General features: G+C 35.7%; 5 protein-coding genes and 1 long non-coding RNA gene across 7 annotated transcripts; 3 read left to right on the top strand and 3 right to left on the bottom strand.

Moving 5' to 3' along the window:
• Positions 1 to 236: 236 nt before the first annotated feature.
• Positions 237 to 40,071, top strand: LOC105381483 (putative glutathione-specific gamma-glutamylcyclotransferase 2). The gene is made up of 3 exons (XM_038106794.2): positions 237 to 736; positions 3,148 to 3,183; positions 38,410 to 40,071. The coding sequence occupies exons 1-3, from the start codon at positions 503 to 505 to the stop codon at positions 38,935 to 38,937; spliced, it is 798 nt and encodes a 265-aa protein (XP_037962722.2). The 5' UTR covers positions 237 to 502; the 3' UTR covers positions 38,938 to 40,071.
• LOC119693380 lies at positions 17,140 to 17,912 on the bottom strand. Its single transcript, XM_048621990.1, has 2 exons — positions 17,697 to 17,912; positions 17,140 to 17,606 (listed from the first exon to the last, which is right to left on the bottom strand). Exons 1-2 carry the CDS (start codon positions 17,706 to 17,708, stop codon positions 17,217 to 17,219), a joined length of 402 nt encoding a protein of 133 aa, XP_048477947.1. The 5' UTR covers positions 17,709 to 17,912; the 3' UTR covers positions 17,140 to 17,216.
• Positions 27,268 to 29,018, bottom strand: LOC119693812. Its single transcript, XM_038118448.2, has 3 exons — positions 28,566 to 29,018; positions 28,264 to 28,389; positions 27,268 to 27,683 (listed from the first exon to the last, which is right to left on the bottom strand). Coding segments are annotated over exons 1-3 (498 nt in total). The 5' UTR covers positions 28,568 to 29,018; the 3' UTR covers positions 27,268 to 27,313.
• LOC125488718 lies at positions 34,042 to 36,120 on the top strand. Its single transcript, XR_007266436.1, has 3 exons — positions 34,042 to 34,200; positions 34,614 to 34,729; positions 35,537 to 36,120. It is a non-coding gene; the product is annotated as an uncharacterized LOC125488718 (long non-coding RNA).
• Positions 40,072 to 43,053: 2,982 nt separating the features above from the next.
• LOC105381484 (fibroblast growth factor receptor homolog 1) lies at positions 43,054 to 98,320 on the bottom strand. Of its 2 annotated transcripts, none has more exons than XM_048622042.1 (15): positions 98,104 to 98,320; positions 67,521 to 67,660; positions 51,731 to 51,890; positions 50,568 to 50,710; positions 49,982 to 50,311; positions 49,644 to 49,835; positions 49,361 to 49,563; positions 48,039 to 48,174; positions 47,496 to 47,752; positions 46,869 to 47,109; positions 46,288 to 46,477; positions 45,765 to 45,876; positions 45,320 to 45,513; positions 43,532 to 43,669; positions 43,054 to 43,324 (listed from the first exon to the last, which is right to left on the bottom strand). In XM_048622042.1, exons 2-15 carry the CDS (start codon positions 67,615 to 67,617, stop codon positions 43,114 to 43,116), a joined length of 2,604 nt encoding a protein of 867 aa, XP_048477999.1. In that variant the 5' UTR covers positions 67,618 to 67,660; positions 98,104 to 98,320; the 3' UTR covers positions 43,054 to 43,113. The 2 variants fall into 2 exon arrangements, with proteins under 2 accessions (XP_048477999.1, XP_048478000.1); XM_048622043.1 differs by lacking the exon at positions 49,361 to 49,563 and adding an exon at positions 48,871 to 49,055.
• Positions 98,321 to 106,464: 8,144 nt separating this feature from the next.
• LOC119690860 (odorant receptor Or2-like) lies at positions 106,465 to 108,923 on the top strand. Its single transcript, XM_048622145.1, has 4 exons — positions 106,465 to 107,433; positions 107,610 to 107,708; positions 108,270 to 108,425; positions 108,858 to 108,923. Exons 1-4 carry the CDS (start codon positions 106,552 to 106,554, stop codon positions 108,903 to 108,905), a joined length of 1,185 nt encoding a protein of 394 aa, XP_048478102.1. The 5' UTR covers positions 106,465 to 106,551; the 3' UTR covers positions 108,906 to 108,923.
• Positions 108,924 to 112,615: the final 3,692 nt, after the last annotated feature.

The raw sequence follows: 112,615 nt of genomic DNA, 5'->3' as shown, positions 1-112,615 counted from the left end.
AAGACGAACCAAGAATTAGTAAAATCAATATAGGTACAGTATTTCACAAATAAGTAAAAAATCTTGACAGCTATCACTGATAATGTGATAATACTTAAGGTAAGGTAATAATCAATGAAATGCTGCAACGAAAAGGTACCGCGCAACTCGCCAGTCGGCCATCTTTGAAATGGAATGGAACGTGACTCACTGACATTTGGGGTGACCACACCGCGCCTCGAGGCGAAAATATCCGATACGTCAACTCAAACTCAGTAGTGAAACAAGTGCCGCGATGGGAGGTGTTACATCATTTCACATTTTCCACTCCTAGTGTTTAGTTTACCATTTCACTCGCGTAATGAAATTAAGCCCACCACAATGAGACACAGATAGAATAAATAAGTGTGCGTTTTAGAATTTGTGACCTCGTTCCTTTCGCCACACTTTCTTTTGTTTCACCTTCGAGATCTGCAGTTCGCGAGGTTTCGCGAGAAAGGTCGTCAAAAAGCCGGTTGCGAAAATGGAAAATTCGTCAGGAACCAGTCGAATGTGTGAAAGACAGGAAGAGTCATCGCTCAAAATGGATGGAAGAGAACAGAGAGCGGCACAGAAAGATGCCTTTTGGGTGTTCGGGTATGGATCTCTGTGCTGGAACCCAGGCTTTCAATACAAACAGTGTGTTACCGGATACGTAAAAGGATTTTCAAGAAGATTTTGGCAAGGGAACACCACTCATCGCGGGACCGATAGTAAAGTAAGTATTTCTAAATGTGTTCTTCCTTATTTAACTGTCACATTTAGATTTTTATTCATATTTTTACATTTTTACTTAATTTTGTTAATATTTTCAACTTTCTTTACATCGTTTTTCTTATGCTTATGCCTACTTACCTATATTTTATGAAATTTTTTGAAGAATCTAACTATCAAAACACTGCACAAACAATGAATCGATCTGAAACGCAAGAACGCAGTAGCAAAAGCGATGCGAATGTTTTATCTTAGACATCTATGAAGTTATAATAATACCTTCCAAAACTTAATTTGGTAAGTAGATACCAACCAAAGAACTAATTTGAAATCGGCAAGTTTCAACTATTAGTCTTGCATTTGGCAACATCGTTGCACATTTTTCGGCTAATCGCAATACTTACTACGGTTCAATAATTGCGATGTTTCTCAAATTCGTCTTTGCCTTTCTAATTATTTTGCGAATGGCATTTTTTATTGAAATGTCGTTGTTAGTCGCAGTCAACTTATGGACATATGCATTCTTTCAAGGCAGGTTCAGTGGCAATCATGAATTATATTATTATTGGCTTCAAAGTCAATTTTGCAATGATCACTCGTCCGAAAAAGCGCGGTAGTCAATTGGCATCCTGAAGTTCTTTGCACCTAACCTAACCAAATTTGAAAATATTCCAAATGTATATAAGTAGGTACCTACCTACAAAATTTAAATAAGTATAATAATTAAATATTATTATTTTAGTGCGTCAGTTACCCTACATTTGGGTGGGGTAACTGACTTTATCACGAGACTAGCAAATCCGATAAATTAGGTTGCCAAAAATAATAAAAGTGTCACAAGGGTTTATAATATTAGTTATTACAGATATCGTATTTTGTTATACTACACCAAAAGATTACTGTGACGTTATTGGCAAATATACACACGATACACTATGTCACTTGACACTCTGCTCAACTGAAAATAAACAAACGAGGAAGTGCAAAATTGATAAAAGTTTCGTTCACCCAAATAGAATGTAACACACGTATACATAATGTATCTATAGCATATCGCACTACGTAGGTAAATGTTTATTTTTGAAGTTATTTGTGTGAGCAGATTATAAAATGTAGAGGTACACGCACTGTCCACGTGACAAAATGACGTACTCTCCTGTCTAGTAAAGTAAGAAAAGATAGATTTTGGCAACCATGTCATTTTGCAGATTTTGAACGCCAAGTTGAGACAATCGAAAACGTATTTAAATATTTTTCTTCTCAAAGGTGCATTTAGAATATTTTGTGTATGACGCATGCATCTCTAGTAAAGTAAGAAAAGATAGATTTTGGCAACCATGTAATTTTGATGTTGATGGCCAAAATTGAGACAATCAAATTTAAATACTTTTCTTCTCAAAGGTGCATTTAGAATATTTTGTGTATGACGCAGGCATCTCTAGTAAAGTAATCAAAGATAGATTTTGGCAAGCATGTAATTTTGATTTTGATGGCCAAAATTGAGACAATCAAATTTAAATATTTTTCTCCTCAAAGGTGCATTTAGAATATTTTGTGTATGACGCAGGCATCTCTAGTAAAGTAATCAAAGATAGATTTTGGCAAGCATGTAATTTTGATTTTGATGGCCAAAATTGAGACAATCAAATTTAAATATTTTTCTCCTCAAAGGTGCATTTAGAATATTTTGTGTATGACGCAGGCATCTGGTTGAATCTCCTCCTTTTATTGTTTAGTTAATTTGTGAGATAAGAGCTTTGTAACATAGTCTTTTTGTTGACCGTTGACCGTTGACCGTCATTTTCACCCTAACCAGACATTACAAAGTTGCTATATTATATCCCATTCCACGACTTCGCTGAATTTATAATAATACTTGACGAGTTATCCTTTAGTCATACAATTGAATAGCGCCATCCAATGAACGCGCTAGTGATTCAACCAAAAAGGAGATTCAACCAGATGCCTGCGACATATACATGTGCTGCATATTAGCTGCGGGCTCTAAATCAGCTGCCAAAACGATGTGACAAATTCTGACGAAAAAATACAAAATCTAGGTTGGAACTGTCAAATGTATTCAGCACTTACCCGATTTTTGTTGCCAGTGGATTAGAGATCAATGGTTGTCTTGCCTCATGATTTCAAAATTAATGTTCTATAGTGACTTTATTTTCATGAAGTTAATAAGTAATTAAGTAGGTACCTACTGTATTATAAAAATAACTTACCTTTGTTCCGATACGTAATTGAATTGAAATGGTCAACGAAAAGGACTAAGTATGTTTTGATAGTACCTAGCTAAAATTACAATAATAATTTTTTTTAATGTTTTGAACAATATAATTATCTAAATAAATACAAAGCTTTAAGTAATTTAAGAACCATTTCACAATGTGCATTTCTTTGTTGCAGCCTGGCCGAGTCGCAACACTCGTCGAAGACAAAGAAGTAAGTGTACTGTAAAGTGTATCATCAAATTCATCAACAAAGATAAATATCTTTATAAATAGAAATCCCCCTCTGTCAATCTGGTAAGGAAGGCAATCGTTAAATTTTCGTTTGAATATAGGCTTGTATATGGTATCAACAACATCATTTTACTTATTTTACTACTATACAGCATTGAAAGTAACTTTATATCAACCTAGCTAAGTAATTCAAATTGAATTTGATATTTTGGAAACATAAAAAATAGCATGGACAATGGACATGCCATGTTTAAGTTCGTCGTAACAGACGGAACTTAATTATAGTTATGTAATGATTCTTCTCCCTTCCTACTGCTACTGCCAAACTACCATTATCTTCAACTGAATACAATGCATATTCCAAAAATGTTCATACACTCACGAGCAGTGTAAAAGTTTCAGTGACGTATGGATTGGACAGGTGGGACTTTTTCATTGCTCGTTTGTCATTTTTGACTGTCATGAATTTTCTCCGTCGGTTCCAAGTCGGTTCCTTTCAGTTCATTAATTTCAATTTTAAAAAGTACATTTCAATGATTGACTTGAAATTCCAATTGCGTACAATCCAATTAGATCCATTTTAACTGCACAATCGACTTACCGCTACTCCTATTGATTGGGGTTAATAATGCAACAAGGTATCAGTTAGACAAACCTTAATGAGTGTTCAATGTCTTAATGTTTCTAGTAAAGAAGCATTATAAGTGATCATCTTCAGGCAGTCTTAAGTATATGTCTGAATCTTATGATTTGTATATGCGAAATAACAGGACCCCTACTCGGTATAAGGATCCATTCCATTCAATATCATACATACCTACACTGATACGACAACTACGTATTACATAAATTTAACCTAGTACCTAAATATGCAAATACACAAAATTACTCTTCTATACATAAGTAAATCCGTCCACCAACCCGCACTTGGCCAGCGTGGTGGACTAGGCCTACACCCTTCCTTCATTAGAAAGAGACCCTTGCCCCAGCAGGACGAAATGGGTCGTGATGATGACATAAGTAAATAAATATGTGGGGACATCTCACACACGGCTATCCGACCCCAAGCTAGGCAGAACCTGTGTTATGGGTGTCGGACAGCTGATATACAAATACATAGATAGATAGGTACAACATACTAAATATGCCAACATCCAAGACCCGAGTACAAATATCTGTATTTAAACAAATATCTGCCCCAACCGGGAATCGAACCCGGGACCTCCGGCATAGCAGTCAGAGTCACACACTACACCATTCAGCCGGCATACATAAATGACTCATTATTATTGCAAGTTATACCAGCTTCCTGTCCACCTACCCGCATTTCCTTCATTAGAAGAAGATCCGTGCCCCAGCAGTGGGAATCGTGATGATACCAGCTTCCATACATTTTATTTTTGCATATTTTTGCTTCTTTCACCGTATCAATTATTATTGATAGAATTTCTCAGCCAAGTTTTTAGAATCACACACGGAATTTGTGAACCCCGCCAAATGTGTGCGTCAATAATTAGTCTATTGCTATTGTACGTTTACAGAGAGAATGCAACAATTGGGAGCACGTGTAAAACGATGCCATACTCGTAATATACCTAGGTACTATTACATAGTGGTATATCGTATAAGTATTTATAATACGTTTAGTCTCGTGAGAATCTATTGTCCCGCATGTATAACATGTATAGGTATCATTGTCTACGCACAATACTTTGTTGTTTAGCGTTGGCAAAACAAATTTCTTCTTCTTCATTAGATTAATGTGATATTCGTGTGTTCAATTGTATCAAACAGTAATATCTTGCATCCGTACAAGATATACATGTGGGATGAAAATAAAACCGCCGGATGCACTTAAAACAACTTAATTTAATTTATTAAAACCCAAGATGAAAAAACAGTCTTTCGTGCTACACGTCATATTTGCAAGAGACATTCATAAAAGGAAACACCATAGTCAACACTTCTATTATTTCTAATACTCTATGTTCCTACTCCTACAACCCGGCCATCCTGCAGATAGTCTGCCCTCAGACTATTACAATGATCGAAAATTAAACAACATAAAAACCTTTACTAACTACATTCTTAACACAATATAACAACTCTATAATGTAAACTTCAGAACAAACAAATGTACATAGCATTACAACACCGAAACTAACTCAAACAACAACTTACCTAACTTCTTTGAAAATGAAAATGTGCCCCAGACTAAAATACAACTTCAATAAAAATATACTCATTCTTCGTCATTCATTCATCATCATCATCATTACAAATATTAAAACATATAAATCACGTAAACCTTCTTCATTATTTTATGCAATGGCTACGTACGTACTCAGCGTAGTACATGGTAATCTTTACACATTTCATCTTTCATAATTCTTTGAGTGAAATCAAAACTGTCGTGTAGCCTCTTCGCGACTTCTTGCTCCATATCTCTCAGCACCATTATTCTCTTCTTGTCTCCTTTGTAAGGTCCATTGAAGGTAACATTCTTTATCCAATCATCATATTTCTCCTTCACCAAACTAGGAAACTCGCCTGAAAAATGCTCCTTTTTAACTACCTTTTCAACTTTTTCTTCCACCTTTGTCTCACATACCTCTTCAACTTTATGTTCAACAATATTTTCCTCCTTAATACTCTCCAGCTCTATTGGTACCTCTTTGCTACTTTTCTCCTTTTTATTCTGTATAACTTGCTTATTATTTCCATTATTTACAACTTCCGTCTGACGTTGACATTTCTCGTATACGTTCTTTATCGCTGTCACTTCTGTTTCCTGCGAATAATCATTATTCCGTTTGTTGGCCTCGTCCATCCTGACTTCGCACTCGAACATGCTCGAGTGCTGTTTTACCGACACCACCGACTTGTCTCCGCATCCGCTGCTCTGTTGCTGTTCAAGGTCCTGCTTTACCGACACGTCGTCTATCGGTCGTTCGCCTCCTGTGCAGCTGTAACACCATCTAGCCTGGCTTTCTCTTCTCGTTCGTGCACTCATCTCCATCTTTCTTTTCATATACTCGTAAATTTTCAGCTTTTCCTTCAGGTCCGGATATGTGGTGACACCATACAGCATGACTTTGTGTATCACACAGTCTTCGATACCATCCACTATATATTGTATTGCCACGTAGTCTTCAAATCCACCGCGCTTCCCCAGCTCCTTCATCACCAGCATGTACTCATAACAGCTCTCGTCGCGCTTCTTCTTGCGGTTAGTCATGAGCTCGTGGATCACCTTCGGGTTGACATCGTAGGGAAACTCCTCCAGCAGAGCCCGCTGCAGTTCGTCGAAAGTCTTAAAAACTTTTTCACTCCGGAGCCACAGACCTGCCACACCAGTCAGAGCACGTCGCGCCATCAGCAACTTTTGTGAAGGTGACCAGCCGAACACCTCCGCATTGTCGTTGATCTCCTCCACCCACCTTGCCGCCGGGTACGCCGGGTCCGCTCCCGAGAACGTCGGGATTGTCGCCGCCGTCATCATCATTTCGTCTTTAAAATATTTTTTTCACCTTCACCGTCTTAAAATATACCACCTTATATTTGTTCACCTTTACATTGTTTCTCCTTTAATAATTTAGAATTTTCTCCGAATTTTCACCATAATGTTCCTTCTAGTACGCCGCCATCTTTGCTGTGTGGGAATCGCCACCAACACGCTACCCTATTTACACCTTATTTACAACATCTTCAGCACCTTTGGCTTATTTCCATCCCGGACGAGCCCCCAAAAGTTGTGGGATGAAAATAAAACCGCCGGATGCACTTAAAACAACTTAATTTAATTTATTAAAACCCAAGATGAAAAAACAGTCTTTCGTGCTACACGTCATATTTGCAAGAGACATTCATAAAAGGAAACACCATAGTCAACACTTCTATTATTTCTAATACTCTATGTTCCTACTCCTACATACATATAAAAGTTGACCGTTTCCTTTCGACGTGTCATAAGTTCAAAATACATGCGTGAGTTTCATATTTTAAAACATAAGTAAATTTCTTACATTTTAAAATTCATTGAGCTAGTTAGGTACATGCACTAGCGTAGTAGGTGCGAACCGTTTCACATCACTTTAAATAATTATTTATAAAGGCAAGAAAGTGTTGAAATTCTATAGAATGGATATTTTCCATTACGTTTGTTTGATATACGAACAAGCCGCCATCCATCTATTGTCAACTTGTTTATTATTTCTTGTACTTACCGAAATATTCATAACACTTTTGTGTGAGTTTATTAGAAAGGGTTGCATGAATTTTTTCGTGGCGCAAGTCGATATCTTTTGTAATGTGAACCTATTGGCTAATGTACTTGTATGTGAATGGTAAACAAGCCATATCTATGGCACAGTAGTATCACGAGCAGACAAGCTGTCTAGTACCTAGGTTTGTTATTAGAAAAAGATAGGGAAGGACTTTACTATTCTATAATATCTTTAGATATATTTACGATAGCTTATAGTGCAGATTGTTTCACATAAGAATTTACCAAATTATATGTAATAATAATGAAAAAAAAATTATTGCTAAGATATTCTTGAGTAATTTGCTCTTCAGTGAAAATCAGGCGATATAATTATATGTATATTATGTGAAACGCACTGTATGGATGGATAGTATTCAATAAATCGTAACATCGCAGAAATAAGGCGTCGATAGAACAAAGCGTCAGAGAATGGAGATGCTTATGTATAGTTTTCGAACAAACGTAATTGGATGGATAATTTTTTACATTCTCCTAAATTAATCCATTTAAAAAACACTACCTACAAGTCAAAAAAGGTCTAGACACTAGAAAAAGTCTAGAAAATAACTTTATAACAAACTATTTAATAAGCATTCATCAAATTGAATACAATCGTCGATTGACAATCGATGTCTGTCACTTTATAAAAGCTATTGTGTAGAACAAGTATCTTCTCTGTTCCTCGCTTGCACTGTACTGTTTAATGTACGACACGTGGATACACACACGAGTAGTATAATAATATTATTATTAGAAGATTGTAATTGAATTAAGTATATACGGTTACTCCGCTTTTCAATAAATAAATATGAAAGTAGGTAGGTATTTACTTACATTTTTTAAAATGTGTTTTTATGTTTGAGAACTTTTTTTTTATTTGGATTTTTGTTGTTTCTACATTTTTGAAGTTCTTATGAAATTTTCAAGTGTTCACACTTATAAATCCACATCTCATGCTTCATAATTTCATTCCTAACATCATAATATACCTACAATACTAGTCGGAAGATAATCTAATAATTTACATAAGCTGTTGAGAAAAGTGAAATAACCTTTCCAATAGTCCAGCGATAATGTTTCATGACTTGCAGTCACGCAAGTTGATCATGCAAAATAAATTGTAATCAAAACCATACCAACCTGCCCAATGCAGTAGTCTGAGAAGTTGATATTTTTATATTTAAAGTCTTTTTATAATATAATAATTTATTTATTTCAGACAATTTGTCCATATAAAAACACACATTTACAAAACTTAAATTCTAATATCTACTTAACACTACTTAATAACTAAAACAGATTTTGTTCTTATGACTAGTTGCCAGACAAGTGGACTGTCATTTCTTTCTGCTATAGCACTTAGGATACTGTTACCGCTCCCCCGCACTCTGCCCAAAAGAGAGGCCGACTTCTTGCGCCAGATTGCATTGAAGCCGTCTGTGCGCGCTTTTTTTTTTTTAATCTTAGATATTAAATAATCAGATACTGAACGGTTCATCAACAGTCGATTCTCATTCTCCCGCGATTAAGTAAAATATATTTATCGATCGCCAATAGATCTATTGGCGGAACTTTGACTACTTATAAAGCTATGATTGGATAGTCGCAGTAAGTTTTGTTTTCGTTATCATTTAATAATTTCATGTTCGTCTTTTTCTGTATTGACGTATTTAACCAAACAATAAATATTTACACTTCGGCTTTGTTTTTGTTAATTTAGATAAGTGTTTTATTAAGTATGACTGTGTATTTTACTTATTTTGTTAGATAGTGAAATTAATTTGTAAAAGGTTCGGCAATGGAAAAGTCAGAAAACCTTTAACATAATGAAAGATAAATTTGTAAATTATACTTAGGTTTTTCATTTAAACTTCTACATTCTAGGTACTAGATATAGGTAATGGGAGGTAAATTCTAATAATTAGCATGAAGAAGGCGTGAAACGTTGAAGTTTTGGGAAAAACGCTTTCAAGCGGAAGTTATGATTTTATAAGCCAATTTTTTCCTTGTTCAAAGTAATTTAGTGCCATACGACTGGAACTTATTTATTGCTCGTTGATTGTTTTACCATCCCATTACACGTGTGGACATTTGCCCCAAACCTGTCAATGTATTTGTATTACAATGTACAATGTATTATTATTACCTTACCACGGTACCTATCTGTACCGACGCTGCCGACCTTTGATCTCATTTTACATGATATGTATACAATTTCTAGATAAACAGGTTAGTTGCTTCTAGATCATAATAATTCAGATATTATGAATTAGTAATAGTAGATGTTAACTTTATAACAATGCCTACATGCGACGACGTACAGTCAAACTAAAAAGTCCTGACATCAAAGAGTGCGATTTTGCTAAGACTTTTTATGATCATCAGTTATTTACTTACTTTTACATACATTATAAAAATAAAATACCGATTGATTATGGATTTTTAACGGATTTTTCCCTTAATAAATATAACGATGATACGATCTTAAACAATTAGTTAGGATCCACTTCCGTTTTCACGACTTCATAATTGGATTGTATACTATGCTAGACATTTCTCTAGATGCAATAAAATGATTATGCATAAATCATTAAGTCTCAGCTTAGATAAATGTGGCTTTAAGTAAACCGTGTTATCGTGAGATAGGTAACTTTATTACTTATCATCAGTAGTGAATTATTGGGAAGTCTATCCCACTCTGCGATCGCACCAACAGCCGCGCTTCGCGCGTTGTTGGTGCTCTCTCGAGTGGGATAGCCTTCCCAATAATTCGTATTCGATATTCATATTAGATGGTATTTCTTATGATTATTATTTGTAGATAACATAAAAAGTTGAGTTTTTAATTTTTTGCCGCACTTCATCAATGACTATGTAAGTGGTAACACACTGTCATTTAATAAACATGAAATTCATTAAACAACCAAATTCACTAGAGCTCAGTAAAATTAATGTTGATTCAAACAAAGTAACTCACCGACATGGGATACTTTTACCCAATACTATCCGTTGCATTATTTGCGGACCATCTAACTGTGGAAAAACAAACTTAGTGATAGGCTTACTTTTACATCCAGATGGATTATACTTTAGTAACGTATACCTGTACTCAAAAACAATTTTCCAACCAAAATACATATTTTTAGAAAAGGTAATGAATCTAGTATCCGGTCTCTCCTATTTTAAATATCACGACAATGACGAAGTTTTAAGTCCTATTAACGCCGCTCAAAATTCTGTCATCATTTTTGATGATGTAGCATGCGAAAATCAGAATAATATTCGAGATTATTTTGCTATGGGAAGACATAAAAATATAGACTGTTTTTATTTAAACCAAACCTACACCAAAGTCCCAAAACAATTAATTCGTGACAATGCCAATCTTTTAATTTTATTTAAGCAAGATGACGTAAACCTCCGACATGTATATGATGAACATGTTAACACTGATATGACCTGGCCACAGTTTCGTGAAATGTGTTCCAGAGTTTGGAAAAATGAATTTAGCTACTTAGTCATAAATAAAGACTGTCAGAAAAACAAAGGTTGCTATAGAATGAAATTTGATACATTTATAAACGTCGATGGTTGAAATGAATATATAAACCTTCTCAACAATATACTCAGCACTTTTCCATTTGCTTTTCGACTAGAAAGTTGTACTGTTTGCGAAAATGAACGACGAAAAAAATATAAAACAGCAAATAATCAAATCTGCTGAGGCTGTTAAAAAGAAAGTTCAACAAATGAAAAACAACAAATTAGATTCTGAAATAGCGCTGCAATCTATGTTCAAACCAGTAACTGACCCATTAAAGCAGCTAGCCAGAAAAAACTCTAGTGCAAGAGAATATGATGGAGGTTATCAAGATAGTGAGGAAGAAGACAATACCATGCCAGAAATTACTCTTTCTAGGAAAAGAAAATTATCGGTACCCACTAAAATATCAGACGATACACTGCAAAATTCATTAAGTGATATAAATTTTGATCAATCTGTAAGTGATTCAGAGTTTGAACAAAACTCAAAGAATAACACGAGTGATTTATTTTTTGAAACTTCCGATGGTGTTTCGACTCCTACTCCTCAGGATATATCATCATGGTCTTTATCATCAGAAGTGTTTAAAGATATTCCATACGGAATCAGGATAGAAAATGTGTAGCTGGACATTCATTTAATAGAACAAGAGGGCTATCTGAATTACTCTATCAAAGAAAACCTGATTTAAGAGTAGTCACTGAAGATGACAAACAAATTTACAAGTCCATGTTATTGCTCACGAATGCACATAAAAGAAAATATGATTTAAATCAACCAATTAACAGCAATAGGGGTTTTAAGTATTTAGAAATTATAAAACCATTATTAAGTTCACCTTCAGACAAATCTAACAGCAGCACCGCGAAAGGGAAGGGATTACCATTATTTAAAGAAGTTGGTAAAAGTGTAGATTACATTTTTTGGAATGATCCAAATGACTTAGTGAAAACATTAAAATTGTTAATAGCTTCCAGAGATGCTGGTAACACTGGATTAGATGATGAAATATTATCAGTTATGAAAGAATTAAGAACATGTGTAGATATTGAGTAAATAAATACTTGTGCAAATTAAGTTAAGTTTTATTATAACTATAACCTCCACCTTAGTTACATGATGAATATCGATAAGTTTGGTCACCACGTTCATAAAAGAATGCGTGTTCAAGACTCTTTAGAATTTACACCATTAACTAAAACACTTAGTCAAAACGAAGTAGGTGATTACGATTTAAAAAAAAGAAGATTAAAAGGATTGAAAATGCCAATTGAGGGTGATGAAGCTGTTAGTAAAGAGTACCTCGACCAAAGCTACAACCTTTATTGCAAAAAAGAAGACTTTCTTGCAGAACTCACAAGTATAAAAGCTGAATTAAGTCTTCTTCAGGAACAGTTGCATCGCAAGTGCTCTAAAGTAGACGTGAGTAATATGATCAAAGATCATATAGTAGATTTGAGAGATCATCTCACCATCCAACATGAGTAAAAAAGGTGTGGTTAATGAAATTCATAAAGCTGCAAGACGAAATTTCCCACGTCGGTCAGTTATCCTAAAAGGAATAGATGATTTATGGCAAGCAGATTTGATTGATGTAAAAAAATACTACAAAAACAACAAAGGTTTTAAATTCATATTGGTTGTTATTGACGCCTTTTCTAAGTATACATGGGTAGTAGCATTGAAGAGTAAAACAAAGCGTGAGGTGGTTTTAGCTTTTGATAGAGTTTTAAAGGAAGGACGAACTCCTGCAAATTTGCAAACTGATATGGGTTTGGAGTTTTACAATGACATCTTTCGACAGCTTATGCAAAAGAGAGGAATTAATCATTATTCCACATACTCTTCAAAAAAAGCATCAATAGTGGAAAGAGTTATAAGAACTTTAAAAGGCAAGATGTTTAAACATTTCAGTTTTGTTGGTAACTATAAATGGATAGGAAGCGTAATAAATGATATAGTATATAATTATAATCATACTATTCATACCACAACAAAGTATAAACCATCTGAGATAAATAAGTTGAATGAATCAATCGTAGCTAAGAATATAAAAAATCGTCATAAGGCTATATCAGTTAAAAAAAATAAGTATCATATAGGTGACGTTGTCCGTATAAGCAAGTATAAAGGAGAGTTTCAAAAAGGCTATACACCGAACTGGTCCACCGAATTGTTTACGGTTATGAAAGTAATAAAATCTGAACCTACTACATATTACGTACGAGATCAACATGGAATTCCGATAAAAGGTTGTTTTTATGAATACGAACTTCAAAAAACTAAGTATCCTAATATTTATTTAGTTGAAAAGGTAATTAAAACGTCTGGAAATAAGGTTTGTGTTAAATGGCTTGGTCTAAGCTCAAAAGAAAACAGTTGGATTGATAAAAGCAATGTTATTAAAGATTGAAGTACATATATTATACTGTTTTGTTCAATTTATTTTCATTAGTCACCCAGTAATGAAAGGGAAAGGACTCCTTAACTCATTGATAAATAATTTGCCAGTAGAGTTACACTTACCAGGCTATCAATACTGTGGCCCAGGTACACGCTTACAAGAACGTTTAAGAAGAGGTGATAAAGGCATTAATCGTTTGGACAACGCATGCATGCAACACGATATAGCTTACGCAAACTATTCTAATTTACGAGATCGACATAAAGCAGATTTGAAGTTAAAAAATATGGCAAAACAAAGATTGAAATCAAAAGACGTTAGTACAGGTGAAAAAGTCGCATCTTGGTTGGTAAATAAAATTATGAAAGCTAAACTTAGAACTGGCGCTGGGGTTCAATCATTTAAATCATCTGTTAACAAATTAAAATCAGTGCTAAGGAAAATAAAACCAAAAAATAACAAACATGCCATAGAGTTAGCATATTTGGCTGCAAAAAAAATATTTCACAAAAATAACCGTGTGAAATTACCTAGAATTATTCCCATTCCTAAAACAGGAGGGATACTTCCTTTAATTCCATTTTTTGCGGGACTATCGGCATTGGGATCATTAGCCGGTGGTGTAGGCGGAATAGCTAAAGCTGTAAATGATTATAAGTCAGCGCAAAAAAATCTGGCGGAATCTGAACGTCACAATAAGACGATGGAATCAATCGCTTTGGGGAAAGGTTTATACATAAAACCCTACAAAAAGGGCAAAGGACTATGTGTAAAATCGCCAAAAAACTAGTTTCGCGGCTACCCAGACGTGCTCTAAGTAATATTGATATATTAAAACACACTCGCGATATACCTTATTTTCGCGGCGTTTATATGAGAGATACTCTGCCAAGTAAGCCTAAGAAAATTGAGTGTGCTATTGTAAATTTAGATCTTTCAGTGAATGATGGAACTCACTGGGTAGCCTATGTCAAAGTTAATAATTATACGAACTATTTTGATAGTTATGGTTTAAAACCGCCTAAAGAAATATTAACATATTTAACAAAAAAAAATAATGTATTCTACAATTATCAAAATTGTCAAGGAAGTAATCTTTATAATTGTGGTCACTTATGCATTAAATTTCTGAAAAAAATCTGGAAACCGTTTATAACAAGCGATTGATTATATATTTCCTCATTATCACAATGTCGTTCACACTATCAATTACTGGTTGTAAATCCGCTTTGTCTACAAATTATTCGCCAGCTTTGCAACTTGGTGGTGAATATGAATGCGGACTAGTATTTTTTTCAACATTCAATTCGATACCTAACGTAGGTAAAAATAACAATAAATTTTATTATGGTGATAATGAAATGGTAGAAATCCCTGAAGGATCTTACGAACTGCTAGATATTTACGATTTCTTGAAATCACATTTAACTGATTGCACATTTAAGTTAATGTGCAACAATAATACTTTAAGTACAAATATATTTTGTTCGAAAGACATTCATTTTGAAAAAGCTGGTTCAATTGCGAGGACATTGGGTTTTAGAAATGAAATACTTAAAGCCAATATATTACATGACTCCGTCTTTCCAGTAAGCATTCTTTCTACAACCATCGTTCGCATCGAATGTGACATTGTGAGCGGATCGTATATAAACGGAAAACCCAGTCACATTATTTACGAATTTGCTCCTAGTGTACCGCCAGGATACCGAATAATAGAAATTCCAAAAAATTTAATATATTTTCCGGTAAATCAAGACAGCGTTAGTGAAATTAACATAAGAATTTTAGACACAAAAAACAATTTGATTAATTTACGAGAAGAAGAATTACAACTCTATTTGCATTTAAGAAAAAAATGATCGATTTCATCAATAAAAGGTTTGAACCCCTATATAACATACGCAGTACATTACGCGCAGACCATCAGCCACCACCTATAAAAAGGAGAAAGCTTACACAGGAAAACAAACAATTTCTGAAATCCATCAAACTCTTAAAATGAATATTTTAAATATAACAGATCCCATTACCCATGACAACAGTATTGAAAGCTATGAAGTTCATTCGTATAAACCATACATAAACAGTTTTAACCTTAATGATGAGATTCGCATTCCTATTAATCAACAAGATCTGTACGTTTTGCCGACAGCGAGTACACTATACATAGAAGGGTCTATCACAGTGTCTCGTCCTGTTGGTGATAAAAGAGAGAAAGTTAGCAGTGTTGAACTTGTTAACAATGCTATACTGTTTCTTTTTCAAGATATTCGATATGAACTCAACGGTGTTGAGATAGACAGAATAAAAAATGCAGGAATAACAACTACTATAAAATCTTTGTTGTCAATGAATGAAAATGAATCTAAAATGTCACGGTTGTGGGGGTGGGAAATTGAGGGCTCTAAAATTACTTCAGGATCTTTTTCCGTGTCTATACCATTAAATAAAATTTTTGGCTTCGCTGAGGATTACAAAAAAATTATTATGAATTGTAAGCATGAGTTGGTACTTCTGCGTAGTAACACGAACCTTAACGCAATAAAATTAAGTACTAATGAAGTATTAGACGATATAACCATAAATAAATTAGTGTGGAGAATGCCACATATAAAAGTATCAGATCGCGAGAGGATTCACTTATTGAGATATTTAGAGAAAGACAAAGCTATTAGTATAGCATTTAGAAATTGGGATCTTTATGAATATCCTCTATTACCAAGAAGTACCAAACATACGTGGTCAATAAAAACTACATCTCAAATGGAAAAACCGCGGTTTGTTATTATAGGCTTACAAACAAATCGAAAAAGCAATGCTAAGTCGGATATGTCGCAATTCGATCATTGTCATTTACGCGATGTTAAAGTGTTCTTAAATTCTACCTATTTTCCATATGAAAATCTTGATATAAAATTTGGAGAAGACCGATATCTATTAATATACGAGCAGTACGTGAAATTTCAACAGTCATATTTTGGACATCAGTTAGGGCCGTTGTTAAGTTTAAAACAATTTAAAGAAAAGGCACCCTTGTTCGTTGTTGACTGTTGTCGTCAAAACGAAACATTAAAAACCGGACCGGTGGATGTACGTGTTGAGATAGAGAGTGATGTAGAAATACCCGATCAAACAACAGCTTATTGTCTTATTTTAAATGATTGTATAATCGAGTATAAACCACTTTCTAATATTGTAAAAAAACTAATATGAGTACTGATTTATTATTATTGGATTTGCAAGGATTTCGTGACTATAAAAATAGATTTATTATCAAAGAATTAGCATATGCTACAAAAGAATATACTCAGGTCTATTTAGTAAAGCCTCCTTATCCATTTTCAAAATTAAGTGATGATGAAAAGAAACAAGTAAAATGGTTGGAGAGAAATAGGGGAATTTACTGGCGACAAGGGTACATAGATTATAATGAATTTAGCAGGTTAATAAAACCAATTTTAGACAAAGCAAATGTATTTGTTAAAGGTTCTGAGAAATGTAAGTGGTTAAGAGAGTTGTCACCTGATTGTAAAGTTCTAGATATCGGAGAAAGGGGGTGCCCTAATTTAAAATCATTATTTGATAGTTATCAAGGTAATGACAAAATTTGTTGTTTTAACCATCAAAAATATTGTGCTTTAAAAACAGTTATTTGTTTAAGGAAATGGTATTATAATGATTATTAATATTATGTTAAAAGAAAATAAAATCCAGATTTTTATTAAAGTCTTTTATTTATTTTAATCTACCTACATCTAAACAAAAATACAGTTTATATACTAAACCTAAACTAACTTAAGAGCTACACATAGTCTTTGTAATTTTTTTCACTAGGTTTTCCGTCATGTCTATTATCTCATCTACCGGATGCGTCACAACGTACTGTGCTTTTAGCACTACACACTCACTGTCACTAGTACTGCTGTTCAGATCCACAACCTCAATTCTCACGAGCCGATGTCCTGGTCGCGGTGATTTGCTCATCACGTAAGAGGTTGTGGTGTCATCCTCCGCCCGCCGTTTTCTGGACTGTCTGGCCGCAACACTTTTCTTTTTAGCGATGGTTCTCTCTGGGCTTGGCGGCCGCACCTCTTCAACATCGCTGTCGAACCATACTTGTCCGCACTGCAGGTGGTCGAACGAATGCGGCGTACCTAACCCGTATGGGCTAGATTCATTCAGGATCTGGAAAGAAAGAAAAAATATTAAATAATTGTCCACCATAACTCTCGAGCACTTTACATTCAAATATTCGAAAAGAAATAGATAACTTACCGATTGTGACATTTTGCAGAGTTTTGTTTGAGAATGGTCCGAGTCTTAACAGTGAGGTGCTCGTGCGCAGCGCTGGTAGTAGAGTGAAAGAAACATAATGAAAATGCAACATCGAAAATTTAAAAACATCATGCTATCTTTTTCACACTTACCCAAAAGGTTGCGCTGCACTTTACGCAGTAGCCACGTGTTGTGAAACATAATGAAAATGCAACATCGACAATTTGAAGACATCATGCTATCTTTTTCACACTTACACAAATGTTTGCGCTGCACTTTACGCAGTAGCTACGTGTTGTGAAACGTAATGAAAATGCAACATCGACAATTTGAAAACATCATGCTATCTTTTTCACACTTACGCAAATGTTTGCGCTGCACTTTACGCAGTAGCCACGTGTTGTGAAACATAATGAAAATGCAACATCGGCAATTTGAAAACATCATGCTATCTTTTTCACACTTACACAAATGTTTGCGATGCACTTTATGTAGGTCGATGCAGTAACCACGTGTTGTGTAGACTTGGCTTTTCTATGAATATTTCAAGCAATAATACTTACTTTTTAGGTGTGATTTATAAATAAAACAAAAGATCCCGTTATAATACGCCGTGAGCGCTTACTCGAGTAGGACGTATACACTTGCTGCGGAGCTTGTTCAGTGGTTGTCAACCTTTTTTCTCAAGTCTCCAAAATGCGGTGCGCTGACTGTGATCACGATTTCACGGATGGAGCTCAATGTGGAGCTTGCAAGAAGCATTATGACTTCAAGTGTGCCGGCGTTGCAGAATCCAGCTATCGTAAGATGAAGAGGCTTTCCTGGCGATGCATAGCATGCAGTCGCGGCCACTCTTCGCCTACGGTGCAGAGGGTGCAACCGTCGCTCGAGGACATAATGGATAAGCTGAACAAGTTGACCGATCAGCTCGCCCCCTTGTCGGCCCTGATTGAGGACATGAAGTGCGTCAAGCAGGAGATTCAAGAGGTGAAATCTTCTTGTTCGTTCATGAGCTCTCAATTAGATGACTTCGTGAATAAATTGAAGCTCATTGATGGCCGCGTTAAAGACCTGGAAGCAACTAAGGTGGAGCTTGCAACTACCAAAGAGCAGCTCCTATCAATCCAGCGTAGTCTCCTAGCAAAGGACCAGTGGTCTAGAGCCAATAACGTCGAGATCAAGGGAGTACCTATGAAGAAGACCGAGAATCTCTTCAAGCTGGTTGAAGCCATTAGTACCCACGTGAATTACGATTTCCCGAAGTCGCAAATTAACTACGTGTCCCGGCTCCCGACTTACAACTCGAAGGAGAAGTCCATTCTCGTCAGCTTCGTGAACCGGTACGTCAAAGAGGACTTCGTGGCCGCCGCGCGAGGTATGAAATCTATCCTGGCTAGTGATATTGGTTTCAATGACTCGAACAATCGTATTTTTGTGAACGACCACCTTTCGTCTGAGCAAAAGAAACTATTGAACGATACAAAAACGGCTGCTAAAAATAAACAGTATCTGTATGTTTGGGTAAAGTTTGGCAAAATCCATGTCAGAAAAAATGACACCTCACATGTTTTTGTAGTCAATTCCGCAAGCGATTTAAACAAGATTGTATAATTTGTTTACCAATACGCTATTCGCTTAAGTTATCTTTATCGCTTATCTTTCAAATTGATTCTCTGCTTGTATGTAAAAGGTTTGTCGCCCCTGCTCTCATTGTGCTATTTTTTGCTATGATTTGTTTTCGCTATCGCCTCGCCCGCTTTTGCTACCTGCCCCGGTGTCCGACCGGTTATAGTCCAGCCTGCTCGCGCTCATCTGCAGTCCGCTATGAATTCCATCGCTCTCGCTCTCTCACTACCGTGCTACTGTACTTGTTAGCGTTCACTTGGTTATATTATTCTGGTTTAATATTCGTTCCGTCTATGAGTTACTATAAAGTAACCCGCATAAACATTAATTTATATAAATGTGGACTAATCTGCAAAATGTATTTACTTTTATTGATATGCCATATGTGTGAAAATGTGAATTGGATGGATTGTTGTTGTTATTGTTCCTTTTATCTCGCTAATATCCCTGCGATACTAATTATATTATGCAGTATTTATTTTGTTTTTGTAGCATTTCTAATAAATGGCTTCTTGTAATTTGAATGCTTATTACCAGAATGTAAGAGGGCTTCGGTTAAAGACAAATGAGTTTAAACGAAAAGTGCAATTAAACAACTTTGAATTATTTTTTATTACGGAGACATGGCTACTAGATAGCATTATGGATAGTGAGCTATTTGACGATAGGTATGTGGTTTGGAGGCGCGACCGATGCTACGAGGTGACTAATCAGCGGTTGGGAGGTGGTGTGTTGATTGCGTCACATAAAAGTCTAAATGTAAGGCCGCGTCCCGAATGGCACTCGAGTGCTGAGGACATATGGATCACCATTAAATTGAAGTCAATGCAGGTGCCACTTCATGTTTGCGTTATCTATTTATGTAAACAAAAAAATGGCAATTCTTTTTCTGACCAACTATCAAACTTTTGTATAAAACTTAATAATATTATAATGTCTAATCCTTTTGATAAATTTTTAATTGTAGGTGATTTTAATATGAGCAATATACAATGGATACCAAGTCAAAATTTACCCTATTTTTTGCCGTATAACGTAAGTTCTAATGATGAATCGACTTTGATTGACGAGATGAATGTTTGTAATCTTTTTCAGTATAATAATACAATGAACAATTTTAATAGAATTCTAGACTTAGTATTTTGTAACGATACCGTATCGGTCACTAATATGACCAGCCCTTTAGTGCCGTTAGACCCTCACCATAATGCTATATTAATCTCTATTGAATTTGCAGTATATGAAGCATTAAAAGCAGCACCTCGTACTAAATTTTTCTATCATAAAGCCGACTTTGTTTCAATTAATAATGAATTAGCGGGTATTGAATGGTCGAATGAATTTTGTAATAAATCACTTGATGAGTCAGTAAACGCATTTTATGAAATCCTTTACAAGCTTAGAAACACATATGTACCTAATAAATGTATCAGTTCGGACTCTTTCCCGCCGTGGTATTCACCAGCTTTAAGAAAAATTATTAAGGAACGCTATAAACACTTGAGAAAGTTTAAAATATACGGTAACAAGGCTGACCAGCTTTCAGCTTCAGTACTTAAATCTAGAGCTAAATCGATTGAGTCTATATGCTATGACAAGTACATTACCAAAGTAGAAGACTCTATCAAGTCTAATCCTAAGATGTTTTGGTCATTCTTTAAGAACAAGTGCAAGTCCAATACTCTACCAAGCCTCATGACTTTAGGCACGATTACCGCCTCATCGGGTAAGCAGATTTGTGACTTATTTGCTGAGTTCTTTAACTCTACTTTCTTGGACCCTGTCACGGACCAATCAGTTAATGATAAACCAAGCTTCAATCTTCCACTCGATGCCAATCTTTCTTGTATAGAGATTAATGAAGAATTGGTGAAAGTACATCTGCGAAAGCTCGACGTTTCTAAATCTGCTGGTCCTGACTTTATACCACCGTTAACGCTACGCAACTGCACTGACACGATAGCTCAACCTCTCTCACTATTATTCAAAAGATCCGTATCTGAAGGCGCAATTCCATTAACCTGGAAAAAAGCCTTCATTACTCCGGTACACAAAAAAGGCTCCAAATCAGAAGTTACCCATTATCGTCCGATATCTAAGTTGTGTATTATCGCTAAGGTGTTTGAAAAAATTATTTACGATCAAGTTTACAACTCAGTAAAGAACTCTTTCAACTCCTCCCAACATGGTTTTTTGAAGAAGCGAAGTACGGTGTCAAACCTCATATTGTTCAACGACTGTGTCACTAACAACATGGAAGAAGGATTTGAAACTGATGTCATTTACACCGATTACAGTAAGGCGTTTGATCGAATTGATCACTCTATTCTGATTATGAAGCTTGAAAGTGCCGGCATACGAGGAGACCTTCTACGGTGGTTCAGGTCTTATATCAGCAATAGGTCGCAGGCGGTTGTTACTAGTAACTACATCTCCAGCTGGACAAAGGTCCCTAGTGGTGTTCCGCAGGGGTCACTGCTAGGTCCCTTACTCTTTGTTATTTTCATCTCAGACATTGATGAGTGCTTCCCTAACTCTCAAGTCGTTAGTTTTGCTGATGACATGAAAATATTCAAAAAAATTACGTCTGAGGTAGACTGCGCTCTCTTGCAGGATGATCTCAACCGGCTATCTTCTTATTGTGCTATAAACAGACTTGACCTCAATGCAGCTAAATGTTACTGTGTTACTTTCTCCCGTAAACTACAAAAAAACAACTTTAGTTATAAATTGAAAGAGCATCAAATAACAAGAACTGTAACTATTAAAGATCTGGGTATAATACAGGACGATAAGCTGCATTACGATAAGCATGTCGAAACCATCGTGAGTAAGGCAAACAAAGTTCTTGGGTTTATACTTAGAGCATCAAAAGACTTCAAAAGTGCAAAGGTCCTAAAAATACTATATTGCACTTATGTTCGTAGTAATCTAGAATATGCGTCACAAGTATGGAACCCCATGTACAATGTCCATATTGAAAGACTTGAAAAAGTCCAAAGAAAGTTTATGCGGCATCTCAACTTTCGTAACTTTTGTAATGTGAGCGATTATGAAGAGTCCTGCAGAAAGCACCATCTACTCCCCCTGACCGAGCGTCGTGCTATATCGGATACAGTTTATCTAATTAAGATCGCGAGAGGTGAGATTGACTGTCCTAATCTGCTTAGTAAGCTTTTATTTTATTATTGTAATCGTCCAGTAAGACATACGCATACATTCCATACCAATGCGGTTACTACTAACTATAGAGCAAACTCATTTCTCCTGCGATCCTGTAGGAAATTCAATAAGCTGGAGCGCGAAGTAGATCTGGATCTATTCTTCACAAGCATTCCAAAGGTGAGGCAGGCGATTAGCAGACAATTTTTTGGTGCAAGCGATAAACCATAATTAAGTTTTGTTTTTTGTATTTTGTAAACCAGTAGATTACTTTACTATATAGTAGGTGACTATATTATAGTAGTATGTACTATGTTTCTCGTAAATAGTGTGTTTTACTAAGTAAGCGCTTATCACTTTTTTTTTTCTTGTTCTGTATTCCATCAGTGGTCTCTTTTAAATGGCTTATTGATTCTATAATTATAATACTTTACTGTGTAATGAATAGCTGTTAGTGACCCGACAATTATAAAATAAAATAAATAAAATAAAATAATGTTATTTTATTTAAGATAACATTAAAACTTAGCTTATAATCTATTTAAACAGGGTACAACTTATATCAGGGTACAGGGTACAGGGTACAATCAAAAGTATTGCAGTGCAATCAATAAAAGTATTGAAATAATAAAAGTCAAATATAAACATAATATACAAAGTAGAATAGATAAGTAAACTTTAACTCTGTCTTCATCCCTCAGCCATTTAAAATTAAAAACATGTGTCTAACCTAACTTAACAAAGCTAATTAATTCAACAGATTATGTAAATTACTTGTTATTAGTATGTAATATTATCAACTAAAATATATATTTGCTACCCCAAGCTGTCGTACTAATTTTATCACCACGTATCATTTTTTTATCATCGTTGTGTGATAGAGCCACCTTATTTATGCTTCTCGTAAACAATTGGTGACGGATTGATCTAAACAAAATGTTTCTTCTGCGGATGACGTTATTTTCGAGAAGTACAGATTTATAGTCTAAATGAGTTAAATCCCTCATTACACTTGATTTTACACCTTTCGCTTTTTTTATAACCCTATCCTGAGTTTTAATACAGTACATTTTAGATCTCAGACCCACAAATTCTGTTATTATTCGTCCACCCATTTCATCCTTGAACAGACCTGGCACCTTTTTGTTGATCAAAGGTAGACCGTATTCATTCTGAATGTTGTAATTGCTTGTATCAAAATATTTGATGAAATGAGTTTTCAAATCTTGATAAAAATCATTACTTTTTATGGCATAAATAAAACTATCAGTGTCTGTGTAGCACATTTTAACCCTATCTTGGTAATATGGCTTTACAATATTATAATGAAAGTTGTACATGTGTGTTTTAGATAGCTCAAGTACTGTAAACCCAATATATATCGGTTTATCATAAACAATTTTCTTTGGTTTCATTTGAATGGCTACTAAATTCTCACTAAAAATGGAAACGCTATGGAAACGAGGGTTCGCAATAAGTCTATTGGCTTGCAATTTTTTTTTTGTTTTGTTATTTGTATCATTCCATTGCTTCACCAAATGCACAGTGACCCTAGATTCGTTATTTTCTAATGTTTTTCCGAATACTGAGTTATTCAAAAGTTTAAAGAAATCTTGTTCAAACACCGATTTAGCTTCTTGTCGAAGTTTTGTGTTGAGCTCAATATATGATTTGAGATATGGACTTTGTTTAAATGTGATAACGCGATGAATTTTTTGAAGAAGTAAACCATGGTCTAAGCATGTTTTCAAATGTCTGTAGTGAATCACATAATTGTATTTATCGTATAAATTAGGAATTAACTTTTTAGTTTTACCTCCGGGTGGGATGCATTTTTCGGGACAAAATGGTAAATCATCATGTTCACCATGCAAGTGATGAGGATAAGCCAAATCTACTTCAAGTATGTAACCATAATCCGCATCGTCGTCCACTAACGAAACGTCAAGTTTATCTATTTCACATTGGTTGAGGAATCTGAAATTGGATTCAGGCAAACTTTGACACATGCTGTGTCCATATAAATTATTGCAATCTATATAAACGATGTGTGAATCTTGTTGTGAAGGGTCATAATCTAGCACGAATTTATGGTTTGCCTTCACATATCTATGGGAACACATAACTATTCCTCCTCTTATACCACTTTGAATCATTCGAATCATAGATAGATCATTCAAGAGTTCGAGTTTAACGCCTGTATGGATCATCATTGCATCAAATGACAATTGAGGTGCGGTGATGAAATGTGCGGGATCTAACTGATAATGCTGTTTACATGTTTTACGAAATTTTTCAAAAATATCAGACAAAATTAACACATCGGTTTTGAGATATAAATCCGTGTAGTCACCCATGGTTTGAATTCGGAACTGATTCCAAACTGATTGGGCGTGTTCATAATCTTCAGTTGAAATGTCTTCATTGGTTAAGACATTATAAAAGTTTGACTTTGAAGGTAGACTATCTTCTAAATAAGTCTCCCAACTAGTCATGTAATTGTATGGGTATACACCCTTTCGCGTCAAAAGACAAAAATCTTTTTCTGCTGGAAAATGTTTTTTAAGGCAGTGAAAATCGTCTTGCGTCAATGTTTTAGCCAACTTTCCCAAGCTAGTTCCCAAAAATTTTAGTGAATCTGCAAATCGCAGACGAATATGATCTCCATCACCAACAGGTAAAAACTTTGTGAATGAAATATAGTTTTCTTTAGTTTTTGGTATTAGTTGTATCTTTCCAGGGATTTCACCAAGTTCCTTGATAAAAAGATGACAATCATAACCAGACAAGTTATGAAAAAAAATCGGAACGAATTTACTTAATTTGTACTGTAAATTACAATGAGCATGAGCTGCCCCGCGGTACTGAGCAGAGATATGACAGTGATCCCTAACTTTGTCATTCCAAAGCAAGTGTTTACAAATGTGACAACGCGTTGCGTTTTGAAAATTTTCGCTGTCCGCCTCTGTGAAAATCATTGGTTTAGTGGTATTTAACATTTCATTAATTTTTGTACAATGATTTTGTAATGATTGAACGAATTTGGAAACACAGTCCTCACCACGGTATGAAACAAATAGGTTTTGAGTTTCATCAATAGTGCAAATTATGTTGTATGCAAAAGCAATCGGTATATGATGGTGTAAATCAGTTGTAGTAGCAGTATTTGGGTTAGGATCACAACCGTGCACTGGCTGCAACATTGTTTCAAAGTCTGCATATATGACATAGGGCACATCTTGTTTTTTTTCATAATTTTTAAATTGGACAAATGAGCCTTTTTCTGGTAAAAAATAGGTCGGCTCACCGCAAACATGATTGTTCAACTCTTCTTGTGATCGGAAAAATGTGAAGCATACATCGCAAAAGAATATATTTCCGTGGTGCTTGGTAATTTGGCTTCTCACAAGGTGAGATAGATTTTTAATCAAACAGTAATGAGATGAATTTTCGTTTTCGATTAGCAATAAATTAATGTGATTAATACCATCAGATTCAGATCGGTATAATGGTCCCTCAATTTTGTTGTCTTTTAAACCATAGACAAATATCGCAATATTAGGATTATTTTTCTCAAAAGTTGAGATGTCTGCGAAACTAATTGGAAAGTTCATGTTTTTGGTGTTCAACACATTCTGAAAGTGTGGATACGATGATACGCGCTCAGGATGAGTCTTTGTTGGATTCAAAGCCGCCATAACACACCAGAGAAAACAGTACTCATCATTGTTTCGAATATTTAAGCATGCTTTTTTGTTCTTAATTAATTTAGGCAGAGCTATGTATTTGGACCCGCTTAGTGCTTCATATTTATTAATGTTTATATCAATGTGACAGTTGTTCAAAAATGACCAACCAGAATCCCTTTGCTGAAACGATTCCATTTTCTTAATCAAAATATTTTCAATTTCGGAGAAATATTTATTAAAATCGTAATTAAAATGAAGAGGAATATTTTGGGTAGCAAAAGATTTTATATCTTGATTATCATTACTCATCATTATAAAATTTGCATAAAATTCAAAGTTTACTTTGATACAAGTATGTTTTTGAAGTGATTGATCTAAAAGCGATTTTACTTTATTTTTTATGTTCATGAAAAATAAAGACGTAGAATAAAGCTCCTCACCCTCGGGCACAACTATTCTGTAAGTGACAATTCTACTTTGAAAAGCGGAATGAATTATATGTACACCATCATTTGTATCAATAACTAACTCGTTGGTCTTATGTAAATTACTTCGCAAATGTCCAATCCACTTTCTCTTTTCAACGTTTACTTTACATACTGTGCAATATGGCATTTTGTAATCTGTTGAATTAACTAACTAAAAATATAATCTAGCTAACAGGGACGTAACGAGAGGTTTGAGGTAAGAGGGTCTAGTACGGGTTTGTTAGAAACTATAAAAGTTTACGTTTTCTCGCATACAAAGTGACGGCTCTAGAGGAAACTATCATGCAACTTTTGTCAAATAATGTATGCAGATGACAGAAGAAAAAGTAAACTTTTATAGTTTTAAAAAATTGCAAATCCTGTACTAGACGTACAGTATAAGGTTAAAAATGCAAGTACTGAATCTAAAAGCAACTTTCATAGGAACTATCTATTTAAAAAATTGAACTAAAATAAGACCATTAGACCTTACCTTACCTTACCTTACCTTGCCTTACCTTTATAGTTATACCTTATACCTTTACCTACTCCTACTCTAATTTTACTTTTACCTTTACCAATTTAATAATTCAGCTATATTAAACAAAACAATAATAATAACGGGAATAACTAGCAAAAAATATATTTTATTAGATGTAGATTATTAAAAAGGTTATGCTTCTTTAAATTTAATATTATCCGGGTTATAAAACGACGGCGTGCTGTCGCTGAAGAGGTTGCTCGCCTCCTTCACAAATCGATGCAGCAACTTCCACTGCGGCGACCCGTCTTCCACGTAGGTGTTGAGCCGCAGCAAGGCCTTGGTCCAGCGGGTGTCCTTCGGCGCGTCCTCAGCGTCACGCCGCGCGTAAACTTTCACCTCCACGTAAAAGTCGCCCGACGTGTTTGCTACACGTCGCTGGTTCCCGTTGCCCACGCGGTTTACGACGAAGGATGGCAGCGTCTTGTTCTGCGCCAACACTTCGTCCTCGTCGTTGCACAACCCGAAAATATCAATCGTGTGCAGTTTCTTCTTCTGCGCTCTGTGAAATAAAAAATATCAAGATTAATTTGGTAATCCACTAGATAAATAAATAAGGTTGTCTTACACGAAAAACAACACTATACACAGGTCTTTGCATCTATTACACATGGTGTATACACCATACATACTTGATGTCTAGATAGGTGAAGTAAACAATGCGACGCTGAACTGGCTAGGACACAAGTTTTAGATGATGCGAGCTTGCCCACCACCTACAACCCATCAACTTAGTTGCTCTAATTCATCAGAAATACAAAGTCAATACGTGTGAACAGTGAGCAACAACAATATAAATTTAATTAATATCCCACACACAGGCATCCGACCTCAAATTATGCAGACCCAGTAAGATGTCAGTCAGCTGCTATACTTACACAAAAATACTTAGATAGAGAAACAACAACCAGACCCAAGACAAACACAAATGCTCATGTTCATCAAACACGAATGTTTGTCTGGACGGGATTCGAACCCTCGCCCTCGTGCTCCGTAAGCAGGTTCACTAACTGCATGGTATACAACACAACAACACTGTACTGAACTCTATTAATGTAAAGAGATTTAATTATTATAATTACCTTGGTGCGCTGCTTGAACTGGTCGATGCGGCGCTGGACTTCCTTTTGCTCGTCTGTTTCTTCTTTGCAGCAGCAACTGCAGCCTCGACGTGCGCGCCGACAACGGATTCGCACTCGGAGTCAGACCTGAAAAGCAAATGACAATTATATTAGATATGTAAAAAATATTGTCAGCGATGGAGAGCAGATGAACTGAAATGAGGTTTATTTAGAATATTACATTTTCTAATTACATTAAAATGTAGGAAACTGTTATAAAAATGGAAAGAGATAAATGAACATAGTAAAAAATACTTACTTACATTATTTTTATGAGAGAAGTCGGTATTCAATCAGACTTCAGCGGCAGAGCAGACGACGGTGGTCGACAGCGGCAGGCGGGGCAGCGAGGGCAACAGCAGGGCAGGGGGGGCGGCGGCAGGGCAGGCGGGCGGCGACAGGGCGGGCGGGGCGGCGAGCGGCGGCGATGACGGAAGGCAGCGGCGGAGCAGGGGTATCGGTACCACAAAGCTCAACTGAAGATTCTTGGAGTCACGAAAATAATGAACGATGACAGCCGCCACCCACTATTTTATACAATCAAAAACTAAAACGTATGCAAAAAAAATGTCGCGCGAAATTGAACTTAATTCAATTGTGGTTTTTGCCGCACGGGAGGGACGGCTTTTAATAATAATTGCTAACGAGCATGTTTCCATACCTAGGTATTTTCCATTTTACACGTGTGAACTCATTTTTTATTTAGTATCTAATATTTTTAGTACTTACACCCTCTGTAAATTTTATTTAACAAAGGTATACATTGTACATAAGTTCCAAATAACTCATTGGTACATGGCCCAGGCATCAAACTCGAACTCTATCGTGAGAAGCGGGTGCGTTATAGGTTGAGCTACCAACCCTCTTATCATATGAATGCATTGGGTTTACATACATACATAATTATGGTCACGACTGTAAACCCCGAAGGGGTAGTTTATGTTTCTGCATTGAGTTTAAAACGCAGAAACTAATAAATAATAAATTAATTCTGATCATAGACTTAATTTTTATTAAACTATTTTTTCACTAAAAAAAACACACACACACACACATCCCGTACAAGTCCACTGCTGAAAATTGGCATCCTCCAATACTGGAGGGTTTTTGTTATAATCTCCACGCTTGACAGGTGGGTACAAAAAACAGAAACATTAAGACCCGAGTGCAAATATCTGTGTTTAAACAAATATCTGCCCCGGCGGACGATCGAATCCGGGACCTTTGGTGGTAGTCAGAGTAATTTGACTTAGACCATGTTTCACAATGTCTGGTTAGTGCCTACCTGTCACTCTCTTTTATAATTTTTTTGACACTGACACCATGTATTTTATCCCACAGATAGTCACTAACCAGACATTGTGAAACAGGCCCTTAGATAAATAAATATAAAAAATAAAGACCCAGTTATTTCACGCAATACTTAGGTACCTACTTTTCTATGGTGGATGAGCACTCATCATAGAAAATCTAGTTTTGTGGAAGTCAGATAGTTTTTATCCTTTCACTGACCTTATTACTAAACTTCGCCAAATAATTATTTATTTATTTTTTCTCATAGCTTCAGAAGGGCTAGCACAGGGCGCAATTTTAAGACCTGACATAAGTTTTGCATCGCGCTCACTCACATCGCGCAGCCTCAAGGGCGAGCGCGACGGAGAACTTTTGTCGCGTCTTAAATACCCCATACTAGTCCTTCTGATATGTGTTTTAGAATGGAACAAGGTATCGATTCATGAGAACTGAATACCAAAACGAAAGTCATGAAGGGGTTGAGAGAATATTGAAGATTAACCGAAACCAAAATCTTGAGTCTTTAGTGTTAAAATTAAAATTTCATACAAATCTATAGCTCAAATTAAACTGGGTGGTTATGTTAAGATTCAAATTACATTACTTTAGTTTTATAATTTTCTAAAACGATGGCAAGTCACTCAGTTATCTACTGGCGGCATTATGTGACATCCGATACCTGCGTTGATACTAGGTACCGACTTATGGGAAAGAAATCAAATACTTACACAATGAAAAAGTTCCACAAAGATCTATTTTTTTTATTTATAATATGTATCTATCTACAGGGTGTTGCAACAGGGTATACTAACCCGAAACCTACGTGTGCCGCATGGCACGGCGCGGCATGGCATACTTACCTACCCTTTTTGCAACACCCAGTATATTGGCATTTTTCGGCACATCCAAAACCTGAGAACAAATACCTACTTATCTATGATTAAACAAATACGGAGACCGAACCCACGACCCTCAACACAACAGTCAGTTCCTAACCACTGTGCCATCCGACTTAATGTAATTATTTGTATTTTTAAGACGTTGTATTTTTTATGAATGTCGTTAAGAACACTTATTCATATGCATACAGATATACCTCAAACAACATAAGTATTAAAATTCACACTTAACATCCAACACCGAGATCAAACGCATATTGGTTATAAACAAATATCTGCTCCTTCTGAGATTCTAGCCAAGAATTCTCAACACTCTGACCAACTAGATTCATGTGTAGAGTCAGTCATAGACTGTGTGTGTTGTGTACATACCTACTGAAATTCCATTGCGATTGTGAATTAAATAATATAATATATGTAGTGTGCATGTAATGCAGGTAGGTACTTATCTAAAAATAACTAATCCTCATAATCAAAACGTTGGAAAGTGTACCCCACTCTGTATTAATAGTTAAGCCGTGCTAAGTTCTTTAAATTAAAAACGCATTGCGAAGTCTGTCACATTCCACATTTGCACCGTGTCGCCGCCGCCGTCTGATAATGAATTACCGGGAAGGCATGAAATAGCGAGCGACGACGACGCGCAAACTTTTTATGTTATCTTAAAAAATCTGGAACGCGTCTTGAATACATATATAATCGTAATAATAATCATAAGAAATACCATCTAATTCTAATATGAATATCGAATACGAATTATTGGGAAGGCTATCCCACTCGAGAGAGCACCAACAACGCGCGAAGCGCGGCTGTTGGTGCGATCGCAGAGTGGGATAGACTTCCCAATAATTCACTACTATCATCATTATTAAAAGAAATAATATACATGTAAAAATTTATTTATTTGCATAAAACATGTTTTACAGTGGTTTTATCTGCAAATTCTGCACTAGGCGAACCTGTATCTCGGAATTTATACAACGTTGAACATAACAAAATAACACAAATAAAATTTCTTAGAATAATTGATGAGATTAATAGGTATTAATTAGCCGACCGTTGTATATTGTCTGTCTGTCTATTGTGTTATCATCCTGTGTTATGGTTTTGTGTATTGTAATATTGATTGATAACCTTCAGCCTAGGTTTTTGATAACGGTATCATTATACACTACGTTATAAAGTTATAATATTATAATTGATATAACATAGGTGACTATATAACATTATATAGATACCATAATATAGGTACATAAGCTCAAGACTATAATCCCCGAAGGGGTAGCCAGAGGACTCGCAAGGGAGCGAATTTTTGGCCGTACATTTGTAGGCACTCACATGAAAGGTCGAGCCGTATCAACGTTTTACATTAGTATCTTAAGATTATTAAGTATACAAACCTGTCCCGTCTCGAAATAAAATTAGTTACAAATCAAATAGTAAAATATCATAAATATCTTCACATGAATCATTGATCTTTTCATGTGAATTATTTTTATTCGCATTCCAAATGTCTTGACCCAGTTCAATGCCAGTATATCAACAACATTACTACGCATACGATCAACGAATTTACGCACAAAGCGGTATCTCAGAACATTCTTAATTTAGTTATCAAGAATGCCGGCCGGCGAAATTGGCCAATGAGGTAGAATCCAAACCCAAACGGGCCTCTTTAGTTCAGGAAACTACTAGTAGATGGCGTTTTCAAATAGTTTGCCGTGGCAAAGTTTGTTTTGGATGCTATAGGTAGATGTTTAACGTCCCTCGAGCTATAATCCTCCAAAATTTAAACTCAATAGAAACTATTTCTGATGATGCCAAAAATTAGTCATGAAATAGTCATAAATAGTCGTGTTTTCCAAAAAAATAGTCGTATCATACTTTCGGAGTTAGAGCTATACTTTATGGAGGATTATAGCTGGAGGTCTCCAGCTATAATCCTCCAGCCTCTGCAGAACAAACGGTAAGGCCTATCGACTTGGTTAAGGTCTCAAAAAATAGTCGTGAAATAGTCGTAATGACATGCCAAATTTCAGAAATAGTCGTCCAAAGATAGCAGAGATATAAAGGTACTTTGCTGCAGCCCTGGTGGAGGATTATAGCTGGAGGTTTTGAAAATATCGAATATCTTTGGAACTACTATGACTATCGGTTTGAATTATGTCTCAAAAAATAGTCGTGAAATAGTCGCTTCTATTTATTATAATTTTAAGCTTGATAAAAGCTGTTAAATAATGATATCAAATTCTTCATACAAATCAAAGTGGACGAGAATGCCAAAGCGAGCCAGTACACAAAAATAATAGCACCGTAGCATTGAAGTACTCATGTCGAATTTATGTATAAATCATTTATTTCGTCATACTTTGCATCAATAGTATCTAAACGAATCTTTGGTATGACATTTTATTGCTTTTGCTCTTAGCATTTACCTTACTGTGTACAGAGAAAACGTATGCCTATACACGCACACATTTATCTCTGTTATCTTGACAAACGATAGCGATGACGACTACGGCGATGTAGTACCTAGGTCAGTTATTGTCATTCCTTACTATGCCGTAATCAGACAAATATTGCTATCCTTGTCTCCTTTCTAACCGACATGCATCGCACGCATAGAACGCGTGAGCGACTGCGTCACCGGTAACATCTTGACAAGCTATAGCAAACCGGTATTTATTACGTCCCTTATGGGTTCTACCTTTTTTGGCATAAGATTTATTTGCCTAATCTCGTATTGCATAGTAACGTTTGGTCAATGTCTCGTTACGCCGAAAATCGTATGGCATAAATCTCGTTTAGTAAAAAGTTATTTCGCATAACATTGTTTAGCCTAATAATGGTATGGCCAAATCTTGAATAGCCTAATAATGCTATGGCATAGGTTTATTAGGTTTATACAAAGTAATAATATTCGTTTGGCTTTAACTTTGACGGAGCGTCTCCCTACATAGCGCAAACTGGTGCCTTGTATTGTTGCCGCTGTTTGGAAAACGCTCCGCTCCGCTTCGCTGCGCTCCGCTTTGGTTTTGATGAACATGTGCACCTAACACGCTCCTCCTCGTTTTGCTCGTCGTCGCACCTATTTTTAGGTTTCGATCTCATGGGGTTTGTTATAATTATATTGGTCGTTAACTTTCGATTTTTTGATCATACAATATCGTGATTTTCGGGATGTAGGAGAAAAATACCACAATTTGTACATTTACTACATACTTAATATATTATTTATTAAGATAAAATTAAGAGAAACAAGATTATACCAAGGTATAGACGAACATAAATTTGAGCAAACGAAACTTAGGTGTTTAAAGATTGTGCCTAAAGAGTTTTAGACGAAACGAGCCTTATGCCACATAAGTCTTGGCAAAGTGATGGTTCGGCCAAAAAGGTTTAGACCATACGAGTTATGCGAAATGAGTTTTGGTCAATAAAGATTATGCGAGATGAGCGGAACCCCCCTTATGTGACCGCCGCCGCGCGCCGCCACCGGTGAAGTTGGGGTTAGTATTTTGCATGTTTTGTTTGATAATTTGTTTACAGTTTAGTGCAAACTATGGTCACGATCAGTGTTATTGTTGGTTGTTAAAATATTGTGAGTGCTCTATATGCAAATGAATATTCAAGATGTTATATTCTAAAAGATATTAGTGGATGCAGATAAGAGTGTTTAGAGAGTGCTATGTTTGAATATTTGCAAGTAAGTATCCTTTTTAATACTCAATATCAAAGCAAGCCATCCCATTTTGTTATGCTCAGCTTATTTATTAACATGATTTTTTATTGAAGTATCGTAGCTAAATTATTTTTGAATATCTATGCTTAATATGTATGGGGATTGTTATTCAATTAGCAATTTTACACTATGAGCTAGTAAATTGTGCATACATGCAATCAAGGCATTCATGTACTTACATATCTTAGTTGATACGAAAATATGTGGGTATCATCGATTACCTACATATGGTAGTCCTGGTTAAATGTGGATATTTACCCCTCAATAGCAAAAAAAGGCGTTATTGTTTGTATTTCTGAATGAAACTAGGCAAATAAATATATGTCTAAAAAAAATTATGTGTATCCTACCTATAAGCCTACCCATTATTATTTCAGGTGAAAACACAGCCCATCGATGTAATGCGCCGATAAACTATCATGACTGCATTGATGTAATGAGCTAAAAAACTGCAATGGCTCCGAATACATGATTACCAGATAACAAATCCTAGGTAAGAATTTATCACTATTTTCATATGGTATTGTGGTTATGCTAGGATACAGTGTTGTGGTGCTGAAGTTGATAAAGTTATAACAGCCAATTTACTTGTCAAAACTCATTTGTACCTATCAGTTACAAGCGACAAAAACGTGTTTCTGAACTGTATTTAGTTCAGATTCTATGTATGTAATTAATTCACACCCTGTGAAATTTCATACAAGTTTCAAACGCACCGTCCGACCAAACCGGTTTTGGACAAAAGCCAAATTGTTTACTCAGCTATCTCTTTCGCTCAAAAACAATAGAGGTCGGTTATGGGACATATATATTGAAAAAAGCGAATACACTAATGAACAGTATTTCTACTCTACCCTTTTCGCACAAAAGTTCGCAGTTTCAAGTTATTGTTGCAATAAGTTACTGATAAGAAATTTTACTACACTATTTGCTGTGGTCTCCAACTGACAATAAATTACCAAACAAATAGTCTAGGTGAAATAACGTTATTACTACTCGTATCTACCTACTCGTATATCATATATATATGTATATAATATTTAAAAAAAAAACAAATATTTTTATTAGGCCTGGGTCTCCTATTTACGCCGAGGGGCGCGTCCAGCGTCAAGCCGTAGGCCGCGTCACGATGCTCACTATAGAAATGTACTGATGCGGTCTCCCTCACACGCCGACGTTGGCGCGTAGATGTAGTGAGCATCGTGACGCGGCCTACGGCGTGACGCTGGACGCGACATACGGCGCGTAATAGGAGACCCGGGCCTTAATAAGACGTTAATTTGCCTTATTTTTTTTTCAGCGCAGCTTACGTGTGTTCTTCAATAACGTCGCAAGCTACAGTGGCTGTTCATAATTTTTGCAAGTTCTACACCTACAGGATTCAGTTATCTGGGCATTATAGATACCCTATTATCACCTACGAAGTTATTTAGGTATATTTATTAAAACCATTATACAAGGTGTTGCAAAAAGGGTATACTAAGCCGAATGCTACATGTGCAGCATGGTATATCTAAGCCTGAAACTGAAATCAGAATTTAGAAAAAAATATATCATTTTTCATAGAAACTTAGTTGGTCACGTGACTTTTTACTATGGAGAATAAAAATAATTAAATCCTAAACTACCTAAAGATGAATGAAGGAATGAATAACTTAAGTATAAATAAAAGTACTTTCGGCCTGTGATGGTAATTAAATGAGTTATATTTCATTATGACAATAACCGTGATTATACTTACCTAAACCTATTAATGAACAATCTGTGATTACTTTAACTTAAGCTTTTTATGATATAGGGCTAGAAAATAATTATTTTTAAATAGTGAAATAACTACATATTTAAGTTCATACCATGTTTTTTTTATTGAACTACGTCAATATTATATTATTTCTTAGCAATAAACCAACTGTGATTATTTTAAATTAAACTAAATATGTTTATAGCTAATAGTCAAATAATACTGAGATAATTGTATGAAACCTAATGTACCTAAAGATTGTTTAGTGAATAACTTAAGTATAAATAAAAGTACTTTCGGCCTGTGATTGTAATTAATATTTCAAACACCGTATTTTATTCTTATCGCTTGAGTGCTACCCTGTTACTGCGTCTTCAATAAAACTAATCCCAATTTCACCGGCGGAGGTGGCGGCCACATCAACGCTAATAAAAAAACAAGAACAGCACTATTTGTGTGATCCCGGGATAATAAAGGACGTAATAAATACCGCTTTGCTATAGCTTGTCAAGATGCAACCGGTGAAACGTTCGCTCACGCGTTCTGTGCGTGCGATGCATGCCGGTTAGAAAGGAGACAAGGATAGCAATATTTGTCTGATTACGGGATAGTAAGGGATGACAATAACTGACCTAGGTACTACATCGCCGTAGTCGTCATCGCTATCGTTTGTCAAGATAACAGAGATAAATGTGTGCGTGTATAGGCATACGTTTTCTCTGTACACAGTAAGGTAAATGCTAAGAGCAAAAGCAATAAAATGTCATACCAAAGATTCGTTTAGATACTATTGATGCAATGATTTATAGATAAATTCGACATGAGTACTTCAATGCTACGGTGCTATTATTTTTGTGTACTGGCTCGCTTTGGCATTCTCGTCCACTTTGATTTGTATGAAGAATTTGATATCATTATTAAACAGCTTTTATCAAGCTTAAAATTATAATAAATAGAAGCGACTATTTCACGACTATTTTTTGAGACATAATTCAAACCGATAGTCATAGTAGTTCCAAAGATATTCGATATTTTCAAAACCTCCAGCTATAATCCTCCACCAGGGCTGCAGCAAAGTACCTTTATATCTCTGCTATCTTTGGACGACTATTTCTGAAATTTGGCATGTCATTACGACTATTTCACGACTATTTTTTGAGACCTTAACCAAGTCGATAGGCCTTACCGTTTGTTCTGCAGAGGCTGGAGGATTATAGCTGGAGACCTCCAGCTATAATCCTCCATAAAGTATAGCTCTAACTCCGAAAGTATGATACGACTATTTTTTTGGAAAACACGACTATTTATGACTATTTCATGACTAATTTTTGGCATCATCAGAAATAGTTTCTATTGAGTTTAAATTTTGGAGGATTATAGCTCGAGGGACGTGATGTTTAGGTGGGTTTGGCAAAATATAACAATACCTGGCTTGTGAAAGATTTTCCAGAAGCCCGTCCAATGCGCTGTATAAAACTGCTAGGTATCGTTAATATCTTCCGTCAACTTAGTTAAAAAAAACTTTGTTATATTATAAAGTACTTACCTATTATAGGCCTTTGACCAATAGGTGCACACACACAATGTTGCAAAAATCTTTTACATACCTACACAGTAGTATCATTATATTTTTTTCTTACTACTGTGACATGATAACAATATCACTTTAATCATCCGAATATAGGTATTTTGAGCTAGACTATTATTGATTTAGTGTTCACTTGCTACTAGCTTGTTATCTCCAGACATCATATCCATTTGGATAAAAGCCATTAATGAGGTTGCTAATATTATCATTATTATTAAGTGCTTTTGGAGGGTGATAACACGTGGAAGGCAAATGGCTTTTCACTGAGTGGATCCTATATGTAGTTATATGTACACAATACATAGTTTAGTACCTATCCTATCGTTTATTATTTAAAAGTTTGTGAGTTTTGTGACCTTTTAAATTGTATTTTGTAGGTACCTAATCATTTTCGGCGCTGTAGTAAACATGTTATTAAAATTTTATTATTTTGTTTTCGTCTTCATTTAAAATAATTTGAACGCGTTCATTATCATACAGATTAGAAGTTCATTACCATAATATAATTATTATTATATATCTTCACAAGATTATGAGAAAAAAATTCACAATGTACCATGCAAATTTCACTACCCCGTATTCTTACCTTATCATAATAAATAAATAAAAATCATGAAGAAAAGTGCAAGACAGTACAGTAGGAATTCTATCTACTCCTACTACCCAGTCATACCTGGGTCGTTTATACCTTTATTACCACAAATAGATTAAGTGATTCTTCATCCAAAATCTTTCCTTCATTGGAAGGAGACCTTTGCCCCCCAGTAACGACGTGATGGGTCGTAATGTGATGTGATTCTTCTTCCAAACCTGTTGAGTAACACAAACCTTCTCTTCCTTCCAGGGCATCACATGGGGCAAAGCGTTCCTAGTGGCAGCCGAAGACACAGCCGCGCTCCCCTACCTAGACACCAGAGAGTGCACCCTCGGTGGCTACAGAATATACACCGTGAACTTCCACCCACGGCCTGACTGCTTCTCTTCAGCACCAAGTAGCCTCCAAGAGAAGAAAAACGCGGTTCTGTACATCGCAGTGCCAGAGAACAAACACTGGCTGGGCGCGGCACCGCTACCTGATATAGCGAAGCAGATTCTAGAATGCCATGGACCGTCAGGTTCGAATGTTGAATATTTGTTAAGACTGGCAGAGTTTATGAGGGATGAAGTACCAGAGGCTCTAGATGAGCATCTGTTCTCTTTGGAAAGGTTAGTGAGGAAATTTGCGTCGGATATGAAGATTTGCTTGAAGTCTATGATGGGTGGAGTGGATAATGAAGAAGAGGTAGTGAAGGAGGAAGTGAAGGTTGTGGTCCCGAGCCTACAGTTCGCCGCGAGAGTTCCGGAGAAGAAGCTGCGTTGTGTCAACATGTGATTGAATTTCGGAATTCGTGTTCTGAGAATGTGATTATGTATTTAATTTTGAAACCAGCTGGACTGAGTATTTGATTGTTTTTTTGCATTGTTCTAAAATAGTTTTGGTTCTGATGTGCTCCTTTGTGACAACCATTTTGACGGTATGAAAAATAATTATGACTTTGAATTTGCAATAGTCCAGGAATGCCATGATCCCAGATGGTTACGGAATTTTAGGATTTGGAGCGGAGCCTGTTATGCCATCACTACCTCTAATACCACGCAATAAAGTAGATGTTTGACATGATACATAATATTTAATTTATATAACATAATATTTTGTTGTCTTTAATCTCCAAAAACATTGACTTAATTTAGTTTTAGGTACGAAACAGATCAAATTACATAAGATGACAATAGAATATTACGACAAAACGATACTCTTCGGGTATGATTCTTGGTTGATTGACTCATGATTGTTAGACCGACGATCGTTTCGGCCAGAAATTTGTGTTGCGCGAAACATTATTTCTACCTTAAATGACTCAATCAAGTCATGACATATTCTTCATGATCAAAAAAAGAATCAAGCAAACTATAATATTGTAATAAAATACTGAAAAAGTTTGTAAAATTATTATAGATATTTCTTTTTCTCACTGTTTATAACAACGAAAACGCACATAATTTAAAAGACAGACCAAATACAAAGTAAATGACAAGTATTATTGTATGGATCTAGATATCAGACGCAATTAGTAAATATTATTTTAGTTCAATATATTTTAAGAATTATTGTTAAACTCATTTGTTCAAGAATATACTTCCATTTTATTTTGCTACGCAAAGTTTAATTAAGTACGAAATATTTTTATATCGACTATTTCAAGAATTACTTATTATTTATCGTAATGTTAATTTAATCTTGGCTAGTTACAATTGTGAGATTTGTATATTACCTCTATTATAACTATCTTAGAGTTGAACTCATAAGGACAATCTTTGCTATGACATTTATGTAAGTATGTTACTCGAAAATATGAAACTGTAATGTAAATTAGTAGATTAAATTTTTTGTATGACAATTACCTAAGATTGTGATGCTATTTCATGAACTAACTAAAGTGATACAAAATACAAAGTTACAAAAATATATTCGTTGTTTACTTTAGAGATGCAACAGGCCATTATAAGAAACAGTTATCCTTTGGATTTTTGAGATTCTAATCTAATGAAACTTGTATTCCCTTCATATAGTATAAAGTCAAGTTAGCAAGACTGTTGGTATAGTTTGTCTCTACATTAGTTAGGTTCGTCTCTACATTAGTTAGGTTCTGCTCTACATTCTTTAGGTTCGACTCTACATTAGCTAGGTTCGTCTCTACATTAATTAGGTTCATCTCTACATTATTTAGGTTCGTCTCTACACTAGCTAGGTTCGTCTCTACATTATTTAGGTTCGTCTCTACATTAGCTAGGTTCGTCTCTACATTAGTTAGGTTCGTCTCTACATAATTTAGTTTTTGCTCTACATTCGTTAAATTCTGCTCTGCATTATTTAGGTTCGTCTCTACACTAGCTAGGTTCGTCTCTACATTATTTAGGTTCGTCTCTACATTAGCTAGGTTCGTCTCTACATTATTTAGGTTCGTCTCTACATTAGCTAGGTTCGTCTCTACATTAGCTAGGTTCGTCTCTACATTCGCTGGGTTTGTTTCTACAGATACGAATGTAGAGCAGAACCTATTAATTTATGTAGAGCAGAATTAAACGATTGTAGTGCAAAAACTAACTTATGTATAGACGAACCTAACGAATGTAGAGACGAACCCAACTAATGTAGAGTAGAATTTAACAAATGTAGAGCTGAATCTATCAAATGTAGAGCACAAACTAACTTATGTAGAGATGAACCTAAGTAATTTTGAAACGAACCTAACTAATGTAGAGAGGAACCTAACTTATGTAGAGACGAACCTAACTTATGTAGAGCAGAATCTATTAAATGTAGAGCAAAAACTAAATTATATAGAGACGAACCTAACTAATGTAGAGACGAACCTAACAAACGTAGCGGAGAATTTAACGAATGTACAGATGAACCTAACTAATGTAGAGCAGAATTTTACGAATGTAGAGCAAAAACTAGATTATGTAGAGAGAGACGAACCTAACTAATGTTCTCTACATTAGTTAACCTAACTAATTTAGAGGCGAACCTAATTAATGTAGAGCAGAATTTAGCAAATATAGAGTTAATCAGAGTGTCAAGTTAGAATCTACACCAAATCATGAATGATATTTTACAGGTATTTTGAACGGGAATAAAAATAAAACACAAAGTTCATATCATTGAAATTCATATTTTAATATTGACAAGACGTTACATACAATCAGTCACAAAAAGTTATCAAATATACAAACAAAACAGTTACATAATCTATTAATTTACTAACCAAATACGAGTAAACCAATAGGTATACCTTCTTCTAAGGCACTTCAAGGGTCGTCACGTTTTGTGACTTATAAAATATAATTATTCATATCGGTAATATCTCAATTGCTTACCTAATTATTATAACCTATATTGATCATTACATTACATTATTGAATGATGCATTTATCATTATTGTCAATCGGACCGCCTATTGTACTACGAGTTTTACAAATTCGCGAAAAAAAAAACCTTTTTGCAACAGCAGGCATGTGTACCTAGCATCATACAGTATCCTAACTAATATTATAAATGCGAAAGTAACTGTGTCTGTCTGTCTGTCTGTCTGTTACTCTTTCACGCCAAAACTACTGAACGGATTTGAATGAAATTTGGTATACATATGGTATAGACCCTGGGAAAGAACATAGGGTACTTTTTATCCCGGAATTCCCACAAGCTCAGTAGGTACATAACATACATAACTATATTGCGATTAAATCTAAAACTTGTATAATGTTTAAGGTGTAATTATGGGTACCGTATTAACTATTTTGTACTACTTACATTCGAGTTGGTTTTATAAAAGCTAATTAAGTACATAACAAATAAATTGACTGAGTACTGAGTAGGTACTAAAATGCATGACAATAATTTTCCAGTGCGGTTTTTTTTTCTAAAACAGAAAGATTTTTCTTTCTATTTACTTTTCCTTATGGATACAATACAGTATTTTTGATAAAATTCTAAACAAAAAAGACTTACTTACATAATTTTTTTTTACTAATGCATACTATCTACGTATAATATTATTAAAAATTTTAATTTAAAATACGATAAACTTTGGTTTTATGTACAAAAACATACACTACGAATATTATGCAATACTTTGTTTTGCAATATTTGGTTTTAAAGTAAAGAAATAAATACATTGATAAATGGCACTTTTATGAGTAATAATCATAGTAGGTACCTATGTCCTAAAAATTTATCAAACAATAGAGTTAATTAAACAAGACGTTAAATCAATAACCTTAAAAATTACGTCCCTTCAGGTTTCGTCCACCAACTTAATCAATAGTATTATACTTATAATAGTAAAAGTTCATTTCTATCTATTTATTGCCTATTCAAAATAAATTACGGACGTGCCTAAACATTCTTAAAGTATTATGTACAATCTCAATAAAAAAACCATCATATTTCATTTCACAATTTCATGCCAGAACAAAATAATACCAAACATTAGGTGGGATCTTTCAAAACTATTTTACAATACTGTCACTGTTAGGGGGCTAGCACCAACCCTTGAGTCTGGTTTAAATCTATTGCACTTTCTTACTGTATACTGGACAAAATATAACAGCAATAGATTTTATAAATATCACACATTAGGTTTTATGCAATCTGCTTTTAGCGTTCGTATATTCTTATAGTATTTTTTTTCATAAAACTATGCTTCAAAAGTGATACTGCTATCGCACCATACACAATAGATTTTTATAGTGTCTGATTTCACGGGATTCTACCAATTAACCCAAGTTACATAATGGATACTGATAAATATTATGACTCTCGGATCAATAATAAAATTACAAGTTATCGCAGATTAAACCGCATTTACTAAGTGTAAAAATTCTTGATCCACTCAGCTAAACGTAACAGTATGTCCACATTAACAAACACCTCAAGTAATCACTAATCCAAAATGTCACCACATTATAATCGTTCAAATCACTTATGAAAAGTGTCACTTTCGATTTAACTATTCGTTATGAAGGGGAATTCACTGTCGCTTTCGTCTCCAGAACCGTCGTAACTGGACGGTGGCGTGTCTAGTTGTGGCAGACCTAGGTCTAGGTACTCCTGGTTGGCTGTGACTGTTAGGATCTTGTCTAGATCTTCGACCAGCTCGGTGAACGACGGCCGGTCGTTGGGCTGGAAGGACCAGCATTCGCGCATCAACATGTATCTGTAAATACAAGGAGATTGATAATTAGTTAGGTATACCTATACTTTGAAGGAATGAGATAATTATTAAATAGGTTTCTTAGGGTAAAAACGCTTTGAAAATAAAATGAAGGAGCCCTAAAAAGAATGCAGAGAAGATCACGAAGTTACGATCCATTACGATCCAAAAAATCGGATATCCCAAACTCTAACCCAAGGTTGAACTCACATCTCAAGACTGCAACACGGCGGCTTCTCCATCCGGTGCCCGGCGCTGAGGTGCTGGTACATGTACTGTCCGGGCACGGTCGGGTACGGGGTGCCGCCCAGCGTCATGATCTCCCAGAGAAGCACGCCGAATGACCAGCTGTGGGTGTGGAATTATAAATTAATGTAATTAATTATAAATTAAAGTAATTAATGTAAATGTAACTTTATAGCAAATCTGATTGGAAAATGGGTTAAGATAAAGGGGGGAGACACAAGTCATCATTTACTTTTGAATTGGAAAGGTAAGAAACTAAAACTACCCGCGGTATACAATATACATACGGTTGTTTGGGCTAAAGATCCGCTCTGCCATCTATGAGCCACTGTATAAACTATTGCTAGGTTTCGTAGAATAGCCACGCACCACGCTCGGCACCATTGTGTTGTTCATAATTCCATTGGGGTTGGGACATTGCTAATGCTAACGTTCAGTCAATTTCGGGGAAGTATCCTAGATGGCTCTGTTCATTCGATTCATACTGTTTAACCCAGCGTCGCCACCCTACTTAAAAGAGCGATTTCAGTTTCGGGATAGCTCGCACAACCGGACACTCCGGTCTGCCTACAATCTGAGGCTACAAGTGCCACCGCACAAGACTGACTTTTACAGCCACTCCTTCACTGTCAAAGCTGTGGTACTCTGGAACGCTCTTCCCGAGGAAATACGACGAGCACCTTCTGTTGCCTCATTCAAAGATAGGGTCAGGATACATTATTTGAATTCACTGAACAGTTGATTATAAATATAAGTTGTTAGTATTTATTTATGTATTTATGTAAACGAGTTTATGTAATATATAATATGTAAGTTTATTATAGGTAAAGATATATATATATATATATATATATATATTTTTTGTATTGTGTTGTTTTATTTATTTATATAGTATGTACAGTTTATGTAGTATACCTTGCACCTCTACTCCCATTAATTATGTTAAAATTGTCTCTTCCATCCAAAGGTTGTCTGGTAGAGATTGCTTTAAGCAATAAGGCCGCCTTTTTTTGTACTATGTTATGTATATAAGTTGTGAAATGTAATGTGTTTTTAATGGTGCAAAATAAAGAGTATTCTATTCTATTCTATTCTATTCTAAGTGTACATAAACACACTATTGTACTAATAATCCAAAGGTCTCTAAACATTAAAGGAGAATGGGCATTTTGGTATACAGTCCAATAGAGATCAGATATTACTTTTTAAATTGGGTATATTATCCCAATCAATAGTTACTATGGAAGTCTCCTCAAAATAGTTGTCCGTTCGGAAATATAGCCATCCAAACATGTGTTATTTGTATAGGGATTTTAGAAGACTTACCACTGGCACAATACGGTAGCTTTTTTTTTACTTTTTCAACTTTATTTATGAAATTATCGCAATAAAACACAATAACCATGTATTGAAACCAGTAGATTTAAGTGCGACGTGATCTGTCCTGATTGGTTTTATTTTTGAAATCTCTACTCTTCAATTTTCCGATTTTTTTACTGAAAAATGTCAGCTTCAAAGTAGTAGAACTCAGATCCGACAACTCTTAGAAAGATGCGACCTAGTACATATGCAAATAAATAAAATTACCCTTCTATACATATATGACTCATTATTATTGCAAGGTATATTTATAAATAAATAAATAAAGTATACCAGCTCCCATACATTTTTGCCCATCCTCCTTTATCAAAAATAATATATTCGACTATAGAACAGAATAATAACAATATAGTCCATAAAAATTCTACTCACACATCAGTCTGCGTCGTAAACACCTTGTGGTACAAAGACTCGGGAGCCATCCACCGCACGGGCAGGCGGCCCTCAGTCTTCTTCCTGTAGTAGTCGTTGCTCTGGACGTCCTTGGCGAGGCCGAAGTCAGCGATCTTGAGGACACAGTCGTCTGAGACTAGCACGTTGCGAGCTGCCAAGTCACGGTGGATGCACTGGAATAAATGATGATGGTTTGTGAAGAAATGGATATTATAAAGATAGATTGGTAATCGGTAGTGGTGTATGAAAAATAGAAAGGATCTCCAGCAGTGGACATTGGACAGTTATAGTGGCTGATGTTGATGACAATAAAAGAACAAGGTCTAAAAGTAAAGAAACTACCCGCAAAATATGAAGTAGGTACATAATAATTAATACTGAAAAGTGAAAATTAATTTAATATTGTAGTAAACAATCAACTTACTCTTCTAGACGCTAAATACTCCATGCCTCTTGCAACTTGGTATGAGAAGGAGACTAAATCCTTCTGTGTAAGAGTTTTCTTGTCTTTCAAATCCTCTGTTGGAGATTCATATCTGAAATTGGAATAAAACCCCATTAAAATTCACAGTATAATCAGGGTAACATGAGATGTTGATTAGTGGTCTAGTCAGAATGGTGGCTATGGCTAAACATTCAAATTTGATTCCAATATTATTTCAAAATGCAAATCATGTAAGTTTTTGATGCCTTATAAGATTTTCTCGTAAGGCTCGTATCATTTTAAAGCTTACCCTTTGTTCAGTTGTAATGGATTGGTAGCTTCTACTACCAGCGAACTGAGCAACAGACCATTGATAAATGACTGGCATACACTAAAGTTAGCAGATATTTTTTATTCTGCTGCTGTTTTTATTCATTTTTACTGCTATCTGCAACCACTGAAATGCCCAATAACTCCCTTCCTCACTAAAAAAAACTAGAAGAAGCTACATGTATCTAGTGACCTGTTCCCGGGGCGGCGGCTCCTCAGGAACTCCCGCAGGTTGCCGTTGGGCGCGTACTCCACGATCACGTACAGCGGCCCGTCCTGCGTGCAGCAGCCCAGCAGGTTGATGATGTTCACGTGCTTGCCGATCATCTTCATCATCTCCATCTCGGAGACTAGGGCCATCATTTCCGCGTCCGTGTGGCCCTCTGTGGATGGGTTGGATTTTTGTTTTAGAGTCATTTTTGTCAACCTCTAATCTTTGATGACGCATAGAACACACTGAAAAGACAAATTTTATATCGAAAGGACGCGCCCCGTCGACAACGTGTCGTCTGCTATCCATCTTTTCAGTGTGTTCTGCACCAAAATGCAGCGAATCTTATTGTAGGTAGGTACTTAAATCTTTTTGAGTGGTTTATTTTACCGTTAAAACATGAAACAACTTTGGATATTCAACCGTTGGTGATTTACATATTTTAAATCGAGCTGTTCCATTGTTCCAGAGCGGTGAATATTTGTTTATAATTATTAAAGCTTTCACATAAAATTACAAAATCAAAGAAAAACAACCCGAATTATCAAGAAAGCATAACTCACCTTTCAACATCTTAACAGCGACCACACTGTTCATCCCGGGCTTCAGTATCCCTATACACTCCGCCTTGACCACCTTCCCGAACTCGCCCTCGCCCAGAACCTTGCCTATGGCCAGCGTCTCTCTCGGCACCTCCCAGTCTATGTCCACTGGGAGCTCGTACTCGGACATCATCATTGAGTCGCTGGTGTTGCTTTGCACTTGTTGGAGCTTTTGTTTCTCGATTTTCACTACTGGCATTAGCTGTGAATGGAAAACAGGTTTTTTAAGTTTTAAAAATCTTCTATGTTAGGATACGATACTTAAGTAGTGATTTCAATTAAGTTCACAATTAATTATAATAGAGACCGAAGCCTTCATATTATTATCACATCTGAAACTCACGAATCCCATGACATCAACTTCCCCTTTTCAGGTCGGGAGTGCACGAAAAGAGCCTCTTAGAGTGAGTGATGATAATTACGTCTCACTTTTGATTTACATCCGTGGCACCCAAGGCAGTGAGCTACATAATTACTAATCTGACTGGCAAATCTTTTCACCACGGTGACATACTCTAGTTAATTTTTCTCAGGGACACCGTTCAAATAAATAGAAAAAATGAATTCAACAAACACTCAAAAGCTTACCAAATGCTCCGCAGCGGGCGTAGCGCCATTCATCGGCGGTTTCTCGACCGTCACCTTCTTCGTCCAGTGCGTCACGATCACCGCCCTCGCTGTCTCGATCGCCAGTTGTTTCTTTATCTTCTCCCTCTTGAGCTTCTTGAAGATCATCACGACGATGATGGCCGCTACGAAGAACATGGCTCCGAGCACCGCTGTCAGTATGTTGATGAGTAGAGAGTGCTTCCCGTGGTCCACTATTTCTTTTTCTGGTGGTAAGGCTGAAACGAGAAGGAAAATAATAGGTGGTGATTGGAACTAATTTAGTTTTTATTACTCGTATTATTATAAAATTATTTACTGCACAAAAAATGTCGAGAAAATGTTTGGTAATGCTATTATGTAGTCTGCGAGAAGAGAGAATTTGCTGGTAAGCAGAAGCAGCAGTAAACCTAAGTAAATTTAAGGATATTTTTTACAGAAACTTTCTACAATGACAATCAAGATAGATTTTTTTCTTTTGATAAAACCTATGATATTCAAAATACGCAAAATTATTAAACTTACATTCAAGAACAGTGAGGTATCCTTTCGCGGTGGTGTTTCCTAGCCCGTTCAGAGCCACACACACGTACCAGCCCTCGTCCTCCTTCGTCACATTGTATATCGTCAACTGCTCCGGCTTGTCTGATTGGTTGTCAGTCTGAAAGAGTTTTTTTTATATTAGTAAAAGTAATTGATTGCTGTTACCACTTAATAAAACATAGGGTATATTTTTAACATCAAACACTCTCAATGCATCATTAATTCAATAAAAATTAAGCATTGCTATAAAATAAGTACTTAAATAAAACACCATTCGTATAGGTCACCATATTCATTATACACTCGCGTGCAATGAAAAAGGTCCACTTATAAAATGCCGACAGGCAAAATTCGATTTTTAAAACATCGACATTGAGCTATTCTTTTCTGTTTATGAGTATTTTGGTGCTGTGTCACTGGAACTTTTTCATTGCTCGCTAGTGTGCGTGTTTAGCGCAAATATAGAAACAAACGGAAACGAAATCAACTTACTATTTCATGTTTTAGCAGGCAACAATCATGACAAGACAACTGTGTTATGTTGTGATCAAAGCATTCCTACACACACATTTTCTATGACATGCAACCTTTATTTAACGAAAGTTTAAACAGAAACTGCTGTTCAAACATAAATTGTAATGTTTTATGTGTTATCTACAACATGACATGCATAACAACGAAATTAGAAGGTTGAGTAACCTAAAAGCAAAAACATTGTATTATAAGTAAGAAGTATAATACATTCATTTACTCAATAATATCAGTTTTCAAAAATCACACGCCACTCGCATGCTATTCAAGAGTAAACCCTCACCACCACGATTTTGCTATGATTAGAGTCGAATTCCTTTAACAAGTACTGGTCTTTGGCTAGATACATCCAGTACACCGAAGGGTGTAGATCTGAGAGGAATTCACAGGAGAAGCTGGCGTTTTCACCAACCAACCTGGTCAGATTCATGGCACCTTGAGTCAGCACCGGTTTTGAATACAGGCGCTCTATAAAAATGGACATCATTATTATTTAGAGTCTATGAAACTTATGGATAGTGTGTGTGTGGTTTGGTTAAGGTATGACGTAGAACTGCAGTACTCCTTCACCTTCCTTATCATTAATCTGATGAACTACTGCTACCTTAACCTTCGTAAGAAACCATTGAAAGAGACCATCACCAATCAGTACTTTATGCCTATCCACAATTATTATAAGTTTTAGTTACAATGAGAACCTTCCGAAATTTTCCATCACCACCAAGTTATTTACGATGAAATTTTACTGACACATAAAAAATAGTTTAAAAGACCTCAACAATATCTCCTGGTGGTATCGGCGTGTCACTTGGTCCAATGTCAGCGTCTTTGGCTGTGTAATTGGCTGGTCGATACCAATATAAGTACGGCTCTAGATCAGAGACGGGTGGACAGGACAACTGGACTGTGTCGTTGACCAAAACTGTTAGGTTCCCTGGATAGCCCTCTTTTATGTAGGGTTTCGATGGGTATCGCTCTACGAATTCAATTTTGGATTAGAAAATACGTTGAAGTTATATTGGTATTATATTTCTAGTAATAATAATGATGCCTTACCTTGCACGTGCACATCAACGGAATGATTTATACAGCCGAGACTATTGCAAATGACACAAGTATAGTTCCCGTCGTCAGCTTTCGTCAGTTCATCGAGAGATATGGACCATTTCCCGAACGACGGCTGACCATAACTTCTAACTATAGGAGTTTCATTATTTTTATACCATGTTATGTTCGGCGTTGGATTCCCTGCAACATAATACGAGTTTACGACACTATAAAAATGTTTTTAGATATCTCAACAGCGCTTTTGTAACGTGCGGTTCGCCCAAGGCCGGATAGAGCACGTCAGAATTTTGATGATAAAGTATTATTTTAGAAACACGAATTTTTACCTTCAGCTGCACATCGAAGTCTGATGGAACTACCCGCAGGTTTCATTTCAATTTTAAATAATTTTGAAGGGTGCTTAAATGTAGGTGCTGATTCTTTAACAGTGTCATCTAAATGTCCGTAATTCAAATGATCTTTTTCACTTTTATCATCCAGATCGTCATCTTTTATTTCATCGTTTTCTTTTAATTTCTCTCTCGGAAATCTTGTTTCTTTTTTGTTATCTACATTGTCTTTGTCATCAATTGTGTTATTCATAACTAAAGAATCAGCTCGATGTTGTGACAGAATTTCAGGAAATATTTTAGCGACATCCATGTCGGATTGATACTCTGAAATTATGAAAAAAATACATTAAAATTATACTAATACACAGGAAGTTCTAATTTATTATTAACCTTAAATTAGATTCAGACACGCCAAGTGCATGTTCTAAAGTATGATATCAAACATCATCCTGAATTCAGATTCCTTCCTGTTCCAAAGTGGACATGACATCGGAATTCCCTGTTGGCTTGAATCTTGTTTACACATCTGGATGTCCAGTGAAGATGTCGATATGATATTACTACTAAAATAGATAAGTACCTTCAATAATGTCTTGCGGGGCGGTCCTCTTTGGTTCGGAATGTGTTATTTGTACACTCATTTCCTCAGTGCCTTTGGCTTCATCTCGCACTTGGCAGGAGTACAGACCAGCGTCTCTCGGGCGGAAACCTTTTATCCTTAAACTGAAATAATTTTACAACATATTAATCCAATCACGTCAAACTAATTGAGTCATTTGATATCCCTACAGCCACATAAATTATAATGCATTGTGACGTACATCAAGTCTGAAACGCGTCATCAACACTACGTCAATCACAGCAGCTCACAGCTTACAGTTTAACTTAGTAGTAATGGAATTCAATCTGGTGTTTTCATTAGGCAGCTATATAGTTGTCGAGTTGATTCCACATCGCATAGGTACTATTTTGATCGACAGTTTGTTTTGAAATGCCAAGAATTGAATCAGGAATTACGCGATTGTGTGTAAGTTATTGCTTGCGTTGAAAACGCGCAGTTAAGATAGATTTCTCGTGATCGAACGAATAAATATTTATGCTTAAGATAGATTGATTGGTGGAATTTACAATACCCATTAAATCTAGACGGATTTGCAAATATTTTGAACACCCAGTCGGTTTATCGCATATTTAGTCTTTAGCCATGAGCCTAATCAGTATACCTACTGCCTTACCCAAGTCATATTATATGAATAAGAATTTATAATAATAGCTATATTATTTTCATTATTCTAGTATAGTACATAATTATTATAATAACAACGAGACTATGAGCCTACCTACGGCAGATATTTCTCTCGTTGACTCATAAACAAAAGCCTGCCTTTAAATTCAGCCAACATTTTCAATCATCATCAAAACTGTCACCATCAAGTACTTATCAAGACTACTGGCGGCTAAGAAAGCTAAGCTAAGACTAATGGCGGCTGAATGGCGTAGTGGTTAATGGCTCTGACTGCTATGCCGAAGGTCCCGGGTTCGATTCCCGGCTGGGGCAGATATTTGTTTAAAGACATATATTTGTACTCGGGTCTTGGGTGTTGATATTTATATTTAATATGTATCTATCTATGTATGTGTGTAGATATATCAGCTGTCCGATACCCATAACACAGGCTCTGCCTAGCTTGGGGTCGGATGGCCGTGTGTGAGATATCCCCACATATTTATTTATTTACTCACGTCTGCCTCTGCAGCGTGACCCTCGCCCGCGGCGTCAGCTGGCTGACATCCATCGGCTCCTCATCCTTGAACCAGCGCACCGGGGTCTGCGGCCGCTGCCTCAGCCCGCACACCAGCCGGAGCCTCTCGTTGGTCGCCGCTTCCACTTCCGTCAGGTCACCTGGGGAGAAGAGTATGTTGTTAGTTTGATTCTTATATGGTCCATTGCAATTGGTTGTTCTTGAAGACAGATTTGTTTATTAAAAAAAGGACGGAAAAATGTGTCTCAGTTTTGGTACAAATAAGTGCGTAAGATTCAAAGATGGGTCCGATCACCTTAGTACCAAGGATTCGCCCAAAAGGAGATCCTTGTTGGTAATAGTATACAAGAAAAAAACAATTTCTCAAGTTAATTATGAGAAAACATTATGTTGTAACTGTAGAAAATGCCTAGTTTCAAATCCTGTTTTATTGTTTGAAAACGAAACCTTATTACAATATTTTACAGCTTCTCATAACTCACAACAATTGCAAGCCCATGACAATTCTTCAAGAGCCTAAACTAAGCCAATTACTGAACATGTTCACAATCACTACTTAGAAAACCATTGCGTAAGCAAAATACCATTGTTTTTAAAACCTTTTGTTCAGGACTCACTTAAGGCCAGGCATACAATCGTAGCCCATTAAAGGGGGCATTACGGGTCCTAAATTACAGTAACTTAAGTGATAATGTGTCCAAATGTGTCTAATCTTTTATCATTCTCTTTCGTTGGTGGTCCGGGGTTAGAAAGTATCAAGACTGTTTCATATAAACATTTCAAAAATGTACCTAGGTAAGTGGTGTATTTCGACGTGTGGTCCTATAAGAATAAAATGTAGTTTTAAAAATGATTTATAAACAAAATAATTAAACAGAAAATGAATGGTGTAATATCATCATCATCATCATCAGCCTGTACATAATGATCACTATGTATAGGTTTGTTTTAAGAAACGCCGCATTACTCTGTCTTCAGTCTTCCTCATTCAGCCACTACCAGCCACGTGTCTTAAGTCGCCGTCGGTCCAGTGGTCTGGGGGGCGTCCCACTACATCTTTATACTCGTTGTACTCGAGATTAATTCATCGATTATTAAATCGAACAAGTTGCTTCTCACGGTCCACATAAATGTCTCTATTGTTTTAAGGATTTGAAAATTTGTGTTCGCGTATTGAGATTTGGGGATTTCTTTTTTTGCGTATTTTGTTGTGCTGTTTTGCATCTGCTCGACACATGCGGCTGTGGAACGACCTTTAACTTTCAAAAGAAATTTATAGAGATGGTCGTTGAAACCTTTATCGACATATCGATATTATCGATCGCTCTGTTTGTTTTTATTAATAATGTTGTTTTATGACTGGCTGGCTACGATAAGTAATTGAAAGAAATACATTTATAGATATATTTTTCGTAACCTTTATCGACATATCTACATATTTCGTCTATATAATTGGTGTTAATTAAGAGATAGTAATCTATTTTATTCTTATAGGTGTGATAATTTTCTTACAAACTACGTGATTCTAAATTATAAATAGTTATTATATCAAACATTTTTAAATAGTTTTATTCACTAAATACTATATTAAATCTTTCAAACAACATTCAAAACATACAATGTGAACAGTATCGATAATTTTACAGAAAAGTACCATCCCTAAAGCAAAAATTCACAGTCCACAAAATGTTGAAGGAGGCTATAAAAATTTGGTTCAAGTTAAAATTGTACTTAAACTTAACAAAGAAGGGCCTGACCGCTCTGGTAGACGGACAAACATAAAAATGAAGCAAAAAAATACACTTGAAGGGGTTCCTAAGGGAGTTTTGGAATACATGAAGAAATGTGATAAATTTACAGAACTGGACATTATGTGACCTATACTTAATGTAATTTAAAGAATTCGTAAAATTACCAGCTAACTTGTTTATAATTCAGATATTTTCACTATTACGGTATGTTCTTCATCTTTTTTTTCAATAATCTAGTATTATTAGCTATGAATATGAACCAACCAATTCATGTTGTCGGAAAGGCGTTCATGAAACTTCACTATATACCCCTGAATTTTACAGCATTTCTTCAAATATTGGTTGATGTGGACGTGACATTTTTGGAACATAAAATTTACTGTTCTTTGTTCCCTATATGCTGTTCGAACCGTGAAACAATTACGAGTTATTTAACAAGGAATTTAACATAATACTTGTAAGTTAATTTTACTAGTAAATTAATTGTTAGGTGAATAAGCACTTTATTTTCTAGCCTATCTTGAAAACGTGTGATTTTTTAAATCATTCAACGTATAGTCCAGTCAAGGAATGAGGTGTAGAGTGCGTGAGCAGGTAACTAAGAGATTCCTTCACAAACTTGTTCAGGGGGCTTAGGTTGTTAACATACCAAAAGTCCTGACTCCTAGGTGATGAGCGGGGGGAGGAGGGGGGTATAAAGGTACGTTTTTTTGGTGTTTAGGTTATATCTCGAAAACGGTGCATCGGAGAGAAATATTTTCATCACATATACAAAAACAAAGAAAAAAACTGTCCGTATTTTGTTTACTGTCAAACCGTTTTAAGTTCAACGTAATGACAACTATTCTACCAATGAATATCACACAAATCTTCTACATAACCGAAATAGTTCAAAATAAGAGCTAAGCAGTAGAAGTGGGGCCATTGACTTATATATTACTAGCGTAAGGACAGGCCCAACCGCTCTAGAAAATGACACCCTCGCGTTGGCCCTAAAACCTCATAAATCTGTCATAATTTGTATGAATTTAGGGCCAGCGCGTGGGTGCCATTTTCTTTTGACAAAACGTTCTGACGGGCGTATCCTTCCTTTTGAAATCATTGAGTGGGGCATTATTTGTCGAGAGGTTTCTTTTGCACTGGCACTCCATATAGTTCGTATTTAAATATCGTTGCAGAAAATGCTGAAAAAACAGATAAGACAACTGGTTCACCTCATAAGTTTCTCATCGTCATCATCACCATCCATGCGTGCATCTGATAGCGTTCAGCCTCACAATTTACGATGTTCTGAATGGAAGGCGAGCTTATTGAATATTTATCAGTAATTAATCTAGCTTGTTTATGGCTGCTTGTGAAAAATTAAAATAATTTACTCCTTGGTGGTGGAAGGTATCTTGGTGGATATTTAGTTTTCAAAGGTACAAACCATGGTATACTAATAATGTACTGTGAAAAGAGGGTGGTACCGTAGGTATTTCACGCATAATGGCCCACCTAAGAGGCTAAATGCGGAAAATCAGCTCGCTATGATAGATAGATACTCGTAGAAGAGGGTGGTGACGCTTGCGAGTCACTCTGTGTATCACCTCTTTAGGCAGTACAGTCGTGAGCATAATAATATGCAATTGCATGCTAAAGAAATGTTTGCATTACATGTACCTAAGCAGGTAAAAGCCAAGTGATATATTTGAAGTAGCTATCACACTCAAATTATAAAGAAATTCCTCAGGTGTATTTTACCCGCTACATAAAGCCTACAAATAAGGCAGTGCTTATCCGTTCTTACAATTAAGGGCAGTCCTTCATCTATGATGGTATCTATTTCTTATTAGTATGTGGTACCGTGACTCTCTGCTTCCTATTGTTTGAGACGCTACCTTATGTGGAAGCGTGGCTATGGATACATTATCATATTTTATTAGATACATAAAGATTATATAGAATTACATTTATGATAAGTTAATGAAATTATTTAAAAATTTAAGCGTTTTCTAAAAGTGACACAGTCACACGAATACAAAAACTTTTTTTTAGCTAAGATATCTAATTTGAATAATTTCTGCGTTTAAATTATCCAAGACCATGACTCACTTTACATCGCTGAGCCAGAAAAGAAAGTAAATAGGTGTTCAGTTATCAAGTAGTTTTTATGTATTTACATAGATGTCACTATATGCCGGAATCTGTATCTCGGTATTAAGAGTTCTTAAATATTAATAACCTTTCTTCTTATACAAATAAACATTGCTTCTACTACCAGCGATCCGAACATAAGGCTACCAAGCCTTTTCAGTAGGTATAAATTCATTCAGCCCCATAGAACAACGTGGACTTAGCCCACACTACAAAACACTGTCCCACTATTACCCTCGACATTGGGCCTTCCTAGTCCATTGATAAACAGTTAGATTACTTCCGATTTCCTCCGTCCAATTGGACCCGATGACAGAATTACGACGACGGAGTCATCAATGAAGTTGTAACGAATGGCACTCATCCGCTTGAGTTTGTTTGTTTTACAGAAGTTATGGACTTCCACTGTGGAAGGTTACGGTACGAGTCCCGACGGAAAATAAGGGTGTTGTATGTTTGAAGTGTGTGTGTGATACGTAGATATGTAGTTCAGTATGAGGTCATATATAGCCCTGAAATGAAAGTGTAGTTCCAAAGTAAAAAAGTAGAACAGGTACTACTGAAATTTAAAGTTTTCTTATAAATAACATATATAACATTTAACCACAGATATAAGGCAGCAGCAGTCTATATGTCCACTTCCTAAGTACGACATTTACCACATGTAGAGTAGAGTAATGGCTGATATTATTGTTATTGATCACATAGATACGGAAATTAACTAGAACTGTCTTTGAAAAACTGCCCGTGATTGTGAAACTCCATAGATAGATAGGCCACAGGTCATTTACTCCAAACCACATACAGAGCGGAGTAATGGCTTAGTATCGGGAGCCCGTGGCAGAATATATGAGGTTAAATTTATTACACTCAGGTGTTGCGAAGTGCGTCTATTTCGGGATCTGCGTAGACCAGACCGCCTGGTGTCCCGCAAGGGGATTGTTTGCACCTCCTTTATTTGTCATATGGTAACAAAATTAGAGATAAGACGTATTTCATTTTATGATGAATGTTTTTCGTATTATTGCATCTTATGATGATGGTTGAAAATATCACTGACCAAAAGTAAAACTATGGTTTATTTTAGTTTTAAAACAACATTTAAAATTATTGACTGACGGTAGCAAATAACTATGACATCCGGTCTAACTAAAAAATTACAACGCTCAAAATAATTACAACCATAACTTCATAACTAACTAATCAACCAAGTACTTAAATGTCAGACACATTTATCAGAAGATTCTCTGCAAACCGCAAGAGAAATGATGTCACACTGAAAATACCACCGGAAGTATCTAGTACAAGATGTCACAGCTACTCGGTGCTTGTCAAATATTATATTGGAAGATATCATGTTGCGTTTACTGGCGTTCATTGATTGGGTATGGAATAGTAAATCATAGTTAGGTATTCGCCCTTTCGTCTCAATGCTTATAACAAAAATATGAAAGAAGGTTAGAGAGATGGTATAACCTGTAAATGAAGAAAATACAATCACGGGAAAAGAAACAGTTCCACTTACAAAATGCAGACACGAAAGAGCCTTAATTTTTTTTAACATTTAATTGTATATTTGTACTAAATGTTTACAGACGTTTTTAGTTGCTAATAATCTGATGCACCATTATGGGCGTCTTGCACAACAAAGTTAAATAAAATTAAATCTATGACCTCTTGCTCTGACATTATACTGTCTGAGCAAGAGACAAACTATTTAATTTTATTTAACTTTGTTGTGCAAGACGCCCTAAATGTCATACTTAAATATTGCAGTTGGCGTCATTTAGTTACTTTTTTCCGTATATGAGTAATTTGTTGATATTCTGAATGCAACTTTTTCATTGCCCGGGATTGTAGTTTGATAGAGTATTATTTTTCTGTTTTCTTTGTATTTTACGTTACTGACCTTACTCTGAAAATGAAGATGAATGACTGATGTCATATTTATAGGCATCGCTTCAAAATCTTTACGCTTCTTTAACCACTAACAAGCAAAAAAACCAACGGTTCTAATTTCAAAACAGCAAGACACACGATACCCCCCAACCCTCGAGTATCGTTTAGAAACCGACACTTCTAAACTGACAAATATATCTATATCTACCATACAAAACGGCTTCGCAATACTGTCCTATATTTTTATTAACAGAATATTTGTGTGTTAAAAATGCAACATAATAAATAATTATGAATTATTTCTTTCATCATCAAAAGTGACAAAGTCTGTAGAACTATTCCTTTCATATTTCGCACTTTTCATCTACGATTTGAAACATAAAATGGTGTCGTTATAAAGAGGAAGTATTTTAGGCAATAAAGAGTCGCGTTGACACAAAGATGAAAGAACTTTATTTTTAATGACAACAATCCCTAGACGCATCGAGAATTTAAAATAGGAATTTATTAAAAAGGCGACACCGGCACATCCGCTTCCTCTCATTCGGAATTTGAATTTTGGCTCTTCGTCGACGTTCGTTGTGTCGCAACCGTTTTCCCAATCAAATACGGAGGAAGCTTCAGACTCCAAGATTCATATCGAAATTCGATATTGCCATTTCCGTTTGCGTATCGTTTCGAAATAGTGTTGACAACTGCCTCTGCCTCTATTCCGCAATTGAATATAATACTCAGTTAAATTAGAATAACTTATAATTACGATGAGAAACCATTTCTGGAAACATAGTTCTTCCTAGGTTTGCAAAAAAACACCATAACGGCTACTTAATTTTACACATGGTAAAGGTTAAATCAAAAGCGATGATTTAAAACGCCGCTAAGGAGCCTATAATGTGCCACATTGCTACTAATAGATAACGTGTGTGCTTTAATGGCTTAGCGATATTTTTTGTTCATATTTTTAGAGGTAAGCTTCGTTGGGAACGCAAAGTTATGTGGCGTTGCGAATAGCCGCCGTATTCCAAGTTTGAATCAACAGTCTTCACATCCGTGCAGCGTACATTTTTGGTCTTTCCACCTTTCGTTAGATTTTTTTCCGATACACCTACGAAGCATCTGCTATAGGGTAAGACCATAATGGAAGTTTAATAAGTTTATTTTTGAACTGACACGCGACGGTATTTAAGTTGGTATGTTTGTGACAAAACAGTAATATTTTAAGCCCACACCATAAAATAGGAGTAGGAGAGCTGCACTCGTATATTATGTTCAACGTGTCGTATATTATATTATATACTTTTTAGTAACTATTTGCCATGTGCCAGCATTAAATTTTATAGATAACTAGCTGTTCCCGCGCGCTTCGCTTCGCCTTAAAAAGTTTTCCCATGTGAATTCCAGGATAAAAAGTAGCCTATGTTCTTTCCCAGGGTCTAGACCGTATTTATACCAAATTTCATTCAAATCCGTTCATTAGTTTTGGCGTGAAAGAGTAGCAGACAGACAGACAGACACAGTTACTTTCGCATTTATAATATTAGTTAGGACTAATAATTTCCATATAATACATTTTGGCTACGTTACATGTTATAATCATTTGAATAAAAAAAGAATTAATTCGAAATTCAAAGATTCCGATTCTTAAAAAACCACGAAGGAGGTCAAGCCGAATACCAGAGACAACAAGAATAAACAGACTGAACGCCACCTACGCGGCGCAGGAAGCTGCAGTCGGGAGCTGGCAACACTAATCATTCTTGATCAATTTACCGAAACCGAGGGTATTGCGTGACTGTATGTGCGAAAGAGAGGTCTAGGTGGAAAGAGAGAGGTGCTGTAAAAGTTAAAGAATGATATTATGGATAAAAAGAGTATTTGTGGATGTCTTGTAAAAGGTTAGGCGTACTTATAGCAAAACTTCTTTATTGCATAATTGATTTTCATACAATCTAGTCTGGATTGGATATACCTTTTGATATTTCAAATAATATCAAACTATTTCAGACCAGGAAACGTGGATGTAACGGTTGAAAATGTCTTCCTTGACTTACATGTTTACCGGCTGATGACAGTTAAATTTACACGCTCCTGAAATTGGTTTAGATTAGGAAAACTTTCATCATAACATTGAAATTCAATACTGACTTCAGAATAATTTGTGATGGTTAATTAGACAAGCTAAGAAGTAAATTAAACAGACATAATTTCCTTTACGAGGCATGTTAGTAAATAATATAAAACGCTAACGACAAGAATACGCTCTAGTTAAAATAGCTGCACTAGCAGTCGTTAGTATGTGAACAACATTACTTGAAGTTATTTACCATGAAAGTCGAGTATTTAAGTTAGATAAAACGTAAAACTGCACTTGATAACTACTGCAATCTGGAAAATGGTCTATAATTTTATAATGGTGCAGCCATAACGATTATGTAGTTAAAATCAAGTACAGCTAGGAATTATAACAGTGCTTTCTAGAGATCTTTTTTAAATATATAGGTAATTCTGTAGTCTGTAATCATTACTATTAGAGCCGGAAACGGTAGAAGAAAATGACATTTGAATGAATGTTATTTACTCAAAGAGTCTGTGTTTAACTTTACTTTATGCGTCTGTCGTGTTGAAAGTTCTAAACTAATTTTTTTTCTTATATTTTCTTATTTATTTTATACTTTACCTATACGATTTTTGGACTCCTACATAGGTAACATACAAACCTAGATTTACTACCGACTCTTTTTACAATAACTGCGTTTCTTTAGAATTGAATTTACTGTAATGCTGGGTACGAGTATAATGTATATTACCTATGTATTGACCTATCGCAATTTCTAACTACAGTCATGCAGAACAGTATGTATGTAGATATAGGAGCTGTTACAGAACGAACAATAATTTAGTTTTCACCATCTTCACCCAAAGTTTCTGTCGAAATGTTTATGGCGCTGTGGAAACAGGAAAACAGGTACGAATCCACGTAACAATATCATCAACATAACAGTCATCCGATTTTCACAATAGGATATGCTTGTTTTACGTCATTGGCTTTGCTTGAACGGTGAATCTATGATTTATTTGAACATCTAATGAGGAAAACTAGAATCAAAATTGATTAAGGAAAGTGTTTATCATCATCATCAAGTAATTAACATAATGCCAGAATGTTTATATAATCAATAGATACCAAAAACTGGGTATCAGCGTAGCAAAATTTAAATGAAGAATCCAGAACACTTCAGTAAATCTACCCGATAAACTCAACAAAATGTATTCCATATCCAAGTAATACCACAATTTTCATTCCTCGGTAATGCGATGAAGTGCGCTCCAGATTCCGTATAATAAGGCATAACATATGTTTGGTCTGCTAAAGCCAAATCAGTGATTTGACTCATTGCCTTGCCATCCAACGCATCCAGGGCGTTTTACCTTCACCAGGACTTTTGCCTTTAATACAGGGGAAATTATCCCTTGTTCCCATATAGTTAAGTACTTCAGTGTAGTATTGTTATGTTGGCATGTCTGCAAGTGGCAGTAGACACAGGGCAAACGGAAATTCCTAATCTTTACATTAGTCTATCTCGGTTTCACACTTAACACGTGTTGCTTCGAGACTCTGGCTATGGTGATAAAATACTGTTTTGTTCACTTTCTTTTAATGCTTTGCCTTCTTGTTTGGTATGATTTCTTTACGAGTGTACAGTTGTCCAAAATTAATAATGCACATGCAGATCTTCACACCTGAATCATTAAATCGTAAGCACTAATAAAAGCACTAGCATTTTGCACCTTGTTCGAAAGAAATAGGAGTCAATATCATGTGTCACATTATCGAAAACAACCGAACTGTCAAAGATTTCTATGCGCATTATCAATTTTGGAGCACTGTAAGTACTTAAAAACTACTCATCCTCATTCCTTTACCTCCTTAATGTATCAAGACTTGAATGTGTTTTATTGATAACTTCTTCGAAGGAAATACAAGGCGTTTTTTTACTCAAATTATGCCAAACTATGCATATGTATTTAATCATAGATTAAATTTAATCGTAGTCAGATTGAAAATGTGCTAGAAATTCAAAAACATTATTTTTGATACCATTAATATAAATATGAAATGTAGCGAAACAAAAGCGTGACAAATAACAGTAGAACGATGCGCAAGCGCAGCTGTGGGGTCACTCTATATTATGACGAAAAACGAGCTGATACGACAGCTGACAGCCACGACTCTATTTCGTATTTTTATAAGTAGTTGATGCTGCTGATTGCACGACAGCTCTCGTTCGTAAACTTTTCGTCAATATAGAGTAACCCTCCTGAGTCACGGCACATCTCCACAGACGCCGAGACAAGCACCAGACGTTACTAATAATAATAGTTTATCCTCCTAAGATGACATTAAAATCTTTGAAACAACGTGGGCTTGCTTGCTTCCCTTAAGTATATTGCTTGCTTTATAAGTACATGAAGTAGTGAATTACACAAAGTAATAATAGTACATGTTTTTATGTTCTAAAATGTTCAACGTTATAATTTTTGACAACATTTTTTTTTTATTTCATTAACAAATAATAGGTTTGCGTATGCTATGTGTAAGTTCGAGATGAAAGTCAATAATTTGAAAACACTTGAAGGATTGTCCCAGAAATACTCAAGAACATAAAAGGTTTGCCTGCTGCATACACTTCAAACAGGTAGTCTCTTGGTTTATGGAAATATTGTGAACAAACAGAATAGGTAGGTAATATTCTGACACTAATAGTAATATTACGTTATTTAATTTAAGTTATTTAAGGAAACAATAACAAAAAGAGATCAAATTAATGAGAATGGCCCCAATACCAATAAAGTTCAATAGGTATATTAATAAGCCTCTTGAATGAATAGGAATATCAAAAATGTTATTGAATCAAAGCCAATTATGGACCTGACCTTAGAACATTAGCACCAGCTGTCTAGACACCATGACCTAGCCTAAATAAAAACGCCGTTACACCGAGTAGACTTACAAAAACAACATATAAAAATTTGACGGACAGTGAAATCTAATACCTTAGTTATTTTAACAATGCTTTGCGAATACCAGTTGAGTCTACTTAACTTATTTTTTCGAAAAGTTTCTTCGTATACTGCATTCGAATACTGATATTTTCAAAGATTTACCTTCTGTCCTGATCGAATTCTATTTCCAGATCTACAGGGCTTTAATCCTTTCTACACTTCAGTTCAGCCCTCGATGCAGTTCAAGGGCAGACTGAAAGGTACCGAACTAATATTTACTTAAACCGTTTCTGTTGTGGACGAAATTAGACGAAGCGAGATGGATCTAAAATCGGAAAGCAGATGAGGCCATTAAAGGTTTGCATCGATTGTTTTTACGAGATTGCTTCGATTCAGATTACACATGAAATAAGTTGTATTTAATTGAGTAAGTAGGTATGTAGTTAGATTAATTGTGGGTCTTACATGATTAGGAAATCTTTAAAATCATATATGTACTTACCAGCTCTCTAGCTAACGCCGACCTTAAATGTATTGCTTCTTGCAAAGTAATACCTAATTTCAATACACTTTTAGACACAAACCCCTCTGTTGTTGTAGAAAGTGACACTAAAATTAGTTACTTACAGAAATATTTAGGAAACTTGACCTTCTGTTTACTGTATAAACAAGGGTCTCAGAAATTCAATATTGTTCCCTTTACCTTGGTCTCTGCTTGGACCATAAATATAGGTAAGTATCTGAGAAAAAAAATTACAACATAATTTTATTTGCTTGAACTGCAACTTTTTGACGTCAATGGCAGATTATTGGGATACGACACCGCATTAAAGTGTGTTCAGTGATTGAGAAAAAAAGGTGGTAAATCTCCCTGCATAAAGAAAAAGTATTGTAAACAACCTCATCATCTTGTGACACGTTTTCTAACCATTTTGGCAACGGCATCGGCTCATTATGACCTTTTTTGTTTGTGTTTTTGAAACATAAACAAACAAAAAACTGTCGCAATATTTTTTACTGCGGACTACCAAAGTGGTGGAGTAGTACCAACCTATATATTTTTTATTTACTTATATGAATATTGTTTCTTAATTTTATTAATAAAGCAACTGATAATTTATACAGACAATCACATACCTAATCCCAAATAAATTCTATTGTTTTTTCGAGTATACAAAAATTAATGTAGCCTTTGTTTGTGTAATAAACATTAGTAGGTAATTTGCTAAGAAATTATATATAAGAAGTTTAAATACTACGTTAAATTACATTCCAAAATCACACCAATTGTAGTACAACCAGCGTATGATCACAAGAAAACAAAACACAACTTTCTCTTTATTAACAAATCAATAAACGTTGGCATTCATCGCAACTGCACCGCATTCTAATCCAAACATGTGTTGTTCGTGAGAAAAATCCTAATATACACATACAACTGCCAAGCATTTCTTTGTGCAAAGCCGATCGCCAACTTCCATCGACTGCAGTCTGGGATCACTCTATATTACGTTTCGGAACGCCACGACTCTATCTCTTTGTATAAAACGTGCCGATTGCACAAAAGCTCTCGTTCGTTTTTCGTCAGTATAGAGTTACCCTCCTGATGCCGACAGAAACACGTGAATACAAACATCAATCGCAACAAGCAGAGATCAAAGACATAGCTGAACTATAGGTGAACTTTTAAACACAGAAAAAACACCAAATGAACCAGAATACAACAATAATACGAAAGAAACCTTGTGTTGGTTGGCACCACGTTGGCACAGATGAATCAATGGATTATACAGTATCATTTAGCAAAATAAACCAATGAATGGGACTTGCGAGTTGCGATCCGCAATACAGTATTTATAAAGATGCTCACTGGCACAAAGGATCATATCCAATTAGTCACAACTTATAATTGGGATCAAGTTCAGCTCATAAATAGGGCTAAAACGTACAAAACGACGCCCCCACCAATAAATCCAGACAGATGTCCTGGAGAAATAAGATGACAAACCGAGACAAAATGGAGATACAGAAAAAGGAGAAACACCCACATTTGCAAACACATCTGGGCACCTGCGCCCAAAAATACTCGGGCCAGTATGGAGGATAATATTCGTAGAATCGCAGTAGACTGTAAAATGAAGGAAGGGACAACATGTGCCTTCAAAAAGTAAGAGAATGATTTGTCAACGCGCCCGGACGGTGGTGATTGCTAGCGATACGGTGTTTTGCTACGAGTAATGATTTTAGGAAGGAAGATTACGTTGAAAAAGTTGGGTCTTATTTTGGATTTGCTGTGTTTGTTGCTGTTTTAGGAACAACGAAACATAAATCACTAACTACTGTACTATTGGTTTTGAAGTTTGCTTCCTGTGGCACTGTTGATGAAAACTGTAATTTAGCTTTGGAGTAAAAAAAAACGTGTTTCCAATATTCATTTGCTGCGACAACAATCTTATTTCAGTTTCATTAAGACAACATAGAACAACTTTAGTTAATTATTATTTCTATTCATAAAGTCCTGCTGCACTATTGGATCTCGAAGCTCAATGAACTATGCTATAGCGAGCGGAACATAGCAAATATATGCCCGTGACAGCTGCGCGGGCGCATCTCGATGACGCTAATTTATCAACGGCACTCGCAGTTGTGCGCGTGGTGACCAACTATGCTCTATTTACTAATGTATGTATACTACTCGTATAGTCTATAGTTCAATCAAAATGGTTGTTCTTCTTTGGGCCACCAGTGTTTTGGTCACCTATCAACATAAAACAACGCGGACTCGGTCGTACCCTCCATACTGATTATACTCAATGCCTGTTAAGTATGACAGCCCGCATACGAATTTTGTTGGTTTTTAAGTTTTCTACTTTTGAGCAAAGATTGCGTTAACGCATAACGGATAAAAAAACTGGCCCTTAGCGTGTCGGTGATAAACACTAGCGCTGGTCTAGAGTGAAAGGATTATCTAAAGCATAACTGTAAGTATATTTATGAAATAAATAAAACTTGTTGTCATAAGTTGGGTGGTACGGTCTGTTTGTCTGTTGCATCTACAATGCCAGGTTTTGTTCTGAAAACAAAGCAACGTATCCAATCACTCCGAAATTCAGTCATTGGTTTATAACTTATTTATTGGTTCTCTTCTAATATAACTTCGGCAATAAAATTTTATCTAATAGCCGTACAAACTGGAACAAGGCGAAAAACTATTTATTTTCTTTGTGATCGTAAAATTTTTATTGCTTTCTAAGCATTTAAGTATGTGCATTTTTGGACTACATTTCTGTTTTTATTGATTGAGTAACGGCTAAGAATTTCTTCTCAAATCATAGGTAGGCAGTTAGTTCATTGGTAGGAAATAGTTATCACTCACCTACAATCTTAATAAAAAAACGGCAAAGATTATAAAACTCATTATTAAAAACTTATTGTAAAAAAAAAACGTAGACTTCTTTAGTCTGGTTCTGGTTTAACCCCGGCTTTAGGCTACTGATTTGTATGAAAAAACCGGATCTTAACCAGAACTATATTTTGTCTTCATTTTATAATAAGGAGGAGATAAACTTATTATATTGGAATCAGTCGTCCGAATCCTACAAACCCATTCACAATCAACCCTGCAAAAGCACGTGGGGTCTTATTTATCTCCCGGAGGAACACCTCACGCGCATAAAATATTAAACAACAAATGAATAAGTGAATAGTCACGATCGCAAGGACAATCACAAGAAGCTCCTGAGTAGAAATCACGATTTTCCCAACAAATTGACAATTCTTTCTGCGTGTAGTTCCTAATCGCAAATGCGTATGGCAACCGCCCTTGTCTCTCCAGCGTGGCGGCTTTTTTATAAACCGACAACTTCCTTCGCATTTCGCATGCAAATACCGACGTCCAATCCTATTATTTTATTGCAAAGGCACGAGGTATTTTGAATCAATAAATATTGCGAAAGAATTTGAAGCGCTACAAACAGATAACGTAAAAATGTCATCGATGACATTCTATTTGCACAGGACGAACAGGGTTCTTGGCGAAATCTCATCGGAGCAAATATTTAGAAAGATATCTCTTATCTTCATGACTATTTTATCACCATATATCCAAAATTGTCTTTAATTTTCGGATAAGTACCTAAACATGAGTTACCTTGCAGCTTTCACTTACTAGCTACTTATAGGTAAATACAAAAATTAAAAAAGTTAAAAATAAAATGCATGACAAATTACTTTCAAACAGAACGCCCTTAATTTTGACAAATTAACAACAAAAACCATTAAATCACATTAGACAACCACCAGACAACCGAGACCTTAAGATTTTTGTCATTCTCAATAAAATGTTCAGAGACGGGATGTACAAATGATACGAAAGGTGTCTTAATAGAGTGGATCATAAAAATAATTGTCACAGCATCCGGCTGGTTAATTGCAACCAAATGAGAGAGGGTTGATTCTTGCAGCAGACTCCAGAAAATACAGTGGGTTCTGTAAGAATTTATTAACTCGTTTTTGTACCAAGTTAACTAAAGAACGAAACTAAGCATGTGGTTGTGGACTCACTATATTTTTCAGCTACATTAACGCTTCAATCGATTTGCAACCGTGAAGTAATAACGTTTTCCGTTATGAACTGTATAAAACATTATTTAAATCATAGCATAGGCATATTTATAAATATGGACAGCATTTACAAAAAATTAATGTACCTACGTAAACTGAAAAAATGCACTGCAACACATTGATCACAAATATATATAATGTAAGTACTTTTAAAATAAATACTGTTTAAATTCCATTCACGTTTTTGGGGCCATTGTTTTAATTCAATTTATTGTTGGTTGATTTAGTACGAGGCCTACATACCTTTAAATATACATCATACCTGCATATCAAACTAAAACGATACTTACTTAACTTATATACTTAAAAGCGATTATGTTTATATATTTTTTATATATTAAATATCTATAAACTTACCCAAGTAGATGTCTCTGGCAGCGACACAACTGGACACGAGCAGAATCGTGAAAACGACCGGCAGTTGCCGCCAAATAGCAATGGCGGATCGCGCCATCTTTCCAGAAATTTCACCCGCTTTTATCCGGATCCATTAGTTTCTGTAACCAAATTGAATGAAACAGTTAATTTTAGAACAGAATTATGTTTGTTTTGAGGTAAACGCACTAAATAGAGAGTTACAGTAATATATAATATAAACAAGGTTGCCTGTGAGAGATCGCTCTCAGCGATAAGGCCGCCTATTGTACATTAGTTCTAGTCTATAAGTATGTTTTTTGTTTGTCTGATTTATGTGGTGTTCAATAAAGCAAGCAATATTCTATTCTATTCTACAGAGGCTGTTTAACAAATGTTTACTAAACTTCATACAGAAATATAGGTTTTGTTAGTTCTGATCAATGACTAAATAAACTACTTTACAAGAATGATAATGTATAGATACATGTGTAAATTTATAAATAATAATAATTCTACTGTAAGCAAGCATATTAAATGTAAAAAAACAATCAGAAATCACAATCTTCATATCTGAACGTACCATAAATTGTATTTCATGTAAAACTAAATCCCGAAAGATGTAACGGCCAAATCCCATGTCATTAAATTAATTCTAATTGGTCATATTTTGTTACGGATGACAGAAAAAATCTAATTTGTTATTAAAATTTATGTATAGACGACCGAATGGCGTAGTGGTTAGTGACCCTGACTACTGAGCCGATGGTCCCGGGTTCGATTCCCGGCTGGGGCAGATATTTGTTTAAACACAGATATTTGTTCTCGGGTCTTGGATGTGCCCGTAAAATGGCAATAGGCCCGCCCCCTATTACATTGGGACTAACATAACACTCTGGGGAAAAGTGGGTGCAGCAATGCACCTCTGCCTACCCCGCAAGGGAGTACATTAGTACAAGGCGTGAGTGCGTGTGTGTGTGTGTAAAATTTATGTTTTTCTCTGCAACTTTTTGACACGCACAAATCATAATTACGTCAAAACAAATGTGAGGAAAACTGGATATGTGTTACAGGAGTGAGATTTTATGTTTTGTCTTAAGAAAGGCTTGACTTGACTTAAGCGAAATAATTATCTAGTCAATAACCATACATCACGGTCGGTTAAAACCGATAACTCTAAGAAGCTCCTGATTTTTGATAGCATACCTAAGTATTTTTTGTTAGTTCACTAACGTATTTCACAAGCAAACCATCTGTCTTGAAGCCATAAATAGGGCTACTTACAAATAGCAGGTAATAAACTCAATGTACCTACGTAATATACAAGCGTTCTTGCTTGTTCGTATATAGTTAACTAGCTGTTCCCGCGCGCTTCGCTTCGCCTTAAAATGTTTTCCCGTGGGAATTCCGGGATAAAAAGTAGCCTATGTTCTTTCCCAGGGTCTAGACCGTATGTATACCAAATTTCATTCCAATCCGTTCAGTAGTTTTGGCGTGAAAGAGTAACAGACAGACAGACAGACAGACAGACAGACAGACACAGTTACTTTCGCATTTATAATATTAGTTAGGATCTTAGCTTGCAACGCTTCAACAGCTGAAATACAGAGTGCGTGAAAACCAATAAATGTCAAAACTCGCATATAACCCCTCCATACCTACCCGTCAATCCTTTACTTGTACTAAAAACACTTAAACCTTGCCATTGTATTTCAAACCTTAAATCGGCTAATTAAGTTGCAAAAGACACAATCAGTGCCTGCCGTAAAAAAGGTGGGTGGAAGATACTGGTTTTAGCGTTTTAGGGTTACCTCAACTGAAGCAAGAACATTTTAATGCATTTTCAACTGGGTCGTTATTATGTGTATAAAAATAATTCTACCTTCTGCGAGATCCAGTGGCCAGAGTTCGTTGGCTTCGTATAAAATTAAACATTAAAATAAACACGCTTATAAAATAACTCAGTTTTGATTTAAGCCACCACGCTGTATTAAATGCGGTACGGACATATTAAATGCCTCGTCACGGTTCTTCAAGAAGTGCAATGGACATTGAAGATAATAATTTACGTTTAATCTTTACAAATGCATTTCTTGAAAAAAAAAATATTTCATAACAGAGGTGAAATTTTACTTTAAGTTTTTAAAACCCTTTTTTATTTAATATCCTGTATTATAAGTAGGTAGTACCTAATATAATCGTGTACGCTATTCCTCAATTGGTACTAATGTTGACTTAATTTTTCTTTAATTTAAATAGCAACACTCCGTTATACTTTTAAATTTGGCAAAACACATCAGGGTATTATTTGTATGCACAATATGCACATCGGGAAACATATATCAAATCACGGTTACACGTCGTTTAGTGTGTTTTGTCACTTATCATAAAATATTTCTTTGTAAAACGGCAAAATACATGCTTTATGAAATTCATTTCTCAAAATCAAAATCAAAATCAAATTGCATTGCTTGTTGACACAACGACCAGGCAAAATGTCTTAAACTGTACTACTCTATTTATTTATACTTACAGATAAAAATACTTACTAACTTTTAACTGATAGTCCCAACAGATTTTTTATTGGAAAAAGATGCACCATAAAAATGCATGTTTTGACTTAAAATTTTATATCTTTTTCTAAAAAAACGCCGCAAGATGTATCTTTTTACTGCTTAGCTCTGTTTAATGTAACATTTCATTAGATCGTATAGCACGTGACTCGCGCTCATATATCATCAGTGTTGAAGGGTTAACCACATTTAAAAATGGATACATCAAGCATTCTTAGGGCTACATACAACTATACTATTGCATTTCACATTCAACTTTGAACCTAATTCACTAAGTAGCAAAGTCTACATGACATCACAAGTTAAGGTATGGTATGCTAGATTTTATTTACCGGTGAGATTGCTTTTTTATTGTATTCCAACCCTTAAATGGGGTCTAAAAATACTTGATAAATTGTTTCTTTTTTACTTTGATTTGTGGCGTTGAATATTGTCGTGAAGGATGTTTACTTTCAGTCTAAGAGCATTTGATAGACTATGTTTTTAATTGGTCTGAACTTTTTTACTTATCGATACTTTCAAACGCATTGAAAACGAGTAATTTGTTAAATACCTCTACACTCCGAGCAATGAAAAAGTTCCCCTTTTTCATAGTGAGTGTATTAATTTATGTTGTTACTAGCTGTTCCCGCGAGCTTCGCTTCGCCTTAAAAAGTTTTCCCGTGGGAATTCCGGGATCAAAAGTAGCCTATGTTCTTTCTCAGGGTCTAGACCATAATATGTATACCAAATTTCATTCAAATCCGTTCTGTATTTTTGGCGTGAAAGAGTAGCAGACAGACAGACAGACAGACAGACACAGTTACATATAAGTACAACAAAATTGCTTTTACGGCGAAAGAAAACATCGTGAGGACCTATACATCTAAATACTATTATACCTATAGCCTCCGAATTCATAAGGCTTTTCACTTTAAAATCCAAATAATGACGTTATGATATACGAAGTTCGACTTTTTGACTGACATAAACAGTAGAAATTCGTGTTTAGAAGTCATTTGTAAACCTTCTCTAAATTTACAATACGATCTATGAATGTAGGGGCATAGACTAGTATGGGTATATACATCAGTGTACCCTATGTGTACCCTAAGTAATACATAACACATAACCCTATACCTTCCCGCCAAGATTAAAGGGGTTTACGGAACACAAGTAAAACAAACAGTTGCATAACGGTAACCCTGCCGTGCAGTGGTCTGGTGGACCCGACGCCAGATGCCGATAGTTTTTTTTTATTACTTTATTGTTATTATTATTATTTTGTAAACATGCCCGCTTCTGTTGCATGTACAGGTTGATTTAAATTTAAAATTACATTTCTTTTTTTATCTGACAAAAATTATTACTCTTGCCGAAGCTATGTAGGTAATGTATTGCTTTTTATAAGCTAAGTACGTATTAGGTATTTGGTTCTATTGCCCCATTAATCACTCCCATAATCTGCCCCAATAATCAACCCCATTCCCATCAAACGGGGTGTGCGCCAAGGAGACACTCTGTCACCCATGCTCTTCACTAACGTCTTGGAGGACATCATGAAGACCATAGACTGGAGTGACAGAGGTCTCAATATAAACGGTGCTCGCATGTCACACCTGCGTTTTGCTGATGATCTGATCATCCTAGCTGAGAACGTCACAGATCTCCAATGCATGCTCGTAGAACTGCACGAAGCATCCCTGAAGGTTGGACTAAGGATGAACATGTCCAAGACTAAGATCATGACCAATCTTCCTGCAAACGTGCAGCCTAACATAATTGTAGGTAACTGCCACATCGAGGCAGTGGATGAGTACGTCTATCTTGGACATAGTTTATCCTTTGGACAAAGTTCTCAGGTAAAGGAGATCGCTAGACGAATTCAGCTGGGATGGGCTGCCTTCAGTAAACTTGAAGACGTCCTTAAGTCCCAAATCCCTCAATGCCTGAAGACTAAGGTGTTCAATCAGTGTGTTCTGCCTATCCTCACTTACGGAGCCGAAACATGGACGCTCACTAAAGCCAACATGCACAAAATAAAAGTCGCACAAAGGGCTATGGAGCGCGCCATGCTCGGCATCTCTCTTGTGGATCGTGTGCCCAATGTCGAAATTCGACGTAAAACTCGTGTGGATGACGTGGGTACCCGAATCACAAGATTAAAGTGGAGATGGGCAGGACACTTGGTTAGGAGGGACGACGGCAGGTGGACTGGGGCAGTCACAGAGTGGTGGCCAAGAACTGGCAAACGAGGAATAGGCAGACCGCCGGCCCGATGGTCTGATGACATTGTTAAGGTGGCCGGTAGACACTGGACTAGGCTCGCACAGGACCGGAAGAGGTGGCGTGATAGGGAAGAGGCTTATACCCAGCAGTGGGCAGATACGGGCTGATAATGATGATGATGATGATGATGATTAATCACTCTTAATTGTAATTTGCAATTTATTATTATTATGCGTGTCTGCAACTAAAGTCACACTTCAAAACCGCAACTAAACTACATTAGGCCGCAACACCACAAGAACACGATAACCCATAATAATAAACCACGGGATCAAATAACGTTTAATTAACCGCAAATGTTCCATACAATTCGCAGAGCAGTGAACGTGTTCGAAATTTAAACAATCGGTTTACCTTTGGCCGAAGAAGTTATTTAATTTCGGCTGCGTATGTAAACAAATATAAGCGGTTTTTATAATTATGCTAGTACCTATTTGGTTATATTTTTATTTTTTTCAACTGATATTGATAAAAACTTTAGTTTAAATACCTATATGAATATGAAATAGTTTAATAGTGTTATAGATTAGGTACATCGATTATTTCATTTGTAAGTAAATACTTTCTGTATGAAACCATAACCAATGCTTGCCAGTACTTGCTACATAATCTTAACCAACAGCTTCGGCTAAAATCTTCGGCCATTTCAGCGGCTTCGGCTAGCACATTTCGTTCGAAATTTAAAACATCCTGTGCGAGGAAGCGCGCGCACGTGCGCAGCGCACTTCCTGCCTGCGCCTGCGCATATACCTGCGCCAAGCAACTCAATTATACGAAACTAGTCCCTAAAATCGTAGCACTAAAAGTCTTATTGAAATGCAGGGAAAATACACAAGCATTTCATTTCTGCCGCTGTACTGTAAGTAAAAGTTAGAGGGAAGTAATCCTTAAGATCTTACTCCTAAAACCTTTACTCGAATCCTGAATAATTTGTAAGTATTTCAGGGAGTGGACTGCAGACGTGGCGGCCAGTAAATGACATACAAATACGTTTTAATGTATTGCTTGTTTGTTACTAAGTTGTTGTTGCTATTTTCATTGGTACTTATTTAAGCAGTAGTGATGATCCTGACTAGTAACTATAAATGGTAATGGTAAATAATCCCTTATTTGAACTTTGCTGTAGATGTAGACAATGTGTATTAAGTTTTAATATTTTTATTTATTTAATTTTTTTCTTCTTTTTTTGTTTATAGTTAGGCTAGGTACCTTTAGTCATAATTTTTCTTAAGTTTAGAATAAGTTATTTAGATTGTATTGTGTACATAGATATTTACAGTTTGATTAAATGATTTAGCTCCACCAGTTTTAATATTTAGTAATACCTATAGTACTTATCAAAAAAAAAATGTTCTTTAAGTAATACCTAAACCATACCCAGCAGTCGAATGATAATAATAAGTTTTTAGTGCTTTCTCTAATAGGTTACCTCTAAGGTCGTTTTTCAATAACCGTCTGTATAAAATTTTATTCACTGGAATTTCTAACTAAACTATTATCCGGTAGGTCTTCTAACTTCGTAAAGCTAAAGATTTATTCAAATTGCAGTGCCTAATGTTGATTGTAAAATAATACTTAAATAGGAATGTTATTCTATTGGTATTCGTGAGGTCCTAGGTTCAAGTGATAGTGATCTTTAGGGTTAAACAAACTTATTGCAAGTAAATAATAATATAATATAAATAAATAAGTATACACTTAGTAAGTTTACTTGGTGCATATTTGAAAGATTTTCGTTACAATATGATTGAACTTGTTTCAAAAAGTTTCAGAAATATTTTCTATTAACAAACATAATGTTACATTACATTTTGACAATTACTACAAAAAAACAAGCCCAAAATGTGAATAGCTCTGAAAAATAGCACCATTTCATTATGATTTCCTTAGCTTCTCTTCCAAAATGGCTGCTGGCTCACTTCACAACATAAAACGGCTTACCTGTCGAAAGAGATTCCATAAATAGTTCAAGAGCAGAGAGAGAGAGAGTTTAATACATCGATAACTGCGGCCAGTCATTGTTTTTTCTTTATAATAAGTATGTAAGTACCTACTATAATTAGAGAGGCTGAACTTATTTTCAAAAGTTTCAGGAATGTTTTTCTAGTGATAACTATTATAAGCAATATTAAGAAATTATAATTTTTAGATTAGGTACGGAAATGGTAGGTACTTCATACAAATTTTTGGGAGAAACGTTCGCTTGACGAAAAATTCAGTTCCTTAACAGTTCATTGGTAATTAAAAGTCATTGATATAATCATTGATTATGTTCCCATAATAATTTATTTAAGAATATCAGCAGAAAGCACTAACTTGTTGTAACCAAAGCTTTAGATCTCCACTGATTCAGTTCGACCTTCAATTCCAACACAACAATGTATTTACCCCATTCACGTACTAAAATCTATTTTGTATGTTTTGGCTTCTCTCAATACGGGGAATAAAGTTATTTGCAATGCTAATACGCTGTTGAAAACTAACGCCTGTGCGCTCAACGAGCTTTGGTTAGGTCATTATGTTAGAAACATTTGATTGAAACAATACAATATTTATAATTTACTAGCTGTTCCCGCGCGCTTCGCTTCGCCTTAAAAAGTTTTCCCGTGGGAATTCCGGGATAAAAAGTTGCCTATGTTCTTTCCCAGGGTCTAAACCGTATGTATACCAAATTTCATTCAAATCCGTTCAGTAGTTTTGGCGTGAAAGAGTAACAGACAGACAGACAGACAGACACAGTTACTTTCGCATTTATAATATTAGTTAGGATTGCACAATTTACAAAAGTAGATGTACAAGCAGGTGGACTTAATGCTAAGAGCATTCTCTCCCAGTCAACCTGCAGGAGGTTCAGGAGCAGAAAGTAGGAAAGTGCAAAAAAATTACAATTTATAAAATATATATTATTCACAGAAATGATACCTACTCCCTATGTGGATCCAGACTTTCTATCATTCGAGGATATTATCCAAATACCTAGTTGAGGTAAAAATAAAGTTAAAGAAAGCCGATAGTTCCTATATACAACATACGAATACATAAGAATTGTTTACATGAAGTATTAAATCACAAAACATAATATTACAAAATTACTCCCACAGTGTTTAAAAAAAATGGCAGACTTTTTTCAGTAGGTAATTATCACTTCAATGTGTGACTGTCAACGATATTTTAGCACGACCTAGATGGAGTGCCAGCGCAAAAGAAACGTTTCGACAAATAACACCCCACTTCTACCACTGAGCTGGGCCCCAAGTCTGCTAAGGAATGGCGGCACAGTTGTGTGTCGGCAGCATTGGTTTCGCACTACAGGCATTCCTTATCTGCGTTTTAGAGAATATTTATTGTATATTTTTTAAAGAACTAACGTTAATAAACAGTAATAAGTGTTAAATGTTTCATATTGCACTACTGGGACTCACTAACCAAGAGAAAACTGATACCTAAAGTCGGAAAACTATTCAGACGACACAGCATTGAGCCGCCATTCCTTAGCAGACTTGAGGCCCTGTTGTTACTTGTGACTTTATTCATTGGTACAAATTGTTTTCATTAGGTTGAACTCGAAACGGTTTGACAGTGACAGTAAACTAAATGCTTCAGTGTTTAGCTTTGTTTTTGTACCATCTTGTTCGTATATTGTTAGTCTAAGGTTTCTGTCATTAATCATCATCTTGTGAATATCCATACTCTCTCATCACTACTTTGTCAGCAATGGTTACAAAAGTACGCAAATGTTCGGTATTTACTAGTGTTTTAGGTCGGACCATGTGGTTGAATGTGTTTAGGATTTATAAAACATACCTACATACAGACAAATTGAGAACCTCCTCCTTTTTTCGAAGTAGGATAAAAATTCCGCTAACAAAATGTCGACACCAAATGATCCAATTTTTTTAAAATTTCATTGGATTTCATCATCATCACGACCCATTACGTCCTTACTGCTGGGGCACGGGTCTCCTTCCAATGAAGGAAGGGTTAGGCCTAGTCCACCACGCTGGCCAAGTGCGGGTTGGTTTCATTAGAATTTATAAAAATATTAACGCATTTAGTTGGTAATATTGTGAATCGCTGTTAAATGTAGAAGATCGTCATTATATAAGCTAGCCTTTTTCGTTTAGGAGTAATTTGATGATATTATTGTCACTGAAACTTTTTCGTTGCTTGCGAGTGTATAAATAGTTAATCTTAAACACAAAACGAGCCACCTTTGAAACTTAAAGCATAAAAGGTTACAGGATAAGAAGCACTCATTGTTTTTATTATACAGGCGGCTCCTTTGAGAGTAAAATACAGACATACTTGAAAGGGTTGTTACACCTAGTCAAGAACACTCTATGTATATCCTATTATGTTATTCATCTATCTTATACTTGCGAGTCAAAAATAAAATTAGGCAATGGAGAAGCCGAGTGAAAAGATATACAGAGTGTTGCAAAATTGGTAGATATCGACATCATCATCATCATCATCATCATCTCAGCCATAGGACGTCCACTGCTGAACTTAGGCCTCCCCCCATTAATTTCCACCTTTTTCGATCGGAGGCGGCCCGCATCCAGTGCTTCCCCGCGGACTTGACTATATCGTCCGTCCATCTCGCGGGGGGCCGCCCAACGCTGCGCTTGCCGGTACGTGATCTCCACTCGAGGACCCTTCTGCTCCACCGACCATCAGTCCTTCGAGCAATGTGTCCGGCCCGGTGCGCGGTGGTAGATATACTAAGCCGAAAAGTTGGTTGTACCATTTTTCCAATAAAACTGTGTAAACTATAATAATTTCTCCGGTAAGTAGTTCTACACTAGTTTTAGTGAATTCAGATTACTCATACATTATTTATTTCAGCATGGTATAAATCTGTTTACATGGGCTATTGTTTATTATCAACTAAAAACTAAAATAGAATTTAGAAAATTTAGGACAAAAGAAGCACAGTAATGCTAATGACTGATGATAGGCAATCGATTTTAATAGAAAATCATACCGTAAATGTAAACAGATACGACCTATTTTCCTGAATTCGTGTAAATGAAAACAAGCCGAGTGATTGTTAACAGATCACCTCAAATTAACCTACAATGAACTGAAACTCATTGAGTTAACCTAATTTTATTGGACAGAAGACAGACACATTAAAACACAATGTTCTGTTTTAGGGAGTGGTGGTAGCTCAGTCGGGTAAGCGCCCGCTTCTCACGCCAGAGATGCGGGTTCGAATCCCGGCGCTGACATGTACCAAGGAGTTCTTTGAATTTAAGTACAATGTATACCATCGCTCTTACGGTGAAGGAAAACATCGTGAGGAAACCTGCATATCTAGATCTAGCACATCTAGATATGTGAACCCACCAACCCGCAGTGGACCAGCGTGGTGGGAAATGGTCCAAGCTTAGGAAGGCAGTTTAGACCTAGGGGATATGCACAAAGATTCCATTCGAGAGAGCCAAGTGCAGGTACTGACACCCCCAAAGACAATAGAATGTTCTGTTTTGGAGTGAACACAAAATGAAATGAGTCAGCCCCGTGATGATTTCTTTAACATGCATGAAATGTAATGCTACGAAAAAAATTTTTTGTTTACATATTTTTTTACATATTTTGTACTATTTTCATGAAATTTTACAAAAACGTAACTTGATTGGTACTTAGTTTATTTAACATACACAATTATGCTACAAAACAATATATTTCCCCTATAATGTTGCAATAAAGCTTCAAGTAAATCTGGGCCCTAATCTATAACCAACAAAATTAAATGCAACACATGAACTTTAGTGCTTGACTGACGTCTCGTCTGACACTTGTCAATTGACAGATTCCAATACCAATCTCCTGATATACAAAAATCTTCACTCTATCTGAGTCCTTTTTATCATTTCACTTTAAAATGTATCACAATCGCAATAAACGAAATTGTTTAAGCCTAAGGCATTTGTACAGTACAGGTTGTTGCAAAATAGGTATACTAAGCCGAAACCTACATGTGCAGCATGTTATATATCTAAGCCCAAAAACGAAATCAGAATTTCAAAATTCGCGAAACACCCTATATATTATTTTTAATTATTATGAACGTTATATTTATAGGTACCACTTCAGAAAACGTGACGTGTTATGACACAACATCAGAACAATGAACTGCTGATGGATGAAAGTGATAAGTTTATTCGTTTCTGATGTTAACCATGATGAAATTATACAAGTAAATATTATCATAACTATGTATAAACAGGAAAATTCTGTTAGATCTTAGCCGTGGGCAACAAACTAACCAGATATACAAAACAATAACTTTACTGCTAGACGAAAATCACCATACAAAATAAAACAAAAAAATACTTTGTTAAAAAAAATCTAAACGCCGCCAGCTTGAGATGAATTGATATTAGATTCGGATTCGATTGTTGAATATCGAGTCTAAAGTTTTTTTATAGGTTCTCAAAATCACCCCTCCGTTGTATGCAATAATGCATTGTTAATCACTATTCAAGTGACAATAAAAGTGAGGAAAAAAATATTACTTTTGGTTTAAATAGCCATAAGTAGCAATTGTTCAGTTTCGTCTCACAATAACCTCCCCTATATTTTTTATGTTCTAGTTGTGTGATAATGTGAAATGTATCAATAAACGACGACCGAATGGCGTAGTGGTTAGTGACCTGACTACTGAGCCGATGGTCCCGGGTTCGATTCCCGGCTGGGGCAGATATTTGTTTAAAGACAGATATTTGTACTCGGGTCTTGGGTGTTGATATTTATATTTAGTATCTATCTATCTATGTATTTGTGTAGATATATCAGCTGTCCGACACCCATAACACAGGTTCTGCCTAGCTTGGGGTCGGATGGCCGTGTGTGAGATGTCCCCACATATTTATTTATTTATACTGGTTTTTCCCATTTAACTGTCAAGGGACAAGAAATAATGTAGGTGAAATCCTTATCCTAACTAATATTATACTTAAATGCGAAAGTAACTGTGTCTGTCTGTCTGTCTGTTACTCTTTAACGCCAAAACTACTGAACGGATTTGAATGAAATTTGGTATACAGATAGTCTAGACCCTGAGAAAGAACATAGGCTACTTTTTATCCCGGAATCCCCACGGGAAAACTTTTTAAGGTGAAGCGAAGTTCGCGGGAACAGCTATTATATAATAAAACAATAAATAAATAAATATAAATAAATAAATAAATAAATAAAATTTATTTTCAAATCAGTGTGTACATACAGTTTTCTAATTATGTTACTTAATTTAGTAGCTACACGTTATTGCACACAAAACAATTATGAGACCCTACTCCCTAATAAAGGGCATAGCCCTGTAGTTTTAGGATAAGTAGTGATTGCTCAACCCTTAACTGGTGACTTAGGTAGCTAAAACAAATTACCTAGTTTAATAAGTTACTTAAATTTAAATTTAACGTAGATTTAAAAAGTAAATCATACAGAAAAAGAAAAAGAAAAACAGACTATATGAATGTGTGTGTGTGCGTGTGTGAGTGTGTGTGTGTGTGTGTGTGTGGTGTGTGTGTGTGTGTGGTGTATGTGAGTGTGTGTGTGAGTGTGTGTGAGTGTGTGTGTGTGTGTGTGTGTATAATGATGCCTGCACCTGCATAGAGTATTGAAAATATACAATGAAATATTTTATATTCTTAGCACACTGGTTTTAAAGACGACTCAATGAAGTCGTAATCCTTCGTTAGTAGCCATATCTTAACCTTATGTTTGCACTCAAAATTGTTTAATTCATACATTTTGAGATGCTTGTTTACATGATTATATATAAAAGGACCGAGAAAGGGGAAGAAACACTCACTGAATTTAGTATTAAACTTTTTTTGATCACATACAATATCAGATCTACGTTTCAGCGTTATATTTTTGTCAAAAGGTGTGATTTCATGTTGAAGCCGAATTGTTTCCAAAAGAAATAGTTTTCTTACTGTCAAAACTTTGAGGGAATCATAAAGGAGTGCGGTAGGAAAACGATAAGGTTTATGATCTATGACTTTCAATAACGCCCTTTGTGAAATTTCCAAATTGAGGAAGAGAGTCTTATGAGTTCCACCCCAGGACGTTATGCAATAAGTAAGCACACTCTCCCCAAGGGCATAATATACTCTTATCAGTGAGTCAATATTCATAATTTGCCTCAAGTTTTTAAAAATATAAATCAGCTTCCTAATTCTTCCGCATAGGTGTTCAATGTGTGACCTGTAAGAGAGATTGTGATCTATAATGACTCCCAGATATTTGGTTATAAGACATCTTTCCAAACTAGCACAGGGACATGTACCATTAGTGGAACAATTAGTGGAACAATTTGGAGCATGGATAATTAGTTGATGCAGTAACTCCGGTTGTGTAGAGTTTCTTATTGAAAAGGTAATATATTTAGTTTTGCTGGCATTTACGGTAAGGACATTTTTAGATAGCCAGTGCGAAACCTTATTTAACCCTAACTGTGCAGATTCAAAAGTGTCTTGCCATGTATCCCCTGCAAATAATAATGCGGTATCATCTGCGTAAGCAATTAGTCTACCACCCATTTCCAGAGAACATAATTCGTTTAAATAGACGAGAAACAACGTCGGACCAAGAATACTTCCCTGTGGTACTCCATAACAAATCGGTAAATCTCTACTTACATGCTGACCGATCTTGACACACTGGGTTCTACATGAGAGATAATCAGAGAAAAGTTTCAGAGGAATCCCTCGTATACCAGAGTTGTTTAGCTTATCCACAAGTAGTGGCACAGAGACAGTGTCAAATGCCTTGGCAAGATCCAGGAAGATTGCAATCGGTTTTTTATGATCATCTAGTTTCCCTGAGATATACGAAGTCAGTTCAAGTACTGCTTTTGACGTTGATTTTCCGCGTCTAAAACCGTATTGATTTTCGGATAGTTTATGATACTTTTCAAGGAAACCAGTTAGCCTGTTATTCAATGCCTTTTCTAAGACTTTTGATATAGCTGTCAGAATTGATATTGGTCTATAATTGTTGACACTGTCTCTGTTACCACCCTTGTAGATTGGCACAACGACACCTTTTTTCAGCACAGTGGGAAAAACACCTAATCTAAAACACTGGTTAAATAGATGGACTAAGACAGGTATAAGGATGTGTTTGAACTTCTTCAGGAACTTGGTAGATATAGAGTCCCATCCAGTTGAACACTCAGTCTTAAGACCATTAATTAGAGTCCGTATCTCATCTTCGTCAGTGTCTAGCAAAACGAATGTATTAGATGTGTTATCTAAGGGGAATACAGGTTGGGAAAGGTCACAGCTGGCCAATGCTATTTCATCCTGGTTGTTGGCTACAGAAGAGTTTGACAGGACTTTTTCCGCGAGATTTTTACCAACATCTACAAAGTGCTCGTTGATGTGGTTAATTGATCGATCTGCATTCTCACTGTCAATCAGCTGTGTACTGTGATTGTCTTTTTTGCCTGAAGATGTTATAGATTTAATTGCCTTCCATAATAGCTTTGGATTTCCTCCCGCTGATTCTATTTGTTCCTTTTCGTACTGTCTTTTATTTTGCTTGACTAAGTTAAAATAATAGGATTTGTATCTAAGATAGGTTGTTTTTATTATATTATTGTTTGGATTCATTTTAAATTTTGCATGTAAATTGTCCTTGTTTTTTTGGCATCTTAATAATCCTTCAGTCATCCAGGCTTTTCCAATTCTTTTACGGGACGGGATCTTTACTATGGTAGAATTATCTTTGATTACATTTTGAAGCAAATCAACTAGTTTATTTAATCCTTCATTGGGGTCCTCAATTTCTAAGATTGACTTAAAATTATATGATTCGAGAGACTCTCTAACAGCATCATAATCCACTTTAAGAGTTGATTTAGATATTGGGTTGAATTGTTTTTTAAGATTTAAATCAAGGAGGACTGATCTATGGTCAGTAACAGTACTTTTGATAACGATAGTAGAAGAGGAAATCTTAGATTTTAGAAAAACATGATCAAGACAAGAGTTACTTTCTTCACGTGTGACAAAAGTATGACACGAATGGAGGCCATAGAAAGCTAGTAGGTTCTGGTATTTCTGACTATTTTGATCATCACACCCGGGTAGGATATTTATATTTATGTCACCGATGAGGACAACATTCTTATAGTGACTGTATTTTTGCAAGAGGTTGTCGAGAAAATCTAGAAACGTCTGTAAATTATCTTGTTTAGTACCTATATTTTTATCAAACGCGTGATGTCGATAAATCGCAATAAAAACCACTTCATTAGATATCAAAATTAAACAGTTACATGTTGAGCTAATGGCCTCTTCGACAACCAAATTCATACCATTTTTAAAATAGACCACAACGCCATCATTTTGGTAATGATTTGCGCTTGTTGACATTGTAGAATAATTTTCCAACTGTGGTATATTAGGGCAGCATGATAACCAACATTCTGTTAAGATGAGGATGTCACAATCTACTTTTAACCGTTCAAGGAGGACCAGAAAATCAGAGAAGTTTGTAACGTGTCCTATGCTTCTAATATTTTGGGTGATAATTTTCAGACTTGAAGACATAACCAACTTATGGCAATTATCTGCCTCTGTCTCATGGGCATTAGATAAAGATATCTGATCAATGTCTTTTATTAAATCTTGATTATTGAATTTTAATTTATAGACAAAAAGATGAACTTTTAGAATGACGCCACATGTTTGTTATGTTCAGGGACGTGTTTGTGGCTGTCCTACAAGGCAAACATTTCAATAATGGATTACAAATCGAATTATGTAATGATTTTTGGCAAATTTCCGGCAGAGTTACGTGAAAAAGTGTGTTGTATGAGTCGAGTTTTGAGGTAGGGGTTAATGTGTATTGTGTGTGTACTATTGTTTGTAGTGTAGTAGTGAGATGAGTGGAGAGAAACATTCGCTTAATATAACATGAAACATGCATTAATACACTTATAATAATAATACTCGTAATAACTAAAGCACAAAATATATAGCGCAGGTGATCGAGAGCTAGTCAGTCTTGTCTTTTTAACTTAAGTAAATCCTCTTCACTGTTTATCTGTATATGCGCCGCTCCTTCCGATTTTCTTATAAATACTACGCCATGAGAGGTCCAGCAGTAAGCATAGCTATTCTCTTTTGTGAACAATCGGGCCTGATAGAACAGCCTGCGTACCCCGAAGGGCAAGTATTCAGATACAAATATCGGTTTAGGGGGGCCGTTCAACTTAATGCTGCCAGTGTTGAGTTTTTGTTCTTTCGGGCGACTTTTATTGTATAGCTTAACAGCAGAGAGAAACTCTTCTTTTTTTATGACTGTAGTGAAATGGGCAACAATCGGCGTAGATGCTTTACTAGTTGAACGCTGCCGATAAACATCATTTATTTCTGCCAAAATTATAGGAGACTCTACAGTAGAGGCCAGCTTCATTATTACATCAGTAATCTCCCTCTTTGTCTGGAACTGATCACTGGGTAGATTTCGTATCTCAACGGAAGATGAGAAAGATTTGCGTTCCATGTAATTGATCTTTTCCTCTAATAATTTAATGTACTTCCGATCTTCTATCTTCTCGGCTTCCAGAATTTCAAATCTTTTCAGAAAAGAATCATAGGAATCGGAGAGAAAGCAAACGCTTTTTTGTAGTTCATCGTTCTGATTCTTAATCTTCGTAACAGATTCTTGCAGGGTAACGAAGCGCTGATGTATGTCACCACTAAATGTGTCAAACATTTCTTTAATGTACAATTTAATTCCGGCGTCGCTATCACTCTTTTTTCGCTGTGTAACATTTATACTTATGTCATCATCTCTCGGGATCTTTAAGTTACTGGTTGTGGCAGCATTATTTTGTGAAGTTGTTTGAATTATTGGATTATGCGAAGCTCCTTGGGTTGTAGTTTTAGGTGTCGGTGGAGAGCGTCTAAGAGGCATATTCCTTTAACGCAACACTGTAGTCAAGTAACGTCTAAGCGGGCAGGGGTCACGCTTAAATGGTGGCGATCGACGATTTGGTACAAAATGATTTTCCGTCCAGTTTAAGTAGAGCTCTGTCAACTTTATGTTTGATGTTGAAAGTATTAGACAGAGTCCGTCTCCCTTCGTGTCACTAGTTAGCGTATTTGACTGACCTTGTTACTCATAAGATCGCACGCGCACCCAGACACCAAACTCAGAGCGCTCCTCTTCAATTATGCACTCCTAGTACTGTGGTTGATTTAATGTAGAACTAATTTTGAAAATAATGCAATTTACAAAAACAATTTAATAGCGGTCTTTGGCACAACTGACTCGTATCGAGGTCCGGGGGGAAGAGGATCAGATCAGAGGAGGAAACAGATCTATCACTTATATGTTTTTTATATATGTACCACTAAACAAATAATACAATTATTTTGGACGCAATGGTACACAAATAAAATTGTACCTAGTTGCTTATTCTCAATTTCGGCACCTCTATACAATCGTTATTCAATTGACACCAGTCACAAACCAAACTGGGTGTTACTACTGATATGCGTGACTTGAATTGTAAGCACTATTTTTATGCCAACGGTACCTGCCAATTTATTGTCTCCTTATTATAAGAATTGATTGAAAATAATCACGAATGGATGTGAAATTGAAGGATGGAATGGCTATCTAAGTAAAAAAAGTTACTTAATCTGCAAACATCTTAAATAAATTAGTGATGTGCGTACTAAATTTTATAGTATACAATTTATAAACTGCATCAATTTATCATTTGAAATTAATTTAACTAGCTGCTAATGCGTTATGTCAGCTTGTCTATTCTAAAAAGAGGACATATCTGGCATAAAACATATAAGCTCTATCATCTATCACCTGGATGACAGAGATGTTAATCAATAATTTTCTTGCTTTTCCTTTATAACCATCAGTTAGCATTTTACTTGTATCATAATACTTAATCAATAATCAACAGTGATCTATAGCCGATATTTCTAAGAGTCGGCAATAAAATAACATGCATTCATGAGAGAATATTTCACTAACATTTATTTACATGTATGTAATAAAATGTTTCGTTTCGTACGTGGTCTGTTCCTCAGAATAATAAATGTTCGAGTATTAATTCTCATCTGATATTTGTTTGGGTGAACGGTCGGCGGAATCGCCGTATCGACAGTGCAAAACCCACGCGCGGCTATTTCGGCGCTATGAATATTTTGTCTGTGGTTTAAGGGCGATAGACGTGATACCACAGTATACGTATGTATGCCTTTGGTTTACTCTTGTGATATGGTCCAGAAACTGCATTGTTCTTCTTACCAGCAAAGTAAACATTGCTTACAAATTTACAGAGAGAAAGCAAGGAGCTATGAAACTTATTATTAGCAAGGGTAATTTTTCAAACTGAATTGGTTAGTACCTATGATACCCGGGATAAATCCATTCAAAGGTTTTGAATAAAATAAGTTATTGTAAGTATCTTCCTGTATTATAAACGTGAAAGTTAGTAAGTATGGATTCCTCCATCCATCGATGTTTGTTACTCTTTTACAGGGAAACGGCTGTATTTTTTAAAGAATTTGTCATGTTCATAGTAAACTGACACCTTTGGACACCCTGGATTAATACATAGGCAACTTTTCATACAGGAATTCGCACTGGATATTTTTTTGAGAAACCAAGCGCGAAAACGAGTGTATTATGTGTGGTATAGAAATACATACTGCAGTTGGCATATACCACCTACTACCTGTCATTAGTGTCAATGGTTCACACACGCACTCACGCCTTGTACTAATGTACTCCCTTGCGGGGTAGGCAGAGGTGCATTGCTGCACCCACTTTTCGCCAGAGTGTTATGTTAGTCCCAATGTTATAGGGGGCGGGCCTATTGCCATTTTACGGGCACATCCAAGACCTGAGAACAAATATCTGTGTTTAAACAAATATCTGCCCCAGCCGGGAATCGAACCCGGGACCATCGGCTCAGTAGTCAGGGTCACTAACCACTACGCCATTCGGTCGTCTTGAACCTTCTTCTTCTTCGAACCATGTCAATGGTTCCGTACCTTAAATCTGTTAACAGGCTATTTATTCAGCTAAATGCCTGAATAACACGCAGTATAATTACAAATAAGATTTAGTACGCTCAATTATATTTCAAGTGTGTAATATATGGACTCATTTACGGTCAAATGGATCGTATAGTGTAATTTATTCGGGCTTAATGCATTCATCGCCACTGTAGATCTTGGAGCACAAATTTTTGCATCGTTCATAAAAATATTTAAATACCTACATAGTTTACGTAAGAAAATATGTAATAAGTGTAAAAAGATTTAAGATAAAACCTAAAATAACGTACCTACCTACCTTTTATCTAAATTAAAGCCAAACAAGAAACATGTATCTAACTGAAACAAGCTCACATTAATAATGATAATTTTATTACGAGTAAATCTAACTCTATTCAGTTGTACTTTTGCCAGAACTAACAGTCGTACCCTTTTAGCTTGCCAAAACCATGACTATTACTTATGTGTAGGGAAATTTGTAAAATTTAAAACATACATGATAACCTTGCCTACAGATTATTCGAAAAAATTTAAAGTCACGAGTTAACTGAACGGGATCTAGCACCTTCAGATAACGGGGATAATCCAAACATGTATAGCAAAATTTCAAACACAGCGTTTACACACCGGCATTGAAAGATATCTAACAGACTTGCAATAGACCTTCAACGTTGTTCGCATAGATCTATAATAGTTCTCATACTGTGTATGTATGTTTTCCGGACGCTAGGAGTTCGAAAACGATCATGGGTTGAAAAACAAGTGCCAACACCAAAAAAGTTTATAGGGCAACATATTATAATTTTACTAAATCAAAATCTAGATCATACATAGCCAACAGCAATTACAGACTGAACTGAATTTATAGGTGAATATTTTGGCTATAATTTAAAAAACTTCAGTCACGCCTGTAATTATTTCCATGTTCAAATGATGGACACATGTATATATCAAGGTCTCGGTACAAATGACAGAAACAGCTTTTTAATTTATTATTAATATTTTATGTGTATCCTACGAACAGAAGACCAGTCATAGTTGGAAATAGTACAGTGAAGTAAATATTTTCATCCCAAAGTAACCCAATTTTAAGGCTAATACCTGTTTTCTGTACCTATTCTTAAGACATTTCAAAAAAGTTAACCTATGTGCTTTAAGACTTTTGAATAAAAAACGAAGGCGCAACATCACAAATTGGAAGAAACTAAAAATAATCTACTTCTAACGGATATCCCTTCGAGAATTATGTATATTTTTATTGCTGGACCAACTTCAGAGAAATCGACCAAAAGTGTTTTATGTAACCACGATGTTGGTTTTAAATTATTTTATTCCGTTTTTATGTGTAATTAAATGAAAAAGTTCTTATTTTTATTTTTTTATCAGACAATCCTACTACAATTTGATTGGACTACTACTACCTGGATTGAGTTATGCTATTAATAAATACACATACACCATCAGTACTGCTCTACAACAATCAACTATTTTAACTACCCGAGGAAACGGCTGAACAGATTTTTGTTTTTTTTTTGTTACATGGTAAGTTAATGTTATCCCGAATGTTCTTAGCTATATTTTATTAAAATCGGCTGTGCCGTTCTAAAGTTATGCTTTTATCAAATCGGATTAACCTTTCATAAGTTATTGCGACTTTTAGTACTTATTGAATATCGGGGGGTTTAAACGTTTAGGTTATAAAATCTAAGTTAGGTTAAAAAATATACTATTTCAACCAGCCTTGTCCCTTATGTGTTGGTAAGACTGGCTTGTATAATTGAAGCCAGATCATGTACTAGAACAATAGGGGCGTTGTATGTAGGTCGCCATTGCGGCAAATTGGTTAAGTGACTCGAATGCTGCTTTGATTCGACCTCTACGGGGCAAAGGTTAAGAGATTCGGGTGCCGCGGGTCACCCTTCAATACACACTCTGATCAAGGTAGTCATTTTGCTGGAAGTATGAGTTAAAATTGGTTCTATTAGATATAGGTTCGGATTGGGTAATCTAAATTGTGTATTGCAAAAGTAGTATTATAGCTAACCGATTTTTTTTGTTTGTTCTACGGCTTATGAAATTTCGGAAACAAAATATCTCTACTCCCTATTCTGCATGAACAACAACGTATGGCAAAGTATGGAACAAGTACTATGGAAAGGCGGTTTTCGCGAATTTTCAAGCATCGTAGATGAAAAGTTGAATGACCATTTTAGGTCTTACAATCAGATTCTCCCACAAAAAAGCTTTGAGACAAATATTAGAGTTTATGACAAAATTAAGCTTTTGAAGTAAGCGTCAATCGTCGGTATCATATCTATTGGACTAAACGGATTTTCATAAATGTATGCAGAAACGGCGTTGGTAATGAGTGAATTTCTATACAAAGAATACTGAATGCGATGTATCCGTTGAATACGATACCGAAAGGTGGATGCTTAACTTTAAGCTTCGCCAATAAAGAAGTAAATGTCTAGTAGGCAATTCACACACTTCACGCCACACACACTTTTTATCAACTCTTCTTAGAACGGAGTTTCTATTCAGAATTCGACTCATACGTTCAGCCACTGCGCTCAGCTAAGAATTACAATGTGTCGGCAGGTAAGATAGTATCGCTTTAGTAACATACACAACTCCTAAAACCATAGTGATAGAGTGCAAATTCTATCGTTAGACTCAAATGTTGATAGTTATTTCTTTTTTAAAAGCAGAAAGGTTTAATATCACCTGAGGATTGAAGTGTTAACTGTAGAAGTGCATTGATGCGGTGTCTCTATGTATAAGGCAATAAGGGTGAGAATTATGGTTTGGAGTAACAATAGCTTTACTTGTCAACACTTTAATAAATGCTGATTCAATGATAATATGGTCTGATACAAATAAAGGTATTATTTATGATGTCTTGTTGTGGTTTTGCAATACCATTTTGTATTATTTATTGGATGATCAATGAGCATGTACTTACTGGATATTAATTTAATACTGCTGATAGTTCAAAGTTTTTTTTTATCCGGTTTTAAGAAATATGAAGGTATATAACTAACTAACAACGAATACTGTTATATTTGTTTAAATAAACAACAAATTCTAGGTTAAAGATTAATAATGCTAATAGTTTGTCAAAATAATATGTTACTTACTTATTAAGTAAACAAATACTAAATAGCTTAGATAGTATTGTTTATTAACAAGTGGTTCATAAGAGATTAGGTTAAGGAAATTCAATAACAATGATAATATACATTATAAATTAGTAAAGGGACAAAATATTATTTATTTTAGGACCACATAGAAGATGTGTGATGATATAAAAGTATATTCGTGTCATTACTGAAAAAAAATATGTGTACAGTGCTATTTATAAATATTTTTTTAGAAATCGCTTATATTATTTTAATTTTTGAACTTTTTTATTATTCTGTAAGGATTAATCCACTCAAAAAGTTGAATGGAGAATTTAAAATACCTTTTAAGTACATGCTTTAATTTAAAGTAGGTGCCATCAGCACGCTACATGCATTGTCCCGTTGATCATTTATTTATTAAATTTATTTACCTACCTATGTAAAGCATGTGTTTTTAAATTAATTACGTTCTACATAGAACCAGGGTAACCTTGACCATACCACATGGCAACGCCGACCTATCAACACATACCTAAATAGGCTTTTTTAAATTATGTTTCTAAAACCAATTAGCATTGAACTCATTAATTACCAATTAGAAACAAACAAACAATTACACATGTGTACTGCCGTCGTTAGCATGCTCTTGATGAGAATATCAATCGACGGGTGGGCTATTCCATTCCGATACTAATTGGTACTAAATATAAGTACTACATAGTACTAAAATAGGTCGGACATTGAAGCTGGGAAAGTTACCTCTATGGTTGGGAAGATAAAGAGCCATTGGCTATCATGGTTAGGACATTATAATATAATAGGAAGAAAAGGAAGCGTGAAAGAGGCAGAATATGCATTAAAATATATTATGTATTATGATAGAGTGGAGTGAATGAGGGTATGACAGAGGATAGGGTAAAATGGCGTAACATGACGCAATGTTCCACCAACCCGCACGAGGCCAGCGTGGTGGACTAGGGCTAAAACCCTTCCTTCATTGGTAGGAGACCCGTCCTCCAGCACAGCAGTGGGGAGTTGGGGACGTGATTACGTGATGGGCTGTGATGATGACGCCAAGGCGCCCCTAAATAATGAGGAAGGATACGTATTCATTACAATGATGCGGTTGGTTTACATTCGGGATGGCTACAATTATACTATATTTTTTTGTAAATTGTTACTATCGTTTGAAATACATACATGTATACTTAAGGGACCAATACGGAACAAACCTCAAGAGGACCTGTTTACAAGTTCCTCAGAATCGTGGAATCACATCAACTAGTAGTATACAAATGAGGCGATTTCACGCCACTTCAGCCTTCCAAACGAAAGTCACCCTTAGTACCACATATTTTGAGTCCAATTGAAGAATAGATTAATGTAGATAAATGGGGTTGTCGACGAATGTTTAAGTATTCTCCATGTTTCGTAGTGCGTCTGACATTCTTTCCCGTTGTCAACCGATTTCGGCAAGTGTTGTAAAAGAATGCTACCAGAATGAATTTGGAACACTTCGATATTTTTGAACGTTGATCCTATTTGATAGAGTGATAAATTGTCTATCAAATCTGATACCAAGGTATGAAATTATTGAGCATTTGTAATTTCTATTCTAACACTTGCGTGGTTTACACTAACCCGTTGGGTTAGGGCTACCAATTGAAGAAAATCCCATCTTATACCCGTTGCGAAGGCAAGCATACTAACTTCCGCAGTCATAAAAGCAAGACCCACAACTTTATAAGTCCACCTCTAAAATACACGGTTAGTCCCGCTATGGTATGGTCCCGGTATGGCACCCTCTTAAAATACCTATCAAAAAGTCCCGCTATGGTACCCTTCAGTTTTTGGTACTGTTGTAAAGAAAAGTTATACAATGCGTTAAGAAAAAAATAGTATTAATAAAAAATATCTTTTCTTATAGGATACACGTACTAAACGTGTTCGGGCACTTTAATCGATAAATGCTGCGTAATTTTAATTTAATCGATACTAAAATCTTATTACGCTAGGCACTTGAGAGATCAAATCCCAAGAATCTAAGATAGCATAGACGGTAAGGGCTATTATCTAAATTAATTTGTGCGTTTAATTAATATACTGCATCGTTATAATCTCTGATAAAAATGTTGTTTAAGGTTCGTGAGAAGTATTAAAAGCCTTTTCACATAACTGGTCAAGGTATGGGTGTCAAAGATATTAGCAATCGTTAAGTTTGAAAAGCTAAACAGTAAAGTTATACTGCTAATGAATCTAGTAGTAATGTCTAAAAGATCATAAAATTTGCTATGCATGTGTGTATGATTTGATGATGCTTGTCAACAAAGATCTACCATTGCAATTTTACAATTACAGGAATTACATACCTACTTAAGAAAACCTTTAAGAGGAACCTCACAACGTTCAATTACAAAATACTTGGTGATAAAATAAGCTCATCACAGGGGCTAGCACGGGCGCAATTAAGACGTGACAAAAGTTCTCTGTCGCTCTTGAGGCTGCGCGTTTTATGTAAAAATACGATACGACATAGCACATACCACACAACAAAATCCAAAGCAAAGTGAATAAATATAAAGTTAGTTGTACAATTTACAAGAGTCGGACTGTATGTCCACTTGAGTGCAGAGATTAGGGGAGACTGACTTATTATTGACAGCAAAAGCTGTGGAGTCGATACTGCCTTCAACAGAAATACTTTTTGTTGCTTCATACAAAAAAAAATTGTTTGTTCCACTTTTATAGTACCTACACTTGCGAGCAATGAAGAAGTTCCAGTGACAAGGCACAATGGTTGTGTTGTGCTCACATGATATATGGCGCAAGCCGTATCGCTTTAAGAAATTATACAATACAATACACTTTATTTGCACCAAGAACAAAAAATAAAACAGTACAAGGAGGCGGCCTTATTGCTTATAGTAATCTCTACCATACAACCTTTGGATGGAAGAGACTGAGTCTATATGATAGTTGTGGTGCAAGTATAGTCAATACAATAACCCCCTTATTCATAGAGAAGTTACAATACGTTTTAACTAATAAACTGTTTTGTCCCTCTCCGACAAAGAACAATTTGTTTCTTGACAGAGAGGGACAAAACAGTTTATTAGTTAAAACGTATTGTAACTTTTCTATGAATAAGGGGGTGAGTCTTTAATAATGAATTTCTTTTGCCAAAGGTTCATTGGTCACGATTTTTCGGGCTACTCCATACAATTGCTGTTCCGTAAATCTCAGAAGACAGAGTGCCCGCCAATAAAGTAGTCTATTGTCCTCCAAGTACTTACTCTTACTGGTTTAAAAGGAGATATTTATTCAGTTATCCTCTACAGTTTTCCATCAAAAGCTAAGAGAGAATTCGATGGTATATTTTTTTGAATTTTTTTTTCTATTTATTGTACGAATAATAAGGTAGAGTATGCTTAAGATAATTATTTAGAGAATATTATTCTTACAAAGAAACATTATAGGCTCAACATACACTATATCTTCGGGAGTAGAACTACATGGAACTACTAGAACTGTATGGGTAGGTACATAAACAATCTATAACGTGTGTTAAACCAATAAATGAAACAGCACTCCATATAAACTAACAAATGCTTTTAAAAATTAACAAGCACTATATTGAACCTTTCTTTGAGTCAATGACTTAAACCACCGGAAGTCTATAATATTTTCTATCCACCTCGAATATAGATGATTGGCTAAGAGAATACACCCATCTCTTTCATCGTTCAAAAAAGTCGGTTGCCAGAAAGAGAGGGCAGGTGGTCACTTAAATGCATTTCACGTACGCGGAAGTGGGAATAAACTCCTGAACGTTCGTCCAGAAATTATTAATCGGATGCGTTCGAAAATTTAAGTGTGTGTTGATTTTTTTTATTTGCGTGTCGAATTATCTGATGGATGCTGGCTGCTTATTGTGTATTTTGGGCACTTCCTCTTTGACTTTATATTCATTCATTTGGGTCGTTTGTATTTGAAAAGAAGTTTACATGGTGCGTTACCTTATTGTTCCAATTTGATGATAAAATAGCAGTAGGAGGAATAATGTAAAAATAAACAACACACCAAAAAACTATTCTTCTTTATAGGTACATGGCATATTTGCTATTTATGACCAACCTGTAAACATAGGGTTGTATAAAAAATATGAAGGTAAGTACCTATCTAGTAATGTATACGTAAGTTACCGACTAAGAAATGTCAATGAAGTGGAAACAGCGAAATAAAGTAAATTATAATTTAGCAAACAATGGTGCAAAGTGAAGTTTATTCACATTTTATGCAACCAACTTGTGATAAATAAGTAAAACACCCTATTTGCAAACAAATGCATTTATTAACATTTACATGGAGTAGAAAATGGCGGCAGACGTCCGGAATTTTACTGCTTATCGTGTTTTTGCGACATTTATGGAAATAAAATAGCAGGAGAATCCGTAACTAAAGTTAAATATATTATTATTACTATTACACGCATGATTAGGAAAGTAATATAATGTAGGCAGTCGAAGTCCCAATATGTATAATATTAATATAGTGAGATTAGAGAGATACATCCATTTTATACAGGGTCGAATCCTATAATTTAACAAACTGCAATCCAACGTGATTCAAAATTCAAAGATAACTTTCAATATCTTTATCTATTTAGGTTTAGGTAAGTATTTAAGGTCTCTCTCCACTCTTATAAACTTTATAGTCATGAACAATATCTTTTTAATTTTCGTTACCCTCCAAATTATCTTTTCCATCAGCGGCGCCTGCTTAAATATTATTTTTAAAAACGTAAATGTCAAAAAAACAAATGCCTAAGTAATATCCGTATGAATAATTTCACCAGAAATAACAGTGCAAAGATAGATCACTACAAATGTTTTTCAAAAACAATATTAGTATTGCCAAGTAAAAAAAATAAGTGTTGCCAGCCAAATCTCCTGAAAGACAATATGAGACCGTTGTCTTGTCGTCGGTATTAATTGAAATTTATTGCGTCTCTTCTTTGATTTCTGAACGAAAAATGGCGCTAGTTCCACGCCCACTTGCATACAAAACTGAACCCTGTATACCTTACACAAACATCATTTTCGACTGTAGCATTTTGAATCCAACGGTCAATCCTGATTGAAGTTTGACGTCTGAGTTATGTCACTGTAAATGGGGCGGTATGGTGCAGTGATAAAGATGTAATTTGGGTGCAATTGGGCGTAGTTTATTTTATTTGTGGTACGGCGGACAATCAAAGATAATGCTTGCTGCACTCATGTGATTTTGTTATTGAATTAGATTTAATGGGTAATCGTAGGATTGTTTGGTTTAAACAGTGGTAAATTGCATGCGTGTGTACAATTTTCAAATTTGTACAAATGCGTTTCTTTTTGTAGATTAGTATACCTACTCCACGGGGAAGAAAACTCATTTATAAACAAATTTAAGTACCTATGTGATGATTATTAGTTCAACATCTAAAATTGCTAATTAAACTAATTACTTACATAAACCCTTTTCTGGTAGTAAAATGTCGCGTAATATATACAATATGTATATCCTTGTATTGTATAGTAGGGGTAACTTTAGCTACCGAAGAACTAAGATTCGGAGCGCTGCAGCCCTTACCATGACTCCACGAAGGTACCGAGTGCAGGACAGCTCTCGTTCATTTGTTGTCATGCTAAAGTAACCCTCCAATGCAGTGATACAACTGGCACACACTCAGTATGCCATGAACCGCGCTGCGTCAATCATACCACCGTTTCCTTTGCAAAAGTGATAACTATTATTGGTATTGGAGACGATCTACCAGGAAGTGAGAAGGAAATGGCAATAATATTACTGTCTATTGTCTCGCTCCTGACCTATTACTTGGACTATTGATAATATAACTGATATTGTCAAACCATGCTTACATTGCAATGGGTAAGAAGGTTTTTTTTTTGCTTTAACTCTAAATTAATCATGATGAAGAAGTAGTTATCACGTAAGTGTCGGAAATTATAAAGATTCTAAATTTTTGCCGTAACTTTTTTTTTTATGTTGCCGTTTAGTGAATCTGGTTCCTAAGATTAATTGCCGGACTCTATTTAAATAGATTGATGATTCTGGAGCTATATTTTTAAGTCGTTATGGTCGGAATTTATTTAACTTCAGTAATATTTAGCGTGTTCACTATACGGAATATTAAAACCCCAAATTAAATACCTATACAAAAATATCACGTACATAGGCAATATATTTTTATCCACCATCAATGCTAATAAGTAATTACATAACACAGGAAGTCTCTACATTATGTCACCCGATAGACAACGAATAAAAATATCTAACAAATTTAATTCAAGCCGTGTATTTTCAATCTATTTGAGGAATAAAAACTAATGTTATCAGTGACATACATACAAAATAGTCCATTCAAGGCTAGAAATATTGGACTCTAACAAAGTGGCAGTTATTATTCTGAGGACTGTAAGGATATTTTATAGTTTTTATGGCGTTCAAAAATAGAATATCCATTTCCAATCACGTTCAGAAACTCAACGTAAAGATAGAAGGGCGCCCGCGTACAAGAACCTGGCTGTTTAGAATTACTGCGACGAAAATAGATGACCGGTGACAATGGAAAAGGAACGACATTAAATATTTGAAATTTTAATACTTTTATTTCTAAACGGTTGTCAATGACTGTTTCTAATTTTACCGCCAAAACCTAAAGTTATTTTTTCTTATAGATTTCTTAGGTTTTAGCTGTTACAGAACTGAACTTTAAAAAAATTGATAACCTGAATTTTTCAAGGAAGCGTGAGAACATAATGTAGTTTTAGAAGTTCCATGCTATTTAATGGTACAAAAATAGTACATTACATTGTACATTAGTCATCTGACTGATCTTAGTTCTAAGAAACTTCAGTGAGCCACTACATTTACATTTACGATGTATTTGTTTCCCACATTTTTATAGAGGAAATGTTTCTAAATTGAAATGGTCGAATTTCTTAATTTCTCGAAGATTCCTCGTTAGCAATTTGATCTTACATGAAAGCGGGCCGTATCCCCGCCAAAAAACTAAATTTCGATGCTTACTATCTAATAAGTAATTATTATTTTGATATTAAATTTGTTTCTTTTTAACCATGAAAAGGGCTTTGTTATGATTTTGACAAATACTGATGAATGAAAGGAGTAATTGACTGATTGGAATTCGTTTATTTAAAATTTAATTCGCAGTGTGTAGATTTGATCAAATAATTATAGCTGAGAACTCAGTTATAATTATTTTATCAAATCTGGTTTAGCCTTTCAAAGTGCTATCGAGGATATTTATACACTCGCGAGCAATTAAAAAGTTCCACCTGAAATTGCTGTTCCATATTATGTCACTGGAACTTTTTCATTGTTTATGATCTCATAATATTAATCAATGAAAAAACTCATTTTTTATAGGTCTACATCTGAACTAAATGTAAGAACAATTCTTTTGGGGAAGCACTTTACACAAACTATTGACCATATTTTTTTCTTTTGAATTTAGCAACATGTGCTGTCCGTTCCATGGTGAGATACAAATGGACGCACAACAACAATTATGGAAGAAACATCTTCATTTTGGTGTTTGGGTAATTTTTTGTTGAATACTTCTATGGAACCATGTGTTTTGGATGGAACAAAAATGGCATAGACATTTTAACTATCAACTAACAATCTATGACTATTGTTTGTATAACGTATTGTTAACGATTTTATGACGTGTACTTATAAAATACAACTAAAAAAGTATATTTTTTTGAAGCCATTTTATATTCAACATGAATTATCAAAAATAGAAAATGAGATTAATACTTTTAATTGGAATACAATAAATTTCTATTTCACACAACACATGGGCCAGGTACATAAGATTTAATGTACCTACATAATTCTATTATAACTTTTTTAGTAATGGAAAAATAACATAATAGACGTAATTGAGGTATTACTAAAATATTCAACATAATATAAAATATTTTTTTTAAATACGTATGGTAGTATCGACTCCCGGTTTCTCTGTTCCATGAGCAACAAAAAGTTATTGTTAGTCACGTGTAGCGCGTTATGCGCTTCGAATGCTAAAGGGACCAGGTTCGATTCCCGCCCAAGACTTCGGGTGTCCTCTTACCGGGGATGTGTTTTGAATACTATTATGTACCTATGTATTTTTGGTAAGTTGTTTTAAATGTCGTAATAATAATTACATGGTATAAATAAAAAAGAAAATGGAATGATCACATAAAAGCATCAAAAAGAGTTTTTGATTTGATTAGCCGCCTTTACATACCAATAGTCAGGTCAGGTTCTTTTGTCGATAAATAGATAAGTAATTTATAATAATTTGGCAACTTTTCAAAAGCAATCATATTTTCTACGAATCGCCCGTATCGAGCCAAAATTATGCTTGTTTTCTTCCCGCCGATTGAAACAGACAGATCGTAAACAAATACACCAAAACTGATTACGTTTAGTACATAAGCGCCATGTCTATATTTAATTATATCTTAAAATAACACTGAAATCTGCTTACCAGTTTCTTGGAATGAGCTGAATCCCGGCTAAAGAACGCATCCGCGAATTATGTCCCAACTGTCGAAAAACCGAACAACACTACACAGTCAAAGTCACAAAAAACAGCTGTCAAATGGCACAAAAAAACAGCACTACGTTCTCCGTAATTGAAAAAAAAAGTCAAATTTTCCTGAAAAGCCTCGCGAGTTCGGATACACGACCGCTCCGCGCGAGCTTTCGAAACCGACTGAAAGCTTTCAGACAACTGCGGCGCGCGCGCATCTTTTCTGCCCCAACGCGACGAATCTTTCCATCTCCCTCTCGCTCAAGGCGCGTGCATCCACACAGTGATAGTGCTATCTCGCTCTAACGCACTGTCACTGTGAAAATTAATGAAAATGCGTGCGTAGCGACGGTCGTCTTTAATGCTTTGGACAGTTGCGTAATGAACCCGCTCAATGATTTATTTTCATCGTGATTGATGTTTGTTTAGTCTTTTTTGGTAGGGATATGTTTTGATTTTACTTATTATAGTTTATTGGACAAACCTAGAGATAAGTATTCGATTCTATTTGAGTATAAGGTCATGCGTAATATTTATATTTTACTTATTGTTCTCGTACTCAAAATCTAATAATTTTACCGTCAAAATTAGGATTTCATAAGCATACTTAGGTTAATTATACATTGTACAGTATAATAATATTAACGTTAAATTACAGGTTTATTTTACTAAAAATGTAGGTAAGTACTAATTATGATTATCGTACACTGTTATATCAAAACGGCAGGGACCAAAATGCATACGAAGGATTAGCGTTGCCGCTAATCCGAAAACAATAACCAGAAATAACTGACTGTTTAATTGAAAGGGGGATATTTTTAAATGAAGCGCACTCAATATTCACGTTCATTGATGAGTGAAATGTAATTGAATACGAAAATTAAAATGGCCACTAAAGATAAAAAAATATGCCATCATAATATCAGTAGGTATAATATTTTATTATATTATAATTGTTAAAGCTTTAATTACTGTTATTCCCTATAATATCAGACGATAACTTCATTTACCGAGATAGATAGAGACCACTTCTCTAGCTTGACTATATACGTAGAAACGAAAGATTCGGAGAGCTGTTTTGCAATGATAGGCTTATGAATATAAACTATGTATGTGTCATCTATCTAGTCTAGGCCCCGCTTCACGGTTCCGGTATCGCCATTGATACCTAAACTCGTTTAATGCGCGTTCCACCTATCACAACGCCGTATTTATGGTGAATCGCGATGTAGTGACGTTTATCTACCCGTCAGGTCCGTAACCCATACAGAGGCAACAGGAGGTAAAACACCTAACTTGCCCTTCAAACATTCCAATATATTTTTTGACATTAGGAAAGTATCTATCAATCAATAGCTCAGTGCGACCGGGAGCGTGCCACAAATTAGTAGCAACTAGCAACGAGTGGCAAGAAATAACGTATCCGGTAAAACTATCGGATATAGCATTGACACGTGCGTAACCGGTTTTTTCCGGTTTCGGTATTTCTGGATCGCTTTTTGTTGATTTGAGGGCTTTGTTTTTGCTTTGTGGGTTTTTCTTTGCTACGTTACTTTGTTTACTATTACTGGATTATAAGTTAAGTATAAGTTTTTTTATTCACTTACCTATCCATAATTATGTATTAAGGTGTATGCTTACAATTATCGTACGTAAATAAATGCAGCACCCCTAGCGCTAACAATAAACAAATAAATGAAATGAGATGAACCTATAAAGCTGATAGAAAAACCTAAAGGCATCTCCGTTTGCGTTAACTATCAAAACTTACATTCATCACATCACACAGTGCATGAATAGGTAATATCGACGGTGGAAAGGCAAAATGGTTTAAGCGCCATGACATAAAATGTTCACCAGAGCGATTTAAAGTTTGAAATTTTCGAAAAAAAATCATATCTCTGTAATTATTCTAGCTATGGCTTTGAAAATTAAAATACGTTAAATTGAAATAGTTTTCTATGTTATTCTGTATATAAAATGAATGTACATATTCTATTTACTGAAATAAGGGACATAAGACATAGGCATCTGAAATCTCAGTCAGGTAAAATTGGCTTAAACGACATTAACATTTTAATTAAATACAAGTAAAAACAATTTAAACACCAAGGAGATTTAACCATCACACCAGGATAATGTTTTATAATAATTTATGTTACTTTAAACATTCCATAAGAATGAATTAACCGCCAGACTAAGGCAATTTATATCTAAGATGAATGACTTAAAGAATAAATGAACTTATAATTGGACCTCAGAACTCGAGAACGGTTGAACCGATTTTGGTCTAGAAACATTTGTGGAAGTCCAGGGAAGGTATAAAAGGTAAGAAGGGTAGGGTATGGTAGGGTAGGGTAGGGTAGGGTAGGGTAGGGTAGGGTAGGGTAGGGTAGGGTAGGGTAGGGTAGGGTAGGGTAAGAAGCGGTACCTGCGGGCCAGCTAGATTGAAAACAAAAAATTCATAATATATCACCAAGTCGAGCAAAGAAGCGGCATGGCCGTACCTTTTCTCGAAGCATTATTTTATTATAAACTTTATTAACATATTGTTCACCGCGAAATCACTTTGAGATTGAGATCCAAGTGATCAGCAGGTTTACATATTCATTAATTAATAATCATAATCCAACCGACATTTCTTCGTCCGTCTCTATGCCACCATTCTGTCACCGCCTTTGTCCACCTTCCGTCCTGCCTTCGAGCCAAGTTTCCTGCCGACTCCCATTTCAGTTCCGTGACCTGCATACCGACGTCGAAGACTTTTGTCTTTTGGTGATTTACCACGCTGGGAATACGGTCTGTAAGCGAAATTCTTAACATGGATCGCTCCATAGCTCTCTGTGCAACTCTGATTCGGTGCACAGTTTCCTTGGTCAGCGTCCATGTATCGGCACCGTATGTTAGTGTGGGCAAGACACATAAGCAATTATCAATCCATAAGCAGCGTCGCTCGCTTTAAACTATCTGTCAGATTCATACAAGATACGCTAGATTTGATAAGCAAGCGACGATGCTTTAGGATTGTTAATGGCTAAGTTTTAGTGGTGGTAACCCCAAAGGACTATCACAATGTGAGTTGGGTCTCACCCGACAGCCGGACCGAGAACCAAATCGACCGACGATTAGTCGAAAATGGAGACACTTCTGGATGTTAGGAATAAGAGGGTTGCTGATGTCAATAGTGATCACCACTTAGTCGATGGAAAAATGTGCTTGAAGATAGCGGGAGTTTAGGAGCAGGCCACAAGATCTGCCAAAGGTGTCGTGTAAATAAGCTGCAGGACCCACAAGTTAGAAGAAAACTTAGTATCCAGATCGGCAACAACTGGCATCAAAGACGTGTTGTTAAAAATTTGCGAAGAAATAATAAGGCACAAGGAACACTTAAAGAATGAATGGATGTCTAAAGAAACATGGGATATGATCAACCATCAAGGAAGACTTAACGTCGAACTAGACGACCATTCTAAAGAAGCACTTGCGTACGAGTATTTTCTTTGTGAACTTAATATCAAACGAAATTTATAAAAGGACAAACGCTGCTAGGGGTAACCCTATATCCAGCGATGGTCTCATCGGCTGCCATAGGAAACATGAAGGATCTATACAAAGCATCTTGAAGAACATTGCAACAAAACCCAGGATATCTCCTTGTTACTATGAAAGATTGACTTTCAAGATGGAATAGCCACATTGCCGAAGTTTTTAATGATCCTAACCACCACCTGGGGAGTTGGATGCAGATGCAAATATACCAGGAGCATCTTGTATCTTGATGCATAATCGTAATCATTATGATTAATAAAATCGGCAGGTCTTACAGGCTAGTCAGAGGCCTTCGGGTGGCTTGAAAACGTCTGACAGTTGGGTAGCCCACTTACCCGAAAACTCTCTCAGCACAAGATTGGTTGTGTTGGGGCCCAATAACCCGCGCTAGGCCAACGTGGTAGACTAGGCCTAAACCATTCCTTCATTGGAAGGAGACCCGTGCCCCAGGAGTGGGGACGTAATGGTTCGTGATGAGATTTATGACTATCCTGCATCTTGACAGAAATTTAAATATCCAACCCCCGAATAAGACGAATTGATACGGACCATACGATCGCTGAAGAGTGGCAAAGTACCAGGGAACGATGGATTTCCTACGGTGGCATAAAAAGCAGGATAGATGGAATATACCAGATATTGCACTCTTCAGCGATGGAGGATGATGAAGTGAAGTTAGAGAAAAGTTAATTTAATTCATGTCCAACTTTTTCCTATAAGGTTTGCTTTTCGTTGAAATACTTTATTCTGAAAATTATGGGATACAAACAGGTCGTGGTACTCGTGGTCACTGGTCTTCTATTTCGTATAATTACCTAACAATTATCAAAATCGGTTAAGTTGATCTAGAGATTTGCGCTTGGGAACACATTTTCGGTTAGATTTTTATATAGATAAGAAATCCTGTTTCTGACTAGATTTCGATATAAATTATTTATGAATAAGTTTATTTATGATATATAATTATTATTTTGTATAAAAAGTAATGTCATGTTAATACAATACAAATATTTTACATTAAGAACCATATTGTCATAGAAAAAATATTTTATAAAAAATAAATATTTGGTTGGATCCTTTTAGAGAAACGTTAAAATTCCCTACTTGCATAGAAACAGCAATTTAGGCGAAAGGATCCAAGTGCATATTTATAACTCAATAAATATTAATTATAGCAACACTATTATTTAGAACCTGTGTAAAGAGTAATATAATAGATATCATAATTTAATGTAGTTATCGGTGATATAATCAAAAAATATTTACAGTTTTATACTGGCGAACGAATCTGAGTTTGTACCTACGTAATTACGCTGCGCACGCGGCGCCAACTGTCGCATAGACGCACGTCCTCTCCCAATGAACGTCCCGGCGGGGTGCTGAAGCGACACCTTTCCAACCGGTCCTATTTATATTATTGGCGTTTTCACACAATATCCTTCTGGATATAACAGCTTAAACACCATAGACCGCTTCATTGCGATTCTTTTGAATTGTTTTATATCACTTATATCAATTATCCACAAATCGCAAAAAGCTGCTTAAGTGCCAATTGTACCACTAAACAGATTTAGGTAAAGTTGTATTAACCGCCAAACGCCGCGAGTAAGGCTGACTGGTAAAATGGTTTAAGTGCCAGTATGGCTTCAAATTACAAAATTGTAAAATGTATTAAGTGATTTTATGTTATTTTTGACCAGAAGGCATTTTGTTTTATATCAATTACGCAATCAGGTAGGTCGCTTAAGTAACTAATGATACAAATTCACATTAGTTCAAAATGAATTAAGTCACAATGTTTTACTGTTTTAGTGAGGGTACAATGTTTTATATAACTTTAGTTTTGATCAAGTATGTTTGAACATACAAATGACTAAAAAAGTGGCTCTTAATACAAGAAAAAAGTATTAAGATTTCCAAAATCACCGTTGTCTTAAGCGCCAAAAAGTGCTCAGATCGAAACGAGACCCGCACCATTCGAAAGAGAAAAATCAGGCGATTCCAACGGTATATATAACTCATATTCGCCAAAAGTGGCGGATAATACATTTTGCCTTTCCACCGTCGATATAACATTCGACCAAGGTACTTGTCTCCTAAACTTCATAAAAAATATATTTATAACAGTTTTTTAATTTCTAGTATACTTATATTTAATTGCATTGGGTTGTAGGATTATTGTGGAAATATGCTTTATTCCAAATTGATAATATAATATTACAGTGATACTACCTTTCAGCCTAAATTGTTCATGGGAAATCCTTTTTAAGGATAAGGGCCTGTGTCAAAATGTCTGTATAGTGGCTACCTGTCGGATAAAAGACATGCTGTCACGCTCTGTAATTGTGTTTTAGACAGCGACAGCATAATTATTTTATCCCACAGACAGCCATTATCCATACATTGTGAAACAGGCCTAGCCTCCTGATGCCCACGGTCCTTCTGTGAGTACTTAACGAGTATAGTTGTTACTGCCCAAGCTATAATATATTTTTTCTGGACTAAATGCCCACGGTCCTTCTCCGAGGACGAATACTTTGTGTTTGAACCACCTTTGAATTTACCGCCACTATTTTTTTGGGATTGCATCTATGGATTTATCATTTCATCACTGACAGCTGTCTTAAGTGTCATCTGAGGATAATCAATCGTTCATTGAAAAAACGTCAAAAAACGGAACCATGGCGGGGCCACCGTCGACTAAGTAAGTTGTAAACTCATTTTACTTATGTGATCTAATCATTTAATACAATAACTTTAATGAAAAATGAAACCTTATTGTTAAGTATATCAGCAAGTGACGAATACTAATATTTTATCAATTATGTTTCTAAATAATATTCTATGATCATCCATTTATATTAGTACTCGTCTGAGTACCGTGGTCTTCAATTACATAAACGTTTAGTCATCACTTGAGGACTCTGGACTATAATTTTAGATAGACTTTTTTATGTATTTTTTTACAGAATATAATGCGAAATCCAAGAAATTGAAGCAGATTTAGCTATGTCGGACATAGATCTCTCGGAGGACGATGACGACGACATAAATGACTCACCATGAACCCGTAGAATTTGAATTTTGTGATGATGATATCCAGGAGCTGCTAGCTGAGCCTTTCATTTTATCGAAAGCTATCTTATTTTGTTCCTCTATTGATCCCAATAATTATAATAGTTGATGAGTGTAAGAGTTTATCTAGAATAAATATAAGTTCTAAACTTATGTAAGACTGATTTAAAGTGTTAATTGTGTTCCTAAGTGGTTCTTATTTCATAAGTTTTGTTATTTCTAACAAATTACCTCATAAATATATATTCTACCAATAAATTAAACTTTTTTTAACTGCCCACGGTCCTCACTTGAGGACTAATTATTTTCGAATTTAAACCTATTGAAACTGGTTCCTTTTTTAATGCATTACCCGTACATACTACTAGGAACACTATATAATATTTTTTGCGACATTTATTCAAGTTTAAGTTTCTGGGCCGTAAGCTAGGTAAACGCAATAGTCCTTGTGTGAGGACCGTGGGCAGATAGTCCTAAAAAATAAAATAACGGCTGGGCGTCAGGAGGCTAGTGTAACTCGACGTTGCTACTTTTGTATAATTTGGTCCCGGGCCATTTCTATTAACCAATTTTCCGTTCGTAGAAGCAACCATTAAGACACCAGGAAGCGTTTCCTTACCATTAGATACATTAAATGTGTTCCCAAGAATGCCGTTAGTAATTTGTAGTCTCTATGCGTTCACCGCATGGCGACCGTGTGTCTACCGTCCGTAGTGCTAGGAAGTGCATAACGTTACTCTATGGATACTTTAATACACTCGCGAGTAATGAAAAAATTCCAGTGAGAAATGTTATACTCGTAAAGATCCAAAACTACGAGACCGATTTCAAAAGATCTTTTACACAGTTAAATCACCACGTATTTATAAGACAAAGTTGCCTCCCGTGTCTGTCTGTATATTTATATGTAAGCTTATATCTTTTAAACTTCACAACTGATTTTGATGCAGTTTTATAAAAAGATAGTAGGTGGAATGCACGCATGTATGAAAAAGGTAGGAAAATCAATGTAAGTACATCAAAATCCAACCATCTAGAACGGAAGATAAATTAAATTACTTTGTACAAATGATGTTAATATTTTCCCGGGATCGTCCCGGCCGCCCGTCTGTCTGCCGACAGCTTCCGGGACGGCGCGTGCGCAGGATACTATTGCGTAATTGTTATTTGCCATTAATACATTTATTACATTTCAAAGAATCTATCATTGTGCTATCCGTCCACCTAAATGACCTAAGTTAAAATCCCCGACGTTCAACATTGAAAGTCGCATAACTTTTGAACGGCCAAGCCGATTTTGATAAAATGTAGCTAAGAACACTCGTTGTTACATTACCTATCATCCTTAATCTTCCAAAAGGAAATCGGCTCAGCCGTTTGGAAGCTACGTTACGCTACACAGACACGTGAAACTTATAACACCTATTTCAGTCTTGGGTTAAATGCAAGCAACAAAAATCCTTGTAAAATTTTAGTACATCATTTTGCACCTTAATTAACACTCTCACACCAGTAATTATAATTTCCAGCGAAACGTAATAGCTCAATAATTTTGACGTGACCGATACTTGCCCGTATGTAATTAGATGTATTATCATAATCCACGATAAATTGAATGATATTTTATCCATAACTGCGATTAAAGTGACACTTTATAAGATTTAACACCTTCACATTTTGGATATTCTTGCAAACGACCACGGTTAAAGATATACATTGTAAAGTAAAAACAGTTCATATAAACCGCTCTCATTTCTTGAGTTTTCCTGCCTTACAAAAATGTTGAGCATCAAACGTCGATTAAAAGATTCGCAGAAGACCTTACTGGGGATTAACATTTATTTGCTAAAACTCAGTGGAATCTGGAAGCCACACTCTACATTTTACAAAATACTATCTGTATCCTACGTTTTTATTTACGGCGTGTTCAACATATTTCAGTATATTGACTTCTTCAAAGCTTGGGGAGAGTGGGACTACATGTTTATGAACCTTTCCTTAACCTACGCTTGTATGTTGGGATTGATAAAAATTATCAGCTTTCGCCTCAACTTCCATCTTTGGGAGGCGGCTTTTGATGCCATGAACGAAATTGAGAAGAAATTTAACAACAAAGACCATCCAGCCATCCGCGCCATTTTAGCTCAATTCACTTTTCGCATGAGGTTCACAACCATTGGATTCATTTCCACCTGTTTCATTACGCTTATTTTTTTCTGCTTGGAGCCGATTATAATGAATGCTGTAAATAACGACAAGAGCCAACCGTTGAAGCAAATTGCACAAATGTGGAGCCCTTTCAGCCTAGAAACAAATCTAGGGTATATGATTAACATTTTCATTCAGTTAATAACATCGTTTTTATGTGGATTAGTCAGTTCCGTGTATGATACATCTGTGGTTGCTGTACTGGTATGGTTTCATCTGCAACTGGTGGTGCTTCGCAAGGAATGTTCATCTTTAGGAGTCTTAGATGATTCAGATAAGAGTGGTGAACTGTTTGTTTCCGAGGAAGAGTTTTTGAAGCGCTTGAAGCAATGTCATAACCATCATTTGGCGCTTTTGAGAAGTTATCACTCGTTTAATACTTTGCAATCGCCAATCATGTTCGTCAGTCTTCTTGGATGTACCATTGTGTTGGGATACTCAGTTATCAACCTGGTCAGTTTCTTTATCTAATCATTTACTCAATAAAGTAAACATTTCCGAATTGAGATGAATATTTTTCTGATGATAGGAATTAGCTTCCTAAGCAGCACAGGTCTTAAACTGCATTTTCGATTGGTCTTCATCACATAAAGTAATATCTTCGAGTCAATCTTTGTTCCTATCCACAGACAGGCAACAGCAACATCCTGTCCGGCGGGCTGTACTTCATCAGCACCTTTATCGAACTCTTCATGCTGTACTGGTTCTACAATGACGTCACTGTTATGGTAATTAAATATGACAGGCAGAGGTTCGTTATCGACGTCGACAAATTCGTTTTATGTCAATAAACTCGTTCTACCATTCAAAGGGCTGTATTTATGGCGAATCGCGATATAGTGACGTTTATCTACGTCGACAACATTAAGTACCTATATATTTGGTTTTTGCCTCACCCAATTTGCAAGTTTATTATTAAAACATGAATAGCCAATGAAAATATTAGGGTTTCTCACCGCAATAATATTTCGGATTCGTTACCGACGTAGATAAACGTCACTTTATCGCAATTCACCATAAATACCTACGGCGCTGTGATTGAAGTGAAGGCATATAGGCGCATATTAAACGACTTTATCGATAACAAACCCGTGCCGGGGCGGCAAGTGAACGCCTTTCGTAGAGCCTGGTCCGATCGTACAACTTTATCCAATAAATATAAGTACTAAACTACATGGCCCGGCCAACTTCATACCACCTCTTACCCTACCCTACCCTACCTTTTAGCCAAATCGGTTCAGCCGTTCTCGAGTTTTAAGCAGACTAACGAACATCAATTCATTTCCCAGAGCCAGAAGGTGTCCTCAGGCGTGTGGGAGTCCCACTGGTACCGCTACTCCGTGAGGTCTCAGCGCCTGGTGCTGGTGCTGATGCAGGGCCTCAACACGAGGATGGTGTTCAGTGCTGGCCCGTTCAATGACATGACTCTCGTCACTTTCCTTGGCGTAAGTAGTTACAGTCCATCTATAAAGTCCTGAAAACGGTAATGTAATAAAGACCGCTTTTTATCGATCTATTGCCATTATTTAAGCAAAGATATTTTTAATCGTTAAAAAGATATTATTAATCGGTATTTTGTTTTTTTTATATATATATTTAACTGTTTGTTTATTGTAGATAACTGACAATCATAAAAAGTCTGCAAAATCGCGGTCTTTTTATGTTATGACTTTATGTAGTTGGACTGTAGTTGTAGCTATACACTTTTGTACCTTGTCAAACTAACAAGCCTAGGTAGCTTCTTTCAAACATTGACGGTTTGTGAGTTACACAAGGTACAAAAAGATAGACCATAGTATACGGTAGCAGTCATAGACCTCTCCCAAGGAGCGCCACAACTCCTGCTACAAAATTTATTTTATTATTTTATGTTTCAGATTTTGAAGACGTCGTATTCAGCTTATGCGGCTCTATCGAACATATAAAATAATAAAAGCTTCTCAACCTAAAGTTTTTTTTTTTAATTTTATAATTATTTGCGGTTGCTTTATGTATCTACCTATGAAAAGTTATAGCTAAGGAATAGGGGAATGTGTCAGCCCTGGATTCCTAGTCCAGTGCTTTTCCACCAGAGACGTGCTATGCTATGCTGCGATTAGAAATCTGATCCCACCAGTACTGCTATATGGACCAACGAAGCATCGCGCATACCTGGTGGGAAAGCACCCTTACTCAGCTTACGGCATCTAAACCACGCTCACATCGAATAGTCTGTTGACATTAAACCTCGTTAGCATGCATTCATGTGGAAATGTTAAACCTATCAGATTTTATCTGAATTACTGCAGCGCAAGACTTTCGCATTGCCTAGAAAGTATCTGTACGGGAATTCCTGGATCAAATTTCATACAACCTAGGTTCAATATAGTCTAGGATACGTGTATTATAATTTGTAATGATATAAGCCAAACGCTGACATAAGTAACTGAGTTTATGTATTTACATAAGCTAGTTTATGTAAAGATGTGGGCGGTCTATTCAAATCTGTTATTTTCTTATACGATTAAGTTTCTCGGTTATTAGTGCATTTGAAAATCATCAACTAATAGGCAAGTAGACAATAAAGGACAAACAAATATTCGTTCGTGTCTTACGCACATATTATAGTTTTTTTTATGAGTTATTGAAAATGGATTAAAATGTTAAAAACAATAGGTCTAATCTTACTTTAGGATCTGAAGATTATTCCTACACACAGCTTCAATATATCTACTCATTCCCAACGTTAGGCGCACCCACCTATTGAAGCACCAGATCAAATCTAACAGCACTTTAATGAAAATATAGCGCCTTTCCTTACCAAACACAGAAACTATTTACTTCCTACAACATACTAACGTAAACATCTATCCTTATCCTATTATTACCTACATATACCATATACCTTTTTCGAAGACCTTAGCTTCACCTTGAAAAGTTTTCCAGGCCTTTAGACTTTCACTATACGAGATCTATGTATAACACTGGTGAAAAAACGGGTTTACTTGACACGATTTAAGTAATCGATGTTTGATACAGTGGGCACCCTGAGCTTTGAAAGAATACCTTACAACTCAGCGCCTTCACATTATTCAGTATTGTAAACGGATAGTCACTAGTCCGTTAAGCTTTTAGTAACTGCCTATACATCACAGGTGACTGGGCTATCGCTGCGGCACTATCAAACGCCGTAAACTTACATGTTACGTCTTAACTTTCAAAGAACAACGAGTTACAACTCTATTCAATATTAAATTTATTATACTTATATGTAAGTATTAAGTAACCTGTGACTAGAATGAGTGACAATATAAAAAAAACGTATCTTGTAACGTTACTCATAAATAGGCCTTATATTACCGGACAGGTAGGTCCTAAGTACCTACTCCTAAGTTGACTTCTTCTCATCGTGTCAGTGACAAATTCTCGAGCTTGATATACCTACCCGACTTATACAGGGTGTTGCAAAATTGGTATACTAAGCCGAAACCTACATGTGCAGCATGGTATATCTAAGCCTGAAACTGAAATCAGAATTTGAAAATTCGCGAAAAAATAAATTCATTTTCCATAGAAAATTTGTAGGTCACGTGACTTTTACTATAGGGAAATTTTTTTTTTTTCGCAAATTTCCAAATTCTGATTTCAGTTTCAGGCTTAGATATACCATGCTGCACATGTAGGTTTCGGCTTAGTATACCAATTTTGCAACAACCTGTATAAGTCGGGTAGGTATATCAAGCTCGAGAATTTGTCACTGACACGATGAGAATTAGGTTTCGGCTTAGTATACCCTTTTTGCAACACCCTGTATTTGACCTGGAAATCCAGAGACAAAATTCCACCCTATATCTACTTACTATTATATAGAGTACCTACCATTATTTACTATCGTTTTCTGTTGTTATTACAACAAAATACCATAATGGTAAGTGGAGAAAACGGCTCGATGTTTCCCTATAAACCTACGTAACTGGCCAGTCCTTTTGTAACTAAAACAATAACTCACTTAATAACTATACTCCCGTGGTATCGCCATCTTGAGTTACAGTTACGACCGCTGCTTACGCCTCGTGTAGACAGCTCATAACATTATTTTATCGGTGATCTTATGATTTACAAGCGTTTAATACAATAAAGTTGTAGGTGCGATAGGTTGGACAACTATGCTATATTGTATGTTATAAGCAAGGAAATTGTACATTATGTAGGTTCTAAGTCACAGTTTAGTTAGCTCAAAGGCCTTGCACGGTGCTAAGCAAGACAGGGCTGATTTCAAGTTCAGTATAACCAAATAACCATCCTTTAATTTGTTGCAACCTACAGCTACAAACCTCACCCCAAGCACGAGTAGCGGACATCCTCATAAAAAATAACGTGATTTTTTCCGTCATTGGCTACTTTTAGAAGGTGAGTTTTTTTGGTCGGAAGCTAACTAGGTAGGAAACGCCAAAATAGCTTCGTAATCCGTTTGTTAATGATGTCCTGCGTGCTAAGAAACTATGGAATGGGTTTTTCTTTAAATTATTTTGTATTTCACTGCATTGAAAGGTTCGATTCCTGGCTATGTCAAATTTTATAAATGTAGTTTGTACTTATTGTTTTTTAAATTATAATAAAAACGCCTTTCAGGGACTGCCCTATCTTCTGTATTTATAGTTCGTACCTACTTCCCCTTCATATGGCATCGCTGTGGGACATATTTTATTTATTTTAAACTGTCTAAATTACATTGCATATTTTTTAATAACTAGCACACTCACGAGTCAGGAGCTATGAAAAAGTTCCAGTGATATTTGGATCGTCAATGGCATATTATGGAATTTTTTCATTGGTCGCGTAGTGAGTGTATTTAGACAGAAATCCCAGACTAAAGCGGTCTCCACACTAGCTAGCCGTCGTCAAAGGCCACCTATACTCCGTGTGACAGACAGAGTCGGTAGGAAGTCATTAGTTACGCGTTACCGCAACACTCGCTACTGTAGTCTGTGGTCTATAGATTGTTTAGCTTCAACTAGCCTTAGCTAGCTGGGATGGGTGTAACACAACTTATATTTTGTCTTGAGCAGTGAAAATGGACTCAAATTTGTATTGCAAACTGAGGGGATCTAGTGCAGTGCGTATAAGTACCTACACCTATTATTCTGTGCCTATAGGTACCTAACGACTCGCCTAGGCACCCGCCGAAAACGTACTGAAACTCAAACTCGCACTCCCCATGCAAGAATTAACTGAATCTTAATAATGAAATGTGGAGGATATTTTAGTTTACAAAAGTTTAGGTGCTATTAATCTTGCTCGTATCGACCGGTAAAAGTCAGATAAGCCACTCTAAAGTCTCCAATTAAATTATTTTCGGAGGTGATAGGTGTGGTGCACAGAAAACTAAATAATAAAGATTTCTGTGGTGTGGTGCGTGTAGCGCAAACTGAGACAGATAGACACACGCCTATCTTTTAACAGCCCTTTTTTTCATCGCATCTTAAAAACATGACTCTGGAAGTGTCGACGGATTTTTTTACACTTTATTTACAATTCATGTTCTGAATTATTCATTCAGATAAAAAGAGTGTACACAATAAATATTGTACTGATAGTAGGCGCATGCGCATTTGCGTAGTAACCTTTCGCCCACGCGCGCTTTCAAAGTTGCAAC

This window comes from Plutella xylostella, chromosome 7, assembly GCF_932276165.1.
Source record: "Plutella xylostella chromosome 7, ilPluXylo3.1, whole genome shotgun sequence".
In the NCBI taxonomy this organism is placed as follows: domain Eukaryota; kingdom Metazoa; phylum Arthropoda; class Insecta; order Lepidoptera; family Plutellidae; genus Plutella; species Plutella xylostella.
Note: the sequence above shows the minus strand (reverse complement) of the source record. Positions and strands in the feature narration are given on the sequence as shown.

What these genes read in the sequence shown, in the direction of transcription:
- LOC105381483 (XM_038106794.2), top strand. Translation starts at nt 503, where the DNA reads ATGGAAAATTCGTCAGGAACCAGTCGAATGTGTGAAAGACAGGAAGAG. An exon ending in ATCGCGGGACCGATAGTAAA is followed by an intron (nt 737 to 3,147) that starts GTAAGTATTTCT and finishes TCTTTGTTGCAG; the next exon opens with CCTGGCCGAGTCGCAACACT. An exon ending in CACTCGTCGAAGACAAAGAA is followed by an intron (nt 3,184 to 38,409) that starts GTAAGTGTACTG and finishes TCTTCCTTCCAG; the next exon opens with GGCATCACATGGGGCAAAGC.
- LOC119693812 (XM_038118448.2), bottom strand. An exon ending in AGTTCAAGCAGCGCACCAAG is followed by an intron (nt 27,684 to 28,263) that starts GTAATTATAATA and finishes TTTATTTCACAG; the next exon opens with AGCGCAGAAGAAGAAACTGC.
- LOC105381484 (XM_048622042.1), bottom strand. Translation starts at nt 67,617, where the DNA reads ATGGCGCGATCCGCCATTGCTATTTGGCGGCAACTGCCGGTCGTTTTC. An exon ending in CGTTGATGTGCACGTGCAAG is followed by an intron (nt 49,564 to 49,643) that starts GTAAGGCATCAT and finishes TTGAATTCGTAG; the next exon opens with AGCGATACCCATCGAAACCC. An exon ending in AGCCGCCGCCCCGGGAACAG is followed by an intron (nt 45,877 to 46,287) that starts GTCACTAGATAC and finishes TTCCAATTTCAG; the next exon opens with ATATGAATCTCCAACAGAGG.
- LOC119690860 (XM_048622145.1), top strand. Translation starts at nt 106,552, where the DNA reads ATGTTGAGCATCAAACGTCGATTAAAAGATTCGCAGAAGACCTTACTG. An exon ending in ACAATGACGTCACTGTTATG is followed by an intron (nt 107,709 to 108,269) that starts GTAATTAAATAT and finishes TTCATTTCCCAG; the next exon opens with AGCCAGAAGGTGTCCTCAGG. An exon ending in CTCTCGTCACTTTCCTTGGC is followed by an intron (nt 108,426 to 108,857) that starts GTAAGTAGTTAC and finishes TTTATGTTTCAG; the next exon opens with ATTTTGAAGACGTCGTATTC.